Here is a 137,192-nt window from a genome sequence, read left to right on the forward strand (position 1 = left end):
AGATAATTATTATTAAGCAAGTTTGAAAATTTACAGCTTTTCTACAGTGATTTTTAAAAAATTTGAGATGGAAGTGTACATCGCAGCGTGATGATTTCCCCATTGCCCCCATAAGAATTTACTTGGTGATTATATTACATGAATACTATTTATGGCTGATGTTTTGTTTCTCAAATTTTTTTTGATGATATTTACAAAATTTAAGATATTACGTGAGTTTTAGTCAAATGATTTTTTATAAAATGCGAAATTTACGTGCACTCTATGATACTGAGTGGAAATATAAATAAATATATAAATAATAAAAATAATTGAATAATTAAGACAATCGTCTTTTTATTTCTTAAAAGAGTCAATTTCAAGTACAAAATTATTTATATCAGAGCCGGCTGTGTGAGAAGTAATTTGGAGTAAACAAAAAGTTATACCAAAAGTTAATTTAGGTATATGTGATGTAATTTTGGAAATTTAAAAAATGCTTCATAAAAAATAAGTTTAAGTATGGAAGTTTTTACTTAATTAATAATAATTACGTATAATATAGATGAGTATTGATGGGTTTCTATCCAATTTCCAATCATCAATAGAGTATGACCCAATTCAACTATTTAATTAGGCCCAATTGTTATTTGATCAATTATTATAAATTTGATAATAGAATTATTTTAAGTTTAATCCATTCCGTGGAAAATAATTTTATTTGATAAAATTGGATACATATGATTAATTATCGACGTGGGGTCCACCGGCCCTCAACCCCTCATGTAATCGCGCTTCAAAGAATTTCTTAGGAATCCGGACATGTCCTATAACTGGCGTCATCGGCTTAAGGAATCCGGACGTCCTATAACTCCGATGACGCCTCGGAGCCGGCGGAGGGGCTGGATTTTTTGCTGCTTCCGGATGAGCGCCCATAACCGCAGTGTGTTTTGTCAATCATGGTTATTTTATAGATAGCGTAGGTAGCATGGCCGTAGCTTCACCATTAATCACGACAATTTGATCATCTTTGAAGCATGTGGTCACAAACTTCACCCTATAAAGCAATATTACACATCATTCCATGGCATCAAAATGTGAAGCGAACTTTGAATATGTATAAAAAAAAGATCTTAAGCATAAACATGGCAAGGGGTTAAGGAAACCTACAAGAATCTTTCTTTAATCTGTCTAATGTTTTTCGCCTGTAATTCTCCAACAACCTTATCTCCGACGAAAACTGGTGACCTGAAGTCCAGTTCTTGCTTCACATAAACAGCCCCTGGCTACACATTTTACTCAACCCATCATTAAAATTGGCTTCACTAATTATTCTACGCTACGAAAAAACATCATTCACAAAAAATGAAAACAAAACAACGATGCTTACGAAGTGATAAGCAATGATTCTAGGAAACAAAGAAGCCACGAGCATTCCGGGGACAGGGATCTCTGTAAAACCAGCTTGTTTAGCACATTTCAGATCAAAGTGTAATGGGTTTGAGTCATGAGTCAGTTTCGAGTATTCAGCAATGTCGGAATCTGAAAAAATTCTGGCCTGCTTCAAAATGCCCCCTGTTTTCAGCACATTTTCCGAGGATAATGAATAGTGCCTTAAAGAGAATATGGATTTTAACAAGGGTCCCTTCATCAGCATTGCAGCGGGAGACTTTCTGTTTACAAAAAAACTGATCTCCACAAAAGTTGCAGCTAAAATTCTGAAAAGTTGTTCATAGAACAATTTGTATTCAGAATAATGAATAATGAATCTTCTTTTATCTTCAAATTACTAACCGAATGTTTGAACCTAAACATCTGCAAATAGTTGGACAAAGAAAACCAAAATTTCAAGGCTTAGTTTGGTTTCATTTCCGTTCCCAACTTTCTCTTCCTCCAAATAACACCAAACATTAGCATATCATTTTCATTCTCTTAAGTCTTAACCCAAAATCCTTTTACATCTCCAACATAATTATATCTTCTAAATCTCCTCCCAAAATACTCAATTGTTGTTAAGAATATAGATCAAAATATCATCAAACATTGATTATAACAGTTCCGTTTCTCTAAACAAAATCAAACGTATATTTTATTTCGTTTCACAGAAAATTTCCCCAAATCATTTCCTAAAAATAAAACCAAACAAGCCCCAAATATTTCACTGATTTGTCAAACAATTTTCCATTTTATTCGCCTCATTCACCGAAGGTAAATAATCAAGTATTAAACAAACTAACTTAATGAGCAAGAAAACAGAAAATCAATGAAGTTCGACCACAGACAAACAAACTTTTCACGCAAGAAAAACCATTGTTGAAACATTCTGGACCGATCTTTCATCGAAAAACTGAAAAAATCCAAAATTGTGAATATAATCAGCCAGAAATTAAAAAAAAACGGCGTGCTTCTTGTGTTCATGAGATTTCGGCACTAAAAAACACCGAGATAACTTACAGATGCAAATGGAGAGAACCAGTAATCGATCGGTGAAAGGGAAGTATATACGTATATAAGCGTATGTATCGTATCGTCCGTAAGAAGACCAGGGAAGGGTACAAGACAGGTTTTATCGGGAGAGCGTTGGTATGCGGATGAGTGTACCGTTGCCGCATTACATACCCTATATTATTTTTTTAATGGAAATTTCTGTTAAAATCCATTTTCAATGTAATAAAAAAATATTAAATTTTATCATGTGTATCAAATTATGCCTAACAAAATTTAAATAATTAAAATTCATCGCATCGTCCCTAATTTTGAAGTTTTCATTTGCAACGATGTCCTTTTTTATATGAGAAGAAATTTCACATATGTCATCGGGTTATTATATTTTGCATTTCTTATATTTTTATACATTTTATTTTGATATTTTATCGAGTCTAAAAATTTTTACATATCAAATTAAATATATAAAATATATTATCGTCGAAAACAAAATTGTAATAAATATTTTTGAGGAGTAGATATCTTGTGAGACGATCTCACGAATTTTTATCTGTGAGACAGATCAATCATACCGATATTCACAATAAAAAATAATATTTTTAGCATAAAAAGTAATATTTTTTCATGGATGACCCAAATAAGATATTTATCTCACAAAATATGATTCGTAAGATTTTCTAACACAAGTTTTTATTGCAGAGTCTATTTGTTTGACTATGATGGAAGTTGGGTTGGGATTTATTTAAATCGACATTAAATGATATATAATATTCAAATGATTTATTTTAAAAAATTATCCAAATAATTAATTAATTCGACATTATCGATTGAGAATTGTTCTGCTTTGGATCTAAACCTACAAAGCTTCTCCTTCAGCCAGCACTTACATGGCGGCTGTGTCCGCAGATTCGACCCGATTTCGTTCATTCAGTGTGCCGAGAGGTCTCATTTCCAAAAGCAACAGCATCAATCCAAGCTCTGTGAAATCCTCAATTCGCCAAAGAAGACTTGCAGTGTGTGCTCTGAGTGCAAATGACGATTATAAGCAGCGTAAAGACGCCGTTCTCTCCGTTTCGGACTCCCCTACTGCCACCAGTTCCACCTCCAGACCAAAGTATGTTGGTTATTTCAAATCTCTGTGACTTAACATTTTGTCTGTTAGATTTGAGATTACAGAAACGAATTTGTAAGTGCTGCATTCGTTGTTGTCTATTTGCTATGACGAGTGGAAAATAGAGAGTTTCAGGCAAAGGTTGTCGAATCATAGGATGCATTTGAAGATATGCTTGCGTTACAAAACTATGATTGTGTCAATCTGTGAAGTTAAAATATGTTTGTCCTGGTAGAATTACAATAACAACTGATTGTGTCGTTTTGTGAAGTAAAAATGTACTTGTATAGGTAGGACTACTGTAAATGTTTATTTGAGAAGAGATTAACGTTGGCTTGAAGGAAGTTGATGCTCTGTTACTGGAGGAGGAAGTTGACTCTTCAGAGCAATACCATATTTTTGCATTAAATGAATCTCTTTTGCTCGTTATGATTCTTAGAATTTAGTTGATTAATTTGATTACTTTCGTCTGGGAGAGGTGGAGTGTTCGTACTTCTTTTTATTTGATTGTGGTCGTCAACTCTTCTGTATGAATTCCTAGCTGACTATCAGGAAACTTATATTCAGGGTGAAACGTCACACTATTTCAGTGTTTGTTGGTGATGAAAGCGGAATGATCAATCGTATTGCTGGAGTTTTTGCTAGGAGAGGATACAATATTGAATCCCTTGCAGTCGGGCTAAACAAAGACAAGGCTCTATTCACAGTAGTTGTATCTGGGACTGAAAGGGTACTACAACAAGTTATGGAACAACTTCAGAAGCTCGTGAACGTATTGAAGGTCACGATCTTGTTATTAATCTCCGAGTATATTTTTCATTCGTTATGCGCTTCATGCTACTATACAAATCGATCTTGGCCGGATGTTCAGGTGGCACTGAATTAACTCTCTTTTTTCTGACTTCATTTAGAAATATGAGTATCTTATTGATTACTGCTGGCTTCTGTTAAGTGAATTCTCGATCTTTTTGTATTGCTTTTCAAATGAGGGTGCCATATTCGTTTTACTGTTGTTTCATCATAAATACTTTTTTAAGATTTATCAATTTATTAGTATCCTTCTTCCATTTGATTTTTAATTCTTATGAAACCTTGATAACAGGTTGAAGATATCTCAAAAGTACCCCAAGTGGAACGGGAATTGATGCTGATTAAAATCAACTCGGATCCAAAATATCGAGCAGAGGTAGTTATACTAGGTTGAAATATCTGTACTATTTTAATTCTTGTTTGAGAATTGAGCAATCTCACAGCGATTTCATTTTTGTGTGTGATTAACAAATATCATGTATTTCTTTGCTTTCTATACCAGGTCATGTGGTTGGTGGACATTTTTAGGGCCAAAATTGTAGACATCTCTGATCATGCACTAACAATCGAGGTGATTACTATTTCGGAGAAGTATATCTATCACACTTATCATTTAACGGAACGACAGTAGCATAAGCTGCCAACTATGTGCACTGACCAATTAGATGAAGTTGTTTTAAAATTTCTTTTTTTGCTTTGTATTTTATCTGACATTGTTAAATGGATAGATCCGGGACCATGTTTATTTTGCCTATATTTTTTTGTGCTGGATTTTATTGTCTTATCATCAAACAAATTCTCTTGGTAGAATTTGCTATTATTCTTGTGACTCTGTTTTTGAGATACTCTTAACTCATATGATCGGAATGTTGTCAAACTCTTTACATAGGTAACTGGAGATCCTGGGAAGATGGTCGCTGTTCAAAGAAACCTGAGAAGCTTTGGAATAAGAGAGATTGCCAGGACAGGAAAGGTGAACAAAATGAATAACAGAGAGAAAATGTTTGCTTTTCTGCTCTATGTGATCTGATGTCCGTGGTTTCGAACTTAGATTGCCTTGAGAAGAGAAAATATGGGGGAATCTGCTCCTTTTTGGAGGTTCTCTGCCGCTTCATATCCAGATCTTGAGAATGCAAGGCCAGATGATACTGTTTTGAAGACTAAAGAGAGAACTCCAATCAGAGGATCCGATACGTCTGTAAAGGTATGCTAGTATACTAATCCTTTGCATTTCGTTATGGAAAAGACGTGCCCTTTATTTCGGCTTAGTTTGTTTTGAACTTTCCTCACTTCTACTATGGGCTTTGAGGTCTGACATTTGAATATCCTATTGAGTTTGATGTCTTTTAAGTATAAGACTCAGTTGATTGGAAAGGAGTTTCAATCAAGTATGTACCAACACAGTTGTTTTGGAAATCTAAAAGAAAGTTTGCAATATTAATATTTATCACTAACTGGCTTTACCAACTCCTCCCCGGGATCACAAATCCTGAAGATATTCGTGTGGAAAAGACTGATTAAGATTATTAATTTTTTTATTATTGCACTCTGGCTAAAATTTCTGGCTAATTCTTAGGCTTTATGCTCTATTTAGATTTCCAACTCTTGCCGCAATTATATTCTCAGTAGATATTTTTTGGTAACCTTAGAAAGGAACCTCGAAGAAACCATCTCATTCTTTTATATCAAAACTGTGGGAAAGAACTAACTTAACTTGAAATGTTCGAACTGTGTGTCTGGCAAGTGATGTTTCATAAATCATGAGCTTCTGCTTTAATATTAACACAAACTTAAAATAAAAAACTTAAAAAATGGCCATCTGGTTTAACAATATAGATGGTTGTCTACGTACGCGCCTCAGTTGCTTTTCACCATTTTTTTATACTAAAGAGCTCAATTCCACAGTTTTTCTGTTCTTGAACTAAAGGCCTACCTTCTCTGTCTATGTTTTTGAAGGGAGATGTTTACCCCGTGGATGCGTCTGATGACTTTTTTGTCAATCAAGTACTTGATGCTCATTGGGGAGTACTGAATGATGAAGATGTAAGAAATTATCATGATCTTTGTGTTTGACATTTGTTTCTCATTCTGATTTCCGGTCAGCATTTATTCCCCGTGAAACATGCAAACCCCAACAGGCATATGAATATGAAAGATATGTATCTTCATTAATTTGTTTGAGTTGAGGTACAAGTGATCGTAAATTTTCCATGGTTCCTGCAGCTGCTTAACTTTTTTATTTGAAGCTTGCAGACTAGTGGGCTTCGCTCACACACTCTTGCAATGCTTGTTAATGATGTTCCTGGAGTACTTAACCTTGTTACAGGGGTTTTTTCCCGAAGAGGATATAATATCCAGGTACTACGTAATTTAATATCTTCTTCAGATTTCAATTAGATTTTTTGTTCTTTTAGAGCTGTCTTATTTATGGTTGTTTACGTCTTATTTTTGCATTGGTTTCTTATATCTAGAGTTTAGCTGTTGGTCCTGCTGAAGTTGAGGGGATATCTCGCATTACCACCGTTGTTCCTGGTACAGACGAATCAATTTGCAAGTTGGTACAACAACTTTATAAGTTGGTAGATGTTCATGAGGTGAGAGCATTGCATAGCTGGTGAATCTTGCAGTTCCTCGTGGAATGATTTTTTTTAGTCCTGATTTGGCAATGGTTGAACGTTGCTGTCAATGTAGTGCTAGATGGATGATAATCTCTTTTTAAATCTGAAAGGTTTGTTAGCCTTCTTTTCTTGTGTGATTAGTGGAGTTTCGTGGTCTTAGCTAATCAGTAATGGGGCCTTAAGTTCACCACTTGCTTAAATCGTCATTTGGAGCCACGACTTTTTTATTTGGTTTACCGTGTTAGTCTTTTAGATCACTGTTCTTTAACATGCATGTTGCTTTTTCGTCCTATAAGAATTTGTTGTGCTTCCATAAATGTTTCCATGTATTTGTGCGCATCATATGTGTATTTTCTTTGGGATCTGTTAGTCTAGTAGCGTGATGGTTGCCTCTTAACAAAGTTGAGGATTGCTCCGCTCCGCTCCTGGTTTTTCCTTAATCTATAGCTTGCTCCAAATAAATGACTTGATGGAAAGATTTGTAATTTCAGGTTCAGGATATCACACATTTGCCTTTTGCTGAACGAGAACTAATGTTGATAAAAATTGCTGTGAATGCTGCTGCTCGGCGCAATGTTCTTGATATCGCTAGTATATTTAGGGCCAAAGCTGTTGATGTCTCTGATCACACTATAACCCTTGAGGTAAAAGATTTTTGTCTACTTGTCATCTCAGTCTAACATAAATTAAAGCTAATGTTAAGGAATATGATATCTTTAGCTGTTGATCGGAATTCGCCAATATGCCTCAGTAATATTTGGAATGCTGTTGGAAGTATTGGATAGTTGTCTCCTTAAAGTTCTTACCCCAAAATGAGCACTAAGAGGGGTCATTTCCAAAGCTTGCTGGAGTGTGTATTAATTACATTAGGCAATAAATGGGGAGTATTTTAGTCGTTTTACTAAACCTAGCCTGGTCATAATTCATATCTAATCCTAACTCATGTAATTGAGAGCCCATACTTCCTGTGAACAACGTGGAATAGTCTAACAGTCTTATGGATTATGTTCGAGTTTTTTGGTTCTTTTCAGCTTAATTTTATTTCTTTTGTTGATTTTTCTTCTTGTTCTTTGTTCCAGCTCACTGGAGATCTTGACAAGATGGTTGCCTTGCAAAGATTGCTGGAACCATATGGAATTTGCGAGGTTCATTTTTTTTTATTCCATCGATACCTGTTTTGCAGACTTGAATAGGTGTAGCTGTTGTGTTTATTTAGTCGAACTGCATAATGATGACCAATACTACAACCAATCTGAACGGTTCTAAGAATGATTTGTACTCGATATACCAATGAATTAAATATTTGTACTAAATTAAAGTCGCCCTCGCTTAGGCTTGGAATAAACTTTTTTACTTGATATAGAATGGCTGGCCTGAAATTATACATCTATTAATTTCCTTCATGTGAGTTTTGGATATAAATTTCTTACCCAAACTGTACTTACCAAACTAAATTTGCTTCCAATTTTGTAGGTGGCTCGAACTGGTCGAATTGCACTGGTACGAGAATCCGGGGTCGATTCAAAGTATCTACGAGGATACTCTTATCCAGTGTAGTTTCGGAGTTCTTCAAACTAGCAGTGCCTTTGGATGCACACTTGCTTCATCCTGACTTCGTACATACATGGAACAAATAAAACTGTCGGAACGTGAGCCTGTCCTAGAGTGAGGGATTGTGTTTTCTAAAATCATTAAATCATCTTCTTCTTCTTTTTTTGAGGTCTAAAATCATCATGAAGTCTTTTGCATTTTCGCTTTGTGCACTTGCACTTGCACTTGCTATGTTTTCGTTGTGATTCCAACTCGTAGTTTTTATTTATTTATTTATTAAAAATGAATAATCTCAATCATTGCGTGATTAAAATTCAATAATATGTAAAATTTTTTAGGAAATCAATTTTATGTATTCAGCGTGATTCGAAAATTATGACATCTTTCCTGATAAATCAGTTTTACAATTACCATAAAAAGGGTAGAGCAGGATGCAATAGTTAAAGGTTAAATGTTTAATTAGATCAAAAAATTTAGTTAAAAGAGAGATCGATTATCATTTTAGACGTTATAAAATTTGTATTATTTATTCTGCAAATAATTTCATTATGAAACACAAAACTTTTAAATATTTCCAAATATTATATTTTTTGAAATAATACTAAAATCACATTAATTCTTTTTTTCCAATATTGCATTTGTTACAGTAGATGGTATTTATATATTTTAAATTTAATGATTATGGATAAAGTTATGCGTATAATTAAATCCCGAATATGTTTACATGAATTAAATTAGTATTCTAAAAGGTGTCGTCAAGGAATGTGCGGTAGCCGTTGTATTGTTGTTAGAAAGGTAATGTCTTAAAAAATTGACTGTCTAGATTGTTTAAGTGGTCGTCAAATTTAATATATAGAATTTTAATTTTTTTGAAAAGATATTGATCGATATATTTTTCAATCAATTTATATTATATAAAAAAAATTAATACATTAATTATTTTGAATTTAAATTATTATAGAAGAATTATTGATAAAATATGTCGATGAACAACTAAAATTATACGAGTAAGTCTTTTGTGATATGGTTTTACGAATATTTATCTGTGAGACGGGTCAACTCTATCGATATTCACAATAAAAAAATATTTTAGCATAAACGTAATATTATCCGTGAGATCGTCTCACACAAGTTTTTACGAAATTACATAGATACTAGTTCATCCTACTACTTTTTAGAACAAGAAATGAAATAGCGTTCACAAGTCAATTTCTAAGGACCATGACTTATGGTACATTCTTGACGGATTAAAATAAACTAACTTAATTATTTAATTAAACTAAAAAATGAATTATATATCAATCCCAAGAAACTTAAGATTAGGGTTCTAAAACAGAAATTCCAAGGCTCAGTCCAGCGATGGCTCTCTTCAGGAATCGTGTAGCTTCTTTGATTCTTCTCCGCTCCCATCTCCAGCCTTTATCCCGATATCTTTCTTCCGGTGAGGCCATTTTTTTCTGTATTGTTCTGAATCGTGCTAACTGTTGGATGCAGCATCCTCGGAAGAAGGAGAAGCTTATTTATCCCCGTCTGTTTCTTCCGATGAATTCTCCAGTAGTTGCTGACACTCTTTCATCTTGTATCTTTTCCTTTGTTTTTTCGAAGAATTATTGTAGATTGCGTTTAGGGTATCAAATTACTGAAACTAGGAGTACGTATAGATTGGGATTGTAATGCACTCACGAGACTTCTGTTTTCGCTTCTTACATGAGCCAATTTTCTTGCGATCTTTTTTTTTTGGTGGAATAATTTACTAGAGTTTCAATATTATAACTGCTCAATTTGAGAGGTCAGTTCTGGTTCTGGGATGAACTCAAATGCCGAAACTGAATCCCTTTGATTGTAGGGTACTTACATTAAAATGCAATACTGTTGCTCAGTGTAAGAAAAAAACTACATGTAAATAAAGCTTAATCTTTACTGTAATCGGGAAACTGCTAAAAAGTACTTCTCTTTATGGGTGCACCATCGTTATATAAAGTCACCCAGGTTTCAGTTTCAAAAGGTTTTAGGAATCATGAATTGAAGGCTTCATTAGCCTGAAAACTTCTAAATTTCATATTTTATTTTTCTGGTGCATTGGAATATGTATTAGGAAAACACGAGGCTGGAGTGTAGTTTCCATGAATAGGAAACAGGTAAATTGTAGTTCAATTGGTACCCTTCTTCCTTCTTATTCTAATCCTCAGTGTAGGGTATTGAATGAATCAAGCTCGAGTCAAAATTCTAAAATTTTCAGGCTCAGCTCATTTAAACTGTGAAGTCTGTGCTCTAGCCTGTGTTGGGTCATTTGTTAATTTGTTGTAAAAAATGGGTCAGTTAATTGTGAAGATAAATTAATATATATTTAAGGATGGAATTGCACGGGGATAATTTTTTTTGATTTTTGAAGTAATTATTATGTCGGAATAAGAAGCTTTGTGAGATAGTTTTAAGTTGATTTCGTAAAAATTCAAGTTCAAATCCATCAATTAGATAGCAGGCTTGGCCTATCTTGCACTTAGCTTCTCCATTTCATGATTCAAAACATTCACAGTATACGGACCTCTTTTGTCCTTTTTGTGAGAGGAGATAGTGAAAATGCTTGACCTTAGGTACTCGATTTCATGGATTATTTCTCATTCTTTTTTTTAATCGTTAAACAATAATTTCGTTGATCTCCATTGAATCTGATGATGAATGAAATTAATTATACTCGCATAATTCCTTATTATCCTAGCAGTATTATCCAACTTTAGGACATGATATGTCTTCATTTGCAGGGGCAAAAGAAATAGTGGAGCCTGAGACAGTGTCGTCATGGACGTTGCCGTCAATGATGAACCAGATGTTCACACTGGACATCAGTTCCCAAATTGGGAGTTGCATGCCATTGTCAATGATGCGGATTGGGACCCAGATCCACAACATTGAGATGCGACCTGGCCAAGGAGGGAAGCTTGTCCGTGCCGCAGGAACCTCCGCAAAGATACTTACTGTCCCCAACAGGTCTACAAGGTAAAGTATTTATATCTGAACTGAAAGATATTTTGAAAATGTGAAATTAGTTTATTTGTTAAACTTTTGATTGATATTAGGTTCTGTGAGATAAAATTGCCATCTGGAGTCACAAAGCAAATAGACACAAGATGTAGGGCGACGATAGGGATGGTGTCAAATCCAGGGCATGGATCAAAGAAACTGCGAAAGGCCGGTCAAAGTAGATGGTTGGGGCGGAGGCCCGTGGTGAGAGGTGTGGCCATGAACCCTGTTGACCATCCTCATGGTGGTGGCGAAGGAAGGAGTAAGAGTAGCGGGAGCCATGGTCGTGTGTCGGTTTCACCCTGGGGAAAGCCTACTAAAGGTGGATACAAAACTGCCAGGCCTAAGAGAAGGATTTAGGAAGGAGGGTAATCGTCTGAGGGATTTTTTTGTTTTTTTTGCTGAAAAGTTTCGTTATATTTTTCACTTGGAGTATTTCCTTCTGTGACAGAATGATCTTCAAGAGGAATGTCATATCACCCTTTTTAGTTTGATGGATGAAAGAGTCGATTGAATATAGAGGGAGAGATCGCACTGCCAATAAATGAAATTTGAATGATGATTAAATCCGAATATCTTCGAAATAAAATTTTGAATTATCCGATAAAAAATTATCTGTCCGATAGAACTGTCCTTTCATATATTAATTCTTCATGTGCTTTCCAGATTTTACAGCTAATTGATTTTTTATTTTATTACTGTTAAAAAAGCACACGAACACGCATATTAAATATTGCATATCCTAGTAGTACTGGTGGGTGCAATACTTCCAGAATTATAGCCATCGATATCCAGCTATCCAACTCGAGTTTTTTGTTCCAAGTTCTAAAGAATCTGTCGCTTCCAACGGGGGGAAGAAGAATAAACATATGTAGTTTCTAAGCGCTATAATCTCCACTCTCCTCTTTAGCAACCTTTTTTCACCTTTGTTGAGCTTTCATAGATTCTCATTATGAAATTGTGACTTGGTGGTTAGATGTATGCATACAAAAACCCGAACTTAAAACTTGTCGGAATTTATATGTGGAGGAACCTCAAAATCCATACACAAAGCGAGAAACGTCTTCCTAATCAACCACAAACGATAACTAGGCGGTCGCATTCAAGCCAACACATCTACATATATAACATGCACGCTATGCCCTACTCGTGAGAAACAGCAACGAGCTGCTTCCCGATATTACGACCTGAGAAGAGTCCAATTAGAGCCCCTGGTGCGCTCTCAAGCCCTTCGGCTATGTCTTCTACATAAGTGATCTTTCCCTCCTTTATATGAGGCAGAACCAAATCAAAAAATTTCGGGTAGAGGTGATAGTAATTGCCAACCAGAAATCCTTGCATACGGAGTTGCTTTCCTATCAAACTCGTCAAATTATAAACAGGTTCAGGCTTCTCGAGATTGTACTGTGAGATCATCCCACATACACCTATGCGGCCATGGACTCTCATGTTGAGTAATACCGCATCAAGCATCTTCCCTCCTACGTTTTCGAAGTATATATCTATGCCTTCAGGGAAATACCTAATTAAAACAAGATTGGAATCAGCACCAAAGCCAAAAAGAGATTAAACCGAAAAACAATAAGTTTTTCAACTATAGAGGATAATATCATGCTTTTAACCCGTACATAGTACATAAAATCATACAGGTCCATCGAAAAGTCGAGGACGGATAGGGGAGTATCGCCCTGCCAGCCACCCCTTCCCTCTCCGATCGAATTTTGAATCATGGGTTGGTTGCAAGATTTTTTAAAAAAAGATTCAGCTCCTCTGAATTTATCAAGGAGAAGCTCGCAAATGGAGAACTGAGATGAACTTTACAAAACAAATTCATAAACAAAATTCATCTTTGCAATGGCTAGGTGATTACTGAGTAGATATTCACATCAGAGAAGTTAAAAAACTCACCTTTTCAAAGCGACATTCAAGTCTCGTTCTTCTTTGTAATTAAATGCGTCATCGAATCCAAATTTGTTCTTCAAAAGATCAACCTTCAATAAAAGGAAACAATAAGTTAATTCAGGAGCCTGATCCAATAAAACAGCCTATCTAATCCATCTTGTGAATATTGAATTTCAAACCCAAAAACAACAGAATATTAAAAATACACACACACATACATATAAACAGTTATATGATGCTCATTTTAATCCATTCACCAAGTGAATATTGTTTACCATTCTATTTGCAAATAATGCTATAATATCATTACTGACCTCGGTAAAATTTTTAGGCATTGAACCATTTTGGATTAGTAGAAAATACAATGCAAGTTGTCAAGACATGAAAATAACATGGAACTTCACTCCCAATACAAATTTATTAGGTGAGTGGGCTTCTCAAATTTAGGTGTCACTTCCATATATTTTCTGGAGCCAGTGCAAAATCATAAGACTGACCTTGTCATTGCTACCAGCACTTCCAACAACATAGCACCCCGTTAACTTTGCAAATTGGCCGACAAGCTGACCTACAGCTCCGGATGCAGCTGAAATGAACACGGTTTCTCCCTTCTTTGGAGAGCAAACCTCGAAAAAGCCAGCATAAGCAGTCATGCCAGCCATACCTATCAGGCAATATGATGCCTATTAAAGCAACAACGAAAGGAAACCAAGAAAAGCCATATATACATATAAATTTTTCCCATCAGTAACTGAAGCATCATTACAGGTTCTTTTTTTCATTTGTGTAGTTCGATAAGAAGGGTAGACAATAATGATGCAGTAATCATGAACAAAACATGAATAACTGGTCTATGAAACTTAAATGGCTATGGCATCATGCTGTCAAAAGCTTAAGTTGATCATGCTATCATGTTAATTAGCCTTCCAAGATGGTTGAAGAAAAATAACTTAAAGATATGTTTGACTTACCAAGAAGTCCCGTATAGTAGGAAAGAGTCACATCTGTGTCTTGAATTTTAAACAGTGAATTTGGAGCTGTGATGAGGGAGTACTCCTCCCATCCAGTAATTCCCCACACCAAGTCATCCTTCTTGTAGTTAGGATGTGACGAATCCACTACTTTGGACACTCCATATCCCACAATAGGCTGTTTTTAGTTTTTCATAAAAATAAAAGAATGCAATTAAAATGATTGATAACAATCAGTTCTATTATCTGTGAACCTTTCATTCCAATTTCTTAAAGTGGTTAGCATGATCACGCTACAACTATTTTCTTCTAGTTTACGACGAATTAACTCATCTCCTAAAAAAATTAGTTTTCCAGGTCCGTTCAATCTTTTAAAAAGTTCGATTCTGACCCAAATAATCTGCACTGGAAGATTTATTGAAATAAACTAACAAAACTATTAAGTAACCCAATTTTTTGCAATTATTATTCCAGCCCATCACTAGCTTCTGGAATAAATGAATGAATAAGTTAATACAGTAGTGCATCACTTCAACTTACAGAGCCCAGAGTGAAGGAGCTAGCGTAGCCTCCTTGGGAACCCTGCATCCGATTACGCATGTAAGGATCGCAAGACAAGTAAAGATTCTTCACCAAAACAGAGTCGGAAGAATCTGGGGGAAGTTTGAGCTTGATAACTGAGTTTTGGAGTGCCAAATCGGCTTCTTTTGGGAAGCCTTTAACGTAGTGCTTCAATATAATCTGCTTGTTCCCCACTTCATCTGCCATTTTCCGTAGATAAAATTCACTGTACTCTGTGATTGAATTTTGTGGATATTTTGGAAATGAATCGTGAAATTGTGGCATCGATATATACAAGTGTGAGGTAATGTATGATCGCGAGGATATGACGTCCTTATTACGTATGAAGGCGTCGGTTTTGGAATTTTCCACGACTTCGGATACTTCAATGTTAAAAATCGGCGTGATTTTGAAGAAATATTTTAGCTGAGCCTAAAATTTAGCATCATCTCCATCCTTCTCGAATTATATATCTCGTCACATCTCCAATGATAGTTCTTAATTAGAGTATTAAGAAACCTAAATTTGTTCAATCATAATTCCAGTACACACATACAATCACGGAAACAAAGAATAGTTTCTCTTAGCATAAAAAGTAATATTTTTTTATAGATTAACCAAATAAGAGATATGTTTTATAAAATACGACATGTGAAACCGTCTCACATCTAAACAAAAGAATAAATAGAGTAGTGCGTCACTTGAACATCACCTTTCCCCTCCACAAGCACTATGTATCTTCTTTCCGGAAATGAATCGTGAAATTGTGGAATCGATTTATACAAAAATGAATGCGTCATGTCGTATGTGATCGCCAAGATATGACGACTCTGATCACGCATCACTGACATAGTTTTTTTTTTTCTTTTCCTTTTTCAAATATACATGTGCACGTCTTTGAACTGTCGTAATATTAATCGCGAGTTCAAGCACAAGTTAACACAATTTCCTATCATTTTGGAAAGTAGAATTACAATTTGGTTAAATAAAAAGCACAATTAAATTTTAGAGCAATTACATTAAATGGTTGGTCAAAGAAAGTAGAATCTTTATTAATAAAATTTGAGATAGAAAAATACTGTAGAATGAGATTTTTGATGGACAAGCTAGGTACGGATTTAAGCAAGAAATAGTATTTGAGCACGCAGCTAAACTAACTAGCTTAGGTATGACAATGATAGGAGCAAACACATCGTGTAAGTGATGTGCTTGAGTCACAACGGACATCATAGAGATCATGGCCAGCTCTTTTCAAGCATGTCGGTAAGCAGATTTTTATTCCAATTTGCTCGCACGCACTTGGAAACATAAAGAAGCACTCGTCCGGACCTCCGCTCGTTATTGCTTGTCCCTCCACTAATATCATATATACAAAATAATTACAATCAAATTTAGTTTCAAACAATTATAAAATAAATTAATGGCATATTAATTCCCATCGTAATATAAAAATCGAAGATTTATAGTTCGCACGGACCTGATGCAGAGAGGACTAGAGCAACTAGAAACAAAGAGAGAATCGAAATCTTCTTCATTATATGTACTTTACTTTTGCTGTGTATGGAGATGGTTTTGTGTCGTGTGTTTCTGTGTGTGTGTTTGTGTTTTTGTGTGTGTTTGTGTTTTATACATATATATATATATATATATATATATATATATATATATATATTGAGAGAGAGAGAGAGATTTAGAATATTCAGAGAAATAATATATTTCTGAGAGTAAAATTAGATTTTATGGAATAATTTATTTCAGAATCAAGAACATTGATATCGGAGTCGGAAATTCTCAGGGAAAAGTTAGGAAGGCAATAAATATTTTCCATATCCAAAAGACTATGAGTTTGGTGATATGGTAAAAAAACATATCAAATCTGTAATTATATTTTAGAGATATTACAAAAAATTAAGTTGTCGTATATAACCAAATTCCATATTAATTGAAATTTTACAATTATAAATAAATGTGATACATATGGATGGATGACGGACCCGAATAACCAAAAGACTCACTTAAGCCCGTGTGAATATGCGGTAAATTCAGAATATTACGTGATTATGCACGAATTTAATTTGTCATATATAACAAAATTCCATATCCATTCTTATTAAGGGTATGGTCTGGTCGTAAAAAAAATATCAGAGCCAAACTTTACTTGGTTCTACAGTATATTAGATTTCTTACACACCAAGATTATTAAGTACATTGTATGGTAATTGATAAAAATTAGACTGGGTTAAGTGTACACCAAGTAAAAGTGGGTTTGTTCAACCGAAAAGATCCACGTTAATCTGTTTAAGATATGTTATCATTTTGACACAATATCACTATATTTTCTCTCGAAAACTTGTTAAGCAATCGCTGACTTCCACGTTTCCAATGTCACTTTGCTTTGACGTAAGAAAACCTACAAAAATCGTTCACAAGATCATTTGAGCAATAGTTGAGAAGATTAAACCAAATGGTATGATTATATTTCTATGGAACGAACAAGGGACGTTCAGTTTGCTGCCCCTTCGACTGTATCCCATGTTCACGTTTCGCAGTGTAATATTGGCCAGAAAAAGAACTGCAACGTTAAATGAAAAATAGTGTCAAATGTTTCCAATTTAGTTGGTCTATGATATCTCCTAACAGAAGATGTCAACTTGTGTGTTTCATCCATGTACCGGCACGACAGGAGTTTAGATCATTCCGAAAAGGCAAGAAATAGTTGAAGAAGAAGAAGATAGGGGGCACATTCTTTTTCATTTCAGGACTTCAAAATTCTGAAAGTATGTCCATTGCCCTATTGTCATTGAGGGTAACTGTGCTGTGATATTTTCTGAGCTCCTGACGTTAATAGCTCACTCATTTCAGACACTGTTCGTCCTCCAAACTCCAAGCGAATGTTTTTTGTTACCTTGGCCATTGCATTGAACCATTTCTTATATTCCTTAAAAGATCAGTTGAGCTTCTTATGTTTTTTTAACTCATTAGTCCTATTCGAGTTAATTTAATCCTCAGAGCTCGGGTGTGAAATAGATTTCCGATTCGACCAACGAAAATAATTGTTTTATGCTCAAATTATTATTTTTCACCGGCAAAATTATCATTTTTGGTTAGTATTAAGATAAATTGTGTAATATATGTTTATTAGAGTGAAAAATATTAATTTTATGTCAAAAATATATGGTATAATATAAGTTAATTTCATTAAAAATATTACTTTTTATATCAAAATTATTATTTTTCATTGCAGATATGATTAGATTAACTAGTCTCACGGATATAGATCCGTGCTCGAGACCTGCTCATATGAATTGATTCCATGTGATTGAAATAAAAAGACGTATATATCCCAAAAAAGGTTCATTTTTTTATATACATTATTAAAAATGGAGATTCACAAGTAACTCCCCCATATATTTTTGGGAATGTTCAGGCATTTCAGATTATTTATTTACTAACAAGCACATGTGTATGCGTAACGATATCATTTTAACGAACTTTTTACATGTATTTTTTGGCTGAGATAACCTCAATTATATAAGAATATGGCATACCTGCAAGTCTTTTAATTTGATCAAGATCTAGTTTTGTTCATAATATTTTCAAATCAAAAAACTATATCAATCTCACTTATTATCGCAATGAATTAGTGTGACGGGGAGACTTTTCTACCGCGGCAAATCCACACTTGGGGTGGCCCGTAGATCGAACTCATATCTGTCTCTTATATTTTGACTCACTTCAATAATTTTAAGGTCAATCTTTAATCCTGTCCCTGCGATATTGTTCTCCCGAAAACATGTATAGATGTTCTGATTGAAAAGAGCCCAAACTATATGAATGTGACAAATAACAAGAACTGAAGTTCTAATTATATTGAAGGTTGAATAATATCAGCTAATTGCGTAGAATTGATTGTGTGATACACATTGTCTCACATCTTAAAAATTAAAGATTTAAAATAAGTTTATAATGGACTTACAATGGAATTCTATAGCAATTTGAGTTAATCATTTTTGTAAAGCGAGGATGAATACGAAATAGTTGCTATGGGGGCCATTGTGCAGTTGCGCAGGAGCGAACTCGGGTTCGAGGCGTGACAGATTGAGTACGTTTCAGACGTTTTTGTATTATTCTTTTATTGGTTTCATTAATAATAGAGACAAACAAAATATTGTCTCGATGTATTTTTAGAAATCTTAAAGTACGCTTATTTTTTTTTTTTTGACAAAAACTTGTGTGAGACGGTCTCACGGGTCGTATTTTGTGAGACATGCTCTTTTTTTCAGCCCCTATATTTCTTTTTCTTTTTTCTAGATAAAATTAATTTTTTGTAAAAAAATCTAAAAAACTTATTAAGAATAGAAAGATTTAAATTTTATTTTAATTTTTTTAAGGAAAGTATACATAAACACATATATATACACACACATGTATATAAATTTATTCTATTTTATTAAGGGTGATGACATGATAGTAACCACTTAGGAAGGATACCAACTTTTTTTTCCAACTTTACCCTTATATTATACTAATATTATACTTTTGTTTTTTGCTTATTTAAAAAAAAATTCAACACACACTTTTATTTTTATTTTTTTTATTTCAACAATTCAAATATCAATTTAGTTCATCCATAATTTGTCAAATTTCACTTTAGTCTATTGATAATGATAAAAAAGACTATACACACACGCATCGCGTGTGCAGAGTAACTAGTATAAATAATAGACTGTACATGCACTCAAAGTGTGCACACGTGGACAGTGATACAATAACTACTTTTAAGTGGAGAAAGGTAAAAATTTTACTCTTAACGTATTTTACGAAACTAATTATCAGGAACGACTTTTGAGCTTTTAAAGTTTTTGTATCCCTTTTAGGAGATAATTTTTTTGTTATGAAAGTGTTAATTGATTGACTTTACTGTGAAAAAAAATGTCAGATTAATTTCCCCTATATATTGCTTCCCCTTAATTAATACGTGAAGAATCCATTTAATCTAATAATGTTGGAATATGTAGAAAATTACTCTCGATCATAAAACAATTCTTATAACTGCAAACATATAAAAAATTCAAAAAATTAGTTGACCTTTATTTTTTTTTAAAAAAATCCCTGACCCGACTTACCTATATTCACTATAAAAGTTGTTGCTCAACCCAATTTTAATTTATCAATGTAGATCCTTTTTTTTTCTTGAATCTCACGTGTCCAAATCAATTTCAGACCCTTAAACTAGAGGAGAGGAAATCTCACTGATTTTCATTCCAAACTCTAGTAATATGTCAATGTCACGATAAAAAATAAAAATTATATATAAAAAGAATATCCAATCCAATATATAATTTATTAATAAAAACATATAATGAAGATATCAAAGAAAATATCGTGCCAAATATATATTGAATAGCTTTTTGTCTAAGTTCATGCACTCAAATTAGCAACCAATTTTTCACTAAAATTTTTGTCCCATGCAAATAGCCGTTTTCCGTTAAATGCTAACCATTTCTTGATTTCCGCCGATATATTGCGTATTCCATATTTCATTTTCCTTTCTCTTTTCTTTTTCTGTTAAGAAAAAATAAAGAAACCACTACCGTTTCATATATACTAACACTGAAGTAAAAACACAAGCTTTTTACCTCCAAATCACCTATAAATATGCAACGACTCCCAAATTAAATCAAAACCTCCCCACCTCTCTCAAACCCCACGTACTAAAACTCTCTTAAAAAATGTATTTTATTACGAACTCTATTGCCGACGCTATTTTTCTTGCACTTTTCTTGATTTTATGCCACAAATCGTTCGCCACTCCAAACATGTTAAATGTCATGGATTTAGGTGCAAAGCCAGATGGAAAGACCGACTCCACTGCCGCATTTTCAACGGCATGGTCCTCGGCCTGCGGCGACATAAATCCCTCCACCATTTATGTGCCAAAAGGGAGGTTCTTGCTCAAGAACTTACACTTTAGTGGTCCTTGTAGCAGCAATAAGACGATCACCATTCAAGTCGACGGCACCCTTGTCGCCCCCCTCGACTACAACGTCATTGGGAACGTCGGAAACTGGCTAATTTTCGAGGGTGTCGATGGCGTCTCTATTCGAGGTGGCACCCTCGATGGCCAAGGTGCCGGCTTGTGGGCTTGTAAGATGCATGGCAGCAACTGCCCTAGTGGTGCGACGGTAAGTGTTTTTTTTTTTTTTTTTTTTTTGTATAGTAGCATTTTTAGTTCAATTTTTCTCAAGGAAAATAATTAAGTTCCATAAAAAAAATCGATCAAAACACATGAGTGATTAACATTTTTTTTCCTCAAGATACTGATTTCCCTTGATTATGCTTTTTAGAATATATTTTTTTATATCTAAAAATATATGTTTGGATAGATTGATATTGTGGTGCAAACAAGCTAAGCTAGAATTAAAGCTTGGAAGTTTCAAAAGCAACGGTTTTGATTTCTTGGTCATGTGGGATGTTTAGTGGTCATTTTTGTAGGAGATTAACTACTTTTAGGTTAGTGAGAAAGTGTATGGTCACGGTTATTTAGAAGACAATAATTACACATTAAATTTATTTTAAATTTTAATAAATTACATAACGTGTCTAATTTCTCCAAATGATTAAATGCACCTGTCCACTAATATTCTTTTTGTTTTATTACATGTATCTTGAATGATAAGTCAACATTGCCAAATATAAACTTATAAATAAATTTACCTAAGTCCCGAATTAAATATTTTCATACTCAAATCATATTTTCATATTAAATGCATCTGTCCACGAATATTCTAATATTTATGGTCGTCCGATACTTAGACAATTTGTTTAGACTTTACATTCAATAAAAATTAGTTTGTACTTGGACTAAGTGTGCGAATTTGTAAAGTTTTCCTTTTCTCTTGCAGTCTTTGGGAATATCGAATTCAAAAAACGTAGAAATTATTGGGCTGAGTTCCCTAAATAGCCAAATGTTTCATATCGTGATCAATGGATGTCAAAACGTGAAGTTGGAGGGAGTCGACATTTCAGCTTCGGGAAACAGCCCTAACACCGATGGGGTTCACGTTCAATTATCCACCGATGTCGCCATTTTGAACTCTAAAATCAGTACGGGAGACGATTGCGTCTCCATCGGGCCTGGAGCCATGAATTTGCTGATCGAAAATGTCGATTGCGGCCCCGGACACGGCATCAGGTATTTGCATAAATTTCTCTTGATGCAGCACAGCTTGGGTATTGTGATGACTGAATGTTACTTTTGAATGCAGCATTGGAAGCTTAGGCAAGGATTTTGATGAAGCTGGAGTGTATAATGTGACAGTTAGAACGGTTAGATTTAAAGATGCACAAAATGGGCTGAGGATTAAGACATGGGGAAGACCAAGCAAAGGGTTTGTTAATAATGTTGTGTTCCAGCATGCAATAATGAACAATGTGCAAAACCCTATCGTGATCGACCAAAATTATTGCCCCGGCAACAAAAATTGTCCTGGACAGGTACATAGACGAGACGAGACGAGACTCAATTATAACAAACTCGATTTAATTTGTTTTCCCGTTGGATGACTTGGCCATATATATTTTTATCATGTAGGTGTCGGGTGTGAAAATCAGTGATGTTACTTATCAGGATATTCATGGGACATCAGCAACTGAAGTAGCTGTGAAATTTGATTGCAGCAAGACTAAACCCTGCGACCAAATCAAATTGGAAAACGTTACCCTAAGTTACCAAAATCATGCGCCAAAGGCTTTGTGTTCTAATGCGGCAGGGACAACCACGGGTCGAGTCGAGCCGACAAGTTGTTTGGTCTAAGGACGAACCCACGAGCGATCGATTTTATTTGATCATGTGGCTGGCGGCTATCTTTCTATCTATCTATCTATATATATATATATATATATATATATATATATTATATATATATATATATAGATTGGCAATTGCCGCCCTCAAATGAAATTATATGTAAATTTTCGTGTGATTCAATTTTAATATACGATTTCTAGTTTTGCCTCTTTTTCAATCGATGTTTCGATTTTGAACTTCCTTATATAGTTCAATTCTTAATATAATTATATAAATAAGAATTTGTACTCCAATAATTGAATATGTCCCATATTAGTTGGAAGGAACAACTGACACATGCTAATATATAATACATGCAAAACTAAAATTGATATTATCTTAAATAACGTAGGAACTTGCATATATCTCATGTGTATATTTCAGTGTGTTAAAAAGTGTGAAAAAGCATGAAAAAAGTGATCGATATAAATTTTGGTTGATCATATTAAACGTGAAAAAGAGCAGAAAAATGCGAGGAAAAAAAACATAATGTTTTTAGATAAAATTTTAAACTATTTTTTTTTAAATTTTAATTTAACTTTTAAACTTTATTTTAAATAATAAATATTTAATACTATAAAATTTTTTAAAAAAACTCGAATAAAATTTGTCTCTAACCCTTCCTTACTTTACAACTTAAAAAAATACTCGACATAACAAGGCATTCTTGATTTTGGAACTTATGTTTTTAATGCCAAGAACTTTTGGTTGAAGGATGGTGATATGAATACCCGTTTCTTCCACGCTACTGCCTCATCGAGACGGAACACGAATAAAATTACCAGGCTGAAGTCTGAGGATGGACAGTGGTGCTATGAGCAAACAGATATCTGTCATATTGCCCAACAATATTTTGCTACACTTTTTAAGGTAGATGGAAGTGCCCTTGAGCCAGTACCTGATTGTGTGACAAGAAGCATTTCGACTGATGATAATGACTATCTTATCAGCCCGTTCACAAAAGAGGAATTTACGAAGGCTGTACGTGATATGCATCCTGATAAATCTCCGGGTCCGGATGGTTTTAACCCAGGGTTCTATCAACTTTCTGGAATTTAGTAGGTACCGATGTTTTTAATTCATGTGTCGAATGGCTACGATATTGTGGTTTTCCATCTGGTTTAAATGAAACTAATGTGATTCTGATTCCTAAAGTCGATAGCCCACATACTATGAAAGACATGCGACCAATCTCTTTATGCAATGTGATTTATCGTATCCTTGCAAAGGTCTTGGCTAATAGGTTGAAGAAGATCCTGCCCCAAATTATATCACTTGAGCAATCAGCTTTTGTGGCAGGACGTTCTGTTCTGGATAATGCACTCGTGGCTTTTGAAGCCATCCACTACATGAAAAGGAAGAATCACGGAAAAAAAAGTGAAGTAGCTCTTAAGATTGATATAAGTAAGGCTTATGATAGAGTAAACTGGGACCTTCTGGAGAAACTCTTACTCAAGATGGGTTTTCATAGACAGTGGGTTAAGTGGATTATGCTATGTGTATCTTCGGTTAGTTACAACATTATTGTAAATGATGCTGTTGTTGGGCCGATAACTCCGGGGAGAGGACTGCGCCAGGGAGATCCACTATCTCCGTATTTGTTTATCTTATGCTCTGAAGGTCTAACGACGCTGATTCGCCATGCTGTGAGGAATGGATCAATACATGGGGTTTAAATCTGTAGAGGTGCCCCTATTATCTCTCATTTGTTGTTCGCAGATGACAGTATTGTATTTTGTAAGGCTACAACTGATGAATGTCGTGTGGTGAAAAGTTTACTATATGATTATGAGAAGGCGGCAGGTCTAGCTGTGAATTTTTCCAAATCCGGAATTCTTATGAGCAATAATAATGTATCGATGAGGCTCTGGGATCAAATCTCAAATATTTTTGAGGTGTGGCAACCACTTAACACTGGGCGGTATTTAGGCCTACCGAGTTTGATTGGTAGAAACAAGCGTGCCATATTTAATTATCTTCGCGGTCGAATGTGGAAGAAAGTCCAAGGGTGGAGTGGGAAAGCTATCTCAAAAGCGGGAAAAAAAATTCTTATTAAGGCCGCGGCGCAAGCAATACCAGTTTACTGCATGAGTGTGTTTCTACTCCCAATCTCTATTGGAGAAGAGCTACAAAGAATGTTGAATTCCTTCTTGTGGGGGTCCAAGAAAGCAGGGGAGAAAAGTTTGAATTGGATGAAATGGGATATGCTATGCGAGCGGAAGGAAGATGGAGGATTGGGTTTCCGGAATTTCTTTAATTTCAACATGGCGATGCTCGGGAAGCAAGGTTGGAAACTACTTTCCAACCCAGACGCATTAGTTTGCAAGTTACTCAAAGCTAAATATTATCCACATGGGGATTTTCTAAATGCCCGATTGGGGCATAACCCAAGTTTCACTTGGCGTAGCGTCTGGAGTTCCCAAATATTGCTAAACAAAGGAGTTCGATGGAAGATTGGGGATGGCCGTTCAATACAAGTATGGAAGGACCCTTGGATACGGAGTTCTGAAAACTTTCAAATTCGATCACTGCCAAGGGAGGGATTTCAGGACTTGCGGGTTAATGAGTTGATGATTTCGGGTTGTGCACTTTTGGATAATGAGCTACTTGAAGAAATGTTCAGTGAGCAAGATGTTGGTGCCATCAAAAGTATACCATTAATTGAAAGCTCTGGTCCTGATTCTCGTATTTGGCATTTTACAAAGAACGGGTTGTATTCGGTAAAATCTGGATACCGTGTGGCGATGGATTGTGAAGATGGTAGGCACTGCCCAATAAGAAAAAACTGGCCAATGTCTATGGTGTCTTCGGGTGCCCCCGAAAATCAGGAGTTTTTTATGGAGGTTGGGACGTGATTGCTTGCCTACAAGATATAACCTTGGAAGAAGGGGTGTCCTCGTCTCTCAGAATTGCGTCCTCTGTGGATCGGGAATTGAAATACTTGGCATTCCTTAGTCAGCTGCCCTTTTGCTGAAAATTGTTGGAATAAAGCTGGATTACATGGAGTGATTTACTCCACTGTTTCAGAATCTGAATCTGTAGGGGAATGGCTTTTTAAAATGTTGGATAAGCTACAAGAACCGATCATTGCTACGTTTGCTATGGTTACATGGGCCATTTGGAAGCAAAGGAACAATAAGTCGTGGAATTCTTGTAACCTTCCTGCCTCGGATACAGTGTATACAGCCATGAATGATCTATATGAGTGGATAGCAGTGAAGTATCGAAGGAAACATGATGATGGGAAATTTCCTAACAGAACTGAATATGTGTTGTGGCATCCACCTCCTGAGTCGTTTGTCAAATGCAATATCGATGCGGCTTTTCCGAATAGTGCAGATGTTACGGGATTGGGAATGGTCCTGTGGGATGACTATGGTGGTTTTATTGGGTGTCGATCATCTGTCTACTATGGGAAATTGCTTGTAAAATAAGGGGAGGCTATGGGGCTGGTGGAAGCTATTAGTTGGGTGCGTACTATGGGCTATCAGAAGATGGTATTTGAATTAGACTCGAAAAGCGTGGTTGACGTAGTTGGACGCACAGGAGAAGACCTGTCTGAATTTGCTTCTATTATTGCTCGTTGTAAGCTGCTTATGATGGACAAGCCTGATCACACAGTGCGGTTTGTGCGACGAATAGCGAATGAGTTATCTCATACTTTAGCTAAGAATGCAGTGTATTATGCTAATCCTTGTCTTTAGGATGAGGCACCAAACTTTGTGGATGTCATTCACACCCCTGATATATACTCGTTCTGATCATATTTCTATAATAGATTGAGTATGTTTCTCTCAAAAAAAAAACTTGAAATTGCATGCATTTATTCTTAAAATTAACGTGTTTATGTGCTATTTAATCTATCCGATGTATGATTAGATTTATAAAATAAAACTAAAAACACATGTTAAAACATTTTTCTCACGTCTCTTCTAGCAGACTTACAAATGATAACAACATTGTTTATTTCTTTTAGTAGGACATCCAATATTGACCGTTGACAACAATGATATATACAAAAACTAAACTCGTTTTTCAAATATTTCTGTAAAATCTAAATGTAATATAATAAATATTTTAGTCACCTTGGGATATTGACAAGGCATGATAAAATTAGACAAAAATTTGTGTGAGACGGTTTCACGGTTCGTATTTTGTGAGATTGATCTCTTATTTGGGTCATCCATGAGAAAGTATTATTTTTTATGCTAAGAGTATTATTTTTTATTGTGAATATCGGTAGGGTTGACTCGTTTCACAGATAAAGATTCGTGAGAGCGTCTCATGAGATACTTTACTCATAAAATTATGCATATGATATTATTAACAGTAATAAATTTTGAGTTATTATTTTATAATAATAATAATAATAATAATTTGTTTATATAAAGTAGGGAAAAATATAATATGCAAAGGTTGTTTCACGAATATCCAGAGATTTTATGTTCCATGAGGTGTTGGCATTCATCATTTGTTTGGTAATTTATTTGGATTCTGTACCAAATGAACGGTGGAAATCCGCTGAGAGATTATAGAATTTCCCACAAAGTTCCGAACATATCCGATAAAGTAGATAAAAACTAAAAATAATTCAAGGAGAAAAAGTTACGAATATAGAAACAAAATTGGGACATGTGATCTAACGACACTGACATCCAAAAAAAAAGTTGCGCTTTAAAGTCAGGAAAATTGCAGCAACAGTTGTTGATTGTGTCCATCATGTAGGTAATTTCTCTGATTTTTTATGTGGTTCTCCATGGATTGAAAAAAGATTCGATCTTTAATCTTGATGGTGGCTCTTGGAAACAGTTCTCTAAAATTCAGATTTTGGGTTGAAATTGATACAATTCGAGCTCCACATCTTGTGCAACTTAATTATTTTTGGAAGTGGTTCGAGTGATTTCATCCACTTCAGATTGGGATTTTATGTATTCAAGTTTGTAGATGAGTTCTTGTGAGGTTTGGCAGGAGTATCGAGGTTGAAGTTTTTAGCTTTATATCACTATCAAGATTCCCAGGTACTTTGTTCTTTTGTCTGATTTTTCTATCTGGGGTGGGTTTTTGTTATTATCTTTTGAAATATGTGAAATTTATGTTTGATCATGGAGAAATGGTTATAGTGAGTGAAACAGTTTGAACATTCATTACAGGAAATTTTCTTGCCTGTTATCTCGGAAATTTCGAGAGATATGGAGCCTATTATGGAGAAACAAAGGAGTTTTCGTGGTATAGTGGTGGAGAAACAGAAGAGCTTTAAAGGGTTAATGGAGAAGCAGAAAAGCTTTAGGCTAGCAATGGAGAGGCAGCTGAGTTTTGGTGTTGAGAGGAAAAAGAACAAGGATTCACCGGGGAAGCGAGGGGATTCCCCTCTTCATCTTGCTGCCCGGGCGGGTAACTTAGGGAAAGTGAGAGAAATAATTCAGAAATTTGATAATATTAATAACGGTGTGAGAGATTTGCTGTCGAATCAGAACCAAGAAGGCGAGACTCCTTTATATGTTTCGGCAGAAAATGGGAATGTCTCAGTTGTTGGGGAGTTCTTGAGTTATTCGGATGTTGAGGTTGCCTCGATTGCGGCTAACAATGGCTATGATCCCTTCCATGTGGCTGCCAAGCAGGGTCATCTTGGTAAGTCTTCAACCGAGTTCTTCGTTACTCGATTTTAACAAGAATTCGTTCATTTTGGAGGGCTTTTAGCTTTGGATGAGTCATTGTTAATGATTGTGATTTCTTAATGCTTTTGGTGGTTTTTGGCTTTTCTTTACTAATGGGTTTTCTTGGTGTATCATGTACATGTGATTCCTAAATGTTTTAGGTTTGGGCTCAATTCAGTTAAATGAATTGCACTAGTTTTTCCGTCTAAATTTATAATAAGGCATCATGTAAAAGTTATAGATGAGTTTAACTCGTAGGGACTTCCCTCACACCCTTTCCCACCTAACAGGAACAATTAGTTGCATTTGAATAACTGAATTTGAAGCGAGGGATTTCAAATTCATATTAACAAAATCCATTGGTTTGTTTGGATAAATTCATTTGACAAATGATTTTAAACCTAAAATAGTTATTTTTAAGCCACCAATATGGAGTGCTTAGAAACCCTCCTCTCAAATAGTTCATCAAATCCAAATCATTCAATTCAAACATGACTTTAGTGTTCAAGTATGATTTTTACCCGTATCTGTGGAGAACATTGTTCAAGGTGATAAACATGAAAGGTATTCTAAATTGTCGAGTTGACTCTTCATGCTTGATGGGCTTATAAAATGGAAATAAGATTCACGAATTAAAAGATTAATTACATATGAATTTTGTTTTTCCAATCTTGGTGGAGTGTTACAAGTGTTTGATTCCTTGGCCTTTCTTATATGTCAGATGAACTAGTAGTTGACTCTGTCTACAATGAATTTGCACAAGTATATTAGAATAAAATTCGCGACTGAACCCAATAAGAAAAAAAAACTGTCCAAGAGATTTCATGTGCTCGTATTCATCAGTATTTGCTAAAATTACAGATGTGCTGAAGGAACTGCTTCGTTTTTTCCCCAGCCTAATCATGACCACAGATGTTACCAATTCTACTGCCTTACACACAGCAGCTGCTCAGGGACATGTTCACGTGGTAAACCTCCTTCTGGACATTGATTCCAACCTAGCGAAGATTGCTCGCAATAATGGGAAGACTGTGCTTCACACAGCAGCGAGGATGGGCCACTTGGAAGTAGTAAAATCCCTTTTGAAAAAAGATCCCACTATTGGTTTCAGAACCGACAGAAAAGGTCAAACGGCATTGCATATGGCCGTTAAGGGGCAGAATGTAGATATTGTTATGGAGCTTATAAAGCCGGACCCAACTGTGTTGAAGTTGGAAGATAACAAGGGCAACACTGCCCTCCATATTGCAACAAGAAAATGCCGTATTCAGGTTTGTTCGAAAAATCTTGCTGTGGTATTGTTTACATTCTCACAGTGGCTAAGACAGAGGGGCCATCCCCACTGTCCCTTGCTTATCAATGTTTTTCAGAACTCATGTATATTATGCTTCCCCTAAAATTTAGTCATTCTAACTTTGCCTCCCCTGATCAAGAAACCAACTCCGTTGCTTACATACTCCCTGACTTTTATTAATGTATTTTTGTTTCGAAACTTGATGTGGATATTGTTTCCTTACCTTGCAGATAGTACGGTGTTTAATAGTCAATGAGGGTATTGACTTAAATGCAACTAATAGTTCTGGAGAGACGCCTCTGGATATTGCCAGCAAGTTTGAAACTCCCGAACTAGTTACCGTCTTAAAGGAAGCAGGAGCTATGCATTCTAAAGATTATGGGAAACCACAAAGTGCGGCAAAGCAACTCAAGCAGACCGTCAGTGACATAAAACACGATGTTCAGTCCCAACTCCAACAGAGTCGCCAGACAGGATCCAGGGTACGAAAAATTGCGAAGAAAGTAAAGAAGCTTCACCTCGAGGGTCTCAATAATGCCATAAATTCCGCAACTGTCGTGGCTGTCCTTATTGCTACCGTTGCTTTTGCCGCAATTTTCACAGTGCCTGGCCAATATGTCGAGCAGAAAACCAAAGGATTCTCACTGGGGGAGGCCAATGTAGCAAACAAAGCAGCTTTCGTAATCTTCTTTCTATTCGACAGTTTTGCCTTGTTCATCTCCCTAGCTGTCGTCCTGGTTCAAACATCTGTGGTTGTGATCGTGCACCAGGCAAAGAAACAGCTCATGTTCGTTATAAACAAGCTTATGTGGTTAGCTTGTCTCTTTATTTCCATTGCTTTTATATCACTTGCATATATTGTGGTTGGAGCTCACGAGAAATGGCTTGCTATATATGCTACCGTGCTTGGTTCTATAATAATGATGACTACAATTGGCTCGATGTGCTATTGTGTCGTTCAGCACAGGTTGGAAGACTCCAGAATGAGAAGCATAAGGAGAGGTAAGACGCTCTCACGTTCTTTTTCAATGTCTAATATGGTGTCGGATCCAGAGACATACAGTGAGAGATACAAGAGGATGTATGCTGTTTAAAACATGTTACATGTGCATCGTGAACCCTTCGCTCTGGAAAAAATCGCCCTGGAAGCTCGTATTGAATGGTGGTTTCGATAGTTTTCGGGGTTGAATAAACGGGCAGGGCAGTTTTCATTATGGTGTTGCAACTTTCATATTTATGTATAGGATTCTACAAGCAGGGTAAGAGAGATTACAGTCTGTGATCTGTCGGAAAGCATAGGTTGCAAGAGAGTGCATGGCTATGAGTAAGATTTGTGATATTTGAAATATGTGCGAAATATCATGTATTATTGATCTACATCTACGTAATTATAATTTTACTAATTTTCTTGAACATCTTGTAGGGAATATTATTTGTATTTTCGGTTTATGATTGATTTTCTTTATATATTAGCATGAATACTGAGATTATGTCGGGACGTAAATTTCAAAATTGACACGGTATATAAAAAGAGATGTTACATAATAATTATATAAAAAAACTAAAATACTTCAAATATTGATAATAAAAAAAAGGGGGAAAAATAAAATACAAAAACTAATCTGAGACGATCTCACGGGTCAATTTTATAAGACATATATTATATTTGAGTTGTGCATAACAAAATATTATTTTTTATTATGAGTATAAACATGATTGACTTGTTTCGGAATAAAAATATTTAAAATCATCTCAAAAAAAACTTATTCAAAATAAAATGTGTACGGAATTAGTTTAGAGTTAAGTGAATTGAGGTTAAAGAGTATGAATGATGTGAAAATGGTGTAAAAACTAAAACACATTACTAAATGCATTATTCAATTTCTAATCGAACTGACCAAGCTGTGGATAAAAGGTCTATTTTAATTTATATATATATAATATTGTTTTCTTATATATAAAATTAATTTATATATATATATATATAATATTGTTTTCTTTTTAAGAAAAAAACATGATAATTATCTGATCTTATTATATATTCTATTAAAAAAATTCTATCATTTTTAGCAAATTATCTCGAAAATTACGAAGGGTCATTTCCAAAATTATCTCGTAAACTTTTATTTTCAACTCCAAATTTACACTAAAAATGAGATATTGCATTCACTTCCACTATGTTTCGTATATTTGACTTTCATCTCTTTTAAAATATTATAATTTTTACACTTGATAAAAGAGATAATTGTCAAATACATATACGAGTGGTAAACATAAATTGGCAAAAACTTGTCTGAGACGATCTCACGGGTATTATTTTATGAGACAGAGATCTTTTATTTGAGTCATCCATAAAAAAATATTACTTTTTATGCTAAGAGTATTACTTTTCATTGTGAATATCGGTAGGATTGACCCGTCTCACAGATAAAGATTTGTGAGACCGTCTCACAAGAGACCTACTTACATAAATCACCCTAACAAAAATATCGACCTTAAACTTGATTTTTTTGAAAGGAGAAAAAAAACAAGTAGGATAATTTCAAAACTCGAATATATTTATTTCTTTAATTATTGATGTTTATAATGAACATAAATTTTTAACAAATTTAAGTTTTGGAACTCGAAATGTAAAAATTTACAATAACTGAAATTCAAGAATGAAAGTAGAAAGTAAATATTTAATAAATAATTAATATAAATAATTTATTAGCAAAGAGAAAACTCAATTATGCTACAAAATTCTAAATTTCATAGTAGACTATATTTTTCCCTACAAAATTATATGAGAATTTTCTCTCTTTAACATAAAATTTTAAATTTAAAAAAAAAACAAAAAAAACAAAAACAAAAACCAGAGAGATGTATTAAGTTAAAATAAATATTTTCAATGACGATTGGAATTACATCAATTTTTTTAGTGAAATGTGTGTTTTTACTGATTTTAAAATGTAATCAAGTACAAAATAATATATAGCAGTTGAAGTAGCGTTTTCTACCATCGAAAAAGTCGTATTTATCTTTTGTTAGGTAACCACTCGAACTAATTTTAAATTAAGAAGTTGAATAAATAATTGCTATATATACGTAGCATATATACGTAGCATGCCATCGACCAAAATAGCCGGAAAAAATAAATTAGTATATTAAAATCAAACTTTGAAACTCAAAATTGAACAAGCCGATTGAAAAAAAAAAGTTTATTTTGCGTTGATTTTATCTCCAGGAGTAGCTTTCTCGTAACAACTTAATCTTGGGTGTGCTCAGCCTTGATGAGGCTGGTAAACAAATATACATATGGAATATAACTAAAGGAAGCAGAGTGAAGAAAAGGCATTCCTTGAAAAAGACCGGCGAGACTTCCATTAATCCTTACATAATTTCCTTTTTGACCGAATAAAAAATGAAGATATCTAATATTGTTGTCGGTACATATATTTATTTATTCATTGATTAATTATAACACAGAAGAAGGGCCCCGCAAGTTACGTCCTGGATTTTTTTTAGTGCCGAAATTGTTTTATTTCTTCTCAAGTTGATCAATAAAACATTAGAAAAGTGACATGGAAATAAATTATAATAAAAGAAATGGGCTTACGTGTCGTTATATTAAAAGTTATAATCGATGATAATGATGTAACTCAAATATTTTAAATCGTGTAGCAGCTCAAGCATCACGATTCAATCGTTTTTTCAATAGGAACAATTATTATATTCAACAATCACACTCCCAATGTTGCAAATGAAAATAGTTAAGACTTTCTTATTTATATATTTGTGTGTGTATATATAATAAAATATATGTAAGACCGAACGTTTGTCGATTTGCCAAAAGATATAGATTGTGACAACAATGCAACTCAAATATTTTAAATCTTACAACAGCTCAAGTGTCAATGTTTGACTGCATTACTCAGCAAAGACAATTATCACACTCCAATAATCTCTCTTCTAATAATTACACTTCTTACAAACAATGATAATTGAATATATGAATTTGGCTCTGATACCAATTGTAAGATTGAGTGTTCGTCGCTTTACCAAAAATTATATTTGGTAATAACTGTGCAACTCAAATCTTATATATATATATATATATATATATATATATATATTACCAATTATTAGAAAACAATTATTTTAGTTCTTAAAGAAAGAGTCAAAATCACTCAAATTGGAGGAAACGCGTTCTCTGCCTTGTGTTATTATCTATTAGATAGAAAAAGTCTTTCCAAAAAATCGACAAATAGAAAAATACTCACCGAACCCATATAACACAAAGTCCACAAACAGTTATCATTTTACTTGCCCTCAGCTCCCAAAAGATTCAACATATAAAAGAATCCCATCACCAAAAACTTCAATAAGCCGCAAACAATGGATGGCTTTCTTCCGTTGGTGTATAAATCTTTCAAGAAGAATAAAGTTCGACGACGATACGAGTGTCTCTCTTCCGGAACAGTGGATTCTTATAACATAGCGGATTTCTACCACTCGGAAGATGCTTATCGTCCCCATCAACATGACGTTATATTACAACGCGAGCCTCTGAAATCTTCGCCTTTGGGTGGGGCGCACCACCGGCGGTATAGCTCGGTGCATGTGGCTCATGTCAAGAGCAGTGGTTCCGCATCTAAATTTGAAGACCTTGATCGTGGTTGTGATAAGCCTAAGCAACTCGTCAGGTTTAGAAGCCACAGGATGTTTTCATGTATAAATGGTGCATGAACGTCTTAATTTATTTATTGTTTCGAAAGTATTTTAATTTATGTCTTAAGATGTCAAATATTTCGAATTTTATGTTTTGAGTGTATACGGTGTTCTGTGATTTGTTTTGCAAACATAAATGTGACAGGAATTTGACAAGCAAACACAAAAACTTAACCTTCTCACGGGTCAATATTGTGATACATATATCTTATTCGACCTGACTCATTAGTTTTTTGTGTCAAAAACATTGATTTTTCATTTAGGATATAAATCAACTCGACCCATTTCACGCCTATAGATCAGTGAGACCGTCTCACATAAAATCTAAAAATAAAAATTGTAGATGAAAATAATAAGTAAAGAGATTATCATATATATGCATGTAAGAGTAAATGACCTCTCTTGTCCCTCACAAATGAAGCATATTGTGATATCCGTCCAAGAATGAACGAGATTACAAGACTGTGCAGGTATGAGACTATGTAATTTAAGAAGATTTAAAAGATTTGATAGGTATTACTCATGTAATCAAAGTTCATCATTTTTCTGAAGATCGTGATCATATAAAAAAATTTCTCAAACAACATGCGCTGGAAATTAAATACCCATGTTGATTTCAACCGTTGCTCTTGCTTACATTGGAATAGCTCGGAGTTTATAATCTGCGGACATTTGTGCGTAAACGGCATATATATTGGTATTTATTAAGTTGTGAGACTTCACAAATTTACCTCTTTTGTCAATACGTCAAATGCAGCTTCCAATTCTTTGTCAATAAACCTGTTTTTTCTTTGGAAGAACTTAACAATCCCTGTTACAATTTTTGATTAAAAATTATCAATTAAAAACGGCGCCATTTTATCAAATATATCGATTATATGAAAATAATTTACTTATAATATTATCATTTTGAAAATATCTTTAATTTTATTTTAGAAAAATAAAAAATTAATTTGAATTAGATATTTTTCTACTTGAAAAGTTAATACGATATAAAAGTTATATTTATGATTTTGTTTTTGCTTGTAATTTTTTTTTACAAGGTGGATAATAACTTAAATTAAATTTTTTATGATTATTTATTTTTATTTTGCAAAAAGACATTTTTAATTATTTGTGTTGCCAAAAATCTCCTTTCAAAATCAATGAAACCTTATCTATTATTGACGTGAAACAAAGAAGAAATAAAAAAAAATTCGAGAAACTATTTTCCCATATTATTATTTTTAAAGTCTAAATTTATGAAGAAAAATCGGTACTAAAAAATATACTAACATATTTCGTCTGACGTGACATCGAAAAAAACTAAGCAAACAATATTCAACACTGCTAGAAGAAAAATAATAACCTGACTTAATTATTTGCATATATACATATTATTGACATAATATTGGTTCATTTTTAATTAATTAAATAGTTGACCGAGGTTAAAAAACAAAATACCCCATGAAATCTTTAGCATAGGAACAATACTCAACAGTGATTCGCGTGTTAAATTTTTTTACTTACCTGTTTATTTGTTTGTTAGTTTCGTAAGACATGTTTTATTTCATTTTTCAATGATGTGAGGAAACTCAAGACTAATGCAATAGTTTTTGTAAATAATGTTAGTTAGGGCAAGTATAATTGATAAGTTTTCCTGAGAAGTGTTGCAGGAAGAATCAAACTTCTAATCATTGACTAAGTCATCACCTACTCACTACAAGAATAAATGGTTATGGTGACATTCATAAATGTCATTATATTCAATATTTAGTGACACCTCCAACAAATGTCCTCTATTCCAATGTCGTCTTAAACTTCCTGACATTTTTTAATGTCATTATAAGATGTTAATGACAACTTCATACGTGTTACTAATTATTCATATAACGACAATTTTAAATGTCAGAAAAACTCATGTTTTAAATACATTTATACATGCCTTGTTATTATAGTAATAATGACAAATTTATATGTCAGTTAAAATCATTTATAATGAAAACTAAAAGTGTCGTGTATGTTATTTATAATAACAATAACAAATGTGAGAATATTTGGGTTGGATAAATATAGGAGGAGGAAAAAATAGATAAAATAAATGTGAGAATAAAAAAACATAACAGATTAGTTATCCTGATATTTTTAATTGATGTCATTTTTTATATGGAGGGAAACAATTATTTTCCCTCCTCCAATATATATCCAACCCAAATTTCCCACATTTATTTACAGTGACAATTTTTAGTTTTTTAATGATTTTTTACGATGTGGGAAGAATAATTGTTTCTCTCAATATAAAAAATGACATCAATTAAAAATGTCAGAATAACTAATCTAATATGTTTTTTATTTTACACATTATTAATTTTTTACAAGTGTCATTATTAAGTATTTGTAACAACATTTAATTAAAAGTTTCTACAAAAAAGTATCACAATAGCCATTTAATGTTGTAGTGACTCCATTAATTCGAACATCCTTAAGAAGGATATGTTTATTTTCATTCTTAGTACGAACTCTTTTCATATTATATAAATCAAGTGCCACCTTCAACAAATTATATATATATATATATATATATATATATATATATATATACATATGTTTGTTTTAATTTAGAAGATTAGGATTCAAAAAATTGTCAAAAAAAATTTCTTAAAAACACTTAAATGGACATCTACAACATAAGGTTACTTTCATTAACTATCGATAACTACATGTAGCTAACACAAAAATAATAATAATAATAAATCTTTAGACGTTACATTCAACTAAAACATTACTTTTTTTTAATGGAATGCAGTAACGAACTTGTAGATGCTATATTTTATATTTATACACAGACGAAATCTTGTATTTATTGGGATGGATGGATCTTAGATATTGAAATCTCATATGAAGTAACTCTTATAAATCCTTTAAATTAGATGAGGGAGACCACCATAAAATATATGCTTGGAAAGAATTTAAAATCAAATAATTCACAACCATTTAAATAATCCCCGTTTTTTGTATTTTTTTATTTGTCGGAACACAAAAAAAATATCATTAGGGTTTCATCGCATGATATTGTAAAACATGTATAATATAGAGATGATAAATCTAGATAACATAATACTTTATAACTATAATTGAAATAAATAAAAAATATATATGTAACCAACTAGTCGTTCGTTTTTTGCACGAAACAATATAATATTGTATATTTCATCCTATTCATGTGGGCATTGCCCCCATGATAGGATGGATGGCCAAGATTTGCTTATGCATATGTAGGATCCATTTTTTTTTTTTTTTGAAATTGTATGTGTGACAAGATCTTATCCGTTGAAATAAAGTAAGGGTAGTGTCCACACATGTATGATCTCATTAACCGAAAGAACGGGTCCCTACTCACAGAAATAATGATAATAAATTAACGTTGTCGTGGATCTCCATACTTTGGTCAACTACTTTCCACACACAATGTCTGCAAAAATATCAGTACCAGTCGTGGAAAATCATTTTAATGCAATATTTAGTTATATATATATAGACACACACACACACAGATATATATATTTACGTTTATGCAAAAATAGTAGTATTAAATATGAATAAAAAAATGCTATATATTTTTTTACAATTACTCAGACATACGTAACAGTCATATATCATTCTGCATCATCATTTTTCAGAAAAAATATTAAATAACACGTGGCTGTCGAATTTTATTTTTATTTTCCATTCATCTAAAACATCCATCAGTTATATAGATTAAATTCCAATAAGCACAATTTTTTCATGGAAAAAAATTAATGGAAGGTAATAATTACCATGTTGATGGCTTGTCATTTAATACAAATAAATCAAATTTTGAAATTTGAGTGTATAATAAAGTAGTGCAAAGAGAACAATTCTTCCTAATAATTAGGGTTTTTTTTTAAATAATTTAATTTTAAAAAAAATTTCAAAAATAATTTTAAAAAAAAAACATTTTCAAAACTAATGCAATCCGCGCTTACAGAGCGCGGATGCTGCTCACGTGGAGCAGCATCCGCAATTCGTAAGCACGGACGATGCGACGGAATCTATATCTAAACCGTCGCTAATTTCCGTCGCTAAACCGTCGCTGTAATGGAATCAGCGACGGTTTAAAAATCGTTTAACCGTATGCGCATAAAACCGTCGCTAAATGTGCATAATTTTATAAGAGAATTTGCGGGCTGCGAAAAGCTATTTTTGTTGTAGTGAAGACAGAGAAAAAAACAGACAAGAAATTCATCAAGAAATAGGGGTGTTCATCGGTCGGTTTTTTCTCTATCTTCACTAGGCACTAGGGGTGTTCATCGGTCGATTCGGTTCCGATTTTATTTCGGTTTTCGATTTTAAAAATATATAATCTGATATCCGAACCATTTTTCTTCAGTTCGGTTCGATTTTCTACCAAAATGGTTCGGTTATTTAGTTCGCTAAATAATTATATCAAAATCGAATTAACTGACCGAAATAACCGAACCATTTTGGTAGAAAATCGAACCGAACTGAAGAAAAATGGTTCGGATATCGGATTATATATTTTTAAAACCGAAAACCGAAATAAAAACCGAACCGAACTGACCGATGAACACCCCTAGTGCCTAGTGAAGATAGAGAAAAAAACCGACCGATGAACACCCCTATTTCTTGATGAATTTCTTGTCTGTTTTTTTCTATGTCTTCACTACAACAAAAATGGCTTTTCGCAGCCCGCAAATTCTCTTATAAAATTATGCGTATTTAGCGACGATTTTATGCGCATTTAGCGACAGTTAAACAACCGTCGCTGATTCCATTACAACGACGGTTTATAAATCGTCGCTAAATTAGCGACGGTTTAGCGACGGTTTTATAAACCGTCGGAAATTAGCGACGGTTTGATATAGATTCCGTCGCTAAATAATCTGTTGCTTACTTGGACCATCGTCCGTGCTTACGAAGCGCGGACGCTGCTCCACTTGAGCAGCGTCCGCGCTCCGTAAGCGCGGATTGCATTAGTTTTGAAAATTTTTTTTTTTAATTATTTTTGAAATTTTTTTTTAAAATTAAATTATTTTTAAAAAAACCCTAATAATTAATTATATTAGTTTCCGAAGCTTTCCCATACGACTCGGTATTAAAACGCTTTATCCTTCTATAATTAAATAAGAAGAAAAAAGCCTCTCAACTAATAGTCCCTTAAGATAGGGATTGATGGGTCGTCCCCGATAGGCCAAATTGAGTGATTTTATTTAGGGATAAAAAATGAAGCTTCTCACAATCTCAGGAGAAGGGAAACTAGATCATCGGTCGGACTGATGAAAGGTGAACAGTTCTTCGTAACAAAATAGAGCCAAAGGATCTACGTCTTACCCTAGACGAGTTCTTTGTCACTGAGAAAGTCCAAGATTGTCTCGAGTGGTCACTTTATGTACATAAAAATTAGGTTAGTTTATGCTATGCTGATAGTGTTTTTCTCCTTATTTCAATATTAGATCATGTGAATCTCTCGCATTTGTATGGAAGTTGGTATATATATTGATGATCCAAGGACTAACATTTGATCACATCATAGTGGAGAAATACTTCAGGTGTAACATATAATAATCCATGAAATTTATTGAAACCGTTAATTCGATGGTCATGCGATATTTAACTGGATAATTATATTTTTACGATTTGATCATCTATATTATCAAATTCAATATTAGTATGATATTTCTGTTATTTTTACAATTTTAGTCTTTTTTCTGACGCAACACACTGATGTGGCGCCTATGCAATGCATACAATATAGCTCCGACATTACGCTTGTAGAAATATGAAACACCATTGGTTTTGGTGTGACAAAACAACGTCAAATTGTTTCAGGATCCAGCTAAAGTTATTATATACTTACAGTATTTTAGCCGCTGAACAAGTCAAGCCGCTTATTGTTTTATCACAAACTAAAGCTGCAGACATCATCAAAAGATCATCACTTAGCAAAATTATTAACAAAGTTTATTCACTCCTCCAAACTCTGATGATGTTTATAGTGTCACGTCACATTTTCGATTAAAAAGACTATAATTGTCAAACATTTAAAAATACATTACTAAAACCGTAATTAAATAACATATATACGACCAAAATCGCGAAACAAAATTAAAATTGTAGTTTCACATTTTTATTTATGGAACATATTGATTGCAAAGTTAGTGATTAATTCAGTAATATCCATTACAATAATACTTTATCAGAACTCAAACAATAAAAAAAATAATTTTTTCATTCATGTTGTGGATGTCTCTGATGATCCTACTAGTATCAAGAGTATATGCTGTAGTATTATTAGAAATTTTAAATAATAAAAATAAATAAATAAATATTTTACATATTTTTATCATTGCTGAATGTTTATAAAATTATCTGCATCACATATATTTCTTTGATTAGTATTATCATATTTTAAATCAATGTCATGTCATATATATACTTAAAATTAGAAAATCTATCAGCAGCAATAAAGCAGTACAAGTTGAAAGGAATGCATTTCTATGTAATAGTAAAGACACAAATAAAATGAAAATTATGTGACTAAACATGTTTTAAATTTGATATTTCTGCTCGTATATTAGTATGTGGTGGAAATTGAAAGTTAAATCATTTTAATGCAATATTTAATGATATTAACTACATGAAAAATGACGTGGATGAACATGTTGCACGAGTACCGATTTGTAATCATTTTGCTAATTTCTTTGTTACGTAAAATATTACGTGCAATAATTGTCACTGCTGATAGAGCAATCGAATTGTGGTGCTTGAGCTGCTGTGTGATTTAAAAGATTTGAGTTACACTATTACCATTAGCTATAGCTTTTGGTAAAGTGGTAAGTACTCGGTCCTACGTAAAATATTTATGCTAAATTGCTGGAAATTATCAAATTACGTGCTGTTTATTTAAAAATAATAATCCAAAACAAGGTGCTTTCATTGGGCTAACGCAGGCCCGTATAGAGTGACTGAACATTAAGCCCATAATAATGAGGACATTGACCCAACAGAAACATCATTAAGCCCCAAATATATTTTCAAAGCCCAACTCAATTGATTGACCCGTTCGGAGCTAACCCTCACACTAACAGTGGAAGAATCGAGGAAGCCATTTCTGTGCTGCGTTTCTTTCTGGAAGAATGGCTTCGTTTAGTTCTCTTCTTCCACCTACATCTCGTATCAATTTCACAAATCTTCAGAAATCTCTCGACCAATGTTCGCTTTACTGCTGCTATTATACGTGCAATAGTAAGCCCGCAAGTTTAGCTGCGCCTACTGCTCATTCGCTTCGCGTAGGTTTGTTTGTTTTTTTCCCCTTTCTGTTTTGATCTTCTTTTTGTTCCAGTTGCGTTTGATTCTGGTTGATTTTCCTGTTAAATTTAGATTCAATCTGTGTGTTTTTAAATGGATGGAAAAGTTTGGTAGAAAATTATTGATTTTGTGAATTCGTTGCGTGGTGGTTTGTTATTTCTTTTTAGTCAGGGTTCTGTTCTGTGCGCAAATGTATATGTGTTGTTGTTGATTGTGTGAGCATTGTTTTCAGGTTTTGGATTTCCTATTGAGAATTCGAGAAAGAAAGATGACGTTTTGCATACATTGGCTGTTCGGCAGTTGACTGGATCAGTTACCTCTGCCGAGGGCCTCCGGTTTGCCATCGTGCGTAAATTTAGATAACTTGTTTTATATAATATTTTTGCCAGAGTTATATTTACGTTCTATTATATTTGGTGTTGAGCTTTTGATTTGAAGGTTCAAATCTACTTCTCTGTATCTTAATGAAAATTTTATATGCTTATTTATTTGGTGTGAAGGTGGTGGCGCGGTTCAACGAGATTGTTACTAAGCCGCTTTTAGTGGGAGCCTTAAAAACTTTCGAGCAATATTCGGTTAAAGAAGAGGATATTGATGTTAGTTATCTGACTTCTTAACATTTTTCAGTTATATAGTTGTAAGTGAACATTACATAGATGCATGGAATACGAAAGTGGCTTTGTGTTCACTATATATAATGTTGTACGCAGGAAATATTTTTTCCCTTGTGAATGTTAATATTTGGTTGCGGTGCATCTTTGTCATCCGATGCTTATTCTAATCTTTATCAAGCAGTGCACAGTGTCCCTTTCTCACTAGTTCAGTATCATGGTAGTATTTATTTTTGTAAATTGACAACTTTATTCCAATATCGAAGACCTGATTTGCATTTCTTCTGAATAAATGACCAAATGCAAGGAGGCTGTGATTTGAGATCAGAACAAGTTCACTAAAACCGACTTAAAGAAAGCTGCTGGGGGAAAACAGCTGTGCGATGAAGTGTAACATGTGTGTTTGTTTCCTATCATGATTCTGATATACTGGTAAATATTAGTGGAGACATGTAAAACACAGCACAAACCTAGAAGGAAAAACGTTGTGTGCTACTGGTTGCAATGTGTCCTGTTAGACTAACTTTAATTTAACCTTTATGCTGTAGTATTATATGGAAAATCTTCTGACTATAAAGTTGCATCCTATATATGTGTTGGTTTTTTGTACGTAAAGCTGAAAAATTGCATCTTTTTTCATCTTACCTTAGGTTGTTTGGGTTCCTGGTAGTTTTGAAATCGGCGTGGTTGCTGAGAAACTTGGAAAATCGCGAAAATACCAAGCAATCGTGTGTATTGGAGCTGTGGTAAGCTTTTTCAACACAGGTTCTAAGTGATTGAAGTTTAATGGTTCCCTCCCGCCTCCTGCTCTGCTAATAGTGATGTCCTTTTTTGCTGCTCTTATATGTAACTATTCTTGTTATTGGTTGATGTACTTATTGCTGCCTTTTATAAGTAATAATTGACTTCTCTTTTTGTATCCTTTTTGACCAGTAGATTAGAGGTGATACCACCCACTATGATGCTGTGGCTAATTCGGCTGCTTCTGGAGTATTATCAGCTGGCCTGAATTCAGGTGACATATATGGCAGAATAAAATAAAAAATTGGTGCATTTAAAAGCCACCTCCCATTTTCGGGCATTTTGAGTTCACCGTTTGGGTTTCAATTAAGGTTTTGGTTTGCTTGTTGGATTATATGCTTTGCACTACCAATATAGCAAATATTTTCTTTTTTCGGCTGCAAATATTTTCTAGACATCTTTTGACGAGCTCTTCATTTAATAAGAATTAACCTTTAAGAAAAGAATAAGGAGTAAAAACAATACACAATGATTCATGCTTCTTCATCTTTTTTCCGAGTCCCTCACTGAGAGAATTTTTTTCCATCCTTCACTTTGTGGATTCTATATACCCCAATTCCATGTTGCGACAATGAGAGAGTGCTTGGATAGGATATTGCGGTTTTGGAAAGGAAAAAAAATCTTTGGTTTGATCATTCAGGCTGAGCTGTTGAATAGACTTCCACGCAAAGGGTATTATCATATATCTAATAATTGTTGTAGTCTTGATTGATCGATTTGTATCTGTATTATATTGACTTGCAGGCGTGCCTTGCATATTTGGTGTTTTGACGTGTGATAGCATGGAGCAGGTAAATTGGCGGATAAATTATTTTCATGTTTGTGGGATCTACACGTGTGGAAATAAGAGAAAAAATATGTTCATAAATAATTGCCGTTGTCATTATTTTGCAGGCATTAAACCGAGCCGGTGGTAAGTCAGGAAATAAAGGTGTTGAAGCAGCTTTAACAGCCGTAAGTTGACTACAAATTAACATCTCTGTCCTCCTTTTCACTTTCTGAAGTTGGTCAGTTGATTTCCTTGATTATATTTTCTTGTGGATGATCAAGTCCAGTATTACTCCTTTGACCATTACCATTTTCACATCGAATCAATTCAAAACGGAACAGTTTGTATTGTGTCATTGAAATAAAGTGGATTGTTAACAGTATAAAAGTAAAGAACCGTATAAATCTCAAGGCTTCATGTTCTGTACTAGTTCATGAGGGTTACTATATGTAGCGTGATCTGTCATGAAATTTGATTCAACTTGGGATTTTCGAAAAGTTGTGTAAATATGTTGGTCATCGATTCTTGATTGAGTGGTTTCGATTGGCAGATCGAGATGGCATCTTTATTCGAGCATCATCTCAAGCTTTGACACGAGCATAGCCTGCAGTTCGAAGCTTTGCCGCATTGTGCTTTGCCTTTCGAGACAACCAAAAGTTGCTGTCCATTTCTGCAGTTGTGCTTGATCGTGTATCTCTTGGAAACTAAATTATCCCTCTTCTTGGTTTGAACTTTTGAAATGACTCTTTTATTTTTAGTCTGTCTTGATAACGAAAACAAACTTGTGGATTCTGTTATATACATTCTCTTCTTCACCGACGAAATAAATTGTACTTAAAAAAAAAAAAAAAAAAAAACCAAACTACTGTAGAATCATATTTTAATAAATTATCATATAATTGTTTTTAAGTTTATATGATTATTAATTTATCGAGTATTAATACATATGCATAGATAGAGATGTTGGTCAAAATAATCAAAACATTCTTAGAAGTTATAGATAGAGATGAAAACAAGTCGGGAGCGAAGACAGTTTAGACCAAAGCTAAGAAAGATTACAAGTCCGAGGCAGATTTTGGTATTTAGTCAACCCACCCGTCGATTATATATGTATCTAAGAGTACATATATATATATATACTAATTATTTATATTTTTCCTTATATTAATAATAAATTCTTTAATCTCCGACTTTAATTCAAAATATTTTATTTTAGAATCGAAATAATTTTATTATATTATGGCATATTTAAAGTGAAAAGATATAAATATGATATTTTTTTATTTTATTTATATTTAAATATTTTAATATAAAATTGAAAAATAAATTTGATAGATTTATTAATTTTTAAACATTTTTTATTTTGTAATGTAAAAATTATATAACTGTGGCCGATCCAACAGATTATGGAGTTTGGCAAAACCCATCGGCCATCTAATACGTGGCCCATTGCCATGAGCCATGATGGGAGAGGACTCAAACTTGGCATTTTTCTATACGACAATCTTGACACGTGGCACTCCGTATCCCACATTTTATCCATCCATCATATCATCATGTCGGCAACGTTTAATCATGTCAAATATCCCAGAGTCCGATATATTATTCTAAATTTGGATTTTTAGACGCGTAGATCCCATTCATGAGATTAATAAAATTAATAAATATATTATTTAAATAATTATTTAAATTTTTTGATATAATGAATTATTATCTTAAAAAATTTACATAATTTGAGATCATATTGAAATAAGAATAACTATTCTGTGGTCAAATTGAATTATTTATCTTATTTTTATTTTCAAATCTCAGAAACAAGCGTATTTTTATTTTCAAATTTTGAACAAATATCTAATATTTTAAAACATATGTGTACTTGAAAACACCAAGAGATAATAGTAAGAAGATTTCTGTCAGTCATTTCGTGCACATAACAATATCTACGTAAATAATACCAATTTTTTGTTTTTTATTGACAAATTCATAAAACTTGTAATTAAACAAATTCAAAGAAAATCTTTGGGTTCATCTGTCTGTCTCCTTCTCAAGTTTGCTGCCGACTGACTTCACTTGTTCAACTCTTGTTACAGGTGAAGTATATACTCTTTTAGTGATTCTTGCTGAGGATATCTTTCGAATGTGGAAAATGCAGATCATTTCATGGTTACTGGATTTATTTTTATCTTGCTGACTCAATCACCAAATCTGGGATCTCTGTGTTCCTTTCTCTAGATTTTTCAGAATTTGTTCCTGATCTAGTATGTGCGTTATTTTATTTTTATTTAATTTTGGGTTCTAGATCTCCATATACGTGGAGTTTTCGAGCTTTTTGAACACAAATTTTGATTAAATGAAATTGAACGCCAAGAAAGATGGAGTTTGACCGTTGATCGAATCGAAAAGTTATGTATGAAATTGTCAATGGACAAAAGTTTCAACCTTTTTCAGATTTGGGTGCGCTTACATCTTGATGATATTGTTTTACGACATCTGTGTGCTCTCTATAATTGATCTGTAACTTTGTGGTGTGTCTTGTTTCTTTAGAACTGAAAACCCGACGTTTAATCACCATTACGAGCTTACCGGTTTGATTGGTTTCTGTTCTTTCAATATTGATTTTTTTTTCGTTTTGTTATTTTAAAAAGAAGTTCTGTAACATTTTGACCGTGTTTCTTGATTAGATATGGCATCTTGTGATGAACCTGAGATTGTTGAAAGGGGAGACAAGAAAGACGAAGAGAAAGGTGGATTTATCGAGAAGGTTAAGGATTTCATCCATGACATTGGTGAGAAAATCGAGGAAACTATAGGATTTGGGAAGCCAACGGCTGATGTTACTGCCATTCATATACCTCACATCAATCTTGAAAAGGCAGATATAGTCGTCGATGTTCTCGTGAAGAACCCGAATCCTATCCCGATCCCTCTCATCGACATAAACTACTTAATCGAGAGTGATGGAAGGAAATTGATTTCCGGTTTGATTCCAGATGCTGGAACAATTCATGCACATGGTTCGGAGACAGTTAAGATACCTGTTTGTTTAATATATGATGATGTCAAAAGCACTTATGCTGATATAAAGCCGGGAAGTATCATTCCTTATCGAATTAAGGTTGACCTCATAGTGGATGTGCCGGTTCTTGGAAGGCTTACATTGCCGCTTGAGAAGACCGGAGAGATCCCAATACCCTATAAACCAGATATTGATATTGAGAAGATCCATTTTGAGAAGTTTTCTTTTGAAGAAACCGTTGCAACTCTTCATTTGAAGTTGGAAAATAAGAATGATTTTGACTTGGGGCTTAATGATCTCGACTACGAGATTTGGCTATGTGATGTGAGCATCGGTAGTGCTGATCTCGCAAAATCTGCTAATATTGAAAAGAATGGAATCACCTCCATCGACATTCCCATTACTTTTAGGCCAAAGGATTGTGGTTCTGCTGTTTGGGACATGATTCGGGGAAGAGGAACTGGATATTCCATGAAAGGAAATATCAACGTGGACACTCCTTTTGGGCCCATGAAGCTACCAATTTCGAGGGAGGGTGGTACCACTCGTCTTAAGAAGAAGAAGGAAGATGGAGGTGATGATGATGATGATGATGATGAGGTATTGTAAGAGCAGTTCCTAGTTGTGCTGCGTGATTCTTTCATTTTCTCATTTGGTAATAAATATCATTCACGTTTTGAGACATTTTGAGTGTGGTACGTGCAAGCAAACCTTCCACTTCTCTCTTCCATCCCGACACGCGTTTCAAACTACCACCATGGTTACTAAAAGTCTATTCTAGATTGTAAATTTTCTCTGTTATCCTCTTAACTCGAGTCTTGTTCCTGAGGTGGCTTTCCTGTTTCTTTTTTTTCTTGTGTAATTGCATCATGATCTGAGATTACACTATATCATGATTCACGCATGTTCGGCACAAAGACATACATTATTTTTCACCGGAACACTCTTTGAAAATACCCTTCCTATTAATGCTCTAATGTGTTGATTCATGTTTTACAGGAATGAGGATGATACTCACTGGTGCTGGTTGCTTTTATCTTCTGTTACAAATAAAATAAATGTATCTGAAATTGAACTTAGGTATCCTTGTCAAGACTCAATGTAAGAAGATGAATTTGGTTACTTTGTTTTTCCATCAGTATATGGTTGAGGATTTGTAGAGGACCACAGTTTCTTGAAATGTTTTGAATTAGAGAGGTATTATTAATGAGTGATTTGAAGTTTTGAGCGCTTGATCATAAAATCTATTTTGATTCTAATTTGCATTAAAATAATGTGATTTTTGTAGCGAACACAACATCCATATCTGATCTATTTACTTCAAATTTTATATCAAAGTATTCTCGAATTTTTTTTTACATATATTAAATCTTGTTTTTTATTTAATATTTTTTTACAAATTTAACAATATAATCATGAGTGATACTTATATTATATTATTATTACATTTAAATAATAATATTTTAATTTATAATTTAATTATAAATTAATAAATAATAACATTATAAAAATAAATAAAATGATTTCACCAAATTTGGCGCAGGGCATTAGGAGACGGGACGCTGCCCAAAATAAATACTAGTGTATTCTTAAAATATGCACGTAATTTGGTTCATCCTTTGGTCACTGGTGGTGAGATTTTTCCCAATTTCATAAATAAATAAATAAATAATAATAATATTTAAATAAAAAAACTGCACAAATCAAATTTTTTTTTTTCAAATTCAATTAAGGAAAAAAATATTTTTCAATGTTTCTGGTGTGATTATGATCAATTTTCTGTAGTTCAACCCAACGAATTGGTTTATTACCCGAGACATCATTTAGAAAGACCTTGCAAAATTGTTGTTCTGACCGTATGACAAAGACAAACCCTCCAATGCTTCAATTAAAAGGAAAAATATAGTTCAAAAAGTATTTGTCATAGAGAAAACAATGGAGAGAAGAAATAAAAGAAACCACCATCAACATTGTAACAAAATATATACCGCCTGCTCATAATTTCTCTCTCCTTTAGTCCATCAAAAGTGGCCAATTTACAAACAAAAACAACGTCACATCCCTAACCATTTCCAGATTGTTTCTACTACGTAAAGATTACACTCGTATTCAAGCTGGTTGTGGATCAGCAACCTTAGGCGATGCATCTTCATTCAACACAGCTAATTTCGAATATTATTATATGAGAAGAAAATTAAGTAGAGGGAGAAGTGTAGGGAGAGATTTTCATCATAAGATAAGGAGTCCTTATCTTCTCAAGGAGCCACACGACTTGCAGCTGGGTGGAGCAAAAATGGAGGAAGATGATGCTCTAATACTGCCAGTAACTCTGTCCTCTGGCCCGGCTCGTCTAGTACCACCCCTCCAAGTCTTCTTGCAGCTTCCACCAACTGCCCGCGATGCTTTTGTGATAATAGACGACCTCCGGCCTTGATGCACTCCCTGTACAAAGGCATGTATGCTATCGCCACCCTCAAGGGGCCAGGTAAATCACTTAAACAGATTGGAGATTCGCCCCATTTCAAAATTTGAACCAAGTTCGAGAAATGTACTTCTCCTTGTCTCAGTCCATCCAAGAAAGCTGCCTCTGACCAGTACTCTTGAAGAAAATCCCTGAGCTCGGGGGCAACAGGCTCATCTTCAGATCTGGCGATTGTGTCAGCAACAGCATAAGTAGCAGCAGGATCCCGTAAAAAGTCTGAATGGAGGAGAAACGCTACCCCATCAAGAGACCCACCACTTCTTTCACCTGCCGCCTTCAGAATTTCGATGCTGAGGGCAGCAAGAATGTGCTGGGGAACGTGGGGCAGAAGATATGCTGCAGCCTCGACTTGACTGCTTGATGTGGCAGCTGTGAGGGCGAGGCACAGTTCCATGTCTCGGCAACCCCTTTGAACAAACCACTCAACAACTGGTATGCAACCCCTCTCAGCAGCTCGCATCAGAGGACCCAAGAAAGCCATAGCATTACCCTCCTCCACTAGACACTCCATTGTACCGATTTTACCATAATGTGAAGCGAAACCCAATGCCAGATCAACATCCACATCCAAGCTGTTTCTTTGAGCAATCTAGCACCCAAAGTGAACCAAAACACATTAACATAGAGTATTAAACGAAGTTATCCAGTTCAAAACTTACAAGTGCAAGTTTCCAGAAGAATATAACACACGGGATTGCTCAAAATTGAATGAATGTGCAAAGAAAGTTAAGTCAACAGCAGCATCAGAACATATAATAGCATGGAAAAAACACAATGATCAAGTCAAAAGGGACAGAATTTGCAAAAACATCCAGGATTGTTGCTAAATGTCCATGGAAACAAATACCACAGCCTAAGTAACATTCAACCAACACCAGGGAAATAAAAAAATTAAAACAAGTCAACCAAGAAACAGACTTCAGAATTCCGACAATGAACAAAGCATAAACAAACAAAGTCCAGCTACTTCAGGGAAAGGTCCTTGTTGTTATGCTAATTGTTCTAGCGCCTGATGGCATCTAACCAAAGCCGTTGGTTTTGCCACAGAATGTTTACAAGCTTAAAATTCATAGATATCAGTAAGTAATGGCCAAGATGAGACCTTAAGTAGCGATGTGTGGTATGAACCCATCATTTAACTTATAGAATCGCCTGAAAGAAAAGCACAATAGAGTAAAGCATTGCCTGCCACTAAACGTCTAAATGTCTCTATTTCTTTCCTAGGAAGTTTCATGATGTAATCCATACCATAAATTCAAAGCCAGAGTAAATGACACATTGATCTTGGCAATATCTTGTACGGTTTATTGTATTTGGTCTGCTAGGAACAGAATGTATTTGATGGTTTAATGCCATGTGTTGATTCTCTCTTCGTTAAAATTCAGTTGCATTTATTTAGGGACATGTATTACTTATAACCTCATGAATCATCTTGCAGACTTAGTTGTGTAGCCTGTCATTGACTTGCGCTGGCCTGGATTGAAAACTATCAGTACATTGCTTATGATCAATTAAATTAATTTTACTGATTAGGAAAAAAAATTATAGCCTATACATTTGCAACAATCTAAGGACAATAGCTGATAAACAAAACGTAGGACCAGGGATTAGACAACAGATATAGGGAAGTGTATCATCTGGTGCGTGAGGACTGAGGAGGAGGGGAACGGGGGGTTTGGGGCGAAAAGAAGCATCATCAAAGGATAAAAGATTGTACAATAATATGGAAAAGATTGTGTAACAATTTTACCAATTAGTTGTTATTTGATAGGATTGTCAAATATTGTAAACGTGGTAGGATGATACTCTGATTTTGGTTGGATGATATTCAGTCTTCTAATTTTGTGGGATTAGATTAGCTCGTGATCTCAATATAAGATGTAATTGTATCTATGAAATAACACACATCAGTTATCTATCTTCAAAAGCCATGTTCATTTCTGCAAAGATGCTAAAGGAATTTAAGTACAAGCTTTAAAAAGGTGTCATATGAGCTACTGATTTCAGGACTTGCAAAGATAATGGCTAAAGTAACAACATAAATGAAATGGAGAAAGGAAAAAGGGTGGAAAATGAAAGTCAAATCAGAATTCAATGAAAGGATAGACATCAAGCAGCACACCAAATTGTCCAAAAAAATTTGTAATGTGGCACTACTGAAACCGCCAATGGCATGCTCATAAAATGAAAAAGAGATTATAATAGTTCACCAAATCATTGCTTAACAGCAATAAAATGTGATTACCTGCAATAAAATGCGAACAAGCTCTGTGCTCCCAAATCGTGAGGCCTCCAGAAAACATTGGTTGACATTGTCTGCGCCCCCCTCAACCAGCATACCCAACAGTCCTTGGATTGCTGTTGCAGATAAACCTGATGACCAACCAGGATCAAATGAACTAGAAAAGAGCGTAAGTGGGAAGCAAGCTGCATCAAATGCCTCTGTAAAATCTTTTCCAGTGAGATGGTTGCCAGTAATATCTAAAAAGGTCTTAAAAGCAGACAACTGGAGCTGGATTCCGACAGCAGAGGGATGACCCACTCTATCCCTATTACTCTGGCAACGAGAATGGAAGCTTATACATTTAAGAGCCCATTCAGTAAATTTCTGAACCTTGGCACCAGCTTCAGCCTTCAAAACTTCATCTCCATTGCATTCCTGCAGCCTTTCATGCAACCTAGTAGAACAGTACACTAAAACTCTCAAAACATGAAAAACATGTGAAAATTACAAGGAATGCAAAGAAAATGAAATATAACAACATTCACATTTTGTTTTCATCGTACGGACTACAAAAGCTCCATTGGTTCTTCAAACTAACACTTTCAACTTTCAGATTTCTGTTTAGTGATACCCGATCCTACAAAAGTATCAAGTGGTCCCCTCTCATCACCATTTGTTTCCCTAAGAGAAGGTTAAAACCCATACATGATTCAGTTACCAGCACATGAGGAATCAATATAAAAAGGTAGGTCCCTGCCAATTTAGTTTTCACCTTTTTAGTACAGAGGGTCATATTTCACGCTCTCCTCGATCAGAACAAACCATTGAGTAAAAGAAATCTTAACTTAGAACGAAAGCAAAATGGACTCTTTCAAAGAGTTTCTCTCAAGGGATTTTTGCTTGGGAAGATCTCTGTAATCACTCCCAAATGCAAAATTCTTTTACATATTTGGCTTCTAAATTTAACATCCCAATTGTGAGAGGGAGATCCAGGTAGAATTCAGCAAAGTCGCCTAATATAGCATGAAAGGAAAACAAAAGAAATCTTCCAGCTGTAAAAAGAACAGTATTTCGCTAGTTTGATGAGGGAAAAAACAAGTCATCTTGTTTGAGCATGTAAAAGGAGTAAATCAGCGAACCTCTGTGCCATCACATTAACAGTATCCGCCAGGCTCATTGTTCGACTCTGACAAGCAGTTATACAAGAAGCAAGAAATGAAGTCCTAAGAGCAGCTCGAGTGAAATCATATGCCCCATTAGCTATGATCTTCCTAATTAATCCAGTAATACCATCCAATTCTTGGTGTGTGCTCGAGAACCAGATTGAATCCAAGGAAATGCAGAGTGCATCATTAAGTGTCTGAAAATCTGCCAACAAGATCAGACTCTCAGCAAGCTCCCAATCACGAGCACTCACAGCCCCCTGAAACAACCGGCCTAGCTCAATTCTATCTACTCGACTGAGCTTTCTCTCGTTTTTCCCGTGATTGCGTTCAGAAGCAGCCAGCCTGGATTTAAGTTTCTCCGCACCAAAAGTACAAACACTTGTACTCAAATCTTCCTTCGTTACAAGTGGCGCTTCTCTAGAGAAAATTACATTGTTGGGGCTACCTCCCCCACTTTTCTCTGAGCTAAAACCAACAATATCAGTACCATATTCATCCTCATCACTCAGACTTGACTTCTCAGCATCAGCGGTTTCAATTTCCATTTCCATCAAGTCATCATCGGAACACTGACGTTGTTCGATATTTACTTCACCCTCTGTATCCAAGGATCGGCTGCCTATTTCACTTCCGATTTCACTTTCTCTACCAGCCACAAAAACCTTCTTTGCTTCCATAGGCAAGGTAACAAGGGAGACCTCAGTCCCAGACCTTCTAAACTTTATCCAACACACTCAGAACAACCCATTGAGTAAAAGAAATCTTAAGTTAGAACGAAAGCAAAAGGGACTTCTTTCAAAGAGTTTCTCTCAAGGGAATTTTGCTTGGGAAGATCTCTGTAATCACTCCCAAATGCAAAATTCTTTTACATATTTGGCCTCTAAATTTAACATCCCAATTGTGAGAGGGAGATCCAGGTAGAATTCAGCTACAAATTTTGTAGACATCGGCCAACCATCAACAAAACCCTACGAGCATTATAGCATCTCAATCAATAACAAAACTCCTCGAACGTCAAGAAACTGATAATCAATCCACATACATAAGGCGGAATAAATGTCACACAGAGTACAATTTTTCACAAAAATGCATAAATGTTAAAAGGATAGAAAAAAAATGGAATGTAGAGAAAGAAAGACCGACCTGAATAATTATCAGTGGGGGGGGGGGAGAGAGAGAGCCTGTGGGCTGCGTGCGAGTGGTTGCCCTTTCTTTTCTACTTGTGGACAACGATGCACTCAGCTCTTTTGTTTTATATTGATTTTCGGCCACCGAAATATAAATTTTTCAAAAACATTTTGATATATAAAATAAGAACATATGATCAATAAATTCCCGTCTCGATATTTAAATTTGTAACACAAAAAATATTTTTGTACTCACCAGGTCTACGTGCGTTTTTCGGGATGAAATTTGATACAAAATATTGAAAATCTGAAATAAATATATGACATTTGAGAATTAAATATTTTAAATCTGATACTAATATATGATTTTTGAATAATCAAACATATATAACAAATTTTAATATTAATGACAAGTCTATTTCAAATAAAAATTGGTACAAAACTTTGAAAAACTGCTATTAATATGTGATATTTCAGTACTAAATTTTTCATATCTTACACTAATATATGATTTCTTAATACACAAACATGTATAAGAAAATTTGTATTAATGACATGTGTTTCGGATGAAAATTCGGTACAAAATATTGAAAATCTAGTATTCATAAATGATATTTGAGTATTAAATGTTTTTAGATCTGACACTAATATATGAATTTTTAGTACCCGAACATGTATAATAAATTTTGGTATATATTACACTTGTTTTCTGATGAAAATTGATGCAAAACATTAAAAATGTGGTACTAATATATGATATTTTTGTATATTATTTCAGATCGGATACTAATATATGATATTTGAACATACAAACAAGTGTAGAAATATATTGAAACTAATATAGTTGTTCCAATTTTGTACTCTAAGATTATTTTTTGTACGAATCTAAAACAGTTGTCATGCAATATCATATATGTTCATGATTTTCATTATTATGTACCGAAATTCATCTGAAAAAATTATTGCAAGCTTAAAGAGTGCATAAACAATTTTTTGTGAATCAGAGACTGGGGAGAAAGTTTCGATCTGACAATGACTAAACACTTTTTATTACGCGGCTAGAATTTAAAAGCAAGCCTCCCTAAAATAAATAATAATAATGATGATGATAACGAATATATATACACACACATACACATACATATTGCATATTAGGTCATAACAAACACGATTATAAAATGAGCTAACTGTTCATGCCTACAAACTCCTTCAACAGTCGCCAGAATTATATTGTTGAAGAAGATGGAGAGAAATAAATGCCAACGTTGGGTTGGAAATGAAAAGTGTCTTGAAATTCGAGGGATGTTTCTGCTAATATAATGTTCATTCAATGATCAAATAATTTAGTTTGTTCTATATATATCCTTAACTGAAAGGGACATTCAATACATCCAAATTAGTTCAATGACATTAAATTAAATTAAGACAAAATCTTGTGAGAGATACGGGTCATTTTTTGTGAGACGAATATCTTATTTGGGTCATCAATGAAAAAATATTACTTTTTATACTAAGAGTATTACTTTTTTATTGTGAATATCGATAAGATCTCACAGATAAAGATTCGTGAGACCGTCTCACAAGAGACCTACTGTTAAATTAATTAGTCATGAATCAACCAATAGTTAATCACACAAAACTTAAATAAAAAACACACATACGATAGTCTCATTGGTCAATTTTATGAGATAGATATTCTATTTGGGTCGCTCGTAAATTTTTTTTATGTGCAAAAAATATACTTTTTATTATAAATATGAGCAGAGTTGATTCGTCTTACGAATAAAGATTCATGATATCGTCTTACAACAAACATACCCTCACTTAAATCAATGGCTTTAAACAAAAACCAACATAACCAAACCGAATTAGTTAGAAGAAAAAGGAATTTTTATGAGAGCGAGTTGAAAACATAACATTAGATTTGTTTTAAAAAATTATTTATTAAAACAAACATGTTGTGAAAAAGTAAAAATTTATGGTAAAAAGTAAAAATCTCAAACTCTCAAAATTTACCAAACTACACACTTTATAATATTTTTCTCTCAACTCAATTGTATCAAATCTTTACAAATGGAGACCTATTTATAGGATTTCTTTGGAAAACAATCCAAAAATAATTTCATCATCACGCACTAATTTTCAATATTCAACACCTAATTTTACCTAATTTTCAACATTCAACATTATAATTTTCAACACAAATATTTTTCATATTTTCAACACTCCCCTTTGTGATGATGATCATGATACAATGATGTCTTTATTACGTGATTTTGTACTGCCTCGTTAAAAACCTTACTAGGAAAAACACATTGGGATAAAAACCATAGTAAGAGAAAAAGAGTGCAGTCACGTAAACTCCCCCTCATGTTGACACGAACAATTCTTCACAAATTTCGTAGATTGCGCATCCCAATATTATATATGTGCTTTCTGAATATTGTTGTAGGAAGTGCCTTTGTGAAGAGATATCTGATGAGTTTTCACTTGATTGAATGTGACGAACATCAATACATTTATTCTTCTCAAGCTCCTTGGTGAATTTGAAGAACTTAGGATGAATATATTTAGTTCTATCGCTTTTTATGTATCATTCTTTCATTTGAGCTACACATGCAGCATTATCTTCATATAGTATCACAGGCTTCTAGTCGAATGATAATCCACATGAGATTTTGATATGTTGGCTCATTGATTTTAACTAAACACATTCACGGCTTGCTTCATGTAGTGCAATAATCTCGGCATGATTTGATGAAGTTGTTACAAGCGTTTGTTTCTGTGAACGCCAAGAAACTGCAGTGCCTCCACGAGTAAATACATATCCAGTTTGGGAACGTGCCTTGTGTGGATCAGATAGGTATCCAGCATCGGCATAACCAATTATACTTGGATTAGCATCTTTTGAATACAAAAGTCCCAAGTCTGTCGTTCCTCGTAGATAACGGAATATATGTTTAATTCCGTTCCAGTGTCTCTTTGTTGGATATGTGTTAAATCTTGCCAACAAATTTACGGCAAAAGATATATCAGGCCTTGTACAATTTGTAAGATACATAAGGGCACCGATAGCACTTAGATATGGTACTTCTGGACCAAGAATATCTTCATCATCTTCACATGGACGGAATGGATCCTTTTCTATGTTTAATGATCTAACAACCATTGGAGTACTTAAAGGATTTGATTTATCCATATTAAAACGTTTAAGGATCTTTTCTGTATAATTTGTCTGGTGAACAAATATTCCACATTCTTTTTGTTCAATTTGTAAACCCAGATAATACTTGGTTTTTCCAAGATCCTTCATTTCAAATTCTTCCTTCAAGTATGACACAACTTCTTGAATTTCCTTATTCGTTCCAATGATGTTTAAATCATCAACATATACAGCAATAATTACGCATCCGGATGTTGTTTTCTTAATGAAAACACAAGGGCATATTGAATTATTTACATATTCCTTTTTCATCAAGTGATCACTTAGTCGATTATACCACATTCGACCGGATTGCTTTAACCCATATAATGATCTTTGTAATTTCACAGAATAACATTCTCTGGGTTTTGAACTTTGTGCTTCAGGCATCTTAAATCCTTCAGAGATTTTCATATATATTACTATCAAGTGATCCATATAAGTAAGCTGTAACAACATCCATAAGATGCATTTCTAAATTTTCAGATACCGCCAAGCTAATCAAATACCGAAACGTAATTGCATCCATCACGGGAGAATACGTTTTTTCATAATCAATTCCAGGCCTTTGAGAAATACTTGCGCAACAAGTCGAGCTTTATATCTTACTATTTCATTTTTCTCATTTCGCTTTCGAATAAAAACTCATTTGTATCAAACAGGTTTTACACCTTCAGGTGTAAGGACTATAGGTCCAAAAACATTACTTTTATTTAGCGAATCCAATTCAACCTGGATGGCCTCTTTCCATTTTATCCAATCTTACTGATTTTTACATTCACCAAAAGATTTTTGTTCATGATCTTCATTATTATTTATGATGTCGATTGCCACATTATAAGAAAATATATCATCAATTTCTTCTATATCTTTTCGGTTCCATATTTTTCCAGTATTAATATAATTGATAGAGATTTCATGATTCTCGTCAGTTTGTGGTTCTGACAGAACATTTTCATCATCATGTGTTTCTTCAGGAACATCATTCTCTATTTTATGATCATCAAGTGTTTCTTCAGGAACATCATTCTTTATTTTGTGATCATCGTGTTTCTCTATTAATTTTCTTTTTCGATGATTTTTATCCTTGGAACCGACTGGCCTTCCACGCTTCAGGCGTTTAATGACATCATGAGTATCTTCAATTTGTTTCTTCGGAATTTCAATTCGAGCAGGGGCATTTGCAGCATGTATATATGATTTAGTTACCCCTTTTGTGTCTGCAAATGCATCTGGTATTTGATTTGTTATTCTTTGCAAGTGCACAATTTGCTGTACATCTTTTTCACATTGTTTTGTTCTTGGATCCAGATATAACAATGATGATACATACCATGTAATTTTTTTTCGGTATGTTTCTGTTCTCCCCCTAACATTGGGAAGATTTCCTCATTAAAATGACAATCAGCAAAACGTGCTGCGAACACGTCGCCTGTCTGAGGTTCAAGATATCGAATGATTGATGGACTATCATAACCGATATAAATTCCAACCTTTCTTTGAGGTCCCATTTTTTTTCGTTGCGGTGGTGCAACAGGCACATACACCATACATCCAAAAATTCTCATATGAGAAATATCTGGTTCTTTACCAAATGCAAGCTGCAATGGGGAGTATTTATGATATGCACTTGGTCTGATGCGAATTAATGAAGCAGCATGTAAAATTGCATTTTCCCATATAGAAATATGGAGCTTTGTTTTCATAATAATTGGTCTAGCAATCATTTGCAGACGTTTAATCAATGATTCAGCCAATCCATTCTGTGTATGTACATGAGCAACATGATGCTCAACAATGATTCCCATAGACATACAATAGTCATTGAAAGTTTGGGAAATAAATTCACCAGCATTATCAAGTCTAATTTTCTTGATTGTATAATCGGGAAATTGATTCCTCAATTTTATTATTTGAGCAAGTAATCTTGCAAATGCAACATTTCGAGTTGACAATAAACATATATGTGACCATCTGCTGGAGGCATCAATCAATACCATAAAGTATCTGAATGGTCCATATGGTGGATGGATTGGTCCACAAATATCACCCTGAATACGTTCAAGAAACATTGGTGATTCAGTTTGGATTTTGGCTGGTGATGGCCTTATAATAAGTTTTCCAAGAGAACATGCTTTACATTGAAACTTATTATTCCGAAAGATCTTCTGGTCTTTCAGTGGATGACCATGTGTATTTTCTATAATTTTTCGCATCATTGTTTAACCAGGATGTCCTAATCGATCATGCCAATTGGTTAATATTGAAGAATTATCAACTACCATGTTTGATTCAATGAGACTTATATGTGTATAATGCAATCTAGTAGGGAGAATTGGTAGTTTTTCAATCACATGTTTCTTTCCTGATTTATATGTGATAAGACACATATACTTCTCATTCTCTTCATTCATTGTTTGAGTATCATACCCATGAGAATATATATCATTAAAACTCAACAAATTTCTTTTCGATTGTGGTGAATATAAAGCATCATTGATTAAAAATTTTGTACCATTAGGTAACAAAAATTGTGCTTTACCACATCCTTCAATCAAGTCTACAGGACCTGATATTGTATTCACCGTTGTTTTTGTTGGTTTTAGTCCCAAGAAATATCTTTTATCTCGGAGGATAGTGTGCGTTGTACCACTATCGGGTATGCAAACTTCAGCCTTGGTCATAGCATTTTCTATATTTGAACTTCAAAAAAAATATGCAATGAAATAAAATTACTGACAATACATATGTAAATATAACACATATCATAATTGTACAATAAAACATTATTATATGAATACATGAAAAATAAATTATTGTACATTTATATTCTACCATTATATTGTTCATTCTCAGAGAAATCATTGAGAAAATCTGTAGCATCAATATTGTTCATTTCTATCCCACCAACATATTGATCATTTCCAGAGAAATCATTCATAAAATCAGCAGCATCAAAATGAGTTGAATCACTCAAACGGTCACTGCGTTCAGTGAAGTTGGTCTCTTTTTCTTTCCCCTTTATTGATTCTTTATAGAGTTTGCAAAGGTGCTCAGGGGCTCGACAAATACGAGACCAATGTTCTGAAGTGCCGCATCTGAAACAAGAACTTTCAAATCTTTTCGAGTGATTTTCATTAACACTCATGTTCTCATGATGCCTTTTCTGTGGGTGGTTCGTGACGCCATTTTGAGATGAGTTATAAAAATAACTATCTCTATTGTTTTCAAAACCACGGCCTCGACCACGACCACGACCAATTCCACGTCCACGTCCACGTCCACGTCCACGACCACGACCTCGACCAAAACCTTGTCTTTGAATTTGATTTTGGTTTTCAGGTTTAAATTCATTTTTACTTACAGCATGTACTTCTGGAAAATACTGTTGATCCAGTGGATCGAGACTGATGATTTTTCATTAGCAGCTCGTTGTTCTTTTCCGCCACAAGAAGACAGGCGATGAGTTCAGAATATCTCGCAAATCCACGCACTCTATATTGTTGCTGTAAAGTTATATTTGATGCGTGAAACGTGAAAAATGTTTCTTCAAGCATTTCCGATTCTGTAACCTCATGTTCACAAAATTTTAGCTGCGAGATTATTCGATACATCGCTGAATTATAATCACTGACTTTCTTAAAATCTTGGAATCTTAACATATTCCATTCATCACGGGCGGTCGGAAGTATAACTTCCCTTATATGTTCAAATCTTTCTTTCAATCCTTTCCACAAAGTCATGGGATCTTTTTCGATGAGATATTCACATTTAAACCTTCATCGAGATGTCGACGCAAAAATATAATAGCTTTTGCTTTTTCTTGTGATGAAGATATACCATTTTCTTTAATGGTCTTGCTTAGACCCAATGACTCAAGATGCATTTCTACATCGAGAGTCCGTGGCATATAATTTTTTCCCGTGATGTCGAGCGCAACAAATTCGAGCTTTGTCAAATTTGACATGGTGGTACTAAAATAAATTACGATGCATTTTATTAATTAATGAATATTGTAATACAAAGTAATGGATAAACAACAAGTACAAGCATTTGTAAAAATAAAGAAAACACACGAGGAGGATATTCTCCGATAAATAAAAGACTTGTGAGCATGCTAACCAAAATAATTAAAAATAACATTGAGAAAGCCATCTTCTTTTTTTTCGAAAATTTGATGAAGAATAATTTTTAGAGAATAGGAGAACGTTGGAGTGATTGAAAGAGTTTGTGAGATCATATTTATAGGGCAAAAACTAGCCGTTTTGTTACCGTTTATGACCGTTGGTGTACAAAAAAATAAATGTATGTATTTGTATAATTTTATGGTAATAATATGGTGTATATAATATTAGTAATGTTTAAATAATTATGTATATCATATCACATTATTATAATGAAGTGTCATAAGTTATTTTGTTTAAAAACCTTATAGGCTTTTATACTTGTCGTATCCCTTACCGGGAGTGTGGGATGTCGTCTTAACATCCTCCCAAGATTTATAACAAGTTTTTGAAAAATTTATTTTTATTATTTCTAATAATAACATTATATTATATATTAAATATATACACAATAAATAAATAACAGTAAAATAAATATTATTACTTTTGTTACATTTTTCTTCTGTTTGGAGCTTGGAAAAGTATGGAGGACTTTTAGAGCTTCGTGCTGATAACGTGTTGTGAAAAAGTAAAAATTTATGGTAAAAAATAAAAATCTCAAACTCTTAAAATTTACCAAACTACACACTTTATAATATTTTTCTCTCTACTCAATCGTATCAAATCTTTACAAATGAAGACCTATTTATAGGATTTCTTTGAAAACAATCCAAAAACAATTTCATCATTACATACATCATCACACACTAATTTTCAATATTCAACACCTAATTTTACCTAATTTTCAACATTCAACATTATAATTTTCAACACAAATATTTTTCATATTTTCAACAAAACCCAATTAATCCATAGGAAACTTTAATTGCTACAGAAAAAAGAAGAATAAAGATGTATATAATTAGCACCCATTATTGTAAAAAAAAAAAAAAAAAATTAGGACCCATATGTCGCGAAAGTCTCGAAGGAATATGTTTCTTTATGCTTTAGAGGGCAGTATTTTATATTCTACCCAAAAGATATTCCATAGAGTAATACAAAGTGAATTTTTTTTTAATAAGTTTTAATTATTGTTTTATTCCTAAAATAAATATGAATAAAGTTCATTTGGTATAGCTACAGATCAGAATAGTTGATCATGGGATTTTCTTAAGAGATGTATATTCAATTAAATCTAGTTCAATTGAATTTCCAATATTTTTTGTACCCATGATATACAGAAAATCGATGCGTATAAATATATAATTTATTAATCTCAACTTTTTGAAAAATAAGTCATTTACGAAAACAACATAATATATAACTTAATTTTTTTTATAAAATATATATATATATATATATATATATTTCTAATCTAAGTCATGTGAAATGCCCTCAATAAAAAACAGCATTTATAAGATCATTTTAGGAATTTTAATGTATTATTAAATAGGAAACCAAATATTTACAAGTGTTTAAAATTAAAATTAATTTGCTTTTACTATATCAGTTAATAGATTTTTATCTATTACTTGTGAGTTTATATGACATTACAGTGAGTTTGTTCGGAGAAACTAACAGATTAAAAATATATTTATATGTATATATACTTTTAAAAGTGTGGCTTTTTTAAAATATTGTTTGATTACAAAAGTTGTTATAAAAAATACTTAAATAAATGTTTTTCCAAAAGTCAGAATTTATGACGTTTAATTTCCGTTTCTACTTTTATTTAAAAATAAAAACAAATTCATTTTTTTGTTGAGGTGTAATAATTATTCATTCTATGAGACAAATTAAACCATGAGGTTGAGTTGTTGTATGATTTAAGATATTTGAGTTGCATAATAATATCATCTATAATTTATTTTAACACGTATACTTTTTATTTTCTAAATAAAAACACTTTTAAATATTGAACTTAAATTTTTTTTAAATCACAGTTTTAATATCCGAACTCGTTCTCAAATTTAAGATAATAGTCATTAATATAAATCCTCATTTCCCCGCTAAAAGGCCAAAGTTTTCTTTTTTTCAGAAAAAAAAAAAAAAAAACTGGTTTATATGCGTAAAAATAATAATTTAACAGGGCACTTTCAAAATTCGCCATACAGCTGCTGCTTAATATACCCTACGGACGTCCAGATCCCTCCACACACGCAACAATCTCTCCATCCCTTTGACTGACAAAAACCCGGAGTTTTCTTTTTTTCTTGTAGGCGATCCGATCATCTATTTGGGTGATTTTTGTTCTATTGATTGAAATCATTGGATTTCAGTTGAGAAATCAGCTAATATGGATGAAGAGTACGATGTGATTGTGTTGGGGACGGGTCTCAAAGAATGCATCCTCAGCGGCCTCTTGTCCGTCGATGGTCTTAAGGTTTCATTTATTTTCCCTTATTTCGATTTATTTGAAGCTCCATTTTCCCCATTTTCGTTTTTCCCCCCTTATATGATATGTACATCTGGATTTATTCAGATTAAATCTGATTCTCTGTCGAATGAGTGATTTTTTGTGGGTAATTTTTGAAATGGATCTAGTGTTCATGTCAAATGATCTGATCGATTATGAATGCTTTCATTTGTTAACCTATTAAATGCCTTGAGTTAAAGATTTTTGCTGAAATAATTGGCACGATGCGGCCGGGAGCCAAATCCATTTCCTATGTGTTTTTTACTCAGGCCACGCTTTTGGTAGTCGTTTGATTGTATTTCTTAATGCATTTTTACTTCTGTTATATTCCTTCAAATGGACACTAAATTGATATTTTCATCCAAACAATTGCAAAAAATTCTTGATAGAATATGAGGACTCAAACCCTGAGGAATAGGCTAGTAGGTGATATAATTTTGACATTGGTGGCAATGATGTGAATCTGATAGGCTTTGGGAAATGAGGGGATTGGTTCATCACGTTCGGATTTGGATTAACATCATATGCCAGTGGTGTCTGATAATTTTCAGTGTCTTGAGAATAGTTGTGTTTATAGGTGGCTGCATGTCTTTGCTCATCATGCAAGTATAGTTCGACTATTTTATTTATCAAATTAACTAATACTGTTAATTAGCGTATTTCACATTTCTACAGAGGGGTAAAGACGACTTGTTATATTAACTTCTTTAAAGCATTAACTCGTTGAACTTGATTTCTCAATATACTTATTGGGATGCTTCTTCCCTTCATACCCACTTATATTCTTGTCACCTGTGCTGGAAGTTCGAAAACTAAGTTGAAAAACTTAACCAAATGCTTAGTTCATGACTTCATGTTGGGTTGAATTTGAAATCCACCACAATTACTCAAAAAGTAACTTTTTGGGACTTGAAATGTATTATCAATTGGATTTTCTAAATAAATAAAAGGATTTATCGTTATGGATTTGAAATCTCTAGCTTTAAATCTAGAGATTTCAAATCCATAACGATATATTGATGGAGTAGGTGTTACCAAATATATTGATGGATTTTCTCACAATTATTTCGAAAAATTATTTGGCTCTAAAATGGTTTAGAGATACTAATTGGTGTATCTTCCATGTTGCTCAAGTGATGCCATGCATGATCTATTTAATTTTTGCTCTTTGTAAAATTTATTTAGTTTGAAAAGTTGCTAGGGTCCAAGAATATTTTGCATTTTCATACAAAAGTAAAAGACTAAAAGCCAAAAATTATGCACTTATGTATTCATAACTACCTGTTAAATCTTATAATTCCCTCCCTCTCTAGTCCGTCTATAAATATCGAAACTATGTAATGCAGATTTAAGTTTCGTATATTTCTCGCCAATTATTCATCATCACTGCAGTGCCTTTGAAATTTTATTTCATTCTTATTGGGCTTGACATTGTTATGCCTTTCGAATTAGGTTCTACACATGGATCGAAACGATTATTATGGTGGAGAATCAACCTCTCTCAATCTCATTCAGGTATTGTTATATTTGTTCTGGCCAGATAACCTATGCCAACAAACTTCTCCATTACGCTTTCAAGAATTTGAATGGAATTCTCATTTTCAATCATCATTATTATTGGCTTTTTTATGCAGCTATGGAAGAGGTTTAGAGGGAGTGATAAACCACCGGCTCACTTGGGTCCCAGCAGAGATTATAATGTTGACATGATCCCTAAGGTTTTTATTATTTGTGTCTTGTTGGACGTCGTTTTGAAGATTTTGTTCCTTTAACTTTCTAGCGATAATGCCACTATGACTCTTTCATTTTCTCAGTACATTATGGCAAATGGTGAACTTGTGCGAGTCCTAATTCACACCGATGTTACTAAATACTTGTATTTCAAAGCTGTGGATGGCAGTTTTGTGTACAATAAGGGGAAGGTATAAACAGATTTTTTTTGCTTAATTCTTTCTCACAAGTTTATGCTATCAAGATTTTCTAGAATTGTTGATTCTGGTTGGATTTTGATGTAAATTTAATGTAACAGATTCACAAGGTGCCTGCAACTGACGTGGAGGCCCTCAAGTCGCCACTTATGGGCATCTTTGAGAAACGACGTGCACGAAAACTGTTCATTTATGCCCAGTGTTACAAGGAAGATGATCCTAAAACACATGAAGGGATTGATTTGACTAGAGTTTCGACTAGGGAGTTTATTGCGTACGGCCAATGACTTTACATATATGTTATTTGTTATCACTCCAGGAACTCTTACCTGAAGACACATACACACATACGTGTGTGTGTTTTGTCCATCTTATATTTCAAGGATTCTTTTGTTTGGTATGTGATAAGATTCCGTATGGACCTGAGTGGAGTCTGGCAACATACGTTCTTATGTCATCTTTTGAGCTCACTAGGCTGGATCATATAATTTGTACACTTAAAAACAAAAAGTTGCAGTGGGAGCATCGAGAAGTTTAGTATCAAAGGGTTAACATAAATAAGGTGGATCAAGATGTTATACTTTACAGTGTTGCACGCTAGTGATTATGTTATGCTTACTAAAACAGTAAATGAGGTCAAGTTTATTCTCAAGGAACTCTTTGCTCTGTATTTGAATTTGTCAAGATTCAAACATGAGAGTTTCTCTGCAGTGTTATCTCACTGATGCTGAATGCATTTCCACAAGTTTGTTTATGTCTTGTGTTTGGTGGGATCTTTTTACTCAAGTGTTAATCTTTCCACGAACATTTTTCCTTTAAGCATTATGAAGAACCTGCCTTCGCAGCATGATTAATATCCTTATTGTGAGAAAGAAGAAAGATATTTTAACTTACTTTTGAACTGATGCATATTTCCTCGATTCTTTATGTTTATTTAACCATTCTGGTTACCAATGAATATGTATGTACTCAGTGCTTTAAAACTTGGAATACCTTCAACTTGTTCTGAGGCGAATATATTGGCCTTCTGACAGCAAGTATGGTCTCGATGATAGCACTGTGGATGTAATTGGTCACGCATTGGCTCTTCACAGAGATGATCGCTACTTGGATGAACCAGCATTGGATACTGTGAAAAGGATGAAGGTAATTCTAACGTGGACCTCAAGAAAGTTCAGTTCCACTTTCTTTTTCTTGTGCTCTTAAAAAGGTAATTGAACGTGGGACTTCTGATGTCCCTTTCTGAACTATCTGGTTGTGTTAAAGCTTTATGAGGAGTCGTTGGCGCGCTTTGCTGGAGGATCACCATACATCTATCCATTATATGGCCTAGGAGAGCTTCCGCAGGTTTACCACTTTATTCAGGGTTCATGCACCAATATTTTTCTTATTAAAAGTGCAATTGGTTGTGGATGATGAGATCTTCACTTTGTCTTTTATCCTGAGAAAAGATTATTCCCTTTTGCATTCTGCCTCTTATCTTATTTTCTTCTCTCAGATATTGTCTCATGTTAGCTTCTTTCTCTGCTACTTAATATTTCCAGGCATTTGCCCGCCTTAGTGCTGTATATGGTGGGACCTATATGCTGAATAAGCCCGAATGCAAGGTAGTTTACTTAATGTATTTCTCTCTTCTGCACTCCACTCGTGGCTCTGGTCTATGACCCAATTCCAAAAGAGTCAACTTACATAGGAATCTATTGTGTACATATATGGGAATGATGAAAGAAAATGATACTGAAATATGGTTATTTGATGTTTCATTAAAGATTGACTCAGTTGCAATTTTACTCTCTAACTACCAAATTGTGCTTGCATGCTTTTATCTTTCCCGTTATTCTGTTGATAGAAAATCTTCAAAATGAATACATTTCTGGGTGAAAACTTTCGCTTGGAAATATACCAGTATGAATTTGTTGTTTTTAAAAGTTTGGGCTAGAATTGTTGGATGGTACATACACTGAACTTGTAATTTATCTATGGTAGTTTTTGATTACATACCTCATAGAACAAGACTTTTGATGTTTTACAGTTGAGCATTTACCTTCTTTTGGTGAGAAATTCCATTTAACGTACCATTATAACGTGGGGATTTCTAGAACTAGTGGTACTGGTGTTTTCATAAAACGTGTTACATTAGTTTAGTTTTCTTTTTACATTTTTTCCAATTGGTCATTCTTTTGTTTCTTCTATTTTTTGTTAAAATTGGTGGTTATATGTTTTCTTCAATTGCAGCTACAATTTACTTTTTTGTTAGTATCCTGCTTATCATTGAGTATGATATTGTCGCTCCAGTTTTTATACCTTTAGCTACTGTGTGTTGCGTTTCTTCTTGGTTTTCTTGTTTTTTTCGTTATTTAATGTGATTTAATGTTGTGACTACTGACTTTCAATTGGTCAAATGTCAGGTAGAGTTTAACGAGGAAGGCCAGGTGATTGGAGTTACATCCGAAGGAGAAACAGCCAAGTGCAAGAAGGTTGTATGCGATCCTTCCTACCTTCCTAATAAGGTAATCCTCTTCCTGAATTCGAGTTGGTCCTAATAAGGTAATTCTCTTCCTGAATTCAAGCTGTACCAGCTTCAATTTGTACTGATCTCGTGCTGAACCTTTGCATGTAATTTTCTAACATTTTGCCCTTTTGAAGTTCTCAGTTATTTATATCTAGATACATTTTCAACATCTAAAAATATTTTTTCCTGGAAAGCAATCGTTTTGGGAGTCTGTCTTAAAAGCCAAAATTTCCGTTTTTCATTTATCTAGAAATGATATGAATGATAAATAGGTCAAAAGTATTATTTGAAAGCTTATGTTTCTGAAGTAACAATTGATAGAATAGACTATAGATTAACTTTTTTGGCTGTCTCTATTTATTGTTTTATCAAAACCTTTCCCCCTTTTGGCTATCTGTTTATTTCATACATCTGTTTTTCTTCTTTAATTATTTTTAAATATTCTAGTATTCTTTATTATCAAAATTAATTTTCATGTCAGTTTGCTTTATAATTTATAATGTTTACTGAATTAGTATTCATTGTATAAATTTAACCATCTAATATATTTAATATATTTCTAACTATTTTTATTTAATTATGAAGAAACTTATTTAGAAATTAATATTCTGCTAATTTGAACAATTAAAAATTGTGTATATCAAATATTGATATTGATTACACATTTGTATTTTCCGAGAAAACCGTTACAAAACATTGAAAATATTATACTGATATATAATATTTGACTGCCAACTATTTCAGATCTGGTACAAAAAATAAGATTTAAACTATAAATCTAGAACAACTTTTTTTATTAAAAAAATTTGCTATACATGTTTGGTCAGTTTGTAATAAAAAATACAATGTACCATTATACGTGTAGTCACAGGTTAGGAAAGCCAAATCTTGTTTCAAACATAATTTTATTGGATATACATGTACCATTATGACATAATATAATGAGGCTTTTACAGGTGAGGAAGGTTGGCAAGGTTGCCAGAGCTATAGCTATCATGAGTCACCCCATCCCGAATACCAATGATTCTCATTCATCGCAGGTTATTCTCCCTCAGAAGCAGTTGGGCCGAAGATCAGATATGTAAGTAACTTTACTCATGTGTACATATTAAGATTTTTTGTTTTCTAGAGTAATTGTACCTGTGAGGTCATGTAATATGTTTCTTATTGTGGGAAAATGTGATTTTTTTGTGAGCTGAGTTTTTTCTGTTGTCATGTGTGATTCACTGTAACAATAATCGCGTCGTGTTAAGGCACTCTCAGAGACTCAGACAGAATTTTCTGATTTTTCATTAGAAGAAAAATAATGGTCTGGTGTGCATGTGTGTTTGTTTGTGGGTGGTAGGTGAATTGGTCCTCAGTTCTTTGTGGATTAGGTCTGTGGGAATGGGTCACAGGGGGAGTTTTCTTGGTTTCAAGGGTGAAGTTCTGTAGTAATATTTCATGTGATAATGCGGTCAGTTGTCACAGTGTTTTACTGCTGTTGTATGTGGTTGAAATGTTATTATGGTGTTAGTTCATGGTAAATATCGAAGTAGTGATCCGTTTGGAGGGAATCCTCAAGACTGAAAAATGATGTCTGTATTTGTTTTGCTGAAATTGTGCATTTTTAATAAATGTCATCCACAAAGCATGATTGTCGATCTCATAGTTATTAAATGTAGAAAGGCAGAGGGGTGTGGGGAAGCCCAATCTAATACCTAGATGTGACCTCTTTTCGGATGTGTGTCACTTAAAATGGTAAAGGCAGTTTTCACAATATTTTGTATACATTAAAGTTATAATGTGACGTGATAGTAATTCATATTAATTTACTAGTGAATACTAGTTCTCTCTTGTTGTTCACTTGTTTGAAAAGTACAATCAAATGTTGCATTATATAATCATCTTCACCTATATATATTTTAGAATATTATACCCAAGTGTAAACGCCTAGACTACAGGTCACTAGTGCACCTTGTTCTTTAGTTACAAGTGAAGAAGTTGTTAAAGCATGGGTGCGATATAAGTTTCGTTTTTCTGCTTAATGTTTCTATTAGGTACCGCAATGAAAAGGTTGTATGGGTTGGTAATTTATTGAACAATGTTTTATTTGTTCCCATTAAGGTTTAAAGTACTAGTTGGTGTAGAGCATTGTATTTATTCGACCGTTGAAATAGGAGGTTATAAAATCATCGCAAAGAAGTGATGGTCGATGAATGCGGGAAGCTAATGGTTGCAATGAGTCTTTTATTAATGCAAATTTGGATCTAAACCGCAACCAGTGTATCTCCTATAATTTGCTGGGTCACCGTAAAGATGACTTTTTGAAAGCTATTAGAAATATTTAACGATTGTGCAAGTGTGATAATTTTTTTATGACATAAATCCAATCTCTCCTACTTTTTATTCCTTGGAATTTTGATTTCCTGTGTTTTCTGCTTATATACTTGACTGACTTTTATAAATAAACTTGACACTTTGGGATAATTTGCAGTCTAGCTGTTTCACTTACCAGTTTTCGGTTTTAATGTTTTACTATAGTAGTAAGTGCCAACACTTTGGTTAGATTATGCATTTACGATAAGATGTTACTTTTTGGTCTACAGGTATTTGTTTTGTTGCTCTTACTCGCACAACGTTGCTCCAAAAGGGAAATATATTGCGTTTGTGTCGACAGAAGCAGAAACCGATCACCCTGAGACTGAACTGAAGCCCGGTATTGATCTTCTTGGACCCGTGGATGAGATTTTCTTTGACACCTATGACAGATATGAACCAGTCAACGAGCCTTCTCTGGATAATTGCTTTATATCTACAGTAAGTTTCTAGCAAATTTTGTTCCTGTTCAAGTGCTTGATATAATATTTCTTTTTCTTGTTTGTACACTAATTCAACTCTATGTGACAGAGTTATGATGCCACGACTCATTTTGAGTCCACGGTCGTGGACGTCCTGAATATGTATACCTTGATCACTGGAAAGGTGAAACTTCAAATTCCCTACTTCTGTATTTAACTCTAATGTTAGCTTTTCAGTGCTAATTTTAATTTTATAAACAGTCTCGTAGAAATTTTGTTCCCTGATAGAGAAGTTTATATTTTATGTTAAAGCACTAGTCGTAACGATACTATACTAGTGTACTGAAGCTGGTGCTTGATACCAATTCTCTTCTGGATATCACGATACACATTAAAATCTGTGAACATCACTACCTGTCTGATTGAAAAGCAGTAGAATCATTTTATCATCCTCTTGCTGCAAGGTTAGCATGTCTGGTGGAACCCATTTAAAATATTAAAAAATTTGGTAATCATGACGTTAGTTCCTAGATCGACTCCACTAAACTGTTGTCTCCTTTCTGGGATGAACAACAGGGAAAGTTTCTTCTGACAAGAATGATACCGCTTCATACTGTCTTGGATTCGAGTTCCACTTGTGTGGGTTGTTTAGGTAGATAGAAATGGTGATTGATTTCTTTCATATCCTCTTTCAGGTTCTTGATCTTAATGTGGACTTGAGTGCTGCAAGTGCTGCAGAAGAGTGAGAAAACTGTTGTTTGTATTTGCACTCTTGCGTGCTAAATTATCCCCCCCCTAAGCAAAAGCCTGTGATGAAACTCAGTTTTAAATGTTATTGACCTGAATGTTTTTGTTGGTAATTCATGCTATCTGTAACTCAAAACATTTGTTCTGGTTGCCTTGTTTTCCAGTAAGCCCCTAACTTTGAGATTATTTTAGATTTTAAAATCAGTTAAAATAAAATTTATTTTAAAATATTGTCGTTTACTTTTATAACATAAAACCAAATATCTTGGTCTTCTAAGAAAACAAAAAGATTCGCATAACAAAATTATGTTGCTTCCACGAATGATACTTATGAAGCAATTTAACTCAAATTTCTAAATACTAGTAGTAAAGTATGTGCGTTGTACGTGGATAATGAATTTAAGTATACTATGAACATTGATCTTAAATTTGCAAACATATGCAGATATGTTTTTTTTCACAAATCATTCAATAATAAATATTATTTCACAGTTTATCTATTATTTTAAACAACATGGTTTAATTTTTTCAATTTTTTGTATGAATTTCGAATATTTTGGTATAATAGTTTTATTATATTTTTCTTACTTATTTCTTCTATTAAATTCAACAATCATATCTAATTTCTATGTTCTTTAATCGTCAGATTTTATTTTGATTAATTTCTTTGATGTTTGCATGTTTTTTTTTTTATGGTCTTCTTATTTTGTTTATTTGAGTTAATTTTGATTAATCTTTTTGATGTTTGTATATATTTTTTTCTATGGCCTTCTTATTTTGTTTATTTGAATCGTTCAGCATTCGGTTTAACCCCATTTTATTTTTCTTTGTTTAAAAAGTCTCACTCGATTTCTAAACACACACACACACACATATATATATATATTATATTTTGCATTAAAACATAATTAAGTGTATGAATTAATTGTTAATGAGAAAGAATGTATGTCTGAATTTTGAAATATAATGAATAAAAAAGCTGAAAAAAATGAAGTGATTAAAATAGATGTGATGTATATATTAATTTTAAAATTATTGATAAAATTACTCGATATAAAAATTAAGAGAAAATACATGAAAATTCAAGAGCAGATAATATATTAGGAAAAAAACTATCTCAAAGTAAGAGATGTAGATAGATATTTTATCAGAGAAACAAAAAAAAAATTCAAAATAATTCATAATCAGAAAAGTCCAACCGTATGTCGATTTACCAAATTTATAACTTGTGGTAACAATGCTTAAACGTGAACTCAAATATTTTAAAATCATACAGTAGCTCAAGCGTCACGTTTCGATTACTCTATCAAGCGAGGACAATTATTATATCTCAACAATTGCACTCTTTGTAATGAATGAGAATCGAATTCGTGAGACTGACTATGATACAAATTGTAGGACCATACATTTGTCGTTTTACCAATACGATAACTGGTGTTAACGGTGAAACTCAAATATTAATTTAAACGGTATTGTAATCCAATCGTCATTGTTCGATCAATGTATCCAACAAGACAATTATTGTATTTCAACAATCTCACATTCAATAATTACACTCATTGCCATATATGAGAATTGATCTCATGACTTCGTCTCTGATATATATTAATTGTATGATCATTCACTTTCCATTTTACCAAAAATTATAACCGGTGGTAACAGTGCAACGTTAACTAAAATCTTTTAAAACCATAAAGCAATTCAAACGTCACGTTTCAATGATTCTACTTAATATGAACAATTATTGCACCTAAAAAATCCGATATGGATGTTATTTTACATTCCAAAAATTATTTCTCTAAATCAAATATATTCTCACTGATCAAATAATTTCATCGAACACAAAGTAATTTTAATTAATAATAATTTAAACACAAATATTAATTGCTGGGGTGACAATCCTATGCCCTCATCTATGCTCCATTAAGTTGCAATCATAATAATAATGCACAATGAATTGGTAAACATAATTTAGTTGACTCATTAAGTGCGTAATATTAAATAACAATTTTGTTACTTTGAAATGTGAAAACTAGTTTTTTATGTATATAAATTCATCATATACAATGATAATATGTAGAAAAGCAGAAAAATTATTTTTTATGTATATAATTTCATCATATACAATGAGAAATTAATTAATAGGTTGAAAAGAACAAACAAAACAACAAATCAATATATATATATATATATATATATACATATATGATGATTCGTAGCAGAATAATGCTAACACAATCATAATTTGTATTATGTTTAGAACGCAACTGAAAACTAGGAAAATAATAATAATGAGAAATTTAATTTTAAAAACATTATTATGTAAAATATTATAATAACACATAATGGATCATAAGCGAAATTATTAAATCATTGAGCTACTATTTATTTAATTATTATTTAAATCAACTTATTGAAATTTATCAACATTTAACATTTTTTTATCATCTACATAAACATATCAAGAGCTTAATAATTTTTTTGATTTTAAATAATAAAAATAATTTAAATACATAAAAAATTCTTAAGTTCCTAAAAAAATATTTTATAATAATAATCTAATGTACTTGTAATAATTTAATAAAGTTGAAACATATAATAGAGTTGAAGAGTTCATAAAATTTATTAATTATATCTGAAATATTAAACATTTTATTAGAAATTTTCAACTTTTTGCTTTTTTTTTACCAGTCTATCTATATAAAAATACAAGAGTTTCACAAATTTATAGATATTAATTAATAAAATAATTTAAATTGAATATATAAAAATTATAAAATTCATAAAAAATAATGTAACGTGTTTATAATACTATGAAAAACCGAAAAATAGAGTTGAAGAACACACAAATTTTATTAATTATATTTTAAAAAGTAAAGCAACCATTAAATACAAATATTATAGTTATTGTGAAATAAAATTGGTGGACCATTAATGTGCATTATCAATGACAAATTATGATTTAAATTTTCTATGCATATAATATTTCCAACAATGTTAAATAAAAACAATAAGCACAAAAAACACCCGCAAACATTAAAAAATATATATAAGAAAAAATAGTGTCACAAAAACAAAATGACATATTTAAATAAAAAAGTATGATGCTTCTTGGTTCATATTTAAAAATCAACTTGTTATAAAAGTGATGCATTTATATGTAAAATAAAATAAAAGATAAGATAGAAACATTAAATATTCATTAGCAATCATGAAAAAATCAACTCATTTTAGCAACCAATTTTAGTAACAACAAATAAAAACCATCGGTAAATTAATGAATTCAATATGTATTAATGTCCAATGTCATTTAAGATGGACAATGAATTACAAAAAAACAAATTAAAAAAATATTAATTTAATTTGTTAACTTAAATGAATAAGGATATATCAGAAAATTCACAATTAAAAGTCATATATTTACACGTACGATTAACGATAAAAGCAAGAAGCCCCATAAAGATATTTTTTTATAACACGTCTGCTATTCCTAATTTGCTATCACTGAAAATTTTGTTTTAATGTACAGCAAAAGCATATAGAAGAAGTTCATCACGAAGAAATCAATTGCATGCTTGAGCTTTTCCTTACAGTACTCAAAATAACTATATAGTATATACTGAATACACCAATAGTATAAATTTATGATGTCATTTTTAAATATTAATATTTTCTTCAAAAACGGAAGGAAAAAAAAAAGATGCACCGAGGATTTTGTTTCCTATTTCGACGTATTTTCAGTTAAATATTTTTCTTCCTTCTTCCATATCAGTCGAGTACTAGAAAAATATGGGATTTTCAAAGATTGGCTTTAACTTTTTGACAAAAAAATTTCCATAATTTTTGGACATGTAACGATGATGGCAAATCGCATCATTAATTTGAATAGAAGATTTCATTCCGCACTTTGTCCGAATTAATAATATCTGAAAACATATATAAGATAATCGATTAAAGACAGCAATCCACAAAAGAAATTAAGCAGCAAAGTAGTCAAAAAAGTTCTAAACAAACTCTCTTTCACAAAGATATAAATCCACCAGTTAAATAGTATACAGCAAATACTACAAGCACACCAAACATCTGTCGTCCCTTTAAATCACAGTATAATACTAAAGCTTCAGACAGGCACAACAATTAGTTCACATACATATAAATGTAAAAGATATCATTGAATCAAGAGAGTTTCAAAAGCGTACTGAGTCTGTCTCGGATTCTAAATCAAACAGGATTAACTAGTTTCAGGCAGTACTGTTACGAATGAAACTCACCTTTAGGTAAAGGCCCTTTTCTCCTTCCATGAACTCGCAGATGCAAGTATCTCCCACTACAATGTTGTTCGTTCGGAGAAGGAATTTCCACTCCCTAGTGTACCGTATCCGGCCATCAGTCCATCTTCTGTACTTGGCATGAAACTCTCTCCCATGCGGATCGACCAGTAGCATCTGTGGTTTTGGTAGATCAAGTTTGTGTTCCTCCACCAAGGGTAAAGGGATAAACTGCCACCATGGAATTAAAGAATCCCATAATGTAAGAATATATGAGTAAGTATTAATGACATTGTATTCATATATAATGTTGTGATTTGTGATCTTCGTTGCGTCAAACTTACCAAATCATTAGTTCGTTTTGCTCGAACTTGGACGACAAAATGAGGATTGGTTGGTTGTTTAGCCAATCCCTTCTCAAATATCTCAAAACCACTGTATCTCGGATATAGGGGTGTCGGAATTTTGCTTTTCCTTTTCCTTTTAGCGCTACCGACTGCAGCTATATAGAGTAGAAGCATTGTAAAGATGTTTAACATAGTAAGAAACTCAAAAAATCAGGCCAAATTCTTCAAGAAATGAGAGAGGTAGAACTTGCCATTTTTAACTTGCTCCACTTTAATTTCTTGATTAGGCAAGTAAGCAGCATCCTCTGTTTCATCATCTTCACCCTCGCTTTCTTTAGATAAATCATCTTGTCTCTTTGACGCATGATCATCATCCTCTATTTCATCATCATCGTCATCTTTGCTCTCTTCAGATAAATCTTCTTGTCTCTTTAATGCACGACGATCCACCTCCTCACGATCATCCTCCTCATCTTCTGTCTCGTCATCAATATCCAATGACACAAAAGCGCCAGCTCCTTCGGTTTGGCGTCCATTCGGCCCTAGCACTTTGATATCGAACAAATCTTTTTCAAAATAGTCTAATACCAAACTATAACGACGCATGATCTTGTTATCCTTGACAAACTTTTCCCAACCATTTGTGAAATACCAATTCTCTCCAACTTGTGCTGTCTTTACAAGCCACAAGTTGAGGTATCGGTCTCGAAAGAATATCTTCTTTGGCCAAGATCCTCCAACCCAATGCATGAAGGATAATGGAATTAGCTATCACATGACAAAACTTAAATTAGCCACTTTACTAGATCAATGAAAAAGAAAAATTCATGTGATTTAAAATACATGCAAATTAAACATAAAAGTTTCAGTTCTTTTTTTATTTTGGCTCACATGATATTTCTATGCTTTTTCACAAGAAACATTGCTACATTAGTGAACTACTTGTGGTACAGTACTAATTAGTTTTTGGTGACTTCCATTTACTTTTGGAAATAGGCAAGAACTAATTAACTGCAACTTGTTTTGTACAATATTTGCTGTCTAAGTACTATATTCTCCAATCTTTTTGAACAAGTTCAATTGGTTTTACAACATTTGGAATGTTAATTAACACAGTAGGCATGCATTAATTTGTTTCCATTAGTTTCGTCGCGTCGTTTTAGTTCATAACCAAGCCAAGTAATATACCTTCATACAGTTTATGGTACATAGATGCAAAACAATTAGTATACCTGTGTTGCTATATTTTTTCCCAAGGGTACTGCAAGTGATAAAGTACTCACTCTAAACATATTACTAGAAAATGAGAATTAATCCAATGCAAGCAATTCATTAATCCATTTACACAAAAGATCATAAATTCATGATGAACAATTAAGAAGCTACTTATACTAATGCTGCAACATTATTTCTTTATACAAATCAAAGTGATGAAATAAATCAAACCAGATCTTATTTTTAAGTTAAACCATCGATATATATCGCAGCCACCATGTATATATGTTTCATCAATTATCTGTATTAGTATTCTGTTAAATATGAGACTACTATAGTAACTACCAATTTTGGTCCAAAAAATATGTCAAATTTCTTCCCCAAAAATACCCTTATAATGAAATAAAAATGTGAATATATCATTTCATGGGAAGAAATTATTCCAATGTTGTTAAATTTCTACAAAAAAAATATTTATAAACAAAGTTACTCTTGAATTTTAATGTACATAAACGCTATAATTTTAGCAACTGTTTTCGAAAAACCGTCGTTAATAATATAGCGGAAGTTTAAACAAACCATGATTGATTTCAACGACGGTTTTATGACGTCGTTAAGTTAAAATATGGTTATACAAAAACCGTCGCAAAAATAGCTATGCTTTGCCCAAAAACCGTCGCAAAAAATAGCATAGCCGTTCTTCGTTCTTTTCCGTTGCAAATTAGGGACGGTTTTTTTAAAAAAAAAAATTCCATGGCAATTTTTAGTGAAGGTTTACGACGATGGTTATTGAGACGCGTTGAAAACCTTCGCTATCATTAGTTCGCAATTTGTTTTTCACGTTGCATGTGGCCGTAGCTAATGTTCCCTAAAAGTTGCATCATACCACCCACAAAATCCTCGAATTTTAAGATTGTACATTTTTAATCCCGACCGATCTAATATTTCATCGATTAATTCATCCGGGACACAAGTAAATTCTAAATGAATTAAAAAGATTCAATTATAAGTTCTCTCAATCAAAACCAAAACTTCAGCCAAATAAAATTAGGAAAAAAAAATAAAAAAAAAGGATCTAGAAAATGAGAGAAAACAACCATCTCAGTTCCATCACTTTTTGGTAAGAGCTTGAAGACGCCTGTTTCAGTGTTCATCGTGCGCTATATCCACTGGTCGATCCCTCAAGTCTAAATAAAAGATTGAGATCCAAATCAGAAAAATAAAAAACCGGCCAGTTGCTTGAGAATTTGGGCTCACCAAAAAGATCAGCGCCACGAATTTTCTCTGCGTTTTGTGTGATTCAATCTTGCATGGGAGGAAGCTGGCTGTAGGGTTTGGGTAGGTGGCTGGCTTGCTTTATATACTGCTGTTGAGACCAAATGACACACGTCAACTTTGTCCGTTGTCAGAAAATATCAGCCCATTTCAATTATTTATATATATATATATATATATATATTGCTGGCAGAATAATATATATTTAGTACCGAGTTAGTTATTAACACTTGTAAATTTATTTGTAATGATAAAATCTAAGTTTATACGCCAAGAAATCTTGAAAACCACACTGATCAAAATATTTCAATCTTTATAAACAAAAAATTTACTTTAATATTGAGTAATCTAATGTTGAAATATGAAATAAACCCAATAAATGATTCTAAATATATAGCCATATATTTTAGTTTATAGAGAATTGAATTATTGTCTATTCAGTTAAAAGGTGGTGGTGAAATCTAGGGTATTTATTCGTATACAAAAATTAATGTGAGACGATGTTACAAATTAATTTTATGAGATAGACGTTCAACTCGACTCAATTTATGAAAAAGTTTTTTTTATATGTCAAAAATATTATTTTTATTATAAATATAGATCGGATCGAAACGTCTGGTTAAAACATTTCTGGATGGAATGGTTTGTTATTATGAAAATAATCTAATAAAAAGAAATTATTTAATAAATTTAAGTATAATAATATTTTTTATCTATGTTTTGTTTAAAATGAATGGATAAGAAAAAGTGACGTGGAAGTTAGATTATTTATGATTGGGTGGAGAGAGAGAGTGTGGTGTGCTGCAAATGAATATTGCGCTAGCTGTATCATCCAACTTTGCCACAGCTACTCCTGCTGTTGCTATTGCCGGTAATTATGATGATAGTGGATCGCCATCGCCGCCACCACCATCTTCCTCCGCCGTTAGACACGGTTGTCGCAACCGCCGCCGCCAATCGCTATGCCTGATAAGTAGCTCTTCTTTGTTAGCATACCGACCCCGAGACTCTTTATATGGATTTTATTGCTCATCGTCATCCACCGCCATTACTCCACGCCTTTTTCGTCGCATTCCCCCCCGAATAGCTCGGTATGAGGAGGAATTGGAGGAAGAGAAGAAGCTGGAGTTGTTTAATGACGATCAATCATCCATGGCTGCAGAAGTTGTTTCTTATCAGGAAGCTGTATTGGTCCCTGGACCTGATGAGGATTGCGATGGCAATAATGATCAACCGTGGAGATTACAATTCGGTGGCGATTCCTCTATTTTATCCGCTTGCTTTGTAGGTCTTTTCACTGGAATTACTGTTGTCATCTTCAACTACGCGGTACAAACCAAATTTCATATTTTCATCTGCCAATTTTTTTTTATCAGTTTCATGGCATTTAAGTCCCTAACTTTTAATTCTTTGTTGCCTAGAAAGTTTTTCTTGCAGTCTCACCTATGTGTATTATATGTTATACCTTGTATTAACAATATTAGATTTCGTAAATATATTCTCGGGCATTGAAGATACGCTGGAAGATCGCAGTTAACTTAATCGGGTGTACGTTTTTACGACACTACTAACTGAAAATTATGACCTATCAGGTGCATGAAATACGTGACTTGTGCTGGGATGAAATCCCAAATCAAGGTGCTTCGTGGTTGAGAGAGCAACCTCTTGAAGCAAAATGGGCACGTGTAATCTTTGTCCCAGCTTTTGGAGGACTGGTTGTTAGTGTGTTGAAAATGATTCAAGCTGCTATAGATAATTCAACTCGTGGATCTGTCGTATCGAACTTAAGATCCTCACTAAAGCCAATTCTGAATACAGTGGCTGCTTGTGTCACATTAGGAACAGGGAACTCATTGGGACCAGAAGGACCAAGTGTTGAAATAGGTGTCTCCGTTGCCAAAGGAGTGGGCAGTCTTGTTGATAGAGGTGGTCAAAGAAAGCTGTCACTCAGGGCTGCAGGGTCAGCTGCAGGACTTTCCTCTGGTTTGGCATAATCATATTATACAAATTATCATGTCCTTAATATATTCCTTATGCCGTATTACTAGACAACTGATCTTTAATTTACTATGTGTCTGAACCAAATTTCTGAATACATGTCTGTAAAATGATGATGGACGAGTAGCTGACATTGGAAATGAATTGTCTAAGATGGTAACGAGCAGTAATGTAAAAGAATTATGACTAAGGGCTCTTCTTTTAAGTTGTTGGAATTTGTCTGTTGTTCTTATTAATCATTAAATCTTGTAAAACTGATTGTGCGAAAAAAACCCTGTTCTTTTCGTTTAATTTGTAAAATTTATGCAGTAAATAGAGTGGAATTTATAAAAAACAGACAACTAAAAATTTAAAATCACAAAATTTGAGGATAATTTTCACGCTCACAAGTCTCAACTTCTAGGACTAGACATTTGAGATATAACCTTATTTTGGATTTTTTTTTTATATATAAAGTAATCTTAAAAATGGTCATTTTTCAAAATATCTCCTTGTAGAATTGACTGAGAAAATCGTCAAAAAAATAAAAGTAGGCATGTTGGGATTCAATATTAGGGCATAGAGCAATCTTATTTGCAGGACTATATAAGGTACATCTGCTAAACATAGTTTCATGATGTACCTAAAATTGTTCTTTCCTCTGTAGATGTCTCACGGTACATTTATTCTGTTATCATCATTGGTTGATAATCCAAAAACATAAGGTATTGTTGCTCGGCTGCCAATGGAAAAGTTTTTTGGCCTTACGTGAATTGTTATGAGTTCAATGTTTCATATTCTCCACATACGAATTTAAGGAGAAAATACATTCATAATAACATGATACTGGTCATCTAATGTCTCATTCTGTTCTCATTTTTCAATTCCTAACTATGGAAATCTTTGCTAAATCTATCTCTGAATTAATCTCAAGAGCTCGCATAACACTCTATGACTCATCGAGGTCTATACAAGTCAGATGGTAACCTCAACAAAATTTAGTGTCACTTTGAAATTTTCCTTTTTTTGCTACATTAAGGATTCAACGCTGCTGTTGCGGGTTGCTTTTTTGCTGTGGAGTCGGTTTTGTGGCCATCACCCACGGAATCATCCTTATCCATAACGAATACAACATCAATGGTGATTCTGAGTGCTGTAATAGCTTCTGTCATATCAGAAGTTGGATTGGGCTCTGAGCCAGCTTTTGCCGTTCCAGTCTATGATTTCCGTTCTCCAAGTGGTAACTATTTAAATTCTTTTTTTCTTTTATTTTTTATCTCATGCTGTTGATTCTTCACTAGTCACGAATTATGTAGAGGCTTAATGTGTTGTACATGGACTCTGACGTATTAAAGCAGTGATTATTTGGCAAAATTTTAGCGCTTCTTTAGTACTGCTGAGCGCACGTCTGTTGCACTTGGAAATATGATTCATGAAACAATTATAGCACCAGAGTAGAACTCATCGCCTCCTTCAGTGCCTGAAAAGCCATTACAGGCTCTGGAACCCAGCTGAACTGCCCTTCTTCAGCAGGCAATCTTATAGATTTAATCACCAAGCTTTGAAATATTAATGATGATGTGATGATGAATTCATCTGATTTATTCACGATATCTGATGTCATTTCACTTTCATATGTATCATTATCTGCATTCTTATTACACTCTACTGTCAAATTATTGTACAAGGAACTATTCATGAGATTTTATTTGAAGAATTTAAGGTTTAAGCTTTAAAATGTTCTCTTGTCAGTTCAGAACTGCCGCTTTATTTGTTGCTGGGGGTGCTATGTGGCTTGGTTTCAATTGCCTTATCGAAGTCCACATCATTTATGATGGTTTTGTGTGATGAAATTAAAAGAGATGTCGGGATACCAAAAGCAGCGTTCCCCATACTTGGTGGCTTGGCCGTTGGGCTTATGGCGTTGGCATATCCTGAGATTCTATACTGGGGATTTCAGAATGTAGACCTTTTATTGGAATCTCGCCCATTTGTGGGGGGCCTCTCTGCTGGACTGTTGCTTCAGGTGGTGTTAGTCAAAATAGTAGCAACTTCTTTGTGTAGAGCTTGTGGATTAGTGGGAGGTTACTATGCCCCATCTTTATTTATTGGTGCTGCTGCAGGAATGGCTTATGGGAAAGCTGTTGGTTATCTGTTTTCAGTATCAAATGAAATCTTTCACCTATCAATCTTGGAAGTTGCTTCCCCTCAAGCATACGGTCTGGTATATATAAATTTCTTGAATTGCATAATGGATATCTCGTACTCTTTATAGTTTTTTGAGTTCCATAGATATTTTTAATTTTTAAGTTTCTTACAGTACCTGCATAGTTACCTATTGTTTTACTCTTTCTTAGTGATTAACATAGCAATACACGCTCCAGGCCCCAGGGTACGCCGTGCCTTCCCTGGACTAGAACATTCAGTTTAACGACCATGGCTATAGGTTGACCCAAAATGAGTTTCAGCCCATACTCATGCACCACTACTGGTCATGGGCCGTAGGTTAGTCCAACATGAGCTGTAACCCATGCCCATGCACCGTCGATACCAACTCTAGGAATCTAGGTACTTAAGCATGGAGGTTCTGGGTTCGAGTGTTGGTGGAGGCGAAAGAAACTAGTTTCCAGATGTGGGATATTCTATGGGTGACGGTGTATGTGCATGGGTATGGGCTGAACTACGGCCCATGACCAGTAGTGGTGCATGGGTATGGGTTGAGGCTCAGTGTTGGGTCAGGCTACGGCCCATGTTTGTTACAAAAAAAATAACATGAGCCTCAGCCCATACCCATGCACCACTGCTGATCATGGGTCGTAGGTTGGTCCAACATGAGCTACATGCACCATCATTCATAGAATATCTCACCCCGTGAAAATGATTTCATTCACCTCCCTAAACACTCATACGCAAGATCTCCAGGCTTAAGTAACTAGATTCCTAGAGTGTAGTGTTGGTACCAATCGAGAGTGGCCTGTGCTGGACCAACCTATGGCACATGACCAGTAATGATGCATGAATATGGGCTGAAGCTCACTTTGGGTCAGCCTAAAGCCCATGGTTGTTACATTCAGTATTTGACGTTTATAAAAAAAATTACAATTCTAGGTTGATATTGAATTGTCCCAAGTTCCTCGAAGATTATAAAATTTTGTCTTTCTTTTTTTGTTTGTTTATCCATGGCCTTATTCATCTTTGTTTAGGAAGGAAAGTGATGGTTTTCTTACTGTCAGAAATTTTTCTCTCGACGCTCAACTTGCAAACCCTGCAATGAAAATGAAGTTCAGTTGAACAATTGGAAATTTTCGGAAATGAAAATCCTTAATTTTTTCTATATCAACACAAATCTTTTTGCATGAGGAATCTCTGCACTGCATGATGATGTCAAGTCACATTCTGTAAATTTTTTGTGTCTTCAGGAGTAGTATTTGAATTTTGAATGTTTTTTTAACACAGGTTGGCATGGCCGCTACTCTAGCTGGGGTATGCGAGGTACCTCTTACCGCAGTTTTGCTTCTCTTTGAATTAACACAGGATTATAGAATAGTTCTTCCACTTTTGGGAGCTGTGGGTCTGTCTTCATGGACAAAAGCCCTATCAACAAGGAAAAGCACCATTGATAATACAAGAGACCCGAAAGATACAGAGGTTGGAGCAGCTGCTCCAGAAGAATATTCTGATGTCACAAGTGTTCAGAACTCTGTTTCTTCCTCTTATTTGGATAAATCAAATGGAAGTAGTATTTGTGAACTTGAGAGTTCACTTTGCCTTAATGATGATTATGATGACGACTTGGCAAATGAAATTCTGGTTTCAGAGGCAATGAGAATACAGTATGTCACAGTACTGATGAGCTCTTCTCTAACAGAAGTGGTGTATCTCATGCTGGAAAAGAAGCAATCCTGTGCAGTAATAGTGGATGACAAAACTCAGCTTATTGGTCAGATCACTCTCAGTGATATACAGCAGTTCATTGAATCATCAAAGATAAAAAGCGAGAAACCTCAGGTAGCACTTATAATGCAAACAATAATATGGCATGTTACTTTTTTTTCAATCTTTCAGTTAGCACGTGTGACATTTCGAGTCTTGTGCCACATATACAGTAATTTCCTTCTGTCGAAGAGTACATCCTCTCTTGGCTAGCCAATGGAGCTGCCTTATTTGCATATATAGAGACATGACCATCTTGTATAAAAACACAAATAGTCACTCTCAATTATAATATCCTTTGATGACACAGAAAAATATGAATAGTTTTTTTTCAAACAAATAGAATTGCGCATGCTTTTTTATGATCAGTTCCATATTTTATTGTTAAACGTCCTGCTTTGAAGTTATCCAAATGACATTGGATGTTTGGAAATTTTGAATGCAGGTACTCAAAGTATCGAAACTGTGTTCCTCCTATGCTGAAAGGTGTCGTGTAACATGGACAGTTACCCCAAACACAAGCCTCCTTACTGCTCTAACTCTTATGAATAAACATAAATTAAGCCAAATACCAGTTATCATGGAGCATGTGGATTCTGGAGGTTGTCCTGTTGGCCTTTTAGACAGAGTGTCCATTGATCTTGCTAAGAGGTATAGTAGCATTATCATACACAAGCATAACATAATTTTGGAAATATAGTATCTATGAAGTTAGGTGATGCATCGGTTTCAATGTTGACCTGAGTTATAAGGATGAATCGTTATCAGAAAATGGTATGAAATATTTTAGTATTATGGAATTGATTTAAATACTTATCGATGAATCTGATTGAATATTTGATAATTCTATGATTAATTTATTTTGGTCCACGAGTTGACCATGTTTGGTATGTATATGGTGAAGAAATGTTTGCAGTTTTTCACGTGTGTTACCTTTTTTGGACACAGAGCTTTTACAATCCAGGAGGCTCTCAGCTGGGAGAAAATGAAAAATTGAGGAACTTTTCATTCAGTCTTGCAAAGACAATTTATAGATTTTTATGGTAAGTAAAATATCTACTAGTTGCAGCATTATATTAAAATTTATGGATGATTTGCATATTTGTGAAAAGTCGAGATTGCGGGAGAAGTATGTATCATTAATTCTTTCTTGATTTGTACTTGATAATTATTATGATATCCAAGTGACATTAGGACTGTACTACAAGCCTCTGTATAGGTTGCAACATCTAAAGCTGTTAGCAGGAATCATATCAAGTTTAAAAGCTAATGTGATTAATAGAGTTACTGTTGTTATAAATGTATCAAAATGAGATGTTATGCTCAAATCGGTCGGATAACAGGTAAATAATGATAATCCCAATATAGATATAGTTACCTCGGTACTTCTTCATATTCTCCTGAGTTTCAAACTTAAAAGATCTGTGACCAGAAATGAATATATACCTGATGATGATGTCTTCAGCATGGTCTTAGACTGGAATGTCTGATTTTCCGTATTTTTAGCAGCATTTTTGTTTCATTTTCCCACATGTAATGTTTTTTACTACATCCAAGTTTAAATGCCTGACGCAGATGCTGTTTAAGAACATAGAATACAAACAAACAAATTCCAAAATAAGCATAAGCAGGAGTTCTGTTAGCAAAATGGTTCGAGTGTCTTTTGTCATCTGTAATTATGCTCGAAACTGAACAAATGACTCTCATTTAACTTCGAACAATAATAACAGAAAGCGTACTGCTAGGTTTAATTTCAGCCTCAGATGTTCTAATTTTGGGGACTTCCCTTAGAATTATGTGTCAAAGGAGTGGACTAGTGTGACTTAAGTTCCTCGTTAGAACGAAATATTTACGTCTGTAAATAGATTTGTCCAGTATGATTCAATTAGTAGCCGATGGATACAAAATTACAAATCTTAACTAGTTCATGTGGTGAAGCATGTCTCGTATCCTACCGGAGACCTGGCTCATCCCAGGCCTTCTTTCTGGCACCATATCGGTGCACTCTAGAGCTATATTCGTGAGCTTTAGCATTTCATCGTATCCTTCCTTCTCCCCGAGTATGTCCACATCCAAAATATCTGTCGACCAATCGTTGTCTACAGCTGCTCTAACCCAACTCGATAGATCAGTAGTATCACCTTGACCCTGATCACTACCAGCACTACTGCTGCTATCTGATCCTGTTAAAGGGTGTGGAACTTTTCCCGTTACGACTTCTAATAGAAGAATACCAAAGCAGTATACATCTGCCTTGTTAGTCGGCTTCTTTCCCGACAACAATTCTGGGGTTTTTCCCACTGCCAGCTTCTGGGGTGTGGCTAGAGGTAAGAATCCATAATCTGTTAGCTTTATTCGAAAATTGCCATCGTCTAACCGTTGGATGAGAACATTAGAGGACTTGAGGTTTCCATGTGTCACCCTACGCGAATCCAAGCATTGATGAAGGAACTCTAGAGCCTCTGCTATATCTTTGATTATGGATAATCTGGCATTCCAATCCAAGGGCATTCTCCCAACTCCTCTGTTATCTGCGGTTAATATTTTTAACAAAATATATCCAGTCAGAATAAGTAGCAAGCTAGGCGTCAACATAAGTAAATAATGATGGTGGAGCTGTTGATCCATCTATGTGCATGGATCAAGCTCGATGGTTAAGGAACTATAGCGATGCGCCGATGGCGGTCCGAAGAATGTAGCATAGTTGCTTTGGTCACATATCACCGTTGTGCATGTACTTAATATGCTGCAAAATTTAAATATTAATCCACCATCACTTCAGTTTTGCGACATTGCAGTGTGACTGAAATGATGGTCAGACCACCAACACCATGAATGCAAATCTTGTACATCTCCATACTACTTCGCAATGAAACATCATGATTATTACTAACCGTGAAGAAGGCCGAACAAGTTGCCATCAGGAACGAACTCATAAACAATCAATCTCTCCTCTTTCGAGTAGTGAAACGCGATAATCTCGACCAGGTTTTCGTGTTTCACATTCCCCAGCAAATGCATCTGTTGCGAGAATTCTTTCTTGCTCAGTGTCCCTATTTTGAGTCTCTTCACAGCCACGATCAAGCCACATTCCAAAATAACCTTGTAAGTGGTTCCCATCTTCCCGGGTCTTCCGATAACTTGAGCTGCGCCGCGCAACAAATCATCCAAGTCAAACAGTAGGGGTTTATTAAAGAAATTTAACTCCATGTGTGTGCTATCTGGTTCTTCTGTGAACTCGGGCCAAGGCCTTCCTTTATTTGAGCTCTCCCCAAGGTCTGCAGGTTGTATGAATTATACAGGTTATTATTAATCAGAAGATTGAATTAGGCACTGCTGATTTTTGAACTTCGTAGTTTGTATATCCTTTTCTTTCTAAAGAAAATCTATTGCGTCTACTCTATTTTCGTTCCAAACGTTTTCTTTAATGTGTTGCATCATACTTTTGAATTGAATCATTATCATGTTCTGAATTCATATATTTCGAAGAATAGGTCTCTTATTAGACGGTCTCACGAATCTTATTTGTGAGACATGTCAACCCTTAACGATATTCACAATAAAAAGTAATATAGTTTAGCATAAAACTTATAATTTTTCATAGATGACCCAAATAAGAGATCCGTCTCATAAAATACGACCCGTGAAACCGTCTCATACAAGTTTTTGCTTATTTTCAAATATCATATTACTGTTATCCTTACCAAATAATTATGCTTTTAAACACCAAATTGAAATAAAATTCTGTAATAACATTGAATCATTTTAATTTTCCATTATATATAAAATCATTCAATCTACATTACATGCAAAGCGTTTTTAAAAAGTCAACATCATGTGAAATACATGTCTTCTAACTTACTTCTTTTTTATGTTAGGGTGTAAGAACATGATACACCAAAGATAATTCGAAAGTTTCAAATCAAAAACGTGTTCCTTTTTACATTTTTTTCTTTTCAAATAATTTTTACTCGTCTTCAAAATTAATTTTTGTTCATCTTTAGAAGGTCTCTCTTAATAGCTACCAAAAATGACATGACTAGAAAAGTTTATAATATTTACTTTCCAAAAGAAACGTATATAATAAATGATGAACTACGTATAATTTTTTAAAAAAATACACACACACATAAATAAATTTCATCAGTTTAAATAAGAGACAGAAAGAGACCTTGAGGCTGCTGTTGCTCGTGTTTTGTTCCTCTTCCTTGAGCAGTCTTCCTGCTGCAATAACATAGGAAAATCAGTCCCATGCATAAAGGAATAAGTGCCGCCGCCGCCACAATCACCACGATGCTCCATAATTTGAGGCCGCGAACCGCCATTTTTGCCTTCCGATGGAGGCCATGGAGCCTCAGGAACAGGCGCGGGAGCAAAAGGAATTGGATTAGGACAAGGATTTAACCCAATTATCACTCCTCCCCCACACAACCCAGAATTATTATCAAATGAACTCTTCGTAAATCTCTGCAGAACAGGAGTTGCAGGAACTTTTCCTTGTAGATGATTGTGGGAGACATTGAAAGCCACTAAAGATTGCTGATCAAAAGGAGGAATCAAACCCGAAAGCTCATTTTCTTGAAGCTCCAATCCGATTAAATCAGGTAGTTCGATATATCCGGAGGGTATAGATCCCGAAAACCGATTTCTCGATAGGAAAACATGCTCCAAGTGCACTAGATTTGTGAGATTCGGAAGAGGGCCATTCAGGCTATTGTTTCTGAAGCTGAGTTTGGTCAAGAAAGTCAGATTCTGTAACAATGTCGTGGGGTGAAGGGAACCTGTCAAGTTTATCCCTTCAAGAACCAAATGCGTGACATGCCAATCGGAGCATCCAACTCCAGCCCATCTGCTACTATTGTTCTTATCACATGGAGGTCCAGTCCAATTCCGATGCAGACTGAAGAAACTCGAGTACACAATATCTCTCAGTTGAATCAATGCATCCCGCTCTTCCGGAAAGAAGTCTTGGATCGCAAGAGCGCCTGATGATGATGCTAAGATCGAAACAAATAAGAAATATACGCTAACCCGAACCGCTGCTGGTGATGTGTGATCATTACGAACAGGTAACATACAGGACGGGATCTTCTTCAAGAAATAAAGGTCGTTGCATTACATCTTCCGATCCCTCTGTCTTCTTTAATGTATTGTTATTACTACAATTTAGTTTGACGAAACAGGCTATGTGAAATAGTTGGCAATGATTCCAATTTCTACTCTGGAAAGCGGACACACCAAAGTCTTCTATTTTTCTCTCATGATATATGTATAAGTGTGCACGTTTGTGTTTTCACGTACACATTCACACACACACACGCACGTGTGTCTGTGTGTGTGTGTGTGCGAGTACGTGTACAGTATATCTATATATGCATACGTATATATGTATGAATGCAGCATATTTTTTTTAAAGAAATACAAAAACTATTTAAGAAGTACGTATATAATTGCCCATTGTACATAATATTTCATAGTTTATATGTAAAAGAATGAACTATGCAATAAAAAATGCAATGCTGTGGACAGCTTATAATTTAATAACAAAATGGGGAAATTCTCGTGGTTGTTAGGGTGTTGGTTGGAGAGTGTGTGTGTGTCTATATATATATATATATATATATATATATATATATATATTTGTTATAGGCAAAAACTTGTGTGAGACAGTCTCACGGGTCGTATTTTGTGATATAGATCTCTTATTTGGGTCATCCTTGAAAAATTATCACTTTTTATGCTAAAAGTATTGCTTTTTATTGTGAATATCGGTAGGATTGACCCGTCTCACGGATAAAGATTCGTGAGATCGTCTCACAAGAGATCTACTATGTGTGTTATACTTGTTTTCATCCGGAACTTGAAAGCAGTTGTGAGTAATCTCATGTGCATGAGTTTTAAATTTGGACATGACAAAAACTTGTGTGAGACGGGTTCATGGGCCATATTTTGTGAGACAAGTCTATTATTTGAGTCATCCATGAAAAAATATTACCTTTTATGCTAAGACTATTACTTTTTATTGTGAATATCGGTAGGATTGACCCTTCTTACAGATAAAAATTCGTGAGACCGTCTCACAAGAGATCTATACTCTTTGGACAAACTTGATTAAGTGGTAATGGAGAATAGTTACGAGAAAAATCCATGATCATTTTTTTCAAAAGTTGTAACACACTTCTTAAATCATTTCGACACGAAAATGGAACTACTTGCGAAATGCTTGTGTCATAATCATCTTATGAAATTGGAGCTTCCTGTACTAGAGGGTTTGATTTGAAGCATTGATTTTGGATTATACAGCTTGAAAATATGTAATTTACTAAGTGAACTTTAAAAAAAAAAAGTGTCTTTTCAAATAAAATATAAAGCGAACATTACATTACATATTTGGATGAATTGAAAGAAATTATTGAGTCAGCTACGAATAACAACTGCTCTATGTTTATAGCTTTTCTATGCAATTCTTGGCTATATTTTTCCAGGGGAAAAATTGAAATCAAGAAGTACATTTCAGCATTTGTAAAATTGCCTAGAATATACTTAATTACTCCGATGATGAATTGATTGGTCGGAATTCTCATTTGATTATTTAATTTAAGCTAGCTCGTTCTCTTTAACTAGAACGTATATATCTAATATCAGCGTGATTGATAGGGTCGGTTAATTGTATCATATTATATAATTTCTTAATAAAAAATATAACTAATAATAACAATATATTATTTGAAAATTTGAACTTTTATTGAATTTGATTATTCTCTTTACGGTTCAACAACTAATTGGAGGCTAAATTTATATATGTTCATTAACATGATCACACAATCAAATTTTTATGTTTGGTCGTGGAACAAATATTTATTGAATGTATTTTTATTTTTATTTTTACTTAACATGTGTTTGATTAAAATTTAATTTCTTTTGCTATAATGTTGTATATATTAAGGATTAATTAAAATATATGCAAATTTTTAAAAGAAAGAATGATCAGATTGAGAAGACGTAACAAAAGTTATGAATGATTAATGAGATGTTATCTTTAGCATATTATTCCAATAACGTATGATAGATCGTTCTAACTGTAAATGCAGTTTTGGAATCATGTCTAGAAATTTCATGTTATCTTTATATGCATGTAAGTGTGGATATTTATCATATATGTGAGATTCAATATGAATACTATAACATCTTGTAATAATCTGAAAAAAGTGGAGAAAGTGAAAAAATCAAAAGTTTAAACAGGGTCATTTTGTAATAAGATCGATGAGGGGCTGAAGTGCAAATATGGAGACGAAGGTGTAACAATCCTATTTTAAAGAGGTACGTAGAAGAGTGGAGCCCACATCCCATGTGCCCCTCTTCTTGTCTCCACCAGCTACTGTCCCTCAATCATTATTCATCTCTCCCCTCTCCTCCGACATTGATTCAATTTCAATAAACTAAATTAAATCTCCAGTTTTTTTCATTTGGAGCCGCCATTGGAGCAGTGCGGAAGCTCTATGCTACTGAATTCTACGGCTATGTCAACATCCGCAGCTGAGGGTAACAGTGGTGGTGGAGCACTAGCCATTCATGATCCTACTCATCGCCACCACCATCCCACTAGCAGCGACGCCACCAACGCCACCGCTTTGACGGTCAAGAAGAAGCCACCAGCCAAGGACAGGCACAGCAAGGTGGACGGACGCGGACGTCGCATCCGCATGCCTATCATCTGCGCCGCCAGGGTGTTTCAGCTCACTCGGGAGCTCGGCCACAAGTCTGACGGTCAGACCATTGAATGGCTCCTCCGCCAGGCTGAGCCTTCCATTATCGCCGCCACGGGAACCGGGACCACCCCGGCTATTTTCTCCACTCTCTCCCCTTCGTCGTCCTCCGCCCTAGAACTCAAACACGGCCATTCGCAGCAGGTCCTCACACCGACCCCCTTCATCCTCGGAAAGCGCCTACGCCCCGATGTTGATGATGACCACCAACACAACCATCTCCCGAAGGAAGAGTCCGCTTCCGCCGTCGGTCCCAGCGTGCCCACAGGAGGATTCTGGGCTCTACCTGCCAGGACCGACTTCGGCCAAGTTTGGAGCTTTGCTGCCGCTCCTCCAGCTGAATTTTTGGCCGCGGCCGCCGCTAACAACTCCCCGCACCATCACCACCACCACCACCAACTGCATTCCACGGCTTCTTTGAGTTTCTTACAGCAGCAGCAACCTCTTGGGCTCGGGGAAGCATCCGCTGCTAGGGTTGGCAATTATTTACCAATAGCTCAAGTTCAGGGACACCATCTCAACTTGCTAGCTTCTTTATCCGGTCAGGCCTCACAATCCTCCGAACAAACAAGGGAAAATGATAATGTCAATTGAATCACAGTGTTCCAACCTGCACCATAAACGTGAGTCCTCCATTAAAGACTTGACTCAATAAGCTTGCTTGCTTTCTTGTGTTAGTTTTAGTCCGAGTGCTTGATCATCTTTTGATCAATATATCTACCACAATCTGTATCTTTAAGACATTGTCTTTTGTGCCTTTGTGGTTGCTCCATGTGTGTCGTGTTTCTTGAAAGAGACGAGAAACATACAGAGAATTCCGATTATCGCCTGCAGAGTTATTTAGGTGTTGGGAATTCGATTATTGCATTGTGATTTCTTTCTTTTCTTTTCTTTTCTTTTCTTTTCTTTTTGGTAATATGTCGAAAATTCGATGTCCAGTGTGCTTAGTTAGATTCGAGAGCGAGTGGTATTTGTAGTTTATTTTATGTATATTTGCTTTTTGGTCGATTGGAAACACTCCCATTCGTGTAAGATTGTACCACCAATAAATGGCAGCAGACCCCTTCTTCACATCCTTCATGGTTTTCATATTACATACATACATATATGGTGATATCCTCGTAAAGATCCGGGTATTGATATCCCCATAAATAACTTGTGTTATTTATTTTCAACTTGTTGATTTTAGCATCGGAGTGACCACGCCGGACACTCCTCCGACGTCCATTCACGAGTTCCTTTCTTGTTTGCAGGTGTTATTGAAGTCATTATCTTCACTCAACTTTCTAAACACTAAATCACTTTCATTATTCGGTGGATGGCTCACTCATATCTAACCCAATTCACACGAATATCATCAATATATAATATATTGATGAGATTAAATATATAAAAACTTTCATGGAACTCTGATTATTGCAACATTTTACCGATGATGCGTGTCTTTCTGTATCGATCAACTGGATCTTAACTTCGAAAATCTTATTTCAACCGCCATTGGGTATCGAATTTTTTTCGAATCGAGATAGGTGGGGCCTAATTGCTTGCTCAATTTTTTTGTCAAATTGTTGTGATGATACATAGCATGTCATTAGTGCATGTGCGGATTTTATGTGGGCAATAATTTTTTACTCAAATTATTTAAAAAATGATTAGAATGTATATATTATGGGTAAATAAAAAGTGCATGCGGTTTGACATTTATGATGTATGACTCTTAAAAGACCTAAAAATATAAATGAATTTGTGTAGAATTCCACAAAGAAATAAGGTTTCCCGGAAGGGAAAGTGCAGATCGTAGTTTCTTTTCGGTGCAAGCGAACTAGCCAAAATGGGTCAATCTAGAATTCTTGGGAATTGTAAGGGTATGTTTGGTTTTATGTTTTCTATAATCTTGAAAGAATTAATTGTCCATTTGAAATTTAACATTTTTTGTCTACCAATTAAAATGAATAATTTATAAGTGTAAATGATGTTTGCAAGTACAAATCTATTGTCTTCTTATGTTGCATCATATATTTAGTTTTTGGCACTCGTCGGACGTGATTTGGAGCTACTATAGGTCTATGATAGAGCCAAACATTTCCTTAACTTCTGATATTCATATTTAATTAATCAATTATTATTATTTTAAAGGGATGTTAATGGTTAATGAGATAGTACTTGGTACTCTCTGATTATATTAACGTAGCAAAACATGAATGATTGATAACAATTCTGGAGCCATCCATCTCCAAGGGTTGAACTTGAGACAATCCTCGTATATGTTTTCGTTCAAGTGCACAGCCGAAAGGAATGGAACCACAAAGCATCCTTTAGGAATAATGTACTCTGCAAGTAGTAAAATGGTCGTATTCAGATAATAAACCAGCATTTGCCGAAGATTTGATAGCTAGATTAGTATACATACTTTGGTATTCAACGTCCACTTTGGCTTCTCTCATCAACCAAATTGCAATGCCGCCCGGTCGAAGAGTTTCGTCGATTAGCTGACGGAACGATGCAAGAAATATCACATTTCATGCTGTCGTGATTGACCCCACAAGCGAGAAGGTGCCTAGTGAGCAAACAAATGGACTAAATACATGCAAGACTCACACATTGAGTGAATGGCGTAGCTTTGTAATCTGGCCAAGTAAGCATCGATCTCTCCACCCCTTTGAATTTTCAGGCTCTGCTGCTCATCCTATCCTTACAATTAAAGGGAAAGATACAACACATTAGAAACAAAACTCTTGCTCCAATATTTAAGGATTAATCAGCGACTGTACGCACCGGCAGTTGCTTCATGGCATTGGGGCATTGAGTGAGGAAACAGACAGCAGAGAGCATGGTTTTCGCAGTCGTCTCATTTCCAGCAAAGAAAAGGTTAATAATGAAGTCCGCAACCAGAGCCGTACCTTGCCAACTAACCGGTTGCCTCAGGGCCCAGCCCAATAAGGGGCCCTTTATATACATAAATATATATTTATATATGTTATATGTTATTTGTTATTTAAATCACTCAAAATCTCAACCCTAATTTTTGTTCTCATTCAACAAAAAAGTTTATGGTCCCCTATTTCTATTAAGCTTGAAGGTAAGTAATTTTCTTCATGAATTATGTTTTATTTCCATTTCAAATCTTCTTTATAAATACAAATTTATATTTATATTTGTAGATTAATCTATCAAAGGATACTCATTGAAAATGAAATTTACTTGCGATATGGGCAGTGTAATGTACTTAGAGATCATATTAATTAAATATATAACCGAAGCACAAATCGCATTATTTAAATTCTTTAATGATTTATAATTGAATTATGAGTTTTATATAAATTTAATGTGCGACTTGTGTAATTAATAAGTAGATAGTCTAAAAAAATAAAATAAATTGTGAATAGAGCTTGAATGTGTGGACCGTTGAAAGATGAAATTCATTGTTTTTTGGGTTTTTTTTGTCTTTTCATTTTATGGTTTGTTATTTCGACTCAAAGAATTATTTGATTTTGTAATTTCTACATCATAGAGACTAAAAATATAGTTTATACAAGAATTATCTTCAATCAACGATATCGTAAGATAGACTAAATGGGCCAACTATGTTGTCGATTGAGAAAGAAATAGTATGACAATTGGATTACACAAATTTGATAAATATTTTCGCAATTAGAAAACTACACGAGTAGTATTTATGTAGTTATTTTAAATATTTATTAAGTTGTTATTGATGTAATATATTGGTTTTGATATATTTATGTATTTATTAATATATTTGTTATATGCAAATTGAATTTTATATTTATTACTGCAACAAGAGGGCCCATTTTTCAATTTTCGTTTCAGGCCTCATTCAACACAGGTACGACTCTGTCCGCAACAGCATCATCGGCCAAGCATTCTTCCTCTAATAACCTCCCCAGCACACCGTTTTCAATCGTTGCACAAGATGAAGAATGCCGGCCTCCATGAAACTCTATGCTCCTATTGATTTTGTCTATTATATTTTCCTTTGCCTGCCAACAACAATATGTCAAAAACTACTATAACAACATTGGAAAGGTCATCATAAAAAAATTATAATGACTGGCTATAAAAAAAATTTCTTCAATTTTATGTATTTTAGTAATAATGTAAATTATGATCGCCATTATATAATGTATTTTTAGCATTTTATGATTCAACTAATTAATAATCATTCTCTTATCTATGTTATAGTTTTATTAGATCTCGTTTGTTAGTGAATATAATTTTCAATTCTATTAGAATTTTCAAATTTATTATCCCCGTAATGTATACATTATTCATTGACGTTAATTTACTTAACTTAAAAATTGATACATCTTTTATGAGCCAAAAGTAGACTTGAAAATTTAAATAAAAACTCTTATGAAACTGTTCTATATGTTAAATTTTGTGAAACAATACTCTTATTGGACACAACCCATGAAAAAACAGTGTTGTTCATTACGTAATGGACCGGATCGATACATACCAGATATAAGTTCATGAGACCTTCTCAAAAAAACTTATTAAAAATTTGAGAACAATAAAATTTTGAACAAAAATGTAAATTTTGTTTTCCTTTGATTTAATTTAAAACCCATTAATCAATGACAAAAAATCTAACAAAAAGACATTAAAAAAAATAAAGATAGAGTTCATAGATAAAAAAGGAAAAAAGAAAAAAAGAGAAATCAAACAAAATTAATAATTTTTAAAATGATGAATTTTTTTTAAAAAATAGAGTGTAAATTTCATTATTCTTCTATTTATTTTAAATTTCATTAAAGATATTTTTTTTAAAAAAAAAATGAAATATAAATATGCAAAAATAGATGTTAAATTTTATTTTCTTCAATTTATTTTAGAATTCATTAATACCTAAAAACAAATAAACAAAAGACACGTATTTATTAATATTATTTAATGAAGATAATGTCATACATGTAAATTCACAAAATTCTATTAGAGTTTTCAAAATTATTATTCGTGTATTATTTAAGTTATTCGTGGATATTAAATTTTAAAATTAATTAAAATACATAGATTACTTTTATATGATTTTAGTTTATTAATCTTATTATATTTCTTTTAATTAATTATATTCCAACTAATAGGTGAAACTTGAGATGAAATTACGATTATATCCTAATTTAATTTCCAACAAAACCAAAATATTTGACAAATTATTGATTTTATATGGCTTTTTTTTTTACTCATTATATGCTTTCTTATTTACCAAAATAACACACAATTACCTTTGGTTTTTAATTATGAAAATGTCACTCGCCTTTGTAAAATAATAAAATTGGTGTATCTATTGTGTTTTGGTGATTATTTGTTTACTAGAATGCTACATTTTTTTATTTTATCATTTATTTATTTTGTTTTTGTTAAAAAAATAAATTGTACAAGCACCGAAGTAATAATATAATTTATTATAAATTATTGAATGATTATCTTTCATCATTTGATTTTGGATAAGATTTGAATAGATTTGTTTGTGAATCAAATCAATATATGATAGTTGATTTTTTTTATTGAATAATGAATGTTAAATAAAATAAAGATATATTTGGTAATATTGAATAAAAAATAATAATGCCACCAATAAGAGTTTGAGTTTATTACTGTGATATAATAATAACGACGACGACGATAATAATAATAATATGGACAAGTGTTTTGGTTATGCTGAAATACGAGAGTTGGAATTTATTCAATTTCTGAACAAAAGAAATTGAAATATGAATGGTATTTTTTAATGTATCGACATTTTTATTTATAAAAGAAATGGTTAAAAAATAAAACATTTTTCTTTCTAATAGAATTCTCGGTTTTTAGCGTTTTTTTTCTGAGGTATATTCAAAATATTAATGTTTTTTCAAAAAAATAAAATAAAATAAAAGTCATGGACCGGGTTTTGACAGGGATGCCGGATCTGGGCTTGCAGCAGAATACTGATATGACCAGGGCACGAACATAAAAATTTTAAAGCCCAATTAAACCGGGCTGGCCTAGAAATTTCTTTAACAAAGAAGAAATATTATTTATTTAACTTAATATAGTAAATATAACTGTTATGGTGTGTTGGATAACCTCAACCCACGAATTATGCAAATTACAGCAATCTCAGCTAAAGATTGATCAAGATATACGTTGACGCCGCTGTAGTGAATCATTTAAGGCTCCGTTTGGTACGTGTGATGAGATAAATAAATGATTAGTAATTAGAGTGATTAAAAAATGAGATATATGGATAAATAGTATGGTGGGATAAATAACATGGTGTTTGGTATGATTTTAAAATGATGAATTAATTTTGTAAATTTTATTGCAATAACCAAAATGCCCCAATTGTTAATTAAATATATATTCTTAAAATAATTGGATAGATAATTAAATATTTATAATTATAATTTACATTTATTAAAATTAATTTAAATATATTTATTAGAAATAAATTAGTTAATATGCATTTACTTTAATAATTAAAATAATAATAATATTTTGAATGTAAATAAAGTTTAGTAATAATTACAATATTATTGTTTTTTAAAATAATTATAAATATTCTTAAAATAATTTGATAGATAATTAAATATTTATAATTATAATTTATATTTATTAAAATTAATTTAAATATATTTATTAGAAATATATTTGAAAATATTACGCTAATCATTAAACAAAATAAATTAAAATTTAATAATGTTTATTTTCATAAAAATATTAATTAACAAGATTAGAAATTTATAAAAATTTAATTTAAAATAGATTTGCATTACAATTTATTTTCTTTAAAATGATTGAAAATAATAAAAATATATGAAATTAATTTATAAAAAATATAATAAAAATTTAAATATTATATTAATTTATCAGTTATCACTATTCAAGAATTATACATTATCACAACTTTGAGGAGGGATATTTAATCACACAAATAACATAAATAGTGAGGGCTTTCAATCATAATCAAGGACCTCCATGCTAAATTAAAAATGAACCAAACATGAGATAAGAGATGATTATTTAATAACCATTCCCTTATCATGGCTACCAAACATAGCCTAAATGTTTAGGTGTGGGAGCGGTAGGGATGGATGAATATGGGGTGGTTATAGATGCACCGATTTGTTGCGTTGTTTATAAGATATAGCCGGAATTTATGTGATTTTTCAAAATACTGCAATTCCTCGTCTCAAGTTGAATGATTGGATAGCGGAGACTGGTGCTCTCTCTTATGTGCAAGCTGTGAGACAAACATAATTTTCGTTCTTTAGACTAGAGATCACATATGTTTATTGTTTCAATATCAACTGGACTGCTGATGTTAGAAGTGCTAACAACTCCGGGCATTAATTTTAAAACTATTTTTGACTATGTCCGAATTATATTCCATTGTTTTTGTAACATGTATATCAATATACTTTCTTGTTGATGGAAATTTAATTTCGGGAAAAAAAACTTATGGATGTCAATTATAAAAGGAAATAAAACATTTTGCTAATTTTTAAAATTATTTTTTAATAGCTCGATATATTAATTAAATTCGAATAAAATTAAATGTCATGCATGTATTATGTTTTCATATTACACTCGATTAACATTTGGAGTTCTACATAAACATTTAATCTCAAATTTTTTATAAACATTTAATCTCAATTTTTTTATGAAATCATTTAATCTTAGCATAAATCTGTTGAATTCTTAGGATTCTGGAAATTGTCTTTCTGTCATCTTTTTAAAGTTGAGATTATTGGTAATTTTGAAAATCCACAATTAAGACATTTCAAATTTAAAGAAACACATCAAGATTTATGTTTTTTTCCTCAAAATATGGTGGGATATTTATAAATAATTATTAATATGCCGAATTTTAACTTCCAAATTACAATAAACAAACTTATTTTTGGAAAGAAAAGAGATAAAATAATAATAATTGTTTTTTTTACTTCTATATTATTTTTTTATAAAATTTTTTTATATAAAAAATTATTAGTTAAGTTAAAAATACAAATTATCGCGTGCGATGGATTGCGGGTCACTTAAAAATATCTGTTACATAAATAAATAAATAAATAAATATATATATATATATATATATATATATATATATATAAAACCTAATAGAACAGATTTAATTTAACGGTAAATTTCCAAAAAATACCTCTGTCAGTGTTTCAATTAAAATTCAGTACCTAGCCATTATTTTTTAGAAATTAGTACCTGACAGATCTATATATTTAGTTTTAACTATCCAAAAAACAAACTTTACATTTTTACCCTTTATTATTTAAATAAATATATTATTTTATACACAAAAATTATATTATTTTTCTCCATTTAAAATATAATTTTAACAAAGTATTGTTTCTCAATTATCATGGAATAAAAGTAAATACTTATTTTGACATACCAAGTACCTATTATGGGGTTTCAGATACTTGATTTCGCTCTTTGAATACTCTAAATATATAAGAAAATACTATATTTTCGAGCATTCACCATAAATTCAGTCATTGTTGGTCTTTTCATGAAAAATGCATTGAGATGACTTATTCATGTCATTTTATTTTTTTTAAAAAAACATAGGTCATCACTCATCATGAAATAAGATTAAATATTTATTTTCACTAACAAAATGCTTATTTTGGAGTTCCAAATGCTTGATTTTACTCTTTGAATACTCCAAATGTGTAAAAAAATACTGGATCTTCGAGCTATCACAATAAATTCAATAATTGTTGGTATTTTCATTGAAAATACATTAAGATGACTTATTCATGTCATCTAATTTTTGAAAAAAAACAGTTTCTCACTCATTCTTGAATTAGAAAAATTACTTATTTTGATCGATAAAATACCTATTTTCAAGTTCCAAATATTTGATTTGGCTATTTGAATACTTCAAATGTGTAAGAAAAGACTTAAGTTTCAAGTAATATTAAGTGACTTTTGATTGTGTCATTTGTGAAGTTAAAATGTGATACTTAAATTGGTACAAAGAGTATCTAATTAGAGTATATAAATACATGATTTTATCCCGTAAATACTCATATCCAATTATTTGAGGATGCCAAAATATAATTTGAAGTTAATATTAAGTGACACCGATGATGATATTCGTGAAGCAAAAATGTGATACATAAATTAATACAAATAATACATATTTCGAGTTCACAAACACTTGATTTTACCTTTTAAATACTCAAATTCGATTGAGTATGTCAAAATATATAATTTGAAGATAATATTGAATATTTTTTGATGATGAGATTTGTGAATAAAAAACGTGCTACCTAAATTGGTACAAATGGTACCTAATTTGATTTCACATATACTTGATTTTACCCTTTTAAGACTAAATTTTGATTATTTTGGGATATAAAAAAATATAGTTTCAAGTAATATTGAGTGACTTTTGATGTGTCATTTGTGAAGTTAAAATGTGATACCTAAATTAGTACAAAAAATATCTAATTCGAGTCTACATATACTTTATTTTACTCCCTAAATGAGAAATATTTTAATTTGAGTTTTCAGATACTTGATTTCGTAAATGAGATACTCACAATATGTATTAAAATACTATATATTCGAATAAGCAACGTAAGTTCATCAAGTGTTGGTATTTTTATAGAAGATACATTTAGATGACATATTCATCTCATTTAATAATTTAAAAAAAAAACAAATTCTCAACTAAGCATGAAAATTTTTAAGTACTTAGTTTTACTTGAGAAGTACCCAATTTGAGTTTGCAAATACTTGATTTCGTAAATGAGATACCCACAATATGTATTAAAATACTAGATATTCGAATAGGCAACGTAGGTTCACCGAGTATTGATATTTCCATGAAATAAGCATTTGGATGACATATTCATATCATTTAATATTTTTTCTGTAAAAGAAAAAACAAATTTCCAACTAAGCATAAAATTTTTAAAGTATTTGTTTTTATTTGTGAAGTACCTAATTTGATATTGTAAATATTTAATTTGTTACATGAGATACTCATAATATGTAATAGAATACTGGATATTCGAATATGTATCGTAAGCTCACCAAGTGTTTATCTTTCCTTGAAAGTTTTGAATGACATATTCATCTCATTTAATATTTTTTTTGTAAAAAAAAAACAAACAAATTCTCAACTAAGTATTGAAATTTTAAAATACTTATTTTTACTTGAGAAGTATATAATGTGATACCTAAATTAATACAAATAATATCTAATACAAGTCCACAAATACTTGATTTTACCATTTAAATACTCAAATTCGATTATTATTTGATGATGTCAATATTGAGCTTTGAAGATGATAAGTAAGTCTAAGTGCTCAAATCGACGTTCGTATATAGGAGAATGCAAACGTTGTTTCGGTAACCTATAAACGTCGTTGATCTTGTGTATTTATAGAAGTCTTGAATCCAACGTCTATAAATAAAACGGCTTCTTTGACATCTGATAGGATCAGCTTTATTACCTAAAAAAGTTCCTGCAAAAAGCTTCAGAACAATAAGTCTTGTTTCATACCACATTTGGTAAAACGTATTAAATGAGTTTGTTCAGCATTACTGATGCATTTAATACTCGTACTTGGTAAAGTAACGGTAACATTTAATATATGACCGATAGGTTTTGATTTAGCAAAAGTCAAGTTTTGCTTCTGTTTTTCTAATCGGATAAGTACACGAAGAGTACTGCTTTGTTAAGACGATACGAGAACTTCTGTTTTTATATGTTCTTCTGGTTTACTAACGAGATCAATTGGTTTTGACTATCATCACCATAATTAAATTAAGTCTATCAGAGAATTTGTTTTTTCCTTTTATAAAAAAATATTAAATGAGATGAATATGTCATCCAAATGCATCTTCATAGAAAGACCAACACTTGGTGAACTTACTGTTTCATATTCGAATTACATATTATGAGTATCTCATGTACCAAATCAAGTATTTGCAATATGAAATTATGTACTTCTCAAGTAAAACTAAGTAATTTAAAATTTTCATGCTTATTTGAGAATTTGTTTGTTTGGTTTTTTTTTTTACAAAAATATATTAAATGAGATAAATATGTCATCCAAACGAATCTTCCATAGAAAACCAACACTTGATGAACTTACGTTGCATATTCGAATATCCAATATTATATTACATATGAGTATCACATGTACCAAATCGAGTATTTGTAAACTCAAATTAAGTACTTCTCATCCAAATGCATATTCCATGGAAATACCAACATCTAGAGAATTTATGTTGCATATTCGAATATCCAATATTGAATACATATTATAAAGATCTCATTTACGAAATCAAGTATTTTCCAACTCAAATTAGGTATTTTTCAAGTAAAATTAAGTACTTTAAAATTTTCATGCTTATTTGAGAAATTTTTTTATTTACAAAATATATATTAAATGAGATGAATATGTCATCCAAATGCATCTTTCATGAAAAGCCAACACTTGGTAAACTTACGTTGCATATTTGAATATTCAGTATTCTATTACATATTATGAGTATCTTTTATATCAAACTCAAATTAGGTACTTATCATCCAAATGCATATTTCATGGAAACACCAACACTTGGACTCTTTGAGAACTTACGTTGCCTATTCGAATATCCAATATTTTCATACATATTGTGAGTATCTCATTTACGACATCAAGTATTTGACAACTCAAATTAGGTACTTCTCAAGTAAAACTAAATACTTTAAAATTTTCATGTTTATTTGAGAATTTTTTTTATTAAAAAATATTAATTGAGATAAATATGTCATCCAAATGTATTTTCTATTGAAATACCAATATTTGGTGAATTTACTTTGTCTATTCGAATATCCAATATTTTAATACATATTGTTAGTATCTCATTTATGAAATCAAGTATTTGCAAACTCAAAATAGGTATTTCTCAAGTAAAACTAAGTATTTTAAAATTTACATGCTTAGTTTGGAATTTGATCTTTTTTTACAAAAAAATATTAAATGAGATGAATACGTCATCCAAATACACCTTTTCATGAAAAGACAAACAATATAATGACTGAATTTATGGTGATCGTTCGAAGATCCAATATTTTCTTACACATTTGGAGTATTTATAGAGCCAAATCAAGTATCTGAAACTTCAAAATAGATACTTTATATGTCAAATAAGTACTTAATCTTATTTCATGATGAGTGAAAAACTATATTTTTTTAAAAATAAAATGACATGAATAATTCATCATAATGAATTTTAAATGAAAAACCAATAATGATTGAATTTAAAGTGATTTTTCAAAAATATAATATTTTTTTACTCATTTGGAGTATTCAAATAACACAATCAAGTATCTGAAATCTCATAATAGGTATTAATACTTTGGTGGATAGAAAACACACAATTAATTTGGTGGATAAAATTATATCTTTATTTAAATAATAAAAGAGCAAAAAAGTAAATTTATCTTTTTAGTTAGTTAAAACTAATTTATAATGTGTGTCAGGTATTGATTTGTAAAAAAAATTATTTAGGTACTGAATTTTAAAGTAAACATGGACAGAATGTATTTTTTTCAAATTTAGCCTTAATTTAATCTAATTCAATTCAATTAAGCATTCGAAAATTTAAAAGAATGAGTGGGCGGAGCTTGATGCATCAAAATTTGACCAAGCTTTGAAGCGGAAGGGGTTTGAGATTCGTGGGGATCGTTGCTGAAACTTTTTGGTTCTTCAGATTTTGTCAGTCCCGCAGCCGTTCCGTGTCTCCGATCGCGCCTCCTCCGTCGCGCAATAGATCTCTGCATACGAAAGTATCTTTTTTCCAATACTGTTACGGTCTCTTCAACCCGGTTATTTTCCGTTGATTGACAAGGGCATGGATTTGGACAAGTGGATAGTGCAGGTGAAAGAGGGTCAGCACTTGTCCGAAGACGAACTCCAACTGCTCTGCGAATACGTATATAGTTCTTCTTCTTGCACCGTTGCTTGTCTTTGTTTATTTTCTCTTACTCTCTGAATTTGTTGGAGAAAATTGTCTTTGTGGTTTGAATGGATAAATTTTCACTGCCAATATCCTCTGGGAGCTGGGTTTTTGCCCTGTACATTTGTTTTTTGTGGTGGAAGATTGTGTGGAGCTGTCGAGATACTGTACTTAGGGTTTCAGAGGGGTTGTTTTGTTTTTTTTAATGAAAATGAATGATCTATCGGATATTGCACCTTTTATTCCTTAAAGGACCCGTGTGTCAATTTCTTTCCACAGTTACTAGCATCCCTATTCACACAAGTTGGTGCATATTTGAACCCATCACAGAAATATTGTCCAAACACCTCCATAATTTTTTGTGTCTCTTTTGGACAATGTAACTTTCATGTAACCGTGTCACGCGTGCCAGTCATAGCAATTGAAAACCATATTCTTTCGAGAGTGCATATTTGGACCTGCCTATTGTTGTTCTTGGTGCAGTGGTGTTCTTCTGGGTTTGCTGCAAAATGTCACGGATACACGTTTGGATTTCCTAGTTGCTTGATTGAATAATTTTTGCATCTCTCTCGATCCTCCGAGATTTATACTAACTGAGGGTTGTCAACATCACATTTAAGTTGATTTTTAAATTTCTTGAGCTTATTTGTAAGCTCATGAGTTTTTGGGCCTGAGCGAGCACGTTTGGCTACTTATAGTTGACCTGATTCAAAATTAAATTGAAATGAATGCATAATACATTGTATTAAAAGGAAATTTTGGTCCACTTTTTTAATGATAAATACAACTTTACAAGGAAATTAGTTCTGTTGATTTTGATTCCTGTAATGTTTGGTTATGTATATTTTATAATATATGTTAAATATAAATAAGCAAGTGGTTATAAAAAGCTCTCACACCAGTTCATGTAAAAGTTCACAATTTGATTTAATTCACAACTCGGTATTAATTGACCTTGAGTTGAACTGTTCAGAAGTAATCGCCTCTTTTTACACTCCTATACCAGCTAGCCCGATGAGCACCAATCACCATAGACTTGATAACTTAGAAATTAGAGTTTTACTTACTTTGGTTCTAAGCAAACCATCTTAAGTTTACATTATGTTTGCTCAGAATGGCTGCCCAATGCTGTGGAACTGGTTAACTATGCGAACTCTTGGATAAGTGGGTGACACACTTCTACCAAAACTTTTGCTCAAACTTTTCTCAGTTTGGTGCTGAACCATCCGCTGTTTTTTAGGATTGTTTGGCTTGTTGATGGTACCACGACTTGATATGTGATTCAATAGTAAACATATGATGTCTAGATCTTAACATGCGTGTGCACCTAAATGTTTTAACAATTTTATGCCTGTCATATAATTAGCTTCTCCAATTTGCTGCATCTTCTACTTTTTCTTGTGATACTCTGTGGATATGTTCTTCTTGAATTTTAACCACATTCCTCCCTTATATTAGGTAAAAGAGATCTTGATTGAGGAGTCAAATGTTCAGCCCGTCAATAATCCAGTCACTGTATGTGGGGACATCCATGGACAGTTTCACGATCTAATGAAACTTTTCCAGACCGGAGGTCATGTACCAGAGACCAATTATATATTTATGGTAATCATAGTATATTTTCGTCTTATGCCTGGTTTATTTCTATTTTATTTCACTTTGAAACTGCTTATTTCTTGGCAGGGAGATTTTGTTGATCGTGGTTATAATAGTCTAGAAGTTTTCACCATGCTTTTGCTTCTCAAAGCAAGGTGCGTCAAAAGCTGGCCACTTTATTGCTTGTGGTTTGGATTTGCACTTTTAAGTTGCTTGCAAGTCCGCTTTATTTTTCTATTATATTCCACAGCTTAGAGGTTAAAGAAATAATTCCAATAATGAATCATTCAGTGCCATGCAGAACCTGCCAAGGATTCACCTGTCATAACATTTTTCCTGAAACCAATCTAGAATTAAAATTCTGAGTCATGGTTTGATATCAATAAAGGAGGTTAAAGGTTGACTGGATGGTTGATCTCAATGGTTTAGTTAGTTGCTAATATTACTATTTTATGAGTAAATGTTATGCAGGTCTTTGAATTAATAAGCGAGTCACGATAAGGAACGATGTTTTGTACTTTTTTTGAACTGAAGAAATATTTTAGATAATATCTATCTGATTCTCGCCTTTGTTGTGGTTTTCTTCCAGATACCCAGCTAACATTACTCTCCTACGTGGAAATCATGAAAGCAGGCAATTAACACAGGTAATTAGTGTCTTAAACTTGTTTAATTGTGTTCACATAACCAAAATAGTCACCGGAAACATGTGGATTTTTTTCGTTAGTTGCCCTAGTTAGATCATTCATTTATACTGACAATTTTTATTAGGCAGCTGCCATTGTTGTCTTGATGTAAGTCCACTGATTATATCTAGAAATTGATCTGGACGAGTGTGACTCTCAGGGGAGATGACTCATTGGCTAGGAAATTACTGTAATGTAGCTTAGATTATTGAATTCATATGAAAGTAATTGAATGAAGTTTTGTGTTTCAAATAAAAGAAACAGTGAAATGAAGAGTACTAAATAGATGATAATTAGAAGGATAACGATTTTTGGAAGATGTTTAATGATATGATGGTCGTTTCCTATATAAAAAAATTATATGATGGAGAACAAAGCGTTAGTATTCATCTGACTATTTTTGCCTCTCTTTGCTAAAGTTAATTCTTGATTACCTCTCAGTTTTGCATTTCACTTATACTCAATAGTCATATCCAAATACATTTCATCTAGGAACGACAATAAAATTAAAGCTTTGGTTCTGTGTCATGCATGTTATGTGGAATTGACAATCTATTGTCTGGCCGTGACTCAGTAACTAGTGTCGTGTATATGAAACACCATGGTGATAACTATACTATAATCAACTGCAGATAAGAAAAAATTGACTTAATTTAGATGAATTTGACAAATAAGTTTCAAATAAAATCAATGAGTTTTTACAGGCGCTGTCCTTGGCAGGTTTATGGATTTTACGATGAATGCCAAAGGAAGTACGGGAATGCTAATGCTTGGCGATATTGTACAGATGTTTTTGACTATTTAACTCTGTCGGCAATTATTGATGGGACGGTACACATTATTCCATGTTAACTGAGTCTTCAGAATAATTTAAATTCTGTCAGGAAAAGCTAAGATTTATCATTGTCAGAATATCCCACTAAGGGTAGTTTTTTGCTTTTATTTTCTGCTCTCTTGCTTCCTTCATGCTATTATAAATTGCGTTTTTTGAATGCCAGGTTCTGTGCGTACATGGTGGCCTATCCCCGGATGTTAGAACCATCGACCAGGTCTAATCACTGTCATTATTTATCCTTGTTCACATGTTTTCTTTCAGATCACTCAAACTTTAATGAAATGTTGTTGTGAGATTCAACAAGTGCTAGCATACTTTTCTAAAGATTGAATATGTTCTACATTTTTTTGGATATCTGCATGAACTCATTATGTGAGGATAGTTTCATGTTTAATATGGGATTTATGGAGCTTTTGTCACCTATTACAATGAGTTTTATTTATATGAATGACATGTTATTTTACATTGTTTCTTCATGTTTAAAGTATTGTCATGATAGGTTTGATGGTGGTGTAATGTGCTGTTATCTTATGTTTTGTGCTCTTTTCTTATTTTTATTTTTTGGGTTTTCTTACAGATTCGAGTTATTGACCGGAACTGTGAAATTCCCCATGAAGGGCCGTTCTGTGATTTAATGTGGAGTGATCCTGAAGATATTGAGACATGGGCAGTAAGTCCTCGAGGCGCAGGGTGGCTTTTTGGATCCAGGGTTACATCTGAGGTAAGTGAAGGAGCCTTAGGTAAAATCCGCAGTTACTGTGCACATGCCATTTATGATGTGATGAACTTCTGCTGTCTTCAAAATGAACACTGGAAATCATTTTTATGAAAATTTGTATAGTTTAGCTTTAGTCACAAGGCCCTGCTAACATTGTAATTGTTTTTGTAGTTCAATCACATCAACAAACTCAATCTAGTTTGCCGAGCACATCAACTTGTGCAAGAAGGTTTGAAGTATATGTTCCAAGATAAAGGACTTGTAACCGTAAGTAATTCTATATCAAGGATTGCAACATAGTATCTCATGCAAGATCCATTTGGTCATTGTTGCGCTATGGACTATGCAGGTATGGTCTGCACCAAATTATTGTTACCGCTGCGGGAATGTTGCCTCGATATTGAGTTTCAATGAGAACATGGTATTTATGTGCAACCTCTTCCACACCCCGTCTCTCCAGCTGCATATTTGTGCGGGTCATTTTAATGTTGAAGTTTGAAAACATAATTGAGCAAACAAAACAACTCCTTCGAACTGACATTTAGGGTCTGTTACACATCTGGACATGTACAACAATAAAAGAGCATCAGTCGTCAAACAATATCAATTAAAATGAACAAAGACTAATTGTAGGATTTTGCATTGTCCTTGTTTCATTGGTTTTGGTATCATCCACCTTTTTACTTGTTTCTGATATGGTTATTGTGACAGTGTTGGCTAATCAATTTTTTGTGTTGTTTTTTTTAATCCGTAAATCAAATTGTATTGATCTAGAATATGAGATTAGGTACACTGCGCATACTCAGACGAACAAACAAACAAGTATCTAACTATGGCTAAGCAATTTTCTTTAGACTATGGCTATTTAAGAGTGTGTCTGTTCTATATGTTTCAGTTGATGCAACTAGTTTTCCCAATCTTCCTTAAAATTATTAAATGCAAGGGTCTAGCTATTTGAAATACTTAGCTCAAGAAATCTTGTTCCTGATTATGTTTTAAGACATGTTTCATGATTTAGAGCACTTATTTCCACATCATACTGAAAGACATGTCTTCCACATAAGTTGCATGAAACCAGAGGTCGGAATACCATTTGAAAAACAAGAAATTTGGAGAGAAGAAAATGAGGAGGGTATTGGACAGGCCTTAATGAAGCTGCAATGTAGATCCTGGATGTTTGATAAAAGTTGGCTGTTTCATGTCATTCGTCTGCTCCAGTCGCGCTTATTAACCTGATTCGACATTATTTTTTCCTCACCTGTCATTAGGAGAGAGAAGTGAAGTTCTTCACCGAGACCGAGGAGAACAATCAGATGCGAGGACCCAGAAGTGGAGTACCTTATTTTTTGTGATTGGAAAACTTGTTTGGTGGCTTGTGCAATATGCAATTAGCATGTCAGCCATGTCAACAGTCGATTGCTGCCTGCTTTGCAAGGTCTAATTAACCCGCGGCTTTCTGTGTTATCATGTAGTACGCTATTTGAAACTATAAAAGTTTTGTCTTGTAGGATTGCTGATATTCTTCTCCTCTTTGTATAATGACATTTGTTGGGATGGATTTTGGAAACGCATCGATTCGAGAGGGTGCTTGTCTAAGTTTATCCCATTCTTGCAGGCTTTGTGACCCTATTATTATTTTTGGATCTATTTTACCGGTTTAAATCTCATGTGAATTGTGATACTCACTAAATCAGTTCAATGTATTCATAAATACTCGATCGTTGATAAACGTTGTCATTGGAAGAATCTATTCCGAAATTACTTGAAGAACGATAAAAATTATTAATGACATTTGTGGAGAGGGGATTTAAGTGGAAACGAATAAGATTTCAAGGTTAATTGATTGTTTTGTTTATTCTTACAAATTGAACCTTTGTTGGAAAAAAAATTAAAATTTATTTTCTATTAAAAATTAAAGTTTATTAACAATCGAGACCGCTTTTAGATTTGGTAAAAATAGATGGTGTTCACCGGTAATTTACTTTTTACCTTATACTGGCCCTTTCCCTTTTTGGAACGCAAAGCTGAAGCAACGTTCGTGTCATCTTCACTCTCTCGATTTTTCCCGATCCCACAAAATCATGCGCGTTCAAGATCATGATCGTTGATTGTTCCTGTTTTGCCAAACAAATTTGTCCAAGAAATATTGGTCGAATGAAGCTGCTCTAGAAATTTATGGCAAGTTTTCTTGCATTGGTGGCCAGTGTGAATGACCTTTACTATTGTAGTCCGAACAGCGGCAGGTTTCATTGGAATGACAGCTTTGTTTCCTTGAATAGTAGAAAAAGCTACTGTACGAAGAATAAATGTGGTAATTCTAGTTATCGAGTTAGGGTTCCTGCGGCTGGTCACCCATGGAGATTACGTGCTGCCACGGATCTTCGATTTGTTGAGGAAAGCACCAGCAGGAACAGCATTGTGCAGAATCAGGTTCCGTTTATCGAAATCCCCGTCACTTGCTACCAGGTTCTCACTTTTTTTCCTATTCTTTTATCTTTTGCTTTTTAATAAGAGTATGTTTTTTCATCTTGATGAGATTATTTAAGGATTGTTTTGCTAATTTATGCTGTTCTCTTTTTTTCCCTTCTAACGATCTTGTGCCTTTGGATAATCTTGAATGTGGTTTGTTCAGTTGTTGCTGGCAATAAATAATTCGTTTTATATGTATGCTGTAGGATCGTATTTAGCTTAAACCCGAAATCTTGAAAATTCCATGTTTAGTTGGTTTGATTGTGACCCTCGACTACTTTTGTCACTCCATGTTGTCTGAATTGATTTACACATGATAAGGGCAGATAGCCTATTTTATACCTCCTTGGAAGCAACTTAACCCTACTCGGTTGAAATTACTGGAGGAAATATATCATGGGCTGTTGGTTTCGCAAATGCTTCAATTAAAGGCCAGATAGAACGATATCTAGAATAAAAGAAAATATAGTTGGAGCTGATATGTGGAACAATTTATGATGCAATACATCAATATTGATTCTACAAATGCAGTCACAATCATTTGTGTGATGTGATGCACTGCATAATAGCTTAATGTTTTAATAATTGGACGTACTATGATCCGATGCTTCTGCAAAGCTTCTTTCACCGGGATTTTCTTTTTAAGTACTATTCTTCATAGCAATCAGCTCCATTTTCTGATTTTTCTCAGTTTGGTATGTGTACCCTCAGAAGAGTTCATTTTAACATCTAGTCTCTAGCAAGAGTATATGTGTGTTAGTGATATCTGGTTTTTATAATATGGTGCAAGGTTGTTTCTATAAACGGGGTTTTATGCTTTGGACAAAGGTTTGTAGTGCAGTGCCCTCCACGACTTACTCATTGAGGCTTGCTTTTTAGTAGGCATCTGCCTAAATTACATTTAATCTTCCGATTCCAGTTTCACATTTTCACTTTTGATGTTGTATGCATTCAGATTCTTGGCGTTCATGATCAAGTGGAGAAAGATGAAATTGCTAAATCAGTAATACATCTGACAAATACAGAGATTGAGGAGGGTTACACGGAAGATGTTGTTGTATCTCGCCCTGTATGGATTGAACTATATGGTTTTTTCGGTGCTGAATTTAATTAGCTACATATGAATGGGATACTTTTTGGAGTGGTTTCTTTTTTAACCATTTCTACTTTTTCATAGCAGCTAACCTTCATAGTTATCTTATTCTTGTATTTGCTGCTGATTTCCCTCAGAAGGTTCTGAAGGATGTGAGAGATAAACTTCTATTTGAACCAGAATATGCTGGAATTATCAAAGAAAAGCAGCCTCCCAAATCTTCTCTTAAAATTCCATGGGATTGGTTGCCTGTGGTTCTTTGCCTTCTTCAGGAGGTATATCCCAGTCAGTCATTCTTATGAAATTTCTACCGATTAACTTTGGCATTTCACAACTTTGCAAATCCTCTATTACGATCCAACTTTTGCATGGTTTGAGGTTTATGCTATTCAACATTTGGACTTGGAAATTGTATTCTGCTTATGTTGATCATGTTATTCAATTGAATCAATTTAGGCAGGAGAAGAGAGACTTGTGCTTGAAATTGGACGAAGAGCAATGCAGCATCCATGCTCGAAGCCATATATTCATGATATGCTTCTTGCCATGGCCCTAGCAGAGGTAAGAAAAAGGTGGAGGTCAGAACCTTGAACCACTTTTTTCCTGGCAGTGTTTTGTTTCCTTGGCTTATTACATGTGATTTTTTGAAGTGTGCGATCGCTAATGTTGGTTTTGAGAAGAATAATATTTCTCATGGATTTGAAGCCCTTGTCCGCGCTCGATACCTTCTTGGAAGCAAGAGTTCTCTGGGCAAGTTGAAGCTTTTATCTCAGGTAACCTTCATTTAGTATTTTTCCCTGCTAAATATGCTACGTTTGTTTGCCTCTTTTGTTTTGATGGATTATTATGCCATCCATTCAAATAAATAAATAAAATATGCAAATTGCCAGAACCATTGAAAAGAGAAAATAATTATGAAGATAATATAACCTTAATGCTGAAGCAGTCATTCCATGAGTAGTTTGGTATCTCAACGAGGAATTTTATTCGCGAGGTTATAGATGGTGCTGCAATGGACTGGTATTTGTGACCCTTCAATACATAGTAACACCACCTGTTATCTCTTCAAAGAGAAACACTAATGGGTACATTTCACTTGTTGCTATGAAGATGTTTATTAAAATCATATATCTGAAATTTTCTAGCTTTTATTGGTCCTTCGATGGGGGATATTTTTGAGTTGCCCTTCACGATTTAGTTTAGATTGCTACTGTAGCTCGCCACTCAAAATTTTGCATTCAAATGTTGCTTCTAGATTGAAGAATATTTAGAAAAGCTTGCTCCTGCCTGTACATTGGAGCTATTGAGGATGCCTCATACGCCTGATAACGCCGAACGAAGACGTGGAGCTATTTCAGCTTTGGAAGAATTGCTCAGACAGGGTCTCGATGTCGAAACTTCTTGCCAAGTTCAAGACTGGCCATGCTTCTTGAATCAAGCACTTAAAGAACTCACGGCCTCTGAAATTGTCAATCTTATTACTTGGGATAATTTAGCTATTACACGGAAGAATAGGAAGTCTATTGAGTCGCAGAATCAAAGAACTGTTATTGATTACAATAGCTTCTATATGGTTATGTTAGCTCATATTGCTCTTGGTTTTTCAAGCAAGCAAACTGACTTGGTAAACTCTTAGATTCCTGAATTAGCTTCTTATATATTCGTCCTAATCATAAAATGTCAGTGCCTGCATATTTTAATTTTCCATGTTAGAAAAAACTGACTTGGATGTGATGGCTCATATCTGTCTTGTGAAATTTTTGAGTTTTACCTATGGGTCAGAATTATATAGATTTCTAATCAGTAGCATGGCTACTCTTTTGGGCCTTAGCGTATCTGTCCTCGAGTTATCAAGCTCCAAACGATGTTAAGACAAATGGTAGACTCGTGGGACACGCTCTCATTTGTTTTTTAAAAGCTTAATTAACGATGGTATGTTGTGTATATAGTAAGGTCACTCCTCCGGAATTTTGTCTGTCGGAATAGAATTTCATCATGACCAAAAAGGTTGTTTTTATGAGATTATAGGTTCCTAGGAGAACAATAGAGAAACATTGAAGAACAGGAAAGCAAAAGGAGTGGCCATGAAATGTCTGTCGACCTCTGTCATGTTATGCCTTACTAATGGGCTTTCTGGATACTAAGCTACTGTTTCAGTTATTGGAATTTGAATTAAGAGACTACCCTTATATTCTATTTTCTTTACTTTCTTGTTTACTTGGCAACTGTTGCAGTGTGGTGCATTATGTCTGCTTTTGTAATATACGGGATACACGTACCCGTGGGACTAGAATGAGTTTTGATAGTTTTCAGTTTTAAGAGATCACAGACTATATCTTTTCTTGTGTAGATAAACAAGGCAAAGTTAATTTGTGAATGTCTAACTTCAGAAGGCTTTGATTTAAAACTTGAAGAAGCATTTTGTTCGTTACTTCTTGGGCAGGTACACCTTTCTGATTTTGCTTTTGTGGCATTAGCTATTCTTTTTTCTTGTATTTTTTTTAACATGAATGAGTAAATTTGAGTCTCATAATCCAGAGTGATGAAGCAACAGCTGCTGAAAGATTAAGGCAATTAGTGGTGAACTCTAATCCCAGTTCACAGAAGTCACTGCAACAGAAAGAAATCAAAGAAGTTTCAAGTGCAGACAAACCACTGGTACATGCACAATTATTACTGTATTCAGTTTGTGAAATTATAATGCCCAATAGTGCGGCATATGAAATAGGTATTTATTTAATATTTGAATTTTAGTAATGCTACTAAAGTATTGGTCAATATCAGATATGACTTTGAACTGATCATAGTTGTTTTATTGGAAAGTCTTCACACAATAGTTATATACCTCCTTCCCATTTTTCTTTTCCAGGACAACAAGATTCTTTTGTTACCTCTTCCAGATATGTCCTAATCTCTGCGATCAGTTCATGTCAATGATAATTTACAGCAAAAATTGTTTGCCATCCTTTTCTTTAAAAAAATATTTGTACAAGTCTGCATTTTATTGCATTAAAATATGATTGAGACAGAAACTTGGGACTAATAAATGAGCTAACTTCTTAATCACACGGTGTTGGTTATACAGGACAGGACAGCCATTGATGTAGTCATTAAAGAACAGAAATTTAATATATTGTTAGCTTTCTAAATGTATTGTTGATGAAGAAAAAGAATAGGTAGAAGGGGAAATGTACAGCAAGCGAAGAAGTGATACATACAAAGGAGGGGGCTTATATTATAATTTAAAACTCCTTTTTAAAGTGATGACATTCGGTCAAATATGATATTTATCAGTTTGTTCATTAAATTCCTAGGAAACGTGGTTGAAAGAGGCTGCACTTAGCTTGTTTCCAGATACCCGAGATTGTTCTCCATCTTTGGTAAAAGTTTTTCATCATGTGCTCTAAATTACTTAGTTCTCACCGAGGTGAAGATTATAGAATTCAATCTTGATTACAGACTGACTTCTTTTTTGTTATTATGGCTGAAACAGGCTGACTTCTTTACCTGGGAAAAAAGAACTTCTGGAAAAAGGCATAATAAAAGAACAGCTCCAGCTGTATCGAACATCAGGCATAGACCACTGGCCAATGCTCTTCCATTAGATCAAAGAGTTGAAGAACCAGTTTTGTCTACAGTATCTTCGCTACATCTTGGACCTGTGAAGCAACTTGCTCCTCCTGATCTCCAAATCCCGTTGACAGAAAGCAACGCCATTGATGGAGGATGTGGTAACCTACCATCTACTCAGCTGAAGAGAGTTTAGGTTCAAAGCAAGGTGATGTTTGGAAATTTCGGTTGGGCATAAGTCACATTCTTGGAAAGATGATATATGCCACAGCATTGGGCTTCATCTTGGTTGTTCTCCTTAAACATAAAAACACACTATTCTGGAGGGCTGGAAATGGGACTAGATGGAGGATGGACAAACGGAGTGCTGATGCTAGCTCCCTTACATGGAGTGCAGATCCTTCTACGGATTTAAGTTACCAATCTTTAGTAACGAGGAAAAATGGTATTACTAGAAAATTTCAGAAGTTCCTTTCTACACTTAAAGTGCATTCTGGGGATCACTCAGAAGCTGTTGATTTGAAAACAGCTTCCCTCTCCTCTGGCCTGTCATCCTCGATGGCATCAACTTATAGGCAGCATATGTCTGTCAAAGATGCTGAGATCCTTGTCAAGCAATGGCAAGCAATTAAAGCAGAAGCGCTGGGGCCTAACCATGATGTTCATGGCCTCCCAGTAGTCCTTGATGGTTCTATGCTAGTTCAGGTGACTACCTTATTAATTGTGGTTTAGTTACGCTCTACAAATCTTTGAGCTCATCACTCTAAAATATAATATGTAGGAGGGCTACCACCTGCTGCCTAAGCAGTTTTTTTCAAGTCTGTATATCTAAGTCTTCTTCTATTTCATCTTCATATTTCTCCAACATTTCATCTGTATCCGATTCAAATGCAAATCTATGAAGCTTGAAGTCCATATTATGGTACATATTTTTTTTTAATAAAATTTTGACAAACATGATAGTATCATACTAATGCATTTGAAATATTCTGATAGTAAAAATTAGATTTGAGATGATGAGCTTTAATTTTCTTTTTTAATAAAAAATCCAATATTTTTTAAAAAATATCTGTGTAGGCGGATATCAAGCTGCCTAGGCGGCCGATTTATGCATAACCTCTCAGAGGCGTCGTCTTGATAAAAATCGGGGTGGTGAGCGACTATCCACCACCTTGGCGCTGCCTTTTTAAAACACATTTGTAATGTGTTGCACTTTTGGTTTTAACTTTTTAACACACTGTTTTTTTGGATCAACGGCATTGTATAACCTGTAGAACTTGGATGGGAAAATCAGTTTGACTATTGCTTTGAATCTCTAATTAACAATTAAAATAAGGAGAACAAATGTTTGATTGTTATTGGTATTCTGCCTCTATTTTCTCGGAAAATTCTGAGTAGTGTTTAAAATAGTAGGTTTAAACCTTTCTGATCCTATCAAAACCTTATAGCATAATATCCTCATGTTAACTGTTGTTTATTTCTGGTTTTCGATGTTTCTAGTGGCAAACTTTGGCAGATGCTGCAAAAGCAAGGTCCTGTTTTTGGAGATTTGTTTTATTGCAACTGAAAGTTACACGAGCTGACATTTTGAAAGATGGGATTGGGAGGGAAATGGCTGAAATAGAGGTTTTCTTGGAAGAGGCAGCTGAACTTGTGGACGAATCGCAGCCTAAGAATCCAACATACTACAGGTAATTTCACATTTTCTATCAAAACAAGTGCTCGGAGCGGCACACTTGTATTTTGGACCGGGGCACTTGTATTTTTGTTTGGTTCTTTGATATTTGATGCATAAGAATAGGTAGTAAAATAAGGTACTCATTACCATATTAAAGGCCATCTATGAAAGTACAAGCCTAATATGTTATATTTGATTGAATAGTAGAGGTAGGCGTCATTTGCTGTATCTGGTGATTAACATACAATATATCTTTCTGTCTTAATTAACAGTCATGAAGCTCTCTTTATCTTTCTTTTTTTGTTATCCGGGAAAAAAACATGAGAAGAAGAGTAAGTGTGAATGATTTCAAATCAAGAAGAACCAAAGGACAAATTTTCTGAACTCCTGTGCATTTGACTGTATTTTGAGCTAGTGAGAATCACTGTTATGCGGTTTCCATGCATGAGCATTCAGACACTTTTGTCTCCAAAGTCATGTTACCAACTTCCATTGACGACTGGCACACTGAAAAGCTTGTTTTACAATCCTTTCTGGATTCTCCTCTGGGATTAAAAGTTTCCTAAATTCCAACCAATGTATTGCAGCCCCTATAAAATTCTTTATCTTCTGAGAAGGCAAGATGATGGATCGTGGAGGTTCTGCGAAGGAGATATTCTCGCGTCACAACATTTGATCAATGACTAATTGCAGCAGAATTTTAAATAACAGAGGATTCTCTACTCTCTTTTTACCTGTACATAAGAATATGTAGCTTATCCTTATTAAAGTAGACAGTTATTTATGATTTCTTGATTTTCTTACCATTGTTATTTTTATTACAACTTCAGAGTTGTGCTCTTCAGGATTACTCTAGGAATTTCATTTATTGTTTCTGTGACTTGTCGACCTGGGAGTGGTGCTCTTATTATCTTAGTTGAGGATCTGATGAACCAAAATTCTTATTTCCATCTATTTATTCAAGTTTTCGTTTTCAAATAAATTATTTACCTGTCATGTTTGTGTAAAATTTAAGTTACTGTATCTTGTAATTTATTTAGGTCCAGCAGGGAATTAAATTGCAATTAGGTTTTGTCATTCATGCCTGCTATACACTGCACAAACGGATTGAATTTTGGTATTACCTAAAGATGGGAGTTAAATAACCTATCAATATCATCGTCCACAATTTTTTTTAATATATATAATTCCTCCTTTCTGTATGGTAACTAACTTTGTTTTCTGAATATACATCAATTTTTTTTTTTCCCAAGATATCTCTATTCATTCTACTATTTTATTTTCATGAAGAAATTAAAACAAAGAAAAACTCAAATATAAACTTAGCTAATGGGAAAATAGTTATCATTGTATTTTATTTGCAAACTTTTAAAACAATATAAAATAAATATTTATTATCTTAAAATTTGATATGCACGGCTACATGCCAAAAATCACAAGTAATACATATAGATTTCCAAGAATCATTGTCCCTGGTACATGGTTCACGTGGCCGCATGTTTATATCATTAGAATATTTTTTTTATTGATGTTTGCATATTTTTCTTATTATTATTATTATTTTTATGAATGATATAAAAAATTTAATGATTTAAGTAGATAAAGATAAATAAATATTTTTTTATAAATTTAAAATATTTTTTAAATTAGATAATGTATGTTACATTAAATACATCAAAATTAATTAATTTAAAATATCTGTCTCTCAAACTTTATAAGATAGCAAATATAGATATTGATAAAACTTTATGATATTGGATATATAGCATAGATATCGAGACTCGCACTTACGTCATTTTCAAGAGAGTGGAATGTGGATCTAATTGTGAAAGAAAAAGGTTTTATAGGCGTGGATCGTCAAATGCGATTTATAAGATGTTGAAACGCTTCTTATGTTTTTGGTCAGCAAAGACCAAAGAGTCCCCCACTTGCCAAGAGTGATTGAAGAGTGGATAGGGGGTTTAACGTTAATCCATTCCGGAAATGGAACCCAATAATTTTTAGTTCCAAGAAATCTAACAACCCTAATTAATTCAGCAGAGCAATTCGCATTTCGATTGGCCGGATCGATCGATTACAATGGGGGCGGCGAAAGTGGAGAAATCACCGGTGGATCTACTCTCGTCTCAGGGAGTGAATTCAATGCTGAAATCCTTTAAACTGAAAACAAAGCAGCAGGAGCTCTTGATCCGTGTCACGATCCTTTGCTTGGTGTACGTTCTGGCCTTCATTACTCGTTTGTTCAGCGTGTTGCGTTACGAGAGCATGATCCACGAGTTTGACCCATACTTCAACTATCGGGTGACCCAGTTCCTGACCCAGAAGGGGTATTACGAGTTCTGGAACTGGTTCGACTCAGAGAGCTGGTACCCGCTAGGTAGGATCATCGGCGGGACGCTCTATCCTGGGCTCATGGTTACGGCTGCCGTAATTTACTCGACCCTGCGCTTTCTTAGGTACATTTATCCATTTGTATTGTTCTTTTACTAAAGTACTGAAATTATGCCTAATTGATGTGGTTTTTAAATGTTTCATATTGCTGTGTTGGGTAACAACCGAACTTCAAGATATCATTGTTCCAAATTTTGTGCGAACTTCAGTTTCATGCATGATGCATGTTATGTGCAAATATGGTTTCACTACATTAATTGGGATACGATGTTGGGCAAAGCAAGTTTTTTTTGTATTTTTTAGCAACAGGCCTGCTTTTTTCTTATGTATATGGAGACAATGGTTTGCTATTTGAAATGATGCGGCAGTTTCTTCATCTTGCATACAATTCCTGTTGTTGGTTCAGGTTTGAGTTTTTGCCAGAAACAAATTTAGCCTGAGATGGAAAAATTAAAAAGATCTTTTTAGTTTACCACGTCTTCAAAATATTGAAGTTTTGTTTTTTCTGTTTTAATTGACTTCTTAGCAGAAGAAACTTCTGTTGAATAAAAAAATATGCTCATGATTTGGAGAAACTCAGGATTGCATTAGCTTGAAAAATATGCTTACAAAGTTGAAGACAATTGTTCTAAGTTTGTTCAACAAGTGTAGAATTTTGTGAGAAAGAAAATGGTAAACCTTGTAAGTTATCTATAAGGTTGGAAGTGATTTTTGGAGCCTATCTTGATATTTCCAATGTATAATAAAATAACAAGAGCACGTAAATGGAACTTTATCATGTGCTTGTATGTGCACTATTGAAAAGATGTTTGATTTACTAGAATTAGAATTTATGTGGTTTGATGAGATATTTTTTCGAAGGTTGTGACTGTGTGTCCTTTTAGCCAATGTCACACGGGAACCATGAGAACATATGGTATTCTTCACTCCGTCGAAAGAACTATATAACCAGTTACAGTCCTATACTTGCGCACTTCTAGGGATGTAAATGAACCAAACCGTTTGCGAGCTATTCGAAGCTCGGTTCGATAAAAAGCTCGTTTGAGTTCGTTTGTTAATCATATCAAGCCAAGCTCAATTTTGAGCTCGAAAAACTAATCAAACCAAGCTCAAGCCTAAAGATATTCGGCTCGTGAGCTCGCAAACATGTTTGATAATAGGCTCGCGAGCTCGAGCTCGAGCTTGGCTCAGTTAGGTGGCTCGTAAGCTTGAGTTCGACTCATTTGTTGAGTTGACAAATAAAAATATTAGTGCTAATGCCAATGGAAGGAATTGAACACAAGACAAATAAAAATATCAGTACTAATGTTATTATGAATTTTGCAGGATACTTGACTTGTTGTTATTGTAGATGATTTTGTAATTCTTGATTTTAATGGATTCTTTGACGTCTTCGCTACTTTCTCACCAGACTTAGTTGAAGTATTAAAGAAGTGAAATTATTTCATTGTTATTTATATGGTGATATCAATGTATGATGGATATTCTAGATGTATTATTTTGGAATGTTCAATAATATATTGATTTATGTTTTTTAGCTCTTATTTGTGTTGTTTTGGTTATTTATGAATGAATTTACATTTTTATGTCTGATTTAAAATTAGTTTATAGATATATTTAATTTTTAACAAGCTCGAATCAAGCTCAAACTCGAGCTCAATTTTATGCTTTACGAGCTCGAAAACGAGCCGAGCTCAAGCCAGGCTTGTTAAGCATACTAAACGAGCTATTAATGAATCAAGCTCGAGCCTGGCTTGATTAACATGTTAAACGAGCTTTTAACGAGCCGAGCTCGAGCTTTTCTCGAGCTTGGTAATTTCAAGACAAACCAAGCTCGAGCTCGAGCTTTTCTCGAGCCTCAAATAATCTTAAACAAACCAAGCTCAAGCCTGATACTGTTTGGTTTGGTTTGGATCGTTTACATCCCTATGCACTTCCATTATATTTTTGTTTCTGTATTTCCTACCAAATAACATGTTATATTTTTAGGTTTTATGATCATTGCATTTTTGCTATCTTACATTTAAATTCTGATTTTTGTAATTTCGTTTACTTTTCTCCACTCAATATGTGCATCTCTGATAGATTTAGTAACTATGTCGCTAGGTCATCATGGTCCTTCATTGTGAATGCTGACATCTCACGAGTTTTTCCATTTTTTTCCAGGTTTGCTGTGCACATCCGTGAAGTTTGTGTACTCACCGCTCCATTTTTTGCTTCCAACACGACTCTTGTTGCTTATTTCTTTGGGAAAGAGTTATGGGATTCTGGTGCTGGACTTGTAGCAGCTGCATTAATTGCTATCTGCCCAGGTTATATATCGAGGTCGGTGGCAGGCTCATATGATAACGAGGGTGTCGCTATATTTGCATTACTGCTTACTTTCTATCTGTTTGTTAAGGCTGTGAATACAGGCTCACTTGCTTGGGCCTTGGCCTCAGCTTTTGGGTATTTCTACATGGTTTCAGCTTGGGGTGGTTATGTTTTCATTATCAATTTGATCCCGCTATATGTGATGGTCCTTCTGGTTATTGGGAGATTCTCGATGAGATTATATGTGGCTTATAATTGCATGTATGTGCTGGGAATGTTACTGGCAATGCAGATTCGTTTTGTGGGATTTCAGCATGTCCAATCTGGAGAACACATGGCTGCAATGGGAGTGTTTTTCTTGATGCAGGTACATTTTATGTTAAATCTAACTATTTATGGAAATGTTCAACCCCCCAACCACCCCCCAAAAAAAAAGTTATAGATATAAGCAGCTTGAGGAGCTGATTGATTCCTTTTGCTTTCATATCCAAGTGGAATTAAACTTTGTTTTATGTCATGAAGCAGAGTTAATTCTAAGTCCTGGCGTGGGACACAAGTCACGCCAAAAACAACTGGATGAAGGTTATATTCAGATGCAATAATTTTGCTTTATTGTTTACAAAAATAATCATCATGACTGAAACAATTGGAATTCTCGCATCCATTGATCTGTGGAAACAGCGCTGACATGCAATCTAATATATATGTGTGCACTAAGTGTTGGAAGATAGTATATGCACGCGGTAGTAGTTGACTACAGAATTTTCTGGGTGCTGTCTTGGACAAGAGATTAGAGTTAGAAATATAATCATATGCTTTAATTTTTAATATTTTGAATGCCATTTACTTATATTCCTTTTGGTTATTGCTGATTCACATAGTTTTAAACTTGACAATAATGATAATTGTGGCTATGGCCACCAATTGCTGCATTTGTGAAATCACATCCAAGCAAGGGTGGTAGCCTTCAGCTCACATGTAGCTCATATCTATTGTTGATTTGTTGTTTTATCTGTTTCCCCTCGTGTATACATGTAGAAGTCATCGGTGGGTTCACTGTCAATAATCTAATTGCCATTATCAACTTTTCATGCAGGTTTTCTACTTTTTGGATTGGGTTAAGTACCTACTAGATGATCCAAAGTTGTTTCACGCATTCCTGAGGATCACAGTTACCTTTACAGTAGGTTTGGGAGGCATAGCTCTGGGAGTTGGAACTGCCTCCGGATATATTTCTCCATGGACTGGTCGATTTTATTCCCTTCTGGATCCAACATACGCAAAGGATCACATTCCTATCATTGCATCTGTCTCCGAACATCAGCCGACTGCATGGTCCTCTTTCATGTTTGATTTTCATGTGCTGTTGCTACTTTTCCCCGCCGGCCTGTATTTCTGCTTCAAGCGTTTGTCAGATGTGACAATATTCATAGTGATGTATGGTCTCACTAGCATGTACTTTGCTGGAGTCATGGTGCGGTTAATACTTGTTGCTACACCTGCAGTGTGTCTCATCAGTGCCATTGCAGTCTCAGCCACTATAAAGAACTTAACTCAGCTGGTGAGGGTAAAAAGCAAGCTCGCCCTTGGCGTTCTGAATAAAGGAATAACGACCTCCAAAACTTCTTCGAAGGTTGGGTCCTTGTGCTTACGTATTCAAATAATCTTTTATGCAAGATATGAGGAATTTTACTGCAATATGGGATTATAATAAATGCTTGATTGATATGATGATCAGTTCTCTGACTGATTTGATGGTAGCCTTGTCTTTCTAAATCAATCAATTGTTCCCTCTGTTTATGTGATACATGGGCTTTAAGAAATTCAGAAGCAACTTCTGAAACCGTATGGCGTATGCTGTGGTACAGAAAATATTATCGATTGTTTGAATTTCTACAAGACCTGTAGGGGGAGCATTTTGGAGTATTAATGGCAAAAATAGAGTACGAGCCAAGAAATATTTAAGAGTGGTCTAAAAGTGCTTCAGCTGAAAATAGATTATTGGACAATATATTATCGATGAACCTGTAGAGAGATCTGGGAGCTTTGAAAGATGCCAGCATGGCAGCTATATGAACAAGCGAAGAAGTGATGGAATTGGCATAAATCTTATTTGTTGAGGTTGTTAAGAAGGATCCTATTGTTTTGGTTAGCATTAGAAATGACCCACTTCGAAGTGGAGATAAAAATTTATCTAGTGTACAAGGCTTTGTTGGGTTGAAGCCTCAATAAAAGTTCCAAGAGTTCTTTCTTTCTACATGTCATCTTTTGAGGCTTCTGATGACATCAGTTTGTTGAAAACGCTGCTAGTGTTGAAGATTAAGATCAGATTAGATTAGGATCTTTTATTAGTTGGTAGAATCATATCGGTTGATTTGTTTGATGGTTATATCTTTTATCTCATCCTTGTATTTTAAATATTTGGGTACATTAGTTTGTTAGCCTTAGGGTTTCAGTAGCCTATTTATTCAGCTTTGTACTTCATTTTATTATTCAGTGGAAAGAAGAGATTCCCTCTCCCAAATCTCACGTATTAAAACTTACATGGTATCAGAGCCACTGGCAGCCGATCCATGACAAAATATGGGACGCAATCCGGGATGGCCTCCACCTCTCAGATCACAACCTCTTCACCCGCTCCTCAAATCACAAGCGACGCATCACCCCTTTCAATCACTTGCCATAAACTTAATGGCAAGAATTTCTTACCTTGGTCACAATCTGTATTCATGTACATATGCGGCTGAGGGAAAGAAGAGCTTCTCACGGGTTCCTCATCACAGCCCGAAACCACCGATCCAAACTACAAAACATGGAAGGCTGAAAACAACCAAGTGATGATGGCATGGTTAATCAATTCCATGATTCCTGAGATCGGGGAGAATTTTCTCCTTTATCCCTCTGTCTCGGAGATTTGGGAGGCTGCCCGTGAATCCTTCTCCTGCCGCGACAATACGGCTGAACTCTTTGCAATCGAATCGGCGGTTCATGATCTGCGACAAGAAGACTCCACAGTGACTGAGTATTTCTCTTCTCTTACCCGCAATTGGCAAACCATTGACTTGACAGAGACACATGATTGGAAATGCTCCAAAGACGAAAAGGTGTTCAGATCATTTATTGAAAACAAACGAGTCTTCAAGTTCCTCATGGGTCTCAACAACAACTTCGATGACGTCCGGGGCAGAATCCTTAGCACAAACCCCCTGCCGAACCTCCGTGCTGCTTTCTCAGTGGTTCGCCAGGAGGAAAGCCGACGCAAGGTGATGCTGGGCTCATCTCCTCAGTCATCTGATAACTCTGCACTGGTCGTTCAACGCCAAAATAGCTTTCCAACTAGTAATGTTACAGCCCCCCAAGGACTTCATCAAGGGCAGCCTTCAAGCAACACAAAGGGAAAAATGATTCCAGGACGTCCTTGGTGTGAATATTGCAAGAAACCAACTCACAATATCGAGAGTTGCTGGAAGATACATGGGAAACCACCTGATTGGAAGCCAGCCAGAGATCGCCGCGCTCACAGCGTGGTTTCTGAACCGACTCCTCCCATAGCAGCGCCTTTCACCAAGGAACAGTTGGAGGCGCTACAGAAATTATTCTCCCAGCATGTGATGCCATCCTCAGTCAAGAGAGACAAAATTGCTGATAGGATATTGAGTGCATGATCTGATTCCTTTTCTTAATGCAATAGGTCTATCATCGATATCATGGGAGTTGATAATTGACGTACCTTGATTGTTTTCCAGAGGATCTGGGATCGAGGGAGTGCTCTTGGTTTGCTGATTGTGTACATGCTCTTGAAAAAAATAACACTTGGCAGATCACAGATCTCCCTCCTGGAAAACGGACTGTTGGTTGCAAGTGGATTTTCACAATCAAACATAAGGCTGATGGGAGTGTTGAACGATACAAAGCTAGACTAGTAGCCAAAGGGTTTACTCAGACATATGGGATTGATTATCAGGAGACATTTGCTCCTGTCGCCATGTTAAATACGGTTCGTGTTCTTCTATCTATTGCTGCAAATCTAAACTGGCCCCTATATCAACTTGATGTCAAAAATGCCTTCTTAAATGGGGATTTGGAAGAGGAGATATATATGTGTATCCCACCTGGATTCGAAGATAAGACAACGGCTAATCAAGTCTATCGGTTAAAGAAATCTCTTTATGGTTTAAAGCAGTCTCCGAGAACCTGGTTCCACAAATTCACGAAAATATTGAAAGAAAGTGGATACATACAGTGCCAATCAGACCACACTATGTTTGTCAAGCATTCCAACCCAGACAGGATCTCTGTTATCATCGTATATGTTGACGATATTATAATTACTGGGAACCATGAAGAAGACATCACTCAAGTCAAGCAACTACTCTCAAAAGAATTCGAGATGAAGGATCTAGGGCAGTTGAAATACTTCTTGGGGATGGAAGTGGCCAAATCAAAACATGGGATTTTTATTTCTCAAAGAAAGTATGTCCTTGATCTACTGAAAAAAACCGGGATGTTGGGATGCAAGCCTGTTGATACTCCTATGGATCCAAATATAAAACTTGGAAAGAATGAGGAAAGTCCAATGATCGACAAAGGACGATACCAAAGATTAGTAGGTAAACTGATATACCTATCACACACAAGGCCTGACATTGGATTTGTTGTAAGTGTTGTTAGCCAATTCATGAACAATCCGACTGAAGAACACATGGATGCTGTTTTTCGTATATTAAAGTACCTCAAAGGATCACCTGGAAAGGGACTATGTTTTCAGAAGACAGCTCTAAGAGATATACAGATATACAGTGACGCTGATTGGGCAGGATCTTCCACTGACAGACGATCCACATCTGGGTATTGCTCATTCATATGGGGAAACCTTGTACATGGCGGAGCAAGAAACAATCTGTGGTAGCAAGGAGCAGTGCAGAAGTCGAATTTCGGTCCTTGGCCAATGGTACGTGTGAAGGAATATGGCTACAACGGTTATTAGCAGAACTGAAAGTAGGAGGACATCAAGTGATCGAACTAAAGTGTGACAATCAAGCAGCAATAAGTATTGCCAAGAATCCAGTCCACCATGATCGAACTAAACATGTTGAAATCGATCGTCATTTCATAAGTGAAAAGCTCGAGAAAGGGACACTGAAAATCTGTTACGTCCCCAGCCACACACAAGTTGCAGACATCCTAACTAAGGCCTTGTACCGACCAATCTTTGAAAACTTGGTATCCAAGTTGGGTATGATCAACATTTACCACCCAACTTGAGGGGGAGTGTTGAAGATTAAGATCAGATTAGATTAGGATCTTTTATTAGTTGGTAGAATCATATCGGTTGATTTGTTTGATGGTTATATCTTTTATCTCATCCTTGTATTTTAAATATTTGGGTAGATTAGTTTGTTAGCCTTAGGGTTTCAGTAGCCTATTTATTCAGCTTTGTACTTCATTTTATTATTCAGTGGAAATAAGAGATTCCCTCTCCCAAATCTTCACGTATTAAAACTTACAGCTAGTTTTATTAGGTCTTTTGTTATCTTTCCCCTGGAAACAGATTACAAACAGGAATGTGTACAAAGAAAAGAGGTGGCGGTAAAACTATCCATTTTCAGCATATAATAGCTCCAAAAATAGTAGCAATCAAGAATCTGGGGAAAACATCTTGCAGTAATTCCATTTATCACTTAGATTCTGCTTTGTATTTTAGTTACAATTGACATGAATTAAGTTCCTAACCCAGGGCTTATACCATAGAATCTCTGCCGATGTATGAGAATGAAAATCTTAGTTTATATATCAATTCAACCACAATATATTTCAATTCTCTGCACCATTCTCATGATCTTTAACGTAACAAAAAATTCTAAAATATATTTCTAGATAATGTTTGGATGTTTGGATTTAAAAACACTTGCTGTTTCATAATTTTCCTCTTTTTCTTTCCTACATTTTCCTTCTCAGGATTCTTGGTATCATTCCTTCATTAGGAGATTGATAAGTATGAGGATTGAAATTAGGCAGGAAGGAAAGTGACTGTATTCGATGCCCTTACTTGTCACTACATAATAAGTGCTGTAATTCATCTCTATATCATGCCTATTGTTTTTATAGTTTGAAATACAGTGAATTGATTAAGTTATCTGAAAGATAGGCTAAGTTTATATGCAAAATGCTATAGTTCATGCACAATGCCTTTTATGTAGTTTGATTTGCTGAAGACAAAGACTAGATCGAGTTAACACGTGACATGTCAATTTTGAATAACACATCACGATGTTATTGTTTTAATAGCTGGCCCCTTTCGTAAATGAAAAATTAATGTGGCCTTCCTATTCAGTGCACATACTGTTGTTCTAGCTTATCAAATTGTTTTGATATGATATTCAAAAGCTGTTACAGCATACAGGTGAGTAAATAATCTTACTTTTCTTTTTCTCACGACAGGGTTCACTGGATCAATCTATGCCTTTTCAGAGAAATGGAGCTTTAGCATTGCTTTTTGGAGCATTTTACCTGCTTAGCAGATATGCAATCCACTGTACTTGGGTTACATCTGAGGCTTACTCATCTCCATCAATTGTCTTAGCTGCCAGGGGTGCTCATGGGAATAGGGTCATTTTCGATGATTACCGTGAAGCATATTTTTGGCTGCGGCAAAATACTCCTCAGGATGCCAAAGTGATGTCTTGGTGGGATTACGGCTACCAAATTACCGCCATGGGAAATAGAACAGTGATTGTTGACAATAACACTTGGAATAACACACATATTGCCACCGTTGGGCGTGCTATGTCATCCTATGAGAATGAGGCATACGATATAATGAGATCACTCGATGTTGACTATGTACTGGTGGTGTTTGGTGGTGTTACTGGTTATTCATCTGATGATATTAACAAGTATATAACTTGGATCTCTAGCTCATAATTCTAATTTATGATTGCTATTGTTTGCAAGATTGCATGACGCGGCTCAGCCATTTTAGATGATAAAACATAGTAAAAATTCTTATGAATTCAAAACTTGAAAGTTCACGTGGTTCAGCTCACATATTTTTCGCATTGTTTTATTCTACTGCGCTACTGATCCAAAAGGTCTAAACAGTAGGAACAAGGTTGCTGGTTCTCGTTTCTTTATGTATATCTGCTGCTGGATTTGGTTTTAAGCTTGTGGTACATGAATAATATTTCTATCAATATGCACGTGGGCACGCAATACCGCTTCCTCGATAATTTGTTGATTTTTTAGTTGCCTTCTGCTTTGGGTAGTCTCAGTGCAGCTCACAGATTCTTATGTTCCATTTTGTATCAGATTTTTATGGATGGTACGAATTGGAGGTGGAGTTTTTCCTGTCATTAAGGAACCTGATTACCTTGTTAACGGAGAGTATCGTGTTGACAAAGGTGCAGCTCCGAAGATGTTAAATTGTCTGATGTAAGTAGATTTTCTTGTCTATGGGTTTAAATATGATAATTTTTCACTGGTGATTGTTATGGTTGTGTAAGATATGTAATCATACATGTTTTTAACAAAATTTGCTTCAAAACAAGAGCCTCTGACAAGGTCTTGAGGGTCATATTCAATTTAGTAGTTGTGGAATCTTGGAAGTATTGTAGCATATGCAAAAAAAGTTCTGGAGAAGAAGTATTTTTCACGTAGATAGAGTGGATCTCTTATAATCCAAAAAATCATGTCATGTCATGCGAGTACATCGTGCATTATTATAGATTCCGCCGTTATGGCAGGCACATATTCATGAATGAATTATAACATAAATCTTGTGAAGCTTACTATCAGTGAATAGGTATAAAATTACTAAACATATGATACTTGACATCCTTATAGTATCATATAATATTTTGTGTCCTTGGTATTATGATTCTGTTATGCTTGTCAAGGAAAATGCATACATGCTGATAAAGTATAGCGGAGTGACCACCTTTACAGCTGCAGTTTTTTTATTTATGATATAATGGATGTGATTTATATTTTATTGATCTTTTATGATCCAACATTGATATTGTAGAATGCAAAAGGAACTTACGTATCTCATGTTCTTAGCATATGATAAACGTCATTGATATTTCACTTGAATTCATGATCAGGTACAAGCTATCATATTATCGATTTGGTGAGATGACGACAGAATATGGAAAGCCTCCCGGGTGAGTTGCTTGTTTAAATCTTTGCTTTGTTTAAATCTTTGCTTTTGCTTTTGCCTTTGCTTTTGCTTTTACCGAAGCTGTGAGTTGTCCACGTCTTGGCTGTTCACTTAATAGCAAACCAAAGATTTCCTGAATATGCAATCAAGGATGATGTTTTTTTAGTCATCTATACTTGTTAAGTGTGAGTCTAACAATGTAGATATTGCCATGCATCCATTTTCTACCGATGCAAAGTGTGTAGAGCTCGCAATGTTGTTTTATCTATTCACATCAATTGGACCTGCAGTGCACCTTACGCATGCGATGGGAAAAAATGTTAAAAGAATAATGCACATTTTCTCTATCCAGTTGTATTTTCTTTAGTATTCACTTCTGAACCACGTGGATCCTAGGTGCTTATAGAATTTTATATGGGTGCTGGATACCAATAAATGGACTGGGAATGGTCTGTTGGATAATTTTGAAATCTGTGGGCTACGCAAAGCCCCGACTTCTAGCAGTATCTGCCTGGATGTGTGAAAGTATCCCTTCTTTTTCTTGTTTCCTCTCAAATGGCAGTTGGCGGTAATTCATTTATCTTTAGTTGGCAGTTGGCACTTTAAGTTTCTGCGAGATCTTGTAAATGATGGGATAACTAGTGAAAATTGATAAGGTGACCGTAGTCTTAATGTAATTTATCTATTGTTTATCGATGGCATAAACATTAATGGAACCAGTCAACATTTCTGCCTATGCGACCTGGAATTATTATTAATATGAACCCTAATTATCTGTGTGAGCCTATTAATACAATCATGGATACTCTATAAATCTATTTTGCTGTATGAGTTATATAGTAATGGGCATAGTCTTCAACAGATACGACAGAGCAAGAGGAGTAGAAATTGGAAATAAAGACGTAAAGCTGGAATATTTGGAAGAGGCATTCACCACATCAAACTGGATAGTCAGAATTTACAAGGTGAAACCCCCCCATAATAGGTGGTGATAAACTCCCCTCCTTCCTCCGTCTTGCGCGACTGCGGATGTTAAAGTAGTGCTGAGTCTAAGGATATTTTGAAGTATACCATTTTAGTTTCAGTTTTGTAACATTAAGTTCAGGCATTTGTGGGAACTTTTTATATATATATATATATATTTCAGATTTTTGTAGTTTTTCTCAGTGTTCTAAAAAGCAGTAGGCGGTAGGCGGTAGGCGGGCGGTTACCTACCGCCTAGCGCCTAGGCAACTAGGCGGTTTAGGCGGTTTTCTAGACGGTTTTTTTTAAAGCTTAAATTCATTAAGTGGTTCATGAGTATTATGTTTGTATATGAAATATATATTATTATAAAATTTAAAATTGTAATAATAAATATATATTAATAAATTTTTATATATAAATCATACACATCAGTTTACTACTTTATTACAACCGTTGTACAATGAAAATTAAATTTGTTCAACATTTTTTCCAACATAATATATTGATATTAAACCTAAACATCTAATTCTTCTAGTTCATCTCCATATTTTTCCAATACTTCTTCTGTATCGGATTCAAACTCAAAATCAATGGCTTCTTCCTCCTCTTTATTCGATACAAATTCTTCTTCATGAAGTTCCCTTGCATCTTCAACATTTATCTCAACATCTTCATCTTCACCATAAGCAATCCATCTTTGTGCCATAGTTACTTCTTCATAATTTGTTTTTTTTTTAAGTGTAAACCGCCTAGGCGGATTTTTAATTGTAAAATCGCCTAGGCGGCTTTCGCGCCAGGCGGCGCCCGAACCATCCTAGGCGGTCCGATTAATATGATGGAGCCTAGAAATTTCGACTAACCTAAAATCGGGGCGGTTTTGGACTGCGCCTAGGCGCCGCCTAGGCGGTCCTAAGCGGGGATTTTTAGAACACTGATTTTTCTTTTACCTCTTAATATATGCCACGAAGGGTGATTTCATCAACTGTTATTATCATTGATCACTAGACTCACTAGTTGTTTTGGGCATGGAGAGATTGAGATGAGAGTTCAGATCACAGTTAGTTTTTCCTTTAAATGAAAACATAATGAAATCTGCTTTATGGATCCAATTTTTAAAATATTTTCACACTTGACCTTTATTAAACATCTTAAAATAATCTAATACTATTATAAATATATGAGTTTGAATTGTGAGCTTACTATTTTACCCTTTTATTTATTTTACAATTTATCATTTTAACTGAGGTTCTTTAAGTCATTTTCTATGTTGGTTTAATATAGTCATTAATAATGTACTTAACTCAAACAAGATAATTATTTTGAGCATACTATTTTACCCTTTTATTTGTTTTACAATTTATCATGTTAATGAGGTTCTTTAAATCATTTTCTATGTTGGTTTAATATAGTCATTAATAGTATACTTAACTCAAACAAGATAATTATTATTTTTATTTTACTTTCAAATTTAATTTAATTAATTATTATTTTGATTTTACTTTCAAATTTAATTTAATTGCTTAATTTTATACATTTTCGTCAAACTCATGGAAAATCCTTATCATAATGTTATACATTTAAAAAAATCTAATATTATTATAAATATAATGAGTTTAAATTGTGAGCTTACTATTTTACCATTTTATTTGTTTTACAATTTATCATTTTAATGATGTTCTTTAAGTCATTTTCTACATTGGTTTAATATAGTCATTAATAATGTACTAAACTCAAACAAGATAATTATTATTTTGAGCTTGCTATTTTACCCTTTTATTTGTTTTACAATTTATCATGTTCATGATGTTCTTTAAGTCATTTTCTATGTTGGTTTAATATAGTCATTAATAGTGCACTTAACTCAAACAAAATAATTATTATTTTGATTTTATTTTCAAATTTAATTTAATTAATTATTATTTTGATTTTACTTTCAAATTTAATTTAATTGCTTAATTTATACATTTCCGTCATACTCATGGAAAATCCTTATCATAATGTTACACATTTAAAAAAATTGCTAATATTACTAACATATATTACTATTATAAATAAATATTATAAATATATGACATGATTTTACTTTCAAATTTAATTTAATTAATTTTATACATTTCCGTCAAACTCATGGAAAATTCTTATCATAATGTTATACATTTAAAAAAATCGCTAAAATTACTAACATATATTAATATTATAAATAATAAATATTATAAATATATGACTTTTATTTTTAACTTACTATTTTATCATTTTGTTTGTTTATAATTTTCCATGTTCATGAGGTTCTTTAAATTATTTCTATGTTAGTTTAATATGATTATTAATAGAGTGCTTAACTCAATCAAGCTATTTATTATTGTAATTTTAATTTTACTTTTAAATTTAAAATTAATTACTTTAATATATTTTACATTGACATTAAATTCATAGAAAATCACTATCATAATGTTATAAATTAAATAAATTTCTAATATTATGAACATTAAGGTAATAATGAGAAGACGAATGGAGATGAGTGTGATTGAGTAAAATTAAATTATTAATAAATATTAAGGTCATATTAAACATTTTTTTCCCATTTAGAATATAGATATTTTTATACTACTTATGTATCAAAAGAGATACGTGATTGAGAGAAAATGTTTGTATGTAAGTGATTTAAATGTAAACATTTAAGATATTTAGTCAATTTTCCACATATGATGCTAAATAAATATTATAAAATAATATATTATCTATTAATCTATTAAATATATGAATTACTTTTGTGAGCTGACTATTTTACATTTTTTTGTTTTACAATTTGTCATGTTAATGATATTATTTAAATCTTTTTTTATGTTAGTTTAATAGGATCATTAATAGTGTACTTAACTCAATCAAATTAATTATTATTTTATTTTAATTTTAAATTTAATTTTAGTGACTTAAATTTATATATTGCTGTCAAATTCATGAAAAATCTCTACCATATTAATGATTGGTAATAATGGGAAGACGAAAGAAGGTGAGTCGGAATTAAATAAAAATAAATTATTAATAAATATTAAGGTCATATAAAACTTCTTTCTCCCATTTAAAATAAATATATTTTCAGACTCTTTATGTGTCAATAGAGATACGTGATTGAAAAAAATTATTTAATGTAAGTGATTTCAAACACTGTTTTTAAGTTATTTAGTCAATTTTTTTTATAAATACTGCTAAATAAATATTATTAAATAATATGATCAATTTGATCATTTTGTATTCTTTCAATGAGACGAGTTTTTTACCCTATCGTTAACATGTTTTATTGTTATATGTCCTTTGTATTGATCATGTTGTGTTTGGATTGTTTATGTGATTTGTTTGTTTGTAGAAAGGAAAACAGAAAACAAAACCACATATCCCACGAAAATGGTTAATTTTCAATTTTTTATTGTTGAGATATTTTGTTAATTTTTAAACACATAATGCATGTTTTTTGTTTGCTTAGATTACTTAGTTTGAAGTGACTTAGAAAATATTAAAAATGCCGAAATATTTTTTTTTGTTTTTACCTCTTGTATCAGAATATCAAGAGATAATATTTTTTTATTTGTTGAGGCAAATGTTTTTCCAGAACCCTGTCTATAAATCAATATTTAAAATTTTTTACGAATTATTGTATTCTCTATTCAAAATTTTTGTATTTAGATTGATAGAAGTATTTGAATTTGAGTTTTTATGTGCTTGCTCATATTATTTTTGTAGTAATATTTAATGTGAAAATAATAGGTGGACTAAAAAAATTCGGTACGTTTAGGAGTCCTCTTGTGGACGACAAACATGGATAAATTGTTAAAAGATATAATATCCAGTAGATTTTTTGCATGCGATTTTGTTCTAATTCAATGATTATGCATGATTCTAAATTTTAATTATATCATCAGTTAACGCATGCTTTGTTGTTGCTAGATATATTTTGTCAACGGTCTAATATTTGTCTTTGGTTTAAGAAAAATTGTGTAACTTTATATTATATTTTTACGACTATTTTTCTTAATGGTTTTATTGAAGGATTTTTTGATGATGATTTCGATGCACCATTTTTTCCTTTGTGTGTGTGTTTTTTTTTAAAAAGATGTGGAATATCTATGAAATAATGACGTTAATAAGGCGCCTTCTCTTTATTTGAAAAAGTATTGGAAAATTTATACAAATTGTGAATAATATGAGTTAATATTTAATTTGAGATTGATTTGTGCTTTTTGTTGCTCGTATATACTTCCATTTCTGTGTTATTGTACTAAATAAATTATTTTAAACTTTAAGTTATCATTTTTCTCTTATCGAGTTTGTTTGTGTTATGATTTTTTATTCATTTTGGTTAATATTGTTGGCGGTAATTGATTTTTCTGATAGTATATGATGTGCCTTGTTGTTTATATGAAAATAAGTATGAGAGTACACCAATCAAAGCCACGTATTTTGGGTCTTCTGTTCTACGAAGAGGATAATAGATGGCTTATGTGAAATATATAATTTATTGGTTCTTTGTACATATAGTCTACGAAATACGTCAAACTTTGAACAAAAAAGTTAAGACAAATATAGTGGATGAAAAAAGACATGTTAAATAAAAAATAATGTTGTGTATTAATATGTCCTAATTTCTGTAATATTTGAAATTAGGTCTAACTAAGCAACATGAAACATATATATATATATTAAATCGTATTTAAAGGAAAATGTTAAGATCAAGAATGATTCAGATTTAAATTTCAATGAAGCACAATGAAGAAGAAATTGAAGAATTGTATGTGTACGTTAAGTGTTATATAGTGATTATGGTTCTACTTCATGGTTTGCGACATATGGATGCCACATAAAATGTCAATATTTCTAAAAAATAAAATAGTTTTTCAAAAAGAAAAAAATTCTTCAGTCAGAAAAAAATACATGAAAAACAAAATATGCATAATTCTCATTCTATTTATAATGGTATGAGAATAATTCTAAAACGTTGTGGACACAGTAAATCAATTTTGTGCATTTTATTGAGACATTGAGTCATTTCACTTTATTTCCTCTAATATTATCTCGATATATTTTGAAGTGGCTAAAAGGTTGTTTTTGTCTCTTTTTTTAGTCAAAGTGTCTAACCAATTAATTCATAAGATATACGATGCTAGCATAGAAAACATCTCGCCAAATAAATTCACTTAGTCAAATATTGAAATTCAAATAGAATGCTACAATATTTCATAAAATTAATTTTGACTATCATAAAATGCTTATGAAATA

The 137,192-nt window shown here is 33.5% G+C and overlaps 17 protein-coding genes and 1 pseudogene across 28 annotated transcripts; 13 read left to right on the forward strand and 5 right to left on the reverse strand.

Moving 5' to 3' along the window:
• Nucleotides 1-668: 668 nt before the first annotated feature.
• LOC142542264 (3-hydroxyacyl-[acyl-carrier-protein] dehydratase FERN, mitochondrial-like) lies at nucleotides 669-2,584 on the reverse strand. 3 transcript variants are annotated; one of them, XM_075648811.1, is made up of 4 exons: nucleotides 2,434-2,584; nucleotides 1,370-1,697; nucleotides 1,150-1,265; nucleotides 669-1,036 (listed from the first exon to the last, which is right to left on the reverse strand). In XM_075648811.1, the coding sequence occupies exons 2-4, from the start codon at nucleotides 1,634-1,636 to the stop codon at nucleotides 943-945; spliced, it is 477 nt and encodes a 158-aa protein (XP_075504926.1). In that variant the 5' UTR covers nucleotides 1,637-1,697; nucleotides 2,434-2,584; the 3' UTR covers nucleotides 669-942. The 3 variants fall into 3 exon arrangements, with proteins under 3 accessions (XP_075504926.1, XP_075504925.1, XP_075504924.1); XM_075648810.1 differs by having other exon boundaries at nucleotides 1,370-1,794; nucleotides 2,434-2,580; XM_075648809.1 differs by having other exon boundaries at nucleotides 1,370-2,326; nucleotides 2,434-2,578.
• A 651-nt stretch (nucleotides 2,585-3,235) lies between these two features.
• Nucleotides 3,236-8,810, forward strand: LOC142542266 (acetolactate synthase small subunit 1, chloroplastic-like). The gene is made up of 12 exons (XM_075648812.1): nucleotides 3,236-3,538; nucleotides 4,103-4,316; nucleotides 4,638-4,721; nucleotides 4,848-4,916; nucleotides 5,235-5,318; nucleotides 5,397-5,549; nucleotides 6,302-6,388; nucleotides 6,599-6,703; nucleotides 6,817-6,939; nucleotides 7,455-7,607; nucleotides 8,043-8,108; nucleotides 8,437-8,810. The coding sequence occupies exons 1-12, from the start codon at nucleotides 3,312-3,314 to the stop codon at nucleotides 8,518-8,520; spliced, it is 1,449 nt and encodes a 482-aa protein (XP_075504927.1). The 5' UTR covers nucleotides 3,236-3,311; the 3' UTR covers nucleotides 8,521-8,810.
• A 996-nt stretch (nucleotides 8,811-9,806) lies between these two features.
• Nucleotides 9,807-12,108, forward strand: LOC142542267 (large ribosomal subunit protein uL2my, C-terminal part). The gene is made up of 3 exons (XM_075648813.1): nucleotides 9,807-9,955; nucleotides 11,277-11,511; nucleotides 11,592-12,108. Exons 1-3 carry the CDS (start codon nucleotides 9,874-9,876, stop codon nucleotides 11,893-11,895), a joined length of 621 nt encoding a protein of 206 aa, XP_075504928.1. The 5' UTR covers nucleotides 9,807-9,873; the 3' UTR covers nucleotides 11,896-12,108.
• A 424-nt stretch (nucleotides 12,109-12,532) lies between these two features.
• LOC142542268 (2-alkenal reductase (NADP(+)-dependent)-like) lies at nucleotides 12,533-15,264 on the reverse strand. Its single transcript, XM_075648814.1, has 5 exons — nucleotides 14,949-15,264; nucleotides 14,409-14,586; nucleotides 13,935-14,101; nucleotides 13,444-13,526; nucleotides 12,533-13,057 (listed from the first exon to the last, which is right to left on the reverse strand). Exons 1-5 carry the CDS (start codon nucleotides 15,252-15,254, stop codon nucleotides 12,679-12,681), a joined length of 1,113 nt encoding a protein of 370 aa, XP_075504929.1. The 5' UTR covers nucleotides 15,255-15,264; the 3' UTR covers nucleotides 12,533-12,678.
• A 5,410-nt stretch (nucleotides 15,265-20,674) lies between these two features.
• Nucleotides 20,675-22,986, forward strand: LOC142541392 (polygalacturonase-like). Its single transcript, XM_075647927.1, has 5 exons — nucleotides 20,675-21,154; nucleotides 21,875-22,164; nucleotides 22,238-22,466; nucleotides 22,564-22,821; nucleotides 22,906-22,986. Exons 1-4 carry the CDS (start codon nucleotides 20,702-20,704, stop codon nucleotides 22,783-22,785), a joined length of 1,194 nt encoding a protein of 397 aa, XP_075504042.1. The 5' UTR covers nucleotides 20,675-20,701; the 3' UTR covers nucleotides 22,786-22,821; nucleotides 22,906-22,986.
• A 4,390-nt stretch (nucleotides 22,987-27,376) lies between these two features.
• On the forward strand, nucleotides 27,377-31,181 carry LOC142542269 (uncharacterized). Of its 3 annotated transcripts, none has more exons than XM_075648817.1 (5): nucleotides 27,377-27,543; nucleotides 27,628-27,836; nucleotides 27,969-28,446; nucleotides 29,334-29,743; nucleotides 29,997-31,181. In XM_075648817.1, exons 3-5 carry the CDS (start codon nucleotides 28,008-28,010, stop codon nucleotides 30,858-30,860), a joined length of 1,713 nt encoding a protein of 570 aa, XP_075504932.1. In that variant the 5' UTR covers nucleotides 27,377-27,543; nucleotides 27,628-27,836; nucleotides 27,969-28,007; the 3' UTR covers nucleotides 30,861-31,181. The 3 variants fall into 3 exon arrangements, with proteins under 3 accessions (XP_075504932.1, XP_075504933.1, XP_075504931.1); XM_075648818.1 differs by having other exon boundaries at nucleotides 27,377-27,539; XM_075648816.1 differs by having other exon boundaries at nucleotides 27,377-27,836.
• A 2,962-nt stretch (nucleotides 31,182-34,143) lies between these two features.
• Nucleotides 34,144-34,494, forward strand: LOC142541317 (uncharacterized). Its single transcript, XM_075647872.1, has one exon. The coding sequence runs from the start codon at nucleotides 34,144-34,146 to the stop codon at nucleotides 34,492-34,494; it is 351 nt and encodes a 116-aa protein (XP_075503987.1).
• Nucleotides 34,495-41,552: 7,058 nt separating this feature from the next.
• LOC142542270 (6,7-dimethyl-8-ribityllumazine synthase, chloroplastic-like) lies at nucleotides 41,553-44,783 on the forward strand. The gene is made up of 8 exons (XM_075648819.1): nucleotides 41,553-41,790; nucleotides 42,038-42,150; nucleotides 42,306-42,401; nucleotides 43,067-43,162; nucleotides 43,353-43,431; nucleotides 43,962-44,008; nucleotides 44,112-44,171; nucleotides 44,537-44,783. Exons 1-8 carry the CDS (start codon nucleotides 41,634-41,636, stop codon nucleotides 44,576-44,578), a joined length of 690 nt encoding a protein of 229 aa, XP_075504934.1. The 5' UTR covers nucleotides 41,553-41,633; the 3' UTR covers nucleotides 44,579-44,783.
• Nucleotides 44,784-45,913: 1,130 nt separating this feature from the next.
• Nucleotides 45,914-48,182, forward strand: LOC142542271 (desiccation-related protein At2g46140). 6 transcript variants are annotated; one of them, XM_075648820.1, is made up of 3 exons: nucleotides 45,914-46,076; nucleotides 46,668-47,616; nucleotides 48,009-48,182. In XM_075648820.1, exon 2 carries the CDS (start codon nucleotides 46,670-46,672, stop codon nucleotides 47,609-47,611), a length of 942 nt encoding a protein of 313 aa, XP_075504935.1. In that variant the 5' UTR covers nucleotides 45,914-46,076; nucleotides 46,668-46,669; the 3' UTR covers nucleotides 47,612-47,616; nucleotides 48,009-48,182. The 6 variants fall into 6 exon arrangements, with proteins under 6 accessions (XP_075504935.1, XP_075504938.1, XP_075504939.1 ...); XM_075648823.1 differs by having other exon boundaries at nucleotides 46,668-47,602; nucleotides 48,002-48,182; XM_075648824.1 differs by having other exon boundaries at nucleotides 46,668-47,597; nucleotides 48,000-48,182.
• Nucleotides 48,183-48,885: 703 nt separating this feature from the next.
• LOC142542272 (ankyrin repeat protein SKIP35-like) lies at nucleotides 48,886-54,092 on the reverse strand. 2 transcript variants are annotated; one of them, XM_075648828.1, is made up of 4 exons: nucleotides 54,018-54,092; nucleotides 52,848-53,842; nucleotides 51,730-52,162; nucleotides 48,886-50,073 (listed from the first exon to the last, which is right to left on the reverse strand). In XM_075648828.1, the coding sequence occupies exons 2-4, from the start codon at nucleotides 53,549-53,551 to the stop codon at nucleotides 49,258-49,260; spliced, it is 1,953 nt and encodes a 650-aa protein (XP_075504943.1). In that variant the 5' UTR covers nucleotides 53,552-53,842; nucleotides 54,018-54,092; the 3' UTR covers nucleotides 48,886-49,257. The 2 variants fall into 2 exon arrangements, with proteins under 2 accessions (XP_075504943.1, XP_075504942.1); XM_075648827.1 differs by lacking the exon at nucleotides 54,018-54,092 and having other exon boundaries at nucleotides 52,848-54,001.
• Nucleotides 54,093-63,392: 9,300 nt separating this feature from the next.
• Nucleotides 63,393-71,834, forward strand: LOC142542273 (guanosine nucleotide diphosphate dissociation inhibitor 2-like). Its single transcript, XM_075648829.1, has 13 exons — nucleotides 63,393-63,689; nucleotides 65,175-65,237; nucleotides 65,357-65,440; nucleotides 65,537-65,644; nucleotides 65,752-65,924; nucleotides 66,685-66,796; nucleotides 66,917-66,997; nucleotides 67,195-67,257; nucleotides 68,059-68,160; nucleotides 69,119-69,243; nucleotides 70,751-70,961; nucleotides 71,052-71,126; nucleotides 71,638-71,834. Exons 1-13 carry the CDS (start codon nucleotides 63,603-63,605, stop codon nucleotides 71,686-71,688), a joined length of 1,335 nt encoding a protein of 444 aa, XP_075504944.1. The 5' UTR covers nucleotides 63,393-63,602; the 3' UTR covers nucleotides 71,689-71,834.
• A 3,934-nt stretch (nucleotides 71,835-75,768) lies between these two features.
• On the reverse strand, nucleotides 75,769-77,054 carry LOC142541318 (uncharacterized). The gene is made up of 3 exons (XM_075647873.1): nucleotides 76,556-77,054; nucleotides 76,302-76,459; nucleotides 75,769-76,188 (listed from the first exon to the last, which is right to left on the reverse strand). The coding sequence occupies exons 1-3, from the start codon at nucleotides 77,052-77,054 to the stop codon at nucleotides 75,931-75,933; spliced, it is 915 nt and encodes a 304-aa protein (XP_075503988.1). The 3' UTR covers nucleotides 75,769-75,930.
• A 2,511-nt stretch (nucleotides 77,055-79,565) lies between these two features.
• On the forward strand, nucleotides 79,566-87,628 carry LOC142542274 (chloride channel protein CLC-e). 2 transcript variants are annotated; one of them, XM_075648831.1, is made up of 8 exons: nucleotides 79,566-80,123; nucleotides 80,387-80,777; nucleotides 81,811-82,011; nucleotides 82,529-82,995; nucleotides 84,228-84,779; nucleotides 85,150-85,355; nucleotides 85,653-85,747; nucleotides 87,606-87,628. In XM_075648831.1, exons 1-7 carry the CDS (start codon nucleotides 79,602-79,604, stop codon nucleotides 85,699-85,701), a joined length of 2,388 nt encoding a protein of 795 aa, XP_075504946.1. In that variant the 5' UTR covers nucleotides 79,566-79,601; the 3' UTR covers nucleotides 85,702-85,747; nucleotides 87,606-87,628. The 2 variants fall into 2 exon arrangements, with proteins under 2 accessions (XP_075504946.1, XP_075504945.1); XM_075648830.1 differs by lacking the exon at nucleotides 87,606-87,628 and having other exon boundaries at nucleotides 85,653-86,004.
• On the reverse strand, nucleotides 86,234-89,943 carry LOC142542275 (putative leucine-rich repeat receptor-like protein kinase At1g68400; annotated as a pseudogene).
• Nucleotides 89,944-92,053: 2,110 nt separating this feature from the next.
• Nucleotides 92,054-93,541, forward strand: LOC142542276 (transcription factor TCP7-like). Its single transcript, XM_075648832.1, has one exon. It carries the CDS (start codon nucleotides 92,204-92,206, stop codon nucleotides 93,062-93,064), a length of 861 nt encoding a protein of 286 aa, XP_075504947.1. The 5' UTR covers nucleotides 92,054-92,203; the 3' UTR covers nucleotides 93,065-93,541.
• An 11,537-nt stretch (nucleotides 93,542-105,078) lies between these two features.
• LOC142542278 (phytochrome-associated serine/threonine-protein phosphatase-like) lies at nucleotides 105,079-110,918 on the forward strand. Its single transcript, XM_075648835.1, has 10 exons — nucleotides 105,079-105,424; nucleotides 106,907-107,053; nucleotides 107,132-107,199; nucleotides 107,634-107,691; nucleotides 108,451-108,561; nucleotides 108,729-108,779; nucleotides 109,143-109,286; nucleotides 109,455-109,550; nucleotides 109,633-109,704; nucleotides 110,552-110,918. The coding sequence occupies exons 1-10, from the start codon at nucleotides 105,344-105,346 to the stop codon at nucleotides 110,633-110,635; spliced, it is 912 nt and encodes a 303-aa protein (XP_075504950.1). The 5' UTR covers nucleotides 105,079-105,343; the 3' UTR covers nucleotides 110,636-110,918.
• A 320-nt stretch (nucleotides 110,919-111,238) lies between these two features.
• On the forward strand, nucleotides 111,239-119,037 carry LOC142542277 (plastid division protein CDP1, chloroplastic-like). The gene is given in 13 exon segments (XM_075648834.1): nucleotides 111,239-111,749; nucleotides 112,708-112,821; nucleotides 112,983-113,120; nucleotides 113,302-113,406; nucleotides 113,496-113,618; nucleotides 114,101-114,469; nucleotides 115,196-115,288; nucleotides 115,384-115,503; nucleotides 116,160-116,225; nucleotides 116,339-116,603; nucleotides 116,606-117,120; nucleotides 117,916-118,106; nucleotides 118,681-119,037. Coding segments are annotated over 13 exon segments (2,490 nt in total). The 5' UTR covers nucleotides 111,239-111,458; the 3' UTR covers nucleotides 118,781-119,037.
• A 978-nt stretch (nucleotides 119,038-120,015) lies between these two features.
• On the forward strand, nucleotides 120,016-132,111 carry LOC142542279 (dolichyl-diphosphooligosaccharide--protein glycosyltransferase subunit STT3B-like). The gene is made up of 7 exons (XM_075648836.1): nucleotides 120,016-120,549; nucleotides 122,651-123,164; nucleotides 123,894-124,430; nucleotides 129,239-129,693; nucleotides 130,106-130,228; nucleotides 130,900-130,959; nucleotides 131,818-132,111. Exons 1-7 carry the CDS (start codon nucleotides 120,173-120,175, stop codon nucleotides 131,945-131,947), a joined length of 2,196 nt encoding a protein of 731 aa, XP_075504951.1. The 5' UTR covers nucleotides 120,016-120,172; the 3' UTR covers nucleotides 131,948-132,111.
• The last annotated feature ends 5,081 nt before the right edge of the window (nucleotides 132,112-137,192 follow it).

The sequence above is a fragment of the Primulina tabacum genome, chromosome 4, assembly GCF_025594145.1.
Source record: "Primulina tabacum isolate GXHZ01 chromosome 4, ASM2559414v2, whole genome shotgun sequence".
Taxonomy (NCBI): domain Eukaryota; kingdom Viridiplantae; phylum Streptophyta; class Magnoliopsida; order Lamiales; family Gesneriaceae; genus Primulina; species Primulina tabacum.

Excerpts from the sequence above, each read along its gene's own strand:
- LOC142542274 (XM_075648831.1), top strand. The coding sequence starts at position 79,602 with ATGAATATTGCGCTAGCTGTATCATCCAACTTTGCCACAGCTACTCCT. Across the intron at positions 80,124-80,386 it reads TTGTCATCTTCAACTACGCG|GTGCATGAAATACGTGACTT; the intron begins GTACAAACCAAA and ends ATGACCTATCAG. Across the intron at positions 80,778-81,810 it reads AGCTGCAGGACTTTCCTCTG|GATTCAACGCTGCTGTTGCG; the intron begins GTTTGGCATAAT and ends TGCTACATTAAG.
- LOC142542264 (XM_075648811.1), bottom strand. The coding sequence starts at position 1,636 with ATGCTGATGAAGGGACCCTTGTTAAAATCCATATTCTCTTTAAGGCAC. Across the intron at positions 1,266-1,369 it reads GAATCATTGCTTATCACTTC|CCAGGGGCTGTTTATGTGAA; the intron begins GTAAGCATCGTT and ends TAAAATGTGTAG. Across the intron at positions 1,037-1,149 it reads CAGATTAAAGAAAGATTCTT|GGTGAAGTTTGTGACCACAT; the intron begins GTAGGTTTCCTT and ends ATTGCTTTATAG.
- LOC142542270 (XM_075648819.1), top strand. The coding sequence starts at position 41,634 with ATGGCTTCGTTTAGTTCTCTTCTTCCACCTACATCTCGTATCAATTTC. Across the intron at positions 43,432-43,961 it reads ATCAGCTGGCCTGAATTCAG|GCGTGCCTTGCATATTTGGT; the intron begins GTGACATATATG and ends ATTGACTTGCAG. Across the intron at positions 44,172-44,536 it reads TTGAAGCAGCTTTAACAGCC|ATCGAGATGGCATCTTTATT; the intron begins GTAAGTTGACTA and ends TTCGATTGGCAG.
- LOC142542278 (XM_075648835.1), top strand. The coding sequence starts at position 105,344 with ATGGATTTGGACAAGTGGATAGTGCAGGTGAAAGAGGGTCAGCACTTG. Across the intron at positions 107,200-107,633 it reads CTTTTGCTTCTCAAAGCAAG|ATACCCAGCTAACATTACTC; the intron begins GTGCGTCAAAAG and ends GTTTTCTTCCAG. Across the intron at positions 108,562-108,728 it reads CGGCAATTATTGATGGGACG|GTTCTGTGCGTACATGGTGG; the intron begins GTACACATTATT and ends TTTGAATGCCAG.
- LOC142542268 (XM_075648814.1), bottom strand. The coding sequence starts at position 15,254 with ATGCCACAATTTCACGATTCATTTCCAAAATATCCACAAAATTCAATC. Across the intron at positions 14,587-14,948 it reads GCTCCTTCACTCTGGGCTCT|CCTATTGTGGGATATGGAGT; the intron begins GTAAGTTGAAGT and ends AACTAAAAACAG. Across the intron at positions 14,102-14,408 it reads CTACTATACGGGACTTCTTG|GTATGGCTGGCATGACTGCT; the intron begins GTAAGTCAAACA and ends ATTGCCTGATAG.
- LOC142541317 (XM_075647872.1), top strand. The coding sequence starts at position 34,144 with ATGGATGGCTTTCTTCCGTTGGTGTATAAATCTTTCAAGAAGAATAAA.
- LOC142541392 (XM_075647927.1), top strand. The coding sequence starts at position 20,702 with ATGTATTTTATTACGAACTCTATTGCCGACGCTATTTTTCTTGCACTT. Across the intron at positions 22,165-22,237 it reads GGCCCCGGACACGGCATCAG|CATTGGAAGCTTAGGCAAGG; the intron begins GTATTTGCATAA and ends TTTTGAATGCAG. Across the intron at positions 22,467-22,563 it reads ACAAAAATTGTCCTGGACAG|GTGTCGGGTGTGAAAATCAG; the intron begins GTACATAGACGA and ends TTTATCATGTAG.
- LOC142542272 (XM_075648828.1), bottom strand. The coding sequence starts at position 53,551 with ATGGAAGCAAAGAAGGTTTTTGTGGCTGGTAGAGAAAGTGAAATCGGA. Across the intron at positions 52,163-52,847 it reads GTTAATGTGATGGCACAGAG|GTTGCATGAAAGGCTGCAGG; the intron begins GTTCGCTGATTT and ends CTGTTCTACTAG. Across the intron at positions 50,074-51,729 it reads TTGTTCGCATTTTATTGCAG|ATTGCTCAAAGAAACAGCTT; the intron begins GTAATCACATTT and ends TTTGGGTGCTAG.
- LOC142541318 (XM_075647873.1), bottom strand. The coding sequence starts at position 77,054 with ATGCATTGGGTTGGAGGATCTTGGCCAAAGAAGATATTCTTTCGAGAC. Across the intron at positions 76,460-76,555 it reads AGTGGAGCAAGTTAAAAATG|CTGCAGTCGGTAGCGCTAAA; the intron begins GCAAGTTCTACC and ends TACTCTATATAG. Across the intron at positions 76,189-76,301 it reads CAAAACGAACTAATGATTTG|TTTATCCCTTTACCCTTGGT; the intron begins GTAAGTTTGACG and ends CCATGGTGGCAG.
- LOC142542269 (XM_075648816.1), top strand. The coding sequence starts at position 28,008 with ATGGAGCCTATTATGGAGAAACAAAGGAGTTTTCGTGGTATAGTGGTG. Across the intron at positions 28,447-29,333 it reads TGCCAAGCAGGGTCATCTTG|ATGTGCTGAAGGAACTGCTT; the intron begins GTAAGTCTTCAA and ends CTAAAATTACAG. Across the intron at positions 29,744-29,996 it reads CAAGAAAATGCCGTATTCAG|ATAGTACGGTGTTTAATAGT; the intron begins GTTTGTTCGAAA and ends CTTACCTTGCAG.
- LOC142542271 (XM_075648820.1), top strand. The coding sequence starts at position 46,670 with ATGGCATCTTGTGATGAACCTGAGATTGTTGAAAGGGGAGACAAGAAA.
- LOC142542276 (XM_075648832.1), top strand. The coding sequence starts at position 92,204 with ATGCTACTGAATTCTACGGCTATGTCAACATCCGCAGCTGAGGGTAAC.
- LOC142542273 (XM_075648829.1), top strand. The coding sequence starts at position 63,603 with ATGGATGAAGAGTACGATGTGATTGTGTTGGGGACGGGTCTCAAAGAA. Across the intron at positions 66,797-66,916 it reads ATACTGTGAAAAGGATGAAG|CTTTATGAGGAGTCGTTGGC; the intron begins GTAATTCTAACG and ends GTTGTGTTAAAG. Across the intron at positions 68,161-69,118 it reads CTTCCTACCTTCCTAATAAG|GTGAGGAAGGTTGGCAAGGT; the intron begins GTAATCCTCTTC and ends AGGCTTTTACAG.
- LOC142542266 (XM_075648812.1), top strand. The coding sequence starts at position 3,312 with ATGGCGGCTGTGTCCGCAGATTCGACCCGATTTCGTTCATTCAGTGTG. Across the intron at positions 3,539-4,102 it reads AGTTCCACCTCCAGACCAAA|GGTGAAACGTCACACTATTT; the intron begins GTATGTTGGTTA and ends ACTTATATTCAG. Across the intron at positions 4,317-4,637 it reads AGCTCGTGAACGTATTGAAG|GTTGAAGATATCTCAAAAGT; the intron begins GTCACGATCTTG and ends CCTTGATAACAG.
- LOC142542279 (XM_075648836.1), top strand. The coding sequence starts at position 120,173 with ATGGGGGCGGCGAAAGTGGAGAAATCACCGGTGGATCTACTCTCGTCT. Across the intron at positions 120,550-122,650 it reads TCGACCCTGCGCTTTCTTAG|GTTTGCTGTGCACATCCGTG; the intron begins GTACATTTATCC and ends ATTTTTTTCCAG. Across the intron at positions 130,229-130,899 it reads AAGATGTTAAATTGTCTGAT|GTACAAGCTATCATATTATC; the intron begins GTAAGTAGATTT and ends ATTCATGATCAG.
- LOC142542267 (XM_075648813.1), top strand. The coding sequence starts at position 9,874 with ATGGCTCTCTTCAGGAATCGTGTAGCTTCTTTGATTCTTCTCCGCTCC. Across the intron at positions 9,956-11,276 it reads ATCCCGATATCTTTCTTCCG|GGGCAAAAGAAATAGTGGAG; the intron begins GTGAGGCCATTT and ends CTTCATTTGCAG. Across the intron at positions 11,512-11,591 it reads GTCCCCAACAGGTCTACAAG|GTTCTGTGAGATAAAATTGC; the intron begins GTAAAGTATTTA and ends GATTGATATTAG.